Consider the following 144179-nt stretch of genomic DNA (forward strand, 5'->3'; position numbering starts at 1 on the left):
CCGTTTATGATGAGGTTTTCCCGCGCAACATACGTCGCCAAGCGATCAATTTCTTCCTGGAGTTCCAACTCTATTTCCCTCATCTTTCTGTCCACTTTCTTAATATCATTCTTTATCTGTTCTGTCTCCTGATTTTGAAAGTTGATCGCATTCTTGAGTTCTTCCAGTCCTCTTTCTATCTGTAGAATCTTCTGCTCACAAACCCTCTCCAATTCCACCAGTCTATTCTCCAGCTTTTCAGTTTGCTTTTCAAGTAAGCCTCTGAACTGACTATACAAACTGTACAAAATTGTGCATTAATTAGTATGTACATATGAAAGTAGGATCTATTCATTTTTACACCGTCTCTGACACATGTGCATGTTATTATTTCACAATAGCATGAGCTTGTCCTGATGTAAGTATGTGTTCCTGATGTGATCTTTTGTGTTCTTCCAATTGCGATTTATCCCTGATTCCTTTATGAAATTTTCGATATCTGCTTTCCCGGGTAATTTGGTCCTGGCAATGAAACCAAGAAAATGCTTTCTTACTGTCTTTCCTCATGGCTCCAAGTTCGTTTAACAAGTTTCTTTCTCCTTTTCAGACGTTGTGTTTTCTCTTGCTTACTTTCAATCTGGCGAGCTTCATTTCCTCTTCCACTCCTGTCACTGAAGTCCATGTTAAGAGTTTCTTTTCCTGTACCTGTGGCTTCAACAGGTCCATCATTCATGCAATCATCATCTTCACTTGAAATATCATCTTCAGGCACTTCTGTGAATTTTCTTTTTGTTCCCATTCTGTCTCTTCCACTGGGTGTTACAGATGGGCCTGGGATGTGCTCAATGTGATCACCATTGTCTGCTGAAGCATCATCACTTTCACTGTCATCTCTGCCACTGTCATAAGCCAGCACATCATCATGTGAAACATCAATTTCATTCAGGCTTTTACCATTCAAATGTTGAGATACAGCCTTTTTCTGCAGCAGTGAAGATTGTGGAAGCTTTTGCCACTTCAAGAAGATCTAATGGCATCCGATGAAATTCACGGTGAACACAGATGTCATGTCCCAAGAATGTGGCCAACTGGTCCATTTCATTCTCTTTTAGACAAAGAACTTCAGCCATACTGGCAAGATTTCTCCTGAGCCTAGTTGATGTGAGAAGGTGGGGTTTCTTTGCTCCACACTCGGCTGAAAAGCGACGTAATGTATCACACCCTCGCATGTATGAGTTCCCAGTGACATTCCGAAAGATATAATGGTTGCTGTCGGATACAAAATCGTCCCGAACACCTAGGAGAATCTCCATCCATTCATTAACCTCACGAGTGATGAGGATTGGAACAGTTCGGCCTCTCCTCCCACGGATTTCCACACGTTCTAGTGTTTCTGCCAATCCTTTCTCAACTTCACTAAGTGATGACAATATCTCCTTTGAGAGATTGGCCTTACATTTGTGTTTCCAATCTACCAGCTTCATCTTTGACACCTCGCCTTGAATTTTCCTGTTGAATATAATCAACTTGGTAAGAACTACTTGTGTGAGATCAACATAATCGTCTTCCTCCCTGTTCGAAGTTAGAAGTGATGCAGATTTAGACCCCAGCTTGTTCAGGTAGTTATTTAACTTGAAAACATCTTCAGTTAGTGGTAACAGTTCCACTCCATTTCTTCTTTTCTTCTCCTTTAAGTTCTTGTGGGCTGCTGCGTTGATAACACTCCACTTCATTTCCATCAACTCGAGGAAGTTGGTGAATTCATCCCGACCTTTCCTATCTCCTGATTCAAGGCAAGAAGCTAGCTTGATCTCGGATATGTGCTTTAATGTCTGTCCAGGGGGGCGTTTCATCAACGAGTTAGTCGGAGTTTTCACCGACAAATTTGCTATCAGCCAATCAGACCAAGGATTTCATTAGCTTTTAACAGTTGTCAGTGTAAATCCTTGCGTCTGATTGGCTGATAGCAAATTTGTCGGTGAAAACTCCGATGAACTCGTTGATGAAACGCCCCCCTGATCAAATAGCCTGAGATGGTGCACGGTATGCACGACTGCTGTCCTCATAACTGGCACACTACACATATCTTGCTGCCTCTGCAATGAGTGTGAATTTGGTGGAGTGATGAATGACCCTAGTGGATCATGACACTTGTTCCTCTCCTGCAAACACAAAAGAAGACGACCTAGCTGCCTCATCTTAGATCTTACATTACAATGCTGCTTCCGGTCTTGGCTAAAAGATGACCACCAAACTTCAGTATTAGAGGATCAGCCATTGCCATTTTGTTGAGTGATAATTACAAGAAAGTCCCCAAAAGTCGGCTATTACATGCGCACACATACACATACATACACAAGTTATGTTAGATTTAGAGCAAGATGTACAGACACTAGACGCATGCACCCAACAAACTTTCAAACAGAAAGCACGAGTTGCGTTAGGTTGTTACGACAACCAAGTCCTTTGCAAGTTCACTTACTCAGCGGGTCCTGGCTCTGTACGTGGGGCATGTCATCACTGTGAAATAGACGGTCAGTAATTCTTGTTATTTGAAAGGATAATACTCTAACCTTGATGTAACCGTGGTAGCCTACTTGGTTATATGAAAATTAGGAAAACCATGGTAATTCAATTTTCATGCCATTGCAAACTCCTTCATATTTGCCTACATCAGTTCTGTCCAAATGAGATCTCAAGCTAGGTCCCAAAATTTACCCCGAGTGAAAATTGTCTACTACGGAGAATGCAACATAGACAAACAGGATGCCGTAGATTCCTTCCGGCATTGTCAACTTTAAGGAAGGAAGAGCGATGTGAGCAGCCTGCTCCCGCAAGATCGAGATGAGCAGGTCACTCTTGGGAAGGAGGTAGAGGCTCTGCCCCCTTCAAAATGATGTAAGAAAGCCACAGAGGTCGGAAAGAAGGGGGTGGAGCCCATAAGCAAACTGGAGATGTACAACTTTGTCCAGTACCCCATGGAAGCCATGCATACCATTCAGGTATATCTAATATTTATACATTTTAATTACTTTTCAGAGCCTACTAGCTTTGATTTATTTTCGTTTTGTTTTTATAATTAATCTGTTGATGAATGGGACTTTACTTTAAAGGAGTACACACACAAGTTCTACTTGTGGCTTGAAAATAGGATGCAAGACATGCGTTGAACTTGTTTTGGAAGTAGATGAAGTACAAACGGCTGTAAAGAGAGAGTTATAGGATTTGATTACAATGTGGAATCTTGTCTAAAATTATACTTGATCAAATGGTAATCAGACAGATATCTAATTATTTGATTAAAAAAAAAAAACTTTAAAAGTCAGATTAACATACAAATTGCTTATCATTGGAGAGAAAGGTAGGCATCATTTTCATACATTTTAAGATTACTGGGATGAGGTACTTTTGCACATGTATGGTACAAATCTGCATTGTACAGCTGAGCTGAGCTGGACTGAATCATCATGAGTTTATGCATACAAGCTGTTTATGTTGCTATCGATAAAATTTGGCCAGTACAAAATCCACCCCAGTCACCACCTGTAGCCCGGTTGCTGTCTGAGCTCATATTTGTTGAGATTGGGATCTCATATGTTGGGTTTAGCAAGAGAAGAAAACTTCCTGTTCTGTCTTTTATGTGATATGCACAAGACCTTGTACCTTGCCCCTGTTTTCAGGTCTTCAGTGTGTCGATGTGCCATGTTCTGTATGGTACTTGACCATCTGTAGCATCTGATCTTCAGAACATCTAGTTTTTGCTTGTTTGTTGTTTTTTTCATTCAAAAGACGTTGAGTGGAATACTAACAATTGATGTCAGATTGTTGACAAGCATGCGGCAACAAAAGTAATTCTGAAGATTCCGATGGGAAAAAATAATGACGAAACTAAGTATAGACATTATCACTGATGCTGTATTATGATATTGCTCTTGTTGTTTATTTAGAAATGAAGAAATGGACTTGTTTTGCCGCAGGATGTGAGGAAGCAGTAGTTATGTCAGAGCATTTTATTTCCACAAGCCGAAGAGCAAGTGCTTGTTGCTCAAAGATAACCAAAGCAAAAAAAAAAAGAGTAAATGAATAAATAAATTAAAAAAAACTGTTATTATTAAGCACCACTGTCATTATTTCTTTATTCCAAAATATTTTTGTGGACACAGGTAACCTCAGTAGGTAAAGGTGTCTTTATTATGCCCCCCTGTCATTCCTTCCTTCCAAGCCATTAAAATAGATTTAAGGTAACCACACCAGGAAAATATTGTTATCTACCTCCAGCACCTCAATTTTCCCCCCAGATACTGAAGTGGATTTAAGATTACCATGGCAGGAAAAAAAAGTTGTTATTAAACCCCAATGTCATTGTTTCCTTCCAGAACATTAGAGTGGATTCAAGGTAACTGCAAGAGCGGATAAAATGTCTTTATTAAAGTCCAATGTCATTATTTTTGCAGAATATTGAAGTGGATTTCAAGTGCTGACAGATTTCATCTAATGCAAACATTTTCAGTCTGCTGTACCTTGTCCGTTCAGTCCCGTTACTTTTGAAAGATGACCAAAATTTTCATTTTTACCCGTCTTCAAAATGTTGCTATGTGCACAAGACATAATGGGCCGTTGCATATTAACCCGAGGGGATCGTTAACCATCATCGTTGCATAGACTTTGACCCTGGAATCGGTCACTGATCACCTCCTCAGAAGCATTCATGAAGCTCTTTTCGGCTTTTTTTGTAGTCTTGCAGTGAGGCATGCCATCATCTGAGATAGACATTTAGAAATGGCAAGGGTCATTATGAATGGCTACAGGCGGTGGTGGTGGGGGGGGGGGGGGGGACTATGCACGCAAGCACATCTTCAGATTGCTGGCTATTCGTATTTGTTTTTTGTTTTTTTATGGCCTTGTCAATCATCACTTACGTACGAACAAGATTTTTGAAAAGGAGTGCTTTCCCTAACAAAAATGGAGAATGAAAAAATATAGATTTTATTGGATGAGATCATTGCAGTCATATTAAAACTGTAGTTTGCACAAAGTTACATATTGGTTAAATATGACAACATGGATCTTTGCATGGCATTAGATAATTCAGCATTACATCCAGTAAGGATGTAGCCATAGGATATTAGGTCATGTTACAATGATATCATTTTTTTTTTTTATCATTGCTGCTGCATCTTAATTCTAAATGGAATTCATCACAAGGACGTAGTGGATGAACAGTAAAACCAAAAACATTCACGACATGAAACTTTCACAAATCGGAGCCGATGGTCTTTTTGCGGCGCTTTTTGCGGCATGAAACTTTTGCTAATTGCCATTTGTATTCTGGGTGTTGATGTAAACAAAATATTTTTTTTGTGCATTAAACTTAAATAAATCTTGGCTCTTGTGAAATTTGCAAGAGTTTCATGCTGCTGCGGAATTCTATAGTTTTTAACAGTATTTGATTTAAGTTGGTTAATTGTAAATGTCTTCCGATGAATTATTGTTGTTGTACAAGGAGATTCTCCATTCTAAGAGTCTGCTGAACTATCGTTTCATACATGTATCAATAAACTGAAATACACTTTTAAACCTGTTGTTTATATATCAATTTGTGTTCTTTACTGTGTGCAGGATCTTTATATTGGAATATCATAACATGCCTCATTCAGATGATTTGAAAATTAACAATATATAATATTATTTGTAATAATTTTTGTGACAGTGGACAGGTTACCATGTAAACACAAGGTGCAGCATTTGACTTGCCTTTTTTTGTCGGGTCAATATGCTATAAAGGGAATTAGTAGTGCTGTATATAAAGACAGTCTGGCCAACTCGATTTTTGGCTTATGAGTTTTGAAGCCGTAGATTGGTCAAAACTGGTCCTGTGATCTTCATGGAGCCATGTCATTACCAAGCTACGCTCACACGCAGTGCCCATTGTTAACTACCATTGATTTTGCTTGCGTTCATTATGACATCTGAGCAAACATGCTAACCCTCTAACGCGTAATATGCTGAGTAACGACTTGGCGTCCAATTCAGCAATTGACCAGACTCTCTTTGTATGTATACGGCACTGGGAATTAGGCCTATGTACTGCCCTCTGGTGACATATGTGTGCTGAGTGTAGGAGGTGTTTTGTCAATGGGTGAAAATGAAATGTTAAAAGATACACACTATAGCTTGGCTTTATGTCATAGTGGTGTCTCTCTCTTGCTGGATCAATTTCTTCAGTAATTTTTTTAGTGAATATGCATTCATTTGTTTTTGTTGCTTTTTTGTTTCATTTCTAATACATAAATGATGATTTTATGATTTTTAGAAGAGTGTGCAACAATGCTAAAACAGTCGACAGGGATGATGTGTATACCAAATCCCATTGAGAAAGACCCTAGTGGCCTACTGCTGAGTGTGATCAGGATCTTTGACAATAATACTTCTACATACTTCTCCTCCTCCTCTTTCTTCTACTTCCCTTCCCCTTCTCATACTCCTCCTACTCTTCCCTCTCCTCCTTCCCCTTCTGCTTCTTCTCCTTCTATTCATTGTACTCCTCCTCCTCCTCCTTCTTTTTTATCTCCGTCCTCTCATCCAAGATTATGCTGTGTGGTTAAAGTATGGTGAACGAGAAAAAAAGGACGACATTCATTAACAAGGTGATTTATACATTTCTGGAAAGCTTAAGTCTCTAGGAATATGAATGATTAAATTTCAGAAGGTAAAAACATCTCTAGAACGATGGAGGGATGGTGTTTTGAGACCCTTTTTAGACCACCTGAACCCGATCTGACGGCGAAATTTTGGAGACCAAAATTATGACGTCACGAAATGAACGAATCAGCCCTGCGCTGATGCGTTGTGCTACGCACTCCATCCACACAGTTGGCTCCGTCTATGGAGGGCCGTTGCGGACGGGGTTCATTTGGGGCGTACGTATGGAGGGGCAGTTGCATACGTATGCCCCAAACGAGTTGTGTCCGCAGCGACCTTCCATATCCGTCGCCTCTCCCTCGCTTCTTCTACCACCCCGACTTTGCCACTGTCACTATCAGTGTCATTGTCACTGTCATCACTCAATTCACTCTCGATGTCAAACTCAAAGTCTTTCCGTACAACATAAGGTAAAAATTGGACGTTTCAATGTCTCAACCGAGAAAGCAGATGCGACTAAAGATGGGCCAGATATTGCATCCGCTCACCAAGAAAAACGTGCTTTATGAATGGCGGCCTCGATGTCCCGCTGCACTCGTAAAGGGTTTTGTTCATTTCGTGATGTCATATTTTAGGGCTTGAAAAAGACGGCTGTTCCGTAGCGAAAATCGGTGAAGTAAATCAGTCAGTTTTAACTCGTGATTTGTCAGTGGCGCGAATATCTTTTAATAAGTCACATTAAAAATCTGTTTCAGGAGACATTTCCCTCTGCTTTGACACCTTCTTTTATATGATTTTCTTTGTTTAAATGTCTCGTACACCATACTTTAAAGAAATGATTACAGAATATTGCTAGTGTTTAAACCAGCTGCTTAGTCATTCCTCAACGTTGTTGGCTTTGGTATGGATAACCTAAAGGGGACTCCCCAATTGGCAGTCATATTTTGCTTCCATTAGGGTCTCTTTACCAGAAAGCAGGCTGTCAAGCTCCTGGATTAAATTAAAAGCCACAGAGGTAGCACCTAACAGTGGTTCCTTGTGTATGACATGCACCAAACATTACAATCACATTTGACAGGCATGTGACAAGACCCACCAACAGACTTTTCACAAAAATGTTAGCAAATTTTAGCAAGCTCGCAACCTACACACGTTACAGTGAATTATGAAAGTGTGTGATGCTGTTACTGGTTTGCACATATATTACGTTGTGTTAGTAAAAAGGCTCGATGTATATACACATATTTCTTCACCACAATATCACATGATTTATGCAATAAAGGCTGGAGAGATTTTTTTTTTTCCTTCCATGATGAATCATCCAGTTTTGCTGGGAATTTATTTTACTGGGAAATTATTTTACTTTTACTCAGGTTAGAAATACATATAATACTCGGCAATTTTATAATTTGTATATCCCAAATTATAGATATAATCACTCCAGACGAACAGTATGTTATGCTGGTCCTTCTTTATGGAATGCCTTGCCAAATGACTTAAAGTGTATCAACAGTTTGAATTTATTTAAGAAAAGATATAAAATACATTTATTAAGTCAATAATTTTTCTGCTTTTGTATGATTTTTAATCAAATTATTATGTATAAGGATTGACATTATGCTCACTTGCCTTGTTGTTTTGTCTCTTGTAGGTTTTGTACTTTGTAATGTCTTCTGTTTAAGTTTTTATGATGTGTGTTTTGTCTTGTTGATGTAATGTATATTTCTTGGGGATTGACCTTGAAAGGCTGGTTTAAGCCTATGTTGATTCCTCCACTTCTCTTGATATAACGCCTATGTTTTGTATATTTTTTTTTTATTTTGCCTTTATGATGTCCTTTGTATGCTGTCATGTACGATGTAATTACCCCTTTTACCAGATTTGTGGAAATAAATTGAATTGAATTGAAAAAAAAATTGAATTGAATATAATTTATCCTAAGTAGACTTAAGTAGACGTAAGTAAACTTGACATGTGAAGAAATCAAGACAACAGACAACTTTCTTTTTTCCAGATTTATACATTATTCATGATTTATTGTGCAGAAATGTCATACATTGGTTTAAATCAACATTGCTGATAACCACATAATTTTACATATTTCCAGAGTTTTATACACAATGTACCAAGCATTTTTATAGGAATTACAAAGGAACATTACAACACCTCACAGTTGCATTGGTAGTGGTTCCATATATTACAAGGTTGGGAAGAGTACAATATGGTATGAGCATAGAAAACATGACTATTCATTTTTTTTTCTCATATCACACATCGCTTCTATAGTCTAGCAGCCAACATCTGAGTTACATCCAACACTTTCAATCCGAATGGACCCACCCTTCTCATGATGACGAACTGTTCGTTACCAAACTTTCTCATGAAGATGAAAAAAAAAAGAAGATTTAGCTGCTTCTCTGCTATCTGCACTGATCATCCATGTAATCTAAAACAGCTATACAGTACCAGATATGTTTATAGACAGAGATATCACACCCAGCTAAAAGCCATCAAAACTGCATTCGTCTTCACGTTGCGATAGTAGTGATGGGGGTATTGTGGCATTAATATTCACTTCACTGAAGATCAGGGTGACAAACCAGCCTTTTGAACACCAGATCTTCCATTCTATATATATGTTTTCTCACCTAGAGCACAGTACAGAAAAAGAAAAAGATTTGAACACACGATTATATGGAATTGGTCTAAAATATTGAATTTCCTACTCCCAAACTGAGTGCATTCATATGAATTCACGTTACTTTCAGTAGAAAATTCAAGGGACTAATGTTGGGATACTTTAATATCTCACACAATACATAAGATTATTGGATTGCTCATGAAAAGGTAGAGTAGGGAGAAGATACTCTTGCAAATTACTACAGTAAACCTTGCGTAAGATGACAAATCATGAACATCAATGCAGTGAAAAAGTTCTCTTTTGTTACTTTACCAACCACAAAAATCGGTTTCTCAAGTCCCGTGCATGTCGACTTACACAAAGATTTACTGTGGCTGGTTGCATTGACTAAAGCAATATCCTACTGAGTTAAAGTCTAATATCCTTGATATTCGATATACAACTAATGATAGCCTTGGCATACTTGGATTATGCTCAGACTGCAAAAGCATCACAAAATCCCATTATTCAGTAGCAGTAATGTCATAATGGCATATAAGTTGTCTGTCAACTGCAAAGTTTCACAAGCATTTACATTTCACACTTGGTGTCCATGTACAATGATGGCAGGGTAATATTTGTGGATTCTTTTTGAAGTTTTACCTTCTCTCCTCCTCCTCCTAAAAAAAAAAATCCAAATCTCCAAACAAGTAAAAGAACAAATTTCCAAGTCAAGTAGAAAAATACATAACACTCTTTGCGACATGATCGTGATAATAATGCCCCATTTCAATCAAATTACACTGACACCTAATTGAGACCTTTAAGTTTGTTAACATAATTTTAATCATACGGCATTAAAAAGGGTGCAACTATTACCTTTCTTTAAATCTGTTTAAAAAGAAAGAATTCATAAGTACAACCAGTATTGCTAATGGATATTTTCAAACCATGTGACATATTTTAAACTACGTTTTGTATCTTGATAATGAAGGCAGAGTTTGTGTAACAATAACTTTGTGCGTTTCCAAAAATGTGAGTATCTTACCACACTGCATTTACCAGTTACAGGAACTGAAGCCAAATTTCCTGTCTTAGCTTTTCTGATTACAGCAAGATGAAAAATTCTAATTCTGGAAAATTCCTATGTACATGTGAGTGGACAGCATTCAAATGGCCTACTTGACAAGTTTCACACACATTGAGGTTAATAGTGTCTTAAAAATATTTCATTTTATAATCTCTATAACTGTTGAGAATGTATATTTTGAAGATTAATTTACAACAGTTCCTGGAGTATTGTCATATAATGTGTCTGAGCTATAGTTACACAATACACCAGAGTTAGAAAGGTTTGGGATATCACATATTTAATGCACTTCTTTTAAAAATATAAAACAATCATGGTTGCAAATTAAATCAGTTGACAATGTCATCTTCAAACAACAGTGATAACACATATGCTGATGGAATAAAAAATTGTAAGTACTTCTGCAAAGTGATATAATCCTCAGTGTGAATGGACAAAAGTACTGACCTATCTGACATGAAAAGACAAAAAATATCATCAGACATATTAAAATAATGATATGCATAAGTACATGAATAGCTGAAGTAATACTGATCTTTACACAGAGAATATCTCTTGCTAAAATATACAAACATAACGTTAAATGATACAACCTGCAATCAAACAGCAAGACAAGAAACGATGCTCCCCGAAATCAATCGTTCATTTCTGTATTTAAGAAAAGGAAACTGTACTTCAATCTAAAAACTAAGAATACACCAGACGAATAATCAAGTAAATCATGTCTGAGTGCAGACTGGTTAGTGGCATCTAAAAAAAACATAAAAACAAAAAACACACACACTTAAAGGGACTGCATCTGTACAATACATCAAACAATAATTTTGGAAATGTACCAAGTCGGTGATGTGCATGTGAATACCGTAAGGCCATGCCAGGGGAAAAAATATTGAACACAAATCTATAAAAAAAAAAATGACACTAAAAGAACCTGGTTCACTATTTCCATAAAGCATTTTTTTTTTTTGCAACCAGTTAATTTTGAAGATAGTGGTTTGTCTAAAGTTAAAATCATTGTAACTCACAATAATCAGATATCTTGTAAAAATTGAGTTGATAGGAGATTGACAGGACATATTACTGACATGAGTAGGTCTATACTGTAAAAATGGACATTTTCATGGTGATGAAACATGCAACCAGAAGCTAGCGCGAAAATAAAAGCACGTGAATATTTTTGCATGCCATATGTTCCAGGAGTTGATGTCTTGATTCCGCGGAATTAAAAACACGCGAAACTCTTCTTACCCGGCCAAGCGCGAAAAATTAGTCGCGGGAAAATATCCACTTTTACAGTACGCCATTTATGCAGAAATCCTCACAACAGAGGTATGCATTGGATGTTCTCTGACTTACAAAATAAAAAGAAAGAAGAAAGATATCTCAGACGACTATACTTGACTAATGTCAGAATAGAGAACCTGCTTCATGGGAAAAAGATGCAAAAGGAATGTGGAATGAGTGACATACATGTACATGGGAGAAGACTTGAATTATATGCATTATGTATTTCAAGTCTTCAGAATGTGAAAGCCTGCATATCTTTTAGCCATTTCACTGTCTCATGCATTATCAACAGGGACATGAAAGGGATGTAACCAGCTTGTAATGCGATTAGTAAGAATAACTTTTAGTCTGCCAAGTCTGAATGAGTTTATACATACACATCATTTACATGTGCTGTGAAATAATGCTGAAGGTATGTCAGAAATAGACGAAGAAGTGTTAGGTTAGTTTCCTGGGAGTTCAAACTGTTTATCACTGTTTACAATATATATTATATACACACATACAAACACACATCTGTTTGAATTATTGAACAAGTCAGAAAGCTATCAACGAGAATAGTTTGATCCACCATCAACTCTTTTTCACCACAACTGCCATTTGTTTTTAGGCAAGGACATGTGGGTAAAAAAGAAATGACTCAAAATCATCTATGTGAAACTTGGAACTCCCCTCAGAACAGAAATTCTTTACATCTTTGCATATAAACCCTCAATACTAATGAAAGACTACAAAGTATGTATAATCAGTCACATATATACAGATCTTTACAACATAATTCTGAATACAAAAAATATTGAATATTTAGATGAACACGACTCACTTTGACCATCTCGGACCCATAAATCAACATTTCACTCCTGAAATAAAATGTGAACTAGACAATATCATCGTGGTTGCATAGCTAAGATATGAGAACAAGCGAAAATGTCTGCAGTCTTCATTATACAAGGGGTCATACCATGTCTCTAAGTATGATATCCATGATGTGGAATAGAGGGCAATATCACTCAATATTGACTGGTCAACATACAACCATTGCATGCTGTCAACCCCACTTGATATAATGTATATGCTATCCCTATCCTCATTATACAACTATGTGCACTCACTGAGTCCATCACGGAAGTTTAAATACATCATATATTTGCAGCACACTTTTCTTTCCCATCTGAAAAAAAAAAAAAAAAAGATTACAAAAAAAGAAACAGTATGGGCATTCGACAAATAACCACAGTTAATCTTGGATGTAATGTTACCTTTATATAGTTTTATCAAACCCAACTGCTCTATTGATATCTTTTTGTCTAAATGTGCTCAAAACCCCAAACAAACAAAAGAGCGGAATGCAACAAGTCAATCCCACACCAAGCTCCCAAAACACTTTGGCTGCCTCCTAGACATGGTTCTGTCACAACACAATGCAGCATATATTTCGTGTGTAATATTTGTGATTACAGAGGCATAATAGGTAGTCACCTTGTCGGCACTCAGTCCACTGATTATCATCCACATTAAATACATTTATCAAACACGGATGCATCCAATCTCAGTCCTTTTCTACTTCTCTCTCTCTCTCTCATTTTTTTCTCTCTCTCGCTTTAGCATTCTATCCTTCTCAATCCTACTGTCGCCCCGGCACTGAGCTTTCGTCATGTGTTAGCCCCATCTACACGGATCAGCGCTGCAATTCGTCAAAACTGCAAGCCGAACGCTTTTCGACACTTCCATTAAGTCAATTGCCTGCAGCCATTGGCAAAGAATACTCTGCCAGTACTGAGCTCTTGTCTCTTCTCCTTCCCATGTGTCAAGCAGAGAGAGGAATAGTAATTTATGCAGGCAGTGAGAGTATCAGTGGAAGGTGACTTCTGTCCGTAGGTGATTGGGAACCCCAAAATTCAGCCAGGAGTGGGAAATTACAAAGAGAGCTTGTTTTTATATATAAATTCACCACTCGTACACTTTGATATCATTGGTCTGCATGAAATTTTATCCTAAATGTACAAGTGCCAAATATGTGTGTTTCTTTCTCATGTGATTCATGCCAGTTGATGTCAGTAAAATTTTTCAACAAATCTTAATATTTTCTGCAGGTACAAAAGGTATTCACAATTTTTTCTTTACGTAAAACTCCATTTCCATCAGAAAACAAAGGTTTTGATTTACAGCCATATCCATAATGACTTTAACTTGCATTTAAACTTCTCATAAGTGTATCATCTAAACTTTATGCTCGCAAACCGTTTAAATTACTTAGAACACTGCCAGTGGCAACACCTATAATTCTGTTTAGATATGCAATGTTAGTATGGATAATAGTGACTGATGTTTTGTTAGAAAAAGAGTACATACCACCTCATTGCTAAACACTTCTGTTATGAACACATCGTAAACTGTTTCAATATCATTCTCTCTGTTCTAATATCTAAGTTATGTTCACCGTCTTTATATCTATATCCAATGTACATACTGGCAGTACTTCAACACCACTACAGTACTACTCAACCTAATCTACTTATAGCTACAAAGTGTAGATCATGCGACTGGTTTTACAGTGTCCCTTTCGACATTTTACACGGTCTCAATATCGTTCTCATTCTTGCCAAATTCAATGGCTGACACGTCATCTACCATGCATGATGACCACACTTGAATTAATTTGACCTACAATATAAAAGAGTACATTATTTCCCCCTCGAGTTGTTTGACATAATGTAAAATATGCACTCCAAGCTGGTCCACATTGGTACAGGTATGCATGAACAATCCATGGTTAAACTACGCTCCCAGAATACCAGCATCAGACACTCGTCTGCATGAATGCTGCCTTTGATCTGCCAACATGTGCTGTCTGGTTTGCGGAGGCACTACCAACAGCTCTGGGCTTGTCTCTATTTGGTCCCTCTCTATTCGCGAGCTTTCCCGGCCTGCCAGCTGAGCCCATTTGTCCGTTCATTCTCGGCTTGACAATAACACCTCCAGCGCTCGGAGCTGCGGAGGCGGCGGAGGTAGGAGCTGCCGGTGGAGGCACCTTGGGATGCCTCAGCTGAAGTTTCTCCGTCGGAGACCTCACGGGACTCTCAGTGGCACTTCCCGCATCATCATGCTGGCCGTCTCCTGATTTGGAATCTGTGTCGCTGTTGTAGTGCAATGCTGGTGGACTTGGAGCGCTGCCGTTGACCTTGTGTTGGGGGCTACCATCTCCCTCTGAGCCCAGACGACGGGACGGGGTGCTCCGCCGTGATGCATTCATCGCAGCATCTGCCTCGGGCTCAAGAGAAGCGATATCACTGGAAGCAGCTGAATCAGAGGTATGGGTGGTTGCACTGGATGTGGCAAGGACATCATCAAAGATACCTGAATCAGCTGGGGTAGCTGCTTCCTGTGGTGATGTGGCATTGCTGAGAGGACTGTCCACAGCCGGATTGTGGACGCTCTCTTGATTTCCTATGACCAGGTCGGAGAGATCAACTAGCGTTTGCTCCTGCGCGGGTTTGTCTGCCTCCGGCGCCTCATCAGCAGGTCCATCAAGCAAGTCTAGCAAGAGACTGGTGTTTGACGGACCTCTTGGATAAGGCGCCCTCGGTGGTGGAGTGTCAGTCAAATCCAGGAGATTCACCGGTGGAGGTGGCGACTCCTCCTCGATGCTTACATCCACGAGCAGGAGTGGCTCTGATCCTCCGGTCTCCTTCTCAACTTGCTCCACCTTTTCTTTCCTCTTCTCTTCCGGCTCCTCTGGTGCTACCTCCTCCTCATCCTTCATGGTCATGCCACATTTCACACACAACAGAGAGTATTTCTTGTTCATCGTTGGACGCGTGATGGTCTGTGTTCCCTTGTCGTGCATGAGCACCACTCCGTCCTTGCCCACTTTCCGCTTCCGGGTCGTCGGTATCAACTTCTCCATCTCCTTCCTCTCCTCCTCCTCCCGGCGCTGCATGGCCCGGGCGACCACGTGGGCGGGGACAGAGTGGTAGGTGCGGGCAGCGATGAGGCCATTGGACACTGACTGGTTGCTGTTTCCCAGGAGGGGTTGATTGGAATCAGAGGAGGACTTTTCAGAGGGTTGGTAGACCCCTTTGTTGATCTCGCCCATGATCTGGTGTACAAAGTATTGCAGGTCTTGTGGAAGCTACAGATATGTATGGGAAGAGAAAAGGAAATACAACTGTAGATGTTAAAACTAGTTACATGAAATCAATCAAACTAGAAATGTCGCTATGGCGACTGGTATGCCTCCACCATAATGCATGATTCTCCTAATAGGTCTAGATAGTACATGTGGACAATGTGTGATTACATTTTCACAAAATTGGCAAAATATTGAAATGACAAGTTTGTCACAAATGTGTTGAATGTTCATCTTCCTTGACCTAGGTTTAATTGGATGAATAAGAGAGCATGTATTTGGGGATTTAAGGACTTTAACTTGACTTTGACCCATTCATACATTTATGCACAGAGTACTTTTCAAGGTACCGGTATGGAAAAAAAGTGCATTTCTGTATTGAATAGTAAATTGTTACCATTTTCATCTGGCCTTTGACCCTAAAATTCATAAGATAATCACTTTCAGGTAGAACATGCATAAATATGTAGTAAGTTTCAAAATAACTTGAGCCACTTCCGAGATATGGAGGAAAAAGTTAGTTCAGCATTTTCACTTGATCTTTGACCTTTTAACCTTTGAGGCAAAAAAAAAAAGAAAAAAAAACTTTCCAGAGAATTTCTATCAGGTTACACATGCATACACCAAGTGTAAAAAAAAAAGATAATCCTGCTGGCATTGCATAAACATGAGGGAAATAGTAAAATTTTGAAGTGTTGCACTTGATCTTTGACCCCTGACCTTTGACCCCACGAACCCTACATTCTCTAGATAATCACTGCCAGTCAGTACATGTACATACTATGTTCCATGAAGATACCTTGAACAATTTTCCAAGGTACGGAGAAAAAAAAAGAAGTTTTAATATTTTTACTTGACCTTTTGACCTTTGACCTCATGACCCAAACTTTCACCAGAGAATCTTAATTGGGTAATACATGTATACACTACGTTTCAAGAAAATATCTTCAGGCATTGCATGAATATGGTGGAAATAGTGAAATTTTATGTATTCGACCTTAACCTTTTGACCTTTCACCTTGAGCATGTGCACCCAAAAGTTGATAGGCACAACTTCACCCCCTAATACACATACATGTCAAGTTTCATTAGGACACCTTAACAGGTTTTGATAGTTACCTTGTCCACAAAATTCATTACGGACGGACGGACGGATGGACGGACGGACGGAAGGACGGACAACCCGAAAACATAATGCCTCCGGCACCACTTCGTGGTGGAGGCATAAATATAATATAATATATAAATGTCTTCAGGGGACATTCTTTACAAAATTCTGCAATCACCACTGCTATTAAAATAAGCATGTTTTCAAATGGAAGTACACTACTGCAAAGGTCTTCAAAATTAAATGCACCTTTCACTGGAGAAGTTTGTGTAATCAGAAACACTACATAATACTGGCAACTCATGCCGACTTCCAAGTCGACTACATAACAATCTATCTCCACTATGAAATGGAAAACACATCTTATGAACCTGTCCTTTTTCGATGTCAAACCTTCCGTAAATGCAACTCAGTCAATATCATTAAATCCCATCTATCATCACTTGTCCACCACACATAGTGTACCTTTGATACCATATAACTATATATAGATCAACAGCAACAACAGTAATGATACCATCAAACTCCCTTTTATGTCTTGTAGATCTAAAAGTCACAGCAAACTTTCATACGGCTGAACAGATTCATTCAAATGGCATCTCTGGCTGGTGAAGTACCAAAGAAATGAACTAATCATGTTAAAGAAAATTGCCCGGAGGTAGACTTGGGGATGACTTCACAGAAGTGGATAGGGAGAAGTTGTCTGTCAGGACTGACAGTTGGTACAGCCCGACGACTGGAATACCAAAACCTCCAAGGCCATGATGACCCTTCCGCTTGATTAGCTACTTAGCTACATCCACAGCATCATCTCGTTAGAGCTAACAGGATCGGCGGGACATACACTCCTCCCCCTCCCGACACACTGGGCTGTTGATATGCATGCATCGTGGGGAGTGTAATGCATAATGGCACTGGTATGGAATCAAAAGGGGACAGTTTGTTTTCTTCTTTTTTCCTTTTTTTTTCTCTGCTTTCTAGCCTTTGTAGTGTAAAAGGAGATCAAGGCTATGGTGTGTGTGTGTGTGTGTGTGTGTGTGTGTGTGTTTGTTTTGCTTGTTTTGTTGTTTTGTTTTGGGTTTTTTGTTGTCTGTTTTAAAGGGGGAGGTGGAGATAATAGGGAGTTCAATCATATTCTAGAAATCTCATACATGTATACTCTCTCTCTCTCCCTCTCTCTCTCTCTCTCTCTCTATATATATATATATATACATAAGACTGAATGCAAAAAAAAAAACAAATAGGCTTACCAATTTAATATTTTTCTAAACAACATCATCACTAAATGACAAAAATAAGATCTTTCGAAGATACTGTGTTCCTTACATAAGACTTTTTTTTGTTGAAGGTATCAGAATTGTTACATATATTTTGATAATTTTCTATTTTTTCGGCAGCTTCAGTTCTAAATATCTCAAGGTGATAAAAAGAAATATATCATTTTTTCATTGAATTTATTCATATATATATATATATATAAATATATATATATATAAATATATATATATATTCAAATATGCAATATAAATTGAAAATAATATTAATTTCTGTTTATTACATATACAGACAGACATACATTCACACATACAAATATGCACAATTTCATCTCTGTCTGTAGTACACATTTCTCATAAATGTCAAATGCTCTAGGCAAAGCTCATCACTGCTTTTCATATCGCCAATGCCAGCATGCTTCACAGACGTTAGTGCTAGAATGACTCATTACACAAAGCCAACTCCATTCTAATTAAATTTTCCCCAACAGGGATCTACAATTGTCTTCCGTGATAACAAAAATGTCACTAGAAAAAAAAAAGAAAAAAAAGTGTCCTTTTATGGATCTTGAACGGTCATCTTGAGACTCAATAATTGGTCTCTGACTAGCTTCTGATTGCTCATAACAACTCCAGGAAATGGGCACTTTCAGTCCCTTTAGGGCCGTTCTGACATTAAAGGCAGTATCAGTATTTTCTGAGCAAAATTCTAGACAATATGGCAATCCTTACCATAATGTGTTCCCATTTTTCTGCTCTGGAGATCCCTCTCTTCCTCTTGCTATATATTATATTTATGTGTATAGATAATTTTCAGTGCATGTATATATACAGAGTACTATCATATTATGCTTTATACAATCTTCATAATTGGTCAGCGAGCAAGCGCACAGAGCAAGTTAAAGCAAAACTCCACCTTATGCTGAAGTTGATTCAGACAAAACACATAAAAGTCACCATCAGTTAGGATGATTTAAGTTTCATCAAATTTGGGTAAATTATTGGAAACTCATGAGAATTTAGAGGTTCTCATGTTATCATGAAATGGTGCTGTTGGAGAAGACCACGAGGCGATGATGTCATGCCTTCGCAAGCCTTCCACCAACCTGTACATCAGTCTTACCTTATTCTTGAAAACATAATATTATAGAGAGCAAAATGTTTGCATCAAATTCTTGTCCTATAAAAATAACTGAGCAATGATCATTTTAATGGTTGAGTTGCAGTTTTAATCTATTGATCAAACACACAATTTTGTTTATAATAATATTACGTGTATAAAGCAATGTGAAAGCCATAATTCTGTTCACTTTATTTTACTGTTCACTTTTTTTTTCATTGACTTATTTATTCATTCATTTATTTTGCAAATTAAACAAGGAAATGACACTGCACTGAATGTCTGTCCCTAGTCTTTGGGTTAGGTGTTTAATTGAAATTGCCGAAGAGCCATATTAATCACATTGATACAGTGGACTCCCGTTATAGCAAAGTCCTCGGGACTGGCAGTTTTCTTTCTTTATATCAAAATATCATTATAACCAAACAAGTAAGCAAAAAACATAGAGCCGATAATGTTGTGGCTTGAATTTTTACTTTGATGTAACCGGAATTTTGTTATAACCACGTTCGTTATAACGGGAGTGCACTGTACAATGAAATGAGACAGTTCCACTCACCTGGCTAACTTTATGCTGCATGTAGGCCCCTGATGGAGTGCACTGGAGCAGCTGCACGGCAAGGTCGCAGTCTTTCTTATACCGGTTCTGAGTAAGATAAAAGGTGCAAAACAAAAAACAAAAGTTAATAAAATCACAACCCTGAAGAATGGATATAACGAAATTGCATGCTGTTCATTAGATAATAAAGAAATTGCACAAGCTTGGAATTGTTCAAGTATTTGTACATGTTGATTTGATATAGTATTTACAAAGGTGCTTCAAAATATATAATTGATTCAATTTTAATCAAATAAAACAGAAATAGCCTGAAGGTAGATGAGATGCTCTAAAATATGTCTTTTTTCTGACACAAATGAAACACTGTCAACATCCCCGGTCAATATTTTTATCACAACAAAGGCAACATTGTCTTGCAATATGATTTCATGCATGATTGATTTCATCACTAGTTCAATATTTCATAGTTGAATAACATTATTTATAAAATGGGTTCAAGAATGTAGCCAATTGGAAGCGCTGAAATGAGTCACGTGTGCTTGCATTAATTTCTCACTAACATCCACGGCCGACGTCACAATGTTTGCACTAGCAGTGCGCACTCAATCAGTTGTTACAAATGCTTCGCGCGCTACTATACGCGCTGTCAATCCTGTAAACAACTTCTAGTTTGGGCTGCCAGCCAGCCTTTCTTGTGTGCATAACATGTGTGGCGTACGTATACTCTTATACGTAAATTACTTATATGTGCGGGATTTCCGAGTGCGACGTGCGTAAATGTTTGGGACGAACATCTTCGGACATCTTAATCCACAAAGGTACATGAAAAATGCTGTTAGTTTTCGACCCATTTTATAAAACAAATGATGCACAGGATTATTTCGTGGCGTCAGTGGAGATGCAGCTCACTCTCGGGTATTTACAATGTAAAATATAACGCACTCTATCCTGTGCATCATTTGTATAAAAATGGGCTTTAGAATCTCTGCAATCTGATTGGTCAATTGTCATGCATTGATTTTTACTGATCCACACTGAGCCATGCATCCGGTAAAATCCGAACGCATGGCTCAAGCCTTGTATAGTGTTGTAGGTGTACCAGACGCATGGTGGTGAAAAAAGTTTAATTTCATGAATTTACAGGCACATTTTATAAAACATTTGATGCACAGGCCTTTTTCGTGAATCAGTGAGAAATGGATTCTCTCATTTAACTTTGGAAACAGTCTAAAACCCACTCGCTACGCTCGTGGATTTAAACAGTTCCAAAATTAAACTCGCGAATCCAATTCTCACCCATCCACTCTGCCCTGTGCATCATTTTGTATAATCATTTACATTCAAGACTCCCAATTTTTACCAGCAAATATGTGGCAGGGCACTTAGCTTAACCTGCAAAGCTTTCAATCCACATTTAATAATCCATTCTAACTTGATCTTGTAGAATAGTACAAAAAACATATGTTCACAATTTTCTCTAATTTCCTTCATGTATTATGTTTAGTTCTCTATATACAAATCCACTTAAATGATTTTTTTAAACATGCAAAAAAAAGAGTGAAAAAGAAAGAAAGATAGATAGATAGATAGATAGACAGAAGGAAGGAAGGAAGGAATGGAAAGAAGGATGGTAGGCAGATCATGTCTTTCTTTGCACACAGCTCTTAAGAGTACAAGTACTTTTTTTATACACCAGCAAAATACTGAGAGCTGCCTAACCGCCATCCCAGGAGCACACTCTGTCACTGGGTCACAGGGCACTATCTATCGTCGGTCTTTCTTATATCAATTAAGTAGGGGCAAAGAGGAATACAAATTGTGGTTCCAAGAAACAGAGAAAGACAGCGTGAGGTAGAGAAAAAGAGAGTTTAGTCAAGGGTGGCATTCAGTGTAAGGGTCAGGCGGAAGAGAGGCTGACATTTGGGCTCAATTATTGGGGCCATTGCTGACCTTCTGCAAGAAACAAGATAAATCTACAGTCGTGTCCAGAGTACAGACTTTGGGGTACTGCGAGACGTGTGGTGAGTCATTAATGCACTACAGTAAGCCACCAGTTGAATCACACAAAATGGCAACCAATCATTCAAGACCAGTAAGTACATCATTATTGTCCATTCACAGTCCTCCATGAAGTGATATTATGGTGAATAGTATCTCGCAGTTTCATATAGAGTCAAGATTAGTCTACTCATAATTCTTCTTGGACAAAGAGAGGATTACACATTGGTGTATTTTTGTGAGAATAAAACAAATTTACTTCATTTTGATTCATCTATTTTCATTAAGCCTTAACCAACAGAGATGAAATCAGAATATGATAAAAAATTCAAGAGACATAAACAATGCTGTGCTTTGTGAGAAATCAATTGACCTAAAAAATGGTGACAAGAGCACAGATTCTAAATATACATATGTATTATCGTCTGGACAAGACAGACTAATCAATAGATAATGTACAGATGTGCCCTGAAGTAATTTCATTCATGGTTAATTCCAACCTGGTTCACAACTAATAATGTGACACATGCGAGAAACAGAAAAAAAAACCACAACAAATGTGCATACTAAGATGTCATATGACACTTTTTGTAAAACCTTAGTACATACACATATGTATGGAGACAATTGATCGACCAGCTCGCTTTAATAATTTACTGTGATGGGTGCTGTATGTGTTTTATTGGTGTTTAGATTATTAGTTCAAATGTTATATTACGTCATTCAGTACACATTCACATCTGAGCATTACCTATAATCACCAGTGCCCATCCATGCAAAGCAGTGAATCTGTATGGCTCAAGACAACTATCCAGTGAAGATATGAAACTGTTAGCCAATTTGGGAGATGATTTCTTTTGTCAAACACATTGCACTCATGCTCAGTGTCATCCATTAGAACCCCATACTACTCACAGGTTTGACCAGTGAAGGCATATCTACAATTAGTAAGGCACCAATACCATGCTGTACTCTTACAGCATCATATATTACACTACCGCCTACAGAGTTTACATTCAATGAACAGGTGTATATACACTCTCATAACTTTACATGCATCACATACAAGGCACCCCCCCCCACAACACTTTGTAGAAGACCATGCAAAGTATGGAGGGAGGGGACTACATGTTGCCTAAGGCTGCGTTCACATAGAAGCATTCGCTATTTGCTATTCGCTATTCGCTATTCGGGCACCAAGTACACCATCATCCGCACCGTCAACTCACCATCCCATGCAGTGAGGATTTCTTCCTCCTACATCCCAGCAAATCTTATGAACAATTTCTAAACTGCATCAGAATGTCAGTCTACATGCTTATTTTTGCTAAAGGGCAAATCCAGACCAAAATTGTCATTATTTCATAAACGAGATACGGTATACGCTGCAAGAAAATCGAACAAGCTCGATTCCCACTTTGCTATACTATTCGCAGCTATTCGGTACTTTCGAATAGTGCCCTCTTATGTGAACCGGTGTGAGGAAATCCTATCGTTCGATTCAAGCTATTGGCGTGCCCTCGAAAACGAGCCCCGAATACCCGAATAGTATACTTCTATGTGAACGCAGCCTAAGAGTTAGCGAGAAATCACAGCTTGGTGGCATAGGCCTACAATTGTACCATGCATCACATTACCTGCACCGCCATCAGTGGTTGCTGGTCTTATGCGTATTCCACTATTCTCTCCTATGGTATTGCAAAGTGAATCCAGATCAACTCTCCGACTCAAACAAGCATTGTGGATAATTGTAGCAAAGGAAATCATCCCCTGTATACCATAAATATTGTTTTTAGCTGATGAGTACAGTGCACATCTGCCCACTGATTAAAAACAAGAACTTGGTTATCTGTGATCAGTCGAGAGCATATACCAGTTTATGGCACAGGGAAAATTAACTCGTTGAGGACCAGTCCAGAGTATACTTGGGCAGGTGTCTATAGGAAAATTGCGTTGTAGCAAAGTCAGTCCGTCCTAAATGGGTTAAAGCAGCATTATGTTTTGAGTAAAGATGCCCTTACACCTCTACAATGCATGACTGCAAACTGAAAATTCAACAGACTAGAGCCCTTTATTTGCCCCCCCCCCCACCTCTCCCTTAATCCACAAGATCTCAGAATCCACATAATTTCAGCAGCAAAATTTCCCCCGGGAATGGACTGGTTAAGCCCCTTTCCCCATTCTCCTGTCGGCTGCACGAGTGTAGTGAAGGGAGGGTGGAAGGGACATAACTGTGCCCTGCCCGTGTGTCTATTTGTTTATAAACAATGCATTTTATTGCATAAGCAACTCGCCATCACACATTTTGCTTGTCCATTTCAACTGTTTACGCTCTTCACTCATAGTCTCATCAAAACTTCATTCATCTGACTGACGGCTCGATGGGCAAGCTGTTGGAATCCTTTGCACAGAATAAGGAGATGCAATTTTTTCATCACCAAAAGTACTGAACAAAATGGCTCTGTTTAATTGCAGATGATCTCATCTACCATTAAGGTATATATTGTTTTTGGAGAGCAACATGGGCAGCTTTTACTCAGAAGTAATATGCTCAGCTATGAATTATATTCCTCAAAATAATATTACGTAATAACTATAAAAAGTTGAAACAATGTTATCACCTCCAAAAATTGCATTTATTCTGTTACAATTCGTGAGCAAACTATACATTTTGCCGAAGAAATGGCTTTTTCAGCATATTCTTTCGATGCTCTACATGCCAGCCATAATTTCTAAATGTCAGTAGATCTACTTATGTCTGAAAATGAGGACTCACTACCAGTACCTCACATCTCTGGTTACGGAAAGAATCCCGACTTTGCTCAGAATAGCCCAGTGTGATGCTTAACCTCTTTATGACAGGAAAGCCCAGAAAAAAGCTTCTCGGATCCAATCAAACAACAATGTCTTGAGAAGCAGCCGTGCTGCCTGGAGCAAAATAGCATCCACTCAAATGGTGATGCATTGTTGGAGGTGCTCCAGCTTGCATCTGGAGTCTTCTCTCAAGAATGCTCGTTTGGGAGGGAACCGGTCTCACGTTTAACACGCTGCAGCCAATATGGCTGAAAGCCTGCTTGCGAATGAAGCAGAGCAGCACTCGTCAACAGTCTGGGAACTACTTCTCCTATCAATTAAACTGAAACCGTGGGGACACATTCTCCATCACGGCCAAAAGATGCTAAGCTGTGCACAGCAATACTTCATTCGAAATAGTGGATTCCCCCCCCCCCCCCCCCCCGAAAAAGTCACCCAAGTGTGCAACCGCTCCACAAATCACACACCCTGTCCATATGGAATCTCTGGGGAGTCTGTAGTTCATATTTTGGGGAAAACATAGGGGTGTCAAAAAAAAGTATCGCATCTATACTTCCAATGGCCACTCTTATGGCAGATAATTTTCTTGACAACATATTAAATTTCATGATTTTTGTCCCCTACAGCTGCATGCAGCCTGAGGCCATGTATGTAGAACATCCAAGATAATGCAAGCAACATTCTTATTCCAAACTTGTGAGAAGAGTTGGGGTCAGTTCACTTTGGAAGTGTGACAGGTGTTCCTGTGATACCACTTGCCATCCCTGGATGACATTTCGCAGCAACAGGGGAGGCGCGCCACACGAGGGCCGACACCTTCAAAATGGCACCCAGCCACATCAGCTGACGATGATTGGGGGGAGGCTGGGCTTGCACGAACGCTGCAGGCGGCAATATTCAGGGAAACACAGGGCAGGCGGGAAGGTTGCCAGAACACCCTTGTTTGATTCCCCCTACTACACACACGTGAGTCATCAAGGTACATCTAGCCCAACATCATACCCTCTCTCCTTCATCTTTCTCACATCTCTCTTTCCTTTCTCTCTCTCCTCCTTTGCAGACACCTTCCTAACCTGTCAACTCACAATTTTTGCAAAACCACACCATTTTGGGTGACATTTTTACCCACTATCTACCCTCTTGATGGTGGCAGGCTGTCTGGATACATTTTATATTTGATTGTCTGGGCATCCAAACCACATAATTATGTCTTCCTTATTAACCCTCTTGAGACCAGCACTTCATCATCTTATAGACATAATGTAGATACAGGATACCCCTGGTAATGACCAACTTAAATGCTCTGACCATCAGACCAAGCACTCCCAGAAATCCTGATCAGAGTAGTGTCAGCAGTGACATATTGTTACGGCAGCAACTACGTACTGCTACTTCAAGGAATCAATGCAGATCGTTCATGCACTCATAACGCACTAGGCTAATGACTGCATACTGCTGTTCTTGGGAATTCCCATGTTGAACATCCACGCTATGCCATATATGGAGCTTACTGCTAGGTACACGCATGCATACCAATCTGAAAAAAAAAAATCTGAATTTTCTGCCTCACATGGAAGCCATGGCATGTGTTGAATGCATTATGATATGAGGCAGTCTCTAATGACAGACTAATATTTCTCTAGTGTAAGACATTACATATATCAAAGAAATTCCAAAATAATTTTTATGAGATATGTTGACTAGCTGTAAGAGAGCAGGGGTCATAGACCTTAGAAAGGGACTGCAGGGTACACAGCCCCACCTCCCTATTGTGCAACTGGTGGAGAAAATATTGCTGTTATGGTTTGCCCTTACACTGATGATGATCATCATCATGACGAGCATTTGTAAAGTACTGTATCCACCTTAATTAACATGCTCAAAACACAGTGCAATATATAGCACAGTCGAAAAACAAGAGGAAATTAACAACATGATGTGCATATATGCATAGAATGAAAGCAATTATCCAAATGAGAGCAAAGCGGTAGAACAAGAATGTTACTTGATAATCATATGATACTCTCAACAACTGTGATTTTATAACTGAAACTGAAAGTTTCAAATGCTGGACTACTTTTTAATGAATGGATGTAGTCCATGCCCAAGATATGGTCCAGTGTACACAAAGAGCTGTTCTATCGAGCTGCATATACTGCTGGAATAATCAGCAGACCAGTATTTTTGATAAATGGGGGGCTTTTTGGAGGATCATACTGTTTAAATGAGAGTTGTATTAACTGCAGAACCATGCACACATTTGAAAACAAATAACAGTAACTTCAATATGAAATAAAGCTTCGCAGGTAGCCACTGGATACAGTACTATACACGCCAAATATTTCGTGAGGTTTTCATTTTTGCGAATTTCGCCAGTCAGGTGCTATTCCCGAAATTAAAGACACGCGAAAATATCGACTCTGATCCTAATGTGAATGTGACGTACGCGTGTACACTTCTCCGTTCAGTAGAGGGCTCCCTGATCGCGAATTTAACCACTCATGAAATCGTCGGGAGTTCCCAATTCGCAAAAATTTAGACTCGCGAAATATATGGCGTACACAGTAAAAGACTGGTGTGATAATGGTCTATGCAATTTGCTGAGTATTAATCAAATGATCCGCAGCATGTTGTAATCATTGCAACCATCATGTAAGTTGAGATTAGGATGATTGATAAGGTGTGTCACTAAAATCAATGAGGGATTCAACCTTTAGAGTTAAGATTCACTGGTCGTGAGGTTCATTCATTGACAATATGCACTCTATATCACTGTAAAACCCGATCTATCAAAAAATAAATTATCCTTCGAAGTCTTGACCAATTACACATAATGGCACAGTGAATCAGGCTCAAAACTCAGAATGTACTGGGTTAAATCCTGCCTAGAGGAATCTTTTACTAAGATGTTAGACCACTGTGTCCTGCTAGACCTGGGTGTATGAATGGGTGCACGGCCATCTCTGGGGCAGTAAAAGTGGCACATGGGAAGCAGTATTTGTACACTCAAGAAGATACTCTGGGTGGTGAAGACCACAAAATTTCAAACCCTACGGCTTCATCACCATGCTCTGAATTTCATACATTTTCGCACACTTTGAGGTCCCACCACTTAACTAAATTTATAAATATAAAGTATCTCATTTCAAAGTGAAGCTCAGGTGATCCCATGCATATAAAAGATTGTTTAGCTACAAGTATTGTGTTAAGTGCTGCTCAATGCAATGAGATTGCATAGCTGCAATTCTGTTGTCATGGATACAGAAACCATGGTATTAACAAATACCCCCTAAAAACCCAACAACAACAAAAATCAGTAAGCTTGTAATAGCTAACTCGGACAATGTGAACACATTGCGCACACATGGAAAGCCCTAAAACATTTATCAGTCCTGCAAAGTCTTCCACTATGTACGACAAATATTACACACAAATTATTCATTTGCAAGAACACACAAAACTGTGGTGCTCATATTCATTATCGCAGCCGATAGGAAGCGCTAAATGAGGGCAAAATGACAAAAAGAGGACACAGCAGGTGGCAATTAATAGAATGAGATTAAAACGACGAAAAGGGGGAAAGGGGAAAATAGGGATTGGTTTGGAGTGAAGGGTTTGATGGTGCTGAGATGGAGAAAAACTCACAATTGGATTGTGGCTATAAATATCACGCTGCGCATTGTGGCAAATAGGAACACGGGTGCTGTGCAATGTCAACGTTCACATCAACATACAAGAAGGAAAGAAAAAAATGTGATAGACTGGCCCCGGAAGTCTAGATAGCGAGGACACCTGTACAGCGATGAATACATCATCAGCGCTGGGGCTGCTTCAAAGGGTATATCTCTCTTTCTTGCATGCCATTCACACATCACAGCCTCATGATACTTTTCTCAGATGGCCTTGGAAGTCAAAACCAGGTGCGGCATTCAAGCCCATTGCCTTCCAGGGGAAACCACAGTAAGGCATAATTTAACAGTTTTCTTTTTATTTTCACAATGATTCCACAGAACATTTGAGGCAACAATACATTGTAGATAGAGGGATTTTTTCCCCAAATTCATGTGACACGAGAATAGAATAGATCGCTTAAAGGACCTATGCAACACAAATACATGTTGAAAAGCGCTAATTCATACAAACCCTAACAATGTTTCTATGACAAACAAAAGGCATTGTAAGGAAAACATGCAAGTTATGCTCAGTTTTGTGGAAGATGCATTCCAGTATCTTTTGTTTGTCTTAATAATACTCTTCAGCAGTGACTGACAAATGATGTCATCAACAGAATCTTGGTCTAGAAGATTTTTTCTTGGACACATCCAAGTAATCTGAAGTAAAATTGTATAAAAGTTATTATGAAATATATGGCACATATTCAAATATTCATTTGGCGGCATAAGTGATGATCAGGGTATATATATCACAAATCAACACAGGTCAACACAGATCTGCATTGCACAAGTCCTTTAATGTCTACTCTTCTTTCTTCCTACAAAGAAAAAACAGCATCTGTTTGCACTCCTTAAAAGATATTTGGTCTATGGCAATATGTAGTTTCTTACCTATACACAAAATCTAACTATGGGAGCCAATTATTTGATCACTTGTTTATCTGAAATGTATGATAATCATCATCGTTAAAGATATGTTTCCACACTAAATAATTGACAAACATAAACCTTCTATGCTACTTTCCTCAGTATTATTTTGAAAGTACAAACATATTTTTGAATCATCAGTTGGGAGCTACGAAGATGTCTGCTCAACATAAATTCAGTCCAGATGATGCCCCCACATGCTTTGTAACATCAGAGTGAGGACAAGCATTTTGTCATGCACTGGGATACCGTTTGTATGACCTAATTCGATTATAGGATTATTCTTAGAGCAATTGCATGTTCACACAAAGCAGCCTTTTGTCGCCTTTTCCACATGCTGATGAGTTTTCAGCAATTCCAGTTCTGGAATGAAATAAGATGACTCATCCATCTTCACATGATGCATCATCCGGGATGCGGAACTCGTGAGAACGGAGGAAAGAGCAACACGGTAAGAGAGAGAAACTGAGCAAAGAGAGAAGGGGGGGGGAGGGTGAGAAGGGATCGGAAGAGGAAGATAGAAAACACAGAGGGTGGAAGAATAGAGAGAAGGACATGGAGGGAGGGAAGGAAGGAATGAGAGAAAGAGGGAAGATAGAAAGGAAGGTAACAAAGTGGAGAGAAAAAGAGAGAATGACAAAAATGGAAATCATGAGCAACTTGAAAAAAAATGGAGATACAGATGAACAAGATGGTTGCTATGATAAAAGAGTGATGAGATAGAAAGAAAAAGGAAAAGGAACAAGAGAGGCGGTGGAAGTTGACATGAGGAAATATGAAAGCATAAGGGAGAGAGGGAAAGAGAGGAGGAGGAGAGAGAGAGAGAGGGAAGGTGTTCAAGAAAGGATGGAGGGAGCAGGAAGTACATTCAGAAGGACTGTGAATGGAGAAGAAGAGAATAGATTGTTAAACGAAGCATATACAGAAAGGGGGAGGAATAAATGGATTAACCATGTCAATACCACCATCTGACAATACCAATGATGTCATACACAAACAAGTTTCTTGTGGAAATGACAGACTTAACAGACTATTTTGTCTTTTGGAGGACAAATTATGCAGGGAGACTGCCTGTATGTGAGGAAACTGGGAAGGATGATAAATTGCATGGAGGCAAAGAAGGGGAGAGAGATCTGGGACATAGGGAGAGGGAGAGATAGAGGAGAAGATTGAGAGAATACCATTAAGTTGGATATTATGACAGAGAGAGAAAGATACAAAGAGAGAGATACATATATTACAAGGAGACATAGAGAGAGAGAGAGAGAGAGAGAGAGAGAGAGAGAGAGAGAGAAAGATACAAAGGGAGAGATACATATATTACAAGGAGACATAGAGGGAGAGAGAGAGAGAAATACATATATTACAAGGAGACCTAATAGAAAGAGAGAGATACATATATTACAAGGAGACATAGAGAGAGAGGGAGACAGACAGACAGACAGAAAAGTAGAGATAGAGATGGGAAGAGGGAGAAAGACAGGGAGAAACACGAGGGGAGAGAAAAGTGAAAGTGAGGGGGAGAGCAGCGATGGAAAATATTTGTCTTGCCTTTCTACAGGTTGAACTCGTGATGGATGCGGACCCCCTGTACAAACACTCATCGGTTCACGGTTCACTGCGACCGGATGTGGGCATGTGTAGACACATTCTCCTCTCATACAGACAATCTAATCCACGTTTTCTGAGCACACGCTTTACCAAACACGCTTAAACAAGGGACATATGTCAAAGCATTTGATGCTAGAGGAAAAGGAATTAGAAATTTCACGTCCCCCACATAGAACAATAAGTCTTTCATAGTGCATGATATTCAAGCATGGGGCACCCATGGTGTGAATAGGAGTCAATTAAGCATTCATTTTTATTGCTAACACACCAGTGGTAGCTTGTCGAAGTGGAAAAGTACACCAACACACCAAGAAAGGCAGTGCACATACTATATGATGATTAGTATTATGTCTCATCAAAGTACAGGCTCCATCACTTTTTTTTCCTTCAATTCATTTGATTTTCTTGGGCTTAACAAAATGCTGACAAGTCCTGGTATGAAGACTGCCCTCACAATCAGAAAAGGGATGACGTACCTCTGTTGTCTTAATGGTACCATGTATTACTGGGAAAACCTTGAAGATAAGACAGAGACAACCTTTGTTGATTTCAGGGGAGCAAAATATTGACCCATCTGAGAATTCAAGAGCAGTGATTAGGCAGCCCAACATATTTGAATAAATGCTTATCTGGTAGAGGCCATGGCATTTGTTATGTTTACTCGACAATGAGCTTTATACCTTTCCTTGCCAGTACTTCCAACGGAAACACAAACAATACAACATCCCGAAACTTGTATTTTTCTCTTGGTTTTCTTCTGTTCTTATTGATGACTGATCTTATTTTTTGGTTAAAGGTGCACCTCAGTTTTTATCTACAGATACACACACACACAAAAAAACCCAACTGATTCTTTGTAGGCTGCATCTAGTTCAAATTGATGAAACAGTCACGTATATAGTATGTCATATGATATAATCCTTCTGCGATGAAGATTTTGAAGGAAAATCTCTGAAAAAATAATGGCTCATCAACTGTGATGCTCCACTACTTGATTATTGGAAACAACACCTTGCACTAAAGACTGAAAAAATACTAGTATTATTCACAGAAATCAGATCCTCCCCCCTCTTCATTCTGTTTTTGTCTGTTTTTTTCTGTCGGATGATGATAAAAACTACTCTCCTTGAAATACGATTGTACTACAAAATTACAAAAAGACTGAGCAGTAGACTGAGTAAACATAACATTTAAATTTGGGGAATTCACAGCAAAATTTGAAAACCTTGCAATTCTGTATACGGGAAGACTTAGTTATTCCTAGTTTGATTGCGTGCATTAGAAAGCTGAGCATGAAATCTTCCAGAGGCTCATAAGTTGAGCAAACATGTTTTTGTGCAAGGGATGATCCAAGCCTCTGAGGCAAAAATTGTCCATGTTCCTGCAATATTTGTTTTTGTGCCAGGGATTCATAGGGAAAATCATAAAATCAAGCAATCACGGAGGAGACAAGAGAAAACATGTCTATCGCTGTTCCATCACATACAATGCAAAGGTCATGTCGCAGTGGCCAAACTTGGAATGACCGCATTTCCTTTCAAAGACCCTGAAACCATGAACCCATCAGACGCCTGTTTGATTCAAATGCTCTCCCAATTTTCTGCCAACAATGCAATTCTTCCTACGAAATTTAGATTTCTTTTAAAGAGAGATATTGCTTTCTAGATCAAAGTCAATGCCACCCCCATACATCCGCTGAATTTTCTGAGGTCAACGTTACAGTGCCACAGACTCTTTTGTTTGTGTCTGTGCTTCATCATTTTTAATGATCTGTCATGCTATTTGTTATAAAATCCCTTAGACAAACTAACCCTCATTTGCTAAACAATGTTTGTTACGCTGAAGTCAGACAATTTAAGTATTGGGTGGTTGAAGGGATCACAAGGTCATTGAAAGTCCAGTGGTAATACTCTTATAAATGTACATGGAGAAACTTTTGATATGATTTCTTAAGGTAAACTACACACTGTTTCAAAAAGGCCAGAAAAATACCGAGTCAAAAGATACAGAGAATCTTCACAATTCATTCCCAATCCCACGGGTGGTTTCACTAGTTTTTAGCACACAGCTTGTCTGTCAACAAAAGATCTCTTGAAATTATTGCACTTAGTAAAATGAGAGGACACGCAAAAAGAGGGTTTCTATCCTTCACATGTGTCTTTACTGAAAAGGGACTGACATTCTCAAGGAAGTATTCATATCTTAAAAGAATGATTTTGTTCCGTGTGAGGAGATTCATTCCAAAAACTTGAGATTCTTTTGATTACTTCTACTTTTTATTAGAATTACAACAAAAAAAATGATAAAACTCACTAATGCAAGCTGATCCCTATCTGTCAAGTCCACACTAATGTATCCACAAGCATTCATAGTACACATTTGATATAAAAACTCTGCCATCTTTGTGAGTTTTGTTTTGTTTTGTTTTTTCTTGAAGTGTGCAACTTTATAGATGATGGTTAACAGTGACTTGCAAATGCCCACTTTGCGATCTGTGACTCGTAGAAAACATGAATTCCAGTGGGGGTTCCGCAAAAACTCCATCAATCCTAAGGGAAACTGTGTCGGGAATCAAAATTGAATTTGAGAGTTTAAGAACAATGACAACAACAACAATTAACAACAAGAACCAGGAAACCTTTGTGGAATAATCGGTGTGGAAGACCTGAATATGAGTCGTCGGGGCGAAGGACGAAAAACAAACATGGCTGGCTGACTCATGTGATGACCAGAGACCGTGAGAGGAGGAGGCTCGGGAGAAATGTCAAGGTTTCCGGACAGCATGACGAGGAGGATGATAAGCGGTGAGCAACCAGTCATCATGTTTTGATCACCCTGACCTCCTTCCTCTATCAAACCGTAGATCATGAAGGCGATAAGGCAGGCTGAATAACAAAGTCATCATTTGCTAGTTTGCCACTACAAAGTGTTTACTGGTATCTGACACAGTTGCCCCTTTTTGGTCCCGTCTTTATGCTATATATCTACTCAAACGTCCCATAATTGAAAGAAGTAAAAGAGCAATTAAGAAATATTGAACAGGGGCAAACGGCCTTTTGGAGTTCTTATTTTTTTCTGTCTGTCTGTATAGAAGGAATGAAATCTATTTTTACCCAAAGCACTTTCCTCAAACAAACAAGGAGCTGACGACGGAAGAATGATCACACATTCCTAAAAATATTTGTGTTTGTGCATCACAAAAATTTATTTATAGAGAATGTATTGATTTTTTTCTTTTTTGGTCAAAAGCAAATCATGTGACTCTGTTCATTTGTTTACTTATGTACAAAAGTACAAAATATTCAAAATACAATCAAAGGCAAATATTTTGATATCCTCTGACATATGTTATTTTTATTAAAAAAATCACTGAATTGAAAGCTTCAGAGAAATGATGCTCTCTAAACTGTAAAAAGCAAAGCTACAAATGGAAATACAGATTATCTTTCCTGTGCGGTGCCTAAATATTTTACATTTACACCCCTTTTATGCAATCTTTGCTTTTTTCCTTTCTAACTTCTGCATACACTGCAGTGGAAGACATAACCCCTGTCTTGACTGAAAACAGTCTGATCTCAGACAAGGCTTATCTACAGTGTTGTAAAAAGTACTTGGTAACTTATTTACTAAATCCCCAAATATGTAGCGAGTCTAATTTTTTTTTTTTGCGAATCCGGGTCTTCCCGACAATTTCGGGATTGGTTTAATACATGATCGTAGAGTACGGCAATAAATTGAGACACATGCATGGGCAAGTCACATTCATATCTAGATCAGCGTTAATAATGTCTCGCATTCCTGAATTCGCAAATAGTATCTAACTCGCGATATTCACGAATATAACATCCTCCTGAAATAAACTGCATGTACAACACCCAACTCACGATATTCGATATTCGCAAAAAATAAGAACCTCATGAAATATATGGCATATACAGTAGTTCCCATGGGATTCTTTAGACTTCATATGCAACAGACCCGACCAGACCTTCTTCCCCACCCCACCCCCCACGGTACCAATTTTTAAAGAGTTTAGTATTATTCTCAACTAATGATTATACAGGCAATTCCCTTTATAATGAAGTCCTCCAGACTTATAATTTTCTTTCTATTATATCAAAATTACAAAATAGCCAAACAAATTAAGTATATAAAGATACACAGAAAATAATTCTCTCACCTGAGTTTTTACTTTGTTGTAATGAAATCTTGTTACGACCATGTTCCTTGTGACAGGTAATTCCTGTATATATTCATATGTATCTCTGTTATAGATATCATTGAAAGCAATGTGCATAATTGGGAAACTCTTCTCATTAATATTCGACAAGGTATGAAGAGCCCCATTTGGTCTGACATTTCTCATCTTACCCCACAGGAGACCGCTCTCTCTCGCGTGAACCTGCCATCCTGTTACGCCGAATTTTGCATTGGACAACACTAACCGAGGCAGATGCGCGTGAGATGTGAGCACACTCATGGAACAGACATTTGCGAAATGGCTTCCAGAGTGATCATTCCATCCGGTCTGAAAGCAAGATGAAGACGCTCCATCAAGTTTTGGTGCATCCACGAATCAGCAGCATCTGTCAATGTGTTTCACGGTCCCTCTCCCGTCAGAAAAATGTTTAGTTTCGATCTGGCTGCTGCAAAAACACACCCTGAAGAGTAGACGTGCGTGTGTGTGTGTGTGTGTGTGTGTGTGTGTGTGTGTGTGTGTGTGTGTGTGTGTGTGCGTATGCATGACCTACAGAACAAAGAGAACTGTCTTTAAAACACTGAAAGGATTGATATCCATTTAACCCTTTAGCCACTGAAGATTCGGTATATAATGGCTGATGGTTCACTGGAAGGTACAGCAATATTGCTCTCATTTTGACAATTTTCTAAATGATGTAAAATAGCTCACTGCATGTTTATTTTTGTCTTCTATATTACGTTATGTTTATTTGAAAGCCTATTAAGACTGTACAACTAAAGAGAATGGTGTGTCACAAAAGTTAACTATGACATACTTTTGATGACTTTTGACCTCTTTCAAATTACATAATTATATATTCTATACGAATTAAAAAAAAATTGTAGAGTAAAAACTAGTAAAAATATGGACAGGCGGTTTCGGGCATGCAGTGACTAATAGATTAATTCCTAAACTTAACTTCATCACTGCTCTGCAGCACAAGTAAACATTACACTGTCATGCTGTATTCATGCTTTAACCTTGAATTGCTCTACTTCTATGCAGGTCTCGTAGCAGCCCATGTGGGCAGGGGAAAAATACGAAAGAATGTTTTCTGGCCGACTGAGACCGACTCTCTCGGAGCAAACAAAAGAAATTTCACTTCGTCTCGTCCTTGCTTCGTGACCTTTTTTTCCAGCGAGACAAGACAAAGAATGCAAGGGAAAGCAATTTTGACTAAAGTAGCCTCCATTTTGTATTCATGATGGAACCCATTCAGCAAAGTCTCTCTCTTTCTTGGATGATCCTAAAAGGGAGCATAAATCAAGTCAGACAGATCCTGCACTTCGATGCTAAAAAGGATATATATATCAAAAGCAGATACTACCAGGTATCCTGTTAATCACTAAGGTAATTCAAATGTGCATATTGAAGCACACATTAAAAGAGGTGACCTTGAAGCAACGGTTTGTTTTCCCCTCCTATTTTGTCAATCTGGAGTTGTCAGTTTGTTCAGCTTATATACAAAATATCAGCAATAGAATGAATAAAACAAGAAAAATGGGACCTTTGGTATGGTATAATTACCTCATACCCACTTAATATGCACATCAATTCAATAAATATGTGTCAAACATCAAAGTCTGTGTAGTCATATAATCACATAGTCCTATAATCTCAATTTCATTCCTAACCTAGGAACATGTGACATATCAGTGTCATTCTCATTGCAAAAATGTCAAAATTTTGGTCGCTATCGGGGTCGCCTCTTTTAATTCAGAGTACTCAATGTGAAAAATGTCAAAACTTGGGTCGCGAATATTTGCAAAGAGCTGATCTGCACACATACATGCTTAATAGTACGCTTACTAAGTCAAAATCGTAATTAAATAAGTGCAGCATGCCACAGCTGGTAAAGGTAGTAAGGAGCAATATGTGCAGTGCATTGTAGGATACACAATTTTGACAATCTACGGTCATCATTCCCACTGTATGACCTCACATCTATCTGCAAAAAAAAAAATAAATCGCAAAGGGAAGTCCAATTTGGATTGTGACCCAAATCTCGAAAAATAAAGTGTTATTTCTGTTCACACTATAAAAATGTCTAAATTTGGTCCTGCTTGCAACACAAAATGACACACATTGAGAACAGTAATATCTACACAAGGCTGTCATACTTGAAGCATTATACCCATCAATTGTCTCAAGAATATGCCCCCCCCCCCAAAAAAAAAAAAGTGGAGCTTAGTGCGTACTCTGCCTACCAGAATAAAAATAACATTATTACAATGTAAACAATGGTAAAAATTTGAATAATTACACAGTACCCACTGCATGCTATAAGGATTAGAACCAACACTTGCTGCCGGGCGGAAGCTCAGTGGTCTTGTGGAGATGACGCCTGTCTGGAGATCAGGAGGTCGCAGGTTCGAATCCTGCTTGAGTACGTACACTCTTGATTTTTTTATCATGGCTACTACTATAACACTGATCAATTCAGTGCTTATTTACGTCGATGCAGGGCAATTTGTCAATCAGTTGCAAAGCAATGATACTGTTTGAAAATGATTGCAGCAAGAAGAATATAAAGAAGTGGATGATGAGGAAGAGGAGGAGGAGGAGGAGGAGGAGGAGGAAATGAAATGGGATGGAAGGCATAATTTCATTCCAAACATTAAAATAGGACTCACATTCTTTTCCTCCAGCTTGTTGATTTCAAACTTGGTGTCGAGGAGTTTCTGGCTGAGTGTTAACACCTCCCGATTCAGGGCCTGCTTCTCCTTCTCGTAGGCAGCAGCCTGCAGTCAACGTGAGAAAAGGTAACAGAGAACACAAAAATTGAGTGACATATACTAATTTTGCCTGCTGGCTTTAATCAGATCACAGACAATTTTCCTGATGGTTTTCTTCAATATCTTGCATTATGATGAAACCCTAAAAGAAGCTGTTAATATTGGGGTGCAGTATGTAATGAATTGGAAGAGATAGAATTTGACAGCTAAAGGCGGGCTTGTTTGTGTGTACATGTATGTGTGTAGTATGCCTGGATAAGCTGTGTGTATTGAGATATGAGTGGGCGTGCTTATAGGTGTTTGCATGTGTGTTGTGCGTATAATGTGCATTGTTTGTGTTTGTGTTTTGTGTTTTGTGTCATATTCTGTGTGCATGGTATAAGTATTCCACAAATTTACATCAAGGACATAAGTGCATGTATGAATCCAACTGTTCCCAGTCTGTATTTGGGCCTTTAATGTCTTGATGTAACTACATGTATTTGTGTATATTGCTATTTGTTGTGTGTACATGTGCAGTGTTTTGTTTTGTTTGAGTGTGTTTGTGTGTGTGTGTGTGTGTGTTGTGTATTTGTGTAGTGTGTAGCTGTGTTCATGTGTATCATGATACATATTCACATCTGTAAAGATACCAGTGTACACCTTCCTCTAATGCCTTGTCTGTATGTACCTAATGTGTATTTATAATATTTTGATATTTTCAAAGTCATTTTTATTACCAAAAAAGACATGACTAAAGAACTTCCTTTCAAAGACCAATGAAATTGCATGAATAATATTTCATAAGCAATAAAATGTGAACAAATATTTACACTAATGATTGCAGCAAAAGCATGAAAATGCCATAAAAATGACAGAAAACATATTTATGCCAATGTTCAACATAATGACACACAAATATCAATACATCAAAAAAAAGCACATATATATTTGAATCAATGTATATTCCACTGTTACAAATCATATGATGAGAAATAATACAAATGTAAAATTTGCATGAGAAGGTGTAGCATTTAAACTTTCTGATTTTAATGTAGGCTGCTATGCAGTTCCTACGGATTTCTAATGGCACACAAACAAAAGGTCTTGCAAAACTGACAAATTCTATCTTTACAAGACAAATCACTTGATGAAAATATTTGAATGAAACACACGATCCATCCAGTGGCTCCTGTCCAACCATGTCAGCACAGTGTGGACTACAGTGTGGGTGCAGTAACACAACACCACAGCTGTTTATAAGAGTCGGCTGTCACACAAAGGAAAGGGGAGACACGAACGCGTCTTGTTGGGGGGGACAATTGCACCACATAATAAATGGGAGGCAAATAGATTCGGAAATTCGGCACTGGCCGGGACACAGGCCGAGAATCTGCACGGGAGGGCGGTGTTTGATTGCGCCCGGGTCAATGCACGCCCGTGCCACCCGAGGCAGAAAGTGCATGGAGGACACATGCAGCCAATGTGCTGACTAAATGCTCTCCATGACTGCAACATGGAAAGCCACCGTCGCCCCTGCCCGTCTCCACGGCGACCACTCCACAGATGCCTAATTATGGTTGGATGGGGAAAAAACGTCAACCCTTGGCGTTGCCATTGCAGGAGCCTCCAACACACTACGAGACACGTCTGTCTGCCAGCGCACTCAACTTAGCCCAGAAATGTTAGCCTGATTACAATTCTGGATTGCTCGTGCTGTACATACGTGCGTCCTCTGACCAAAACACCCAAATGGGATTTTTCATCACTCAGGAACAGCCTAACACAGCAACATTCAATCACTATGTTGGTAATGTCCTCTGATTTAATGACAGTTCAGGTAGGGAAAAAATTGATGATACTTCAATAAGGTTATTCTCTTGATTATTTTTTTTTTGTCCCTTCATTAGTATGGGGTTAAAAGTATTACTAGTCTCATCAGTCCACTTATCTGATGACATAAGACATTTTTTTTTGGGGGGGGGGATAGATAGTTTTACACGGAATGTAGCTGCTCGTTTGCCTACAGATTTGTGGAAATTGGTCACTAAAGACTTTTATCATGTACAACCTTTAATCCAATCACCTTGTTTTCACTGAGCAAAAAAAAAAAAAAAAAAAGATTCACACCATATAAGCCATGGTTGTTCATGCTTCAGCCATGATTTCAAATGCTTCTGGATTGCATACAAATCACTGTTCACTAATCGTACACAGAGTCATGTCTGTAACACATGACAGTATAGGGACTCATATATGGCGTTTCATCAAACTGCATACCTGCGCATATGATGCAAAATTCATATATTTAACTCTCTCTGTACTATAGGGAAATTGCTTGTGTGTGATGTCAATGGCATTTTGAGGCAGCGAACCTCAGAGGGTTAACAATAAAACTGAATGCATTGATTTGATGGCCGTTCAACCAAATCAGGAGGCAATATTACACTCAGGGCCGGAGCTCCTTCCTCCTCAATCCATCCTTTGGAAAATTGCTACCTTTTTACGTCTTAGTGAGAGTGATCGTACGGCAGCAATCCATACCCACAGCGAATTTCATTCCTGAAATGCAGCCGCTTTTCCTTCCCAGTGCCCTCTTCGATCTACTTCCAATTTCTGGTACACCTGCCAATCGTTATCATATGACACACTTAGTGGTCTCCTGTCTGTCAGTACCACCCTCTGTATTTTTCAAATAGACATTACTGGTAGGCTGCCATATAATGCTCCACTCACTAACACCACAATAAAAATTTCACTGTGGTTTTTGCACAGTAGTAAGAAAAAGATGAAACAACAACAATAGCATGTGAGGTGAATAAATTAGCCAAGCCCCTCCCACCGTGCATCATGAAAGTCTGTGCGCCATGCAGAATGAAGCTAATTACTGCTGATGCACTTCTTGCTCTAGTGTACATCATCACTGATTGCATACCAATCACTGTACATGCATTCCCTATGGTCATATCTCTAAAACCTGACAATTTAGGAGCTTAAATCCTAATGCTAGCATTAGGCCTACAGTAGCAAGACCGCTGACCATGTCAATGACATGCCATACTCTTCTACACTCTGTGGTTATTCCTATAGCAATAATGCACATTGTGTCTTTGGCATCTATAATGCACAGACTACTAATGCACTTTAACTCTTTAGGTGCCATGGTGGAAACCCCCTTAGTGCCACATTATTCTGAAACACCAACATAGTCATGCTTTGAGAAAATATTGTTTTTCCAATCTATGTAACTGTTATAGATTTATGTTGAATTGGACATGCAGTGAGCAAAGTTGTAGAGAAAATGCCAAGCTTTGCTTTGATATAAATTGTATGACAACTCTATGATTGTTTTTCTTTCAAATGCCCAGTAGCTACATTACTGTAACGGCATGACTTTCGCACACAAAACAGAAACTTAGAATTTATACACAAATCTGGTTGGGAACACTGCTTCGATCATCACATAGAATGCAAGCTTTATATGAGAGGAATGGAATTGCGAAAAACGCTTTCATCGTACTGTGGCATTTGGCGATTTATCAATCGGTTTGGGCGGGTTTGTGCCTTTGAGCAGAATATGCTCAGTTGGCATGCCATCGAATGGTTCGGGCGTGCGAACGTGGCACATAAAGGGTTAAGAAAGCAAATCCAAAGAGGATGATCAAACTCAGGCTGAATTTCATGCTGTACCTGACTTCACAAGTAATATTGTTGCCATTCAGCCAAACAAAATATCAGTTCAATGATCATTGCCACACATCAAGTAGATTTCCATTGCAACATCTGAACTGTTCACCTTGCACGTATGAGTCAAGATAGACACAATTGCAACAGATATCAATTATCCTTTCTCTCTCTCTGAAATGTAACAAAAGCATTTTGTGCCAAACTCTGACATCTCAGAATGCCTAAGCATGATTCATTCATGCATGGGAACTTTACAGAGTACCCTATTCAAGCCATTTTCAGATGCGGCATTCATCAAATTGGGTAGCTCCACAATATTTCATATACTGGTAATCAATTCTGCAACTGATATGGAGCATGAACGATTCTTTTGGATGAGAGAATTCTTAAGATTTAAGAGTTACCGTAAGACAAAAGAAATAATATCACTCAAAAAGTGAATTTCAAAACATTATCTCAATTATACTTCTCTACTTTCCGAAAAATGTATGACTGCATGCCCATATACTGAAGATCACTTTCCTGATTTGTAGTTTAAATGAAAGAAACAATATCACTCAAAAAATAAATGAATTGTGGATGTATCTCAATGATATATCTCTACTTTCCAAAGTATCTGTGCCCAGAAAAATAGAAGATCACTTTCCTGATTTGTAGAAGCCAAAGTGTGAAGGCTCATGTGTGTGATATATACAGAAAAAGACTGACAAGTAACCTGGATTTCCCTGCTTACAAACAAATCCCTTGAGCATATATTATCCTCTTAAGGACAAGTATGACAGGCTCCCTCCACAAAGCAGTCAAAAAATAAGCAGCTTACCTACCTATGCATATTTATGTCACATAATCTTATCAGTCATGTCCTGCTTTACAAGCTCATTTCATGACACCAAGCAGTATACTAAAAAAGAAGAAATATCTGAATATTTGCACTGAAAATATCTGAAAGGTAATTGCAGCCTTAGTACTTGTCATCAAATAAGCTTACTCTGTTTCTACGGCATTGTAGCTTGATTATCTTTCACACACATTCTCACTAAGCAAAAACAAAGCAGCAAATGAAGAATTTGATTGCAAAATGGACTAAGCACCATTCGTAATATTTTAAAGTAAGTCCATGATCAGATAAATCAAGATAAAACATTTTCCAGTGATACCTCCCTTTTAACGAAACAAGGAATGTTCTTGAAGTCGTGATTAAAGATATCCCAAATTTCTTATTTTCTTTGTTTTTAGCAGCTTTAATCGCAATTATCTAATTTTAAGAAGAATGGAGTTAACTCCTTTTGCAATCAAACTCTTCAAATATTCTTCAGTTTAGCCGAGTTTGGCATGATGAAGCAACTTAACTTGCTTAAATATGATATTTCACATCAGCTATCAACCCTAAGTGGTTTGGTAATGAAATCCGATGCATGTTTTTGCCATGCCACTGGTCATCTACAGAAGAAAAAAAAAATTGAAGAAATCAGTACGGCAAACCACAACAAGTCTCACTGCCTTTAAAAGCATACAAATGCTGATAATCCCTCGGTCCATATTGGACATTAATACTTCTATTCCTCTGAGACTTCCAGAAAACTAAGGGTGATGGTAGACTAACAAAATAAAGTAGATGTTTTGCGTGATATCCTCTTGTTTGTAAAAGAATTGTGGTATGCCTTGAAGCTAAAGCACTACACACAGTGACAAGGTTGTTTGCGGAAAGAGTCAGGTTAGTTCAGAAGATAACAGATAGAATTACTCTAATTGCAAAAAACATTGGGAAAGTTTAAAATGATAACCTTGAACTCAAGCAACTTATTTGCCCTCTTATGTGAACATGAACTACAATGACACTTACGCAAGTGAAAAATTTTCAAATACTACCAAGGCAAAACTTGTGATTTGCACAGCTCATATCAGATTAGCAAGTTCTTGCTTGGGTTGATAAGCAAAACATTAAAACACTCCATAAAATAGTTTTACCTACTGATGTCACAGCTTGATAATCTTGTCAGAGGAAACTGACATTTTGAAGCTGATCTTTACCAGCAATCATCTGATGAGCTATCATCTTTGTATTTCTTCTGCTGAGGCTCAGTGGTTAAGACCATAGACTATCAATCACAAGGTCTCTGATTCAAGTCCCCTGGCTGAAGCAGCTGTGCCCCTAGGCAAGGCACTTTATCCTAATTACCCACCACTTTGAGGGGACTTCAAGACATCAGTCCAGTGGTTGCTTGGCAACAAGCATTCAATGCTTCCTTTTGGGTCACATGAAACAAACTGATTTAAGTCAGGTTCTGGATTTGGCAAATTGTGGAAGGAAACCTCCTGAATTCATAGCTATCAAGAATATTAATCTTTGTCACTTGAAATAAGTTACACTGAACTTCATATCCTCTCACATCATATTAAAGGACAAGTCCACCTTCATATACATAAGGATTGAGAGAATGCAGCAATATTAGTAGAACACATCAGTGAAAGTTTGAGGAAAATTGGACAATCCATTCAAAGTGATGAATTTTTTAAGTATCTGCGCAGTCACTTCTGGATGAGAAAACTACTGCAGTGTATGATGTCACATGCGTACAACGATATATGGAAAATAAAAAGAGAATTTCACAAAACTTTACTTTTTTAATAAAGTGCACATCTCTTCGACTTATTACTGACGTATGTTAAGGGTAATATTATTCCCCCTGCCTTCTGAAAGAGAGAAGTCAAGTGTTCTTTAGTAATGCGAGAAAAATGGAAATATGTTGAATTTTCTTTATTCTTTCTTTATATCGTTGTACTCATGTGACATCACAAGCTATAGTTGTCATTTCATCTAGCCGTGACTGTGCAGAAAGTTAAAAAATTCATAACATTTGAACGGATTGTCAGATTTTCCTCAAACTCTCACTGATGTGTTCTACTAATATTGCTGCATTCACTCAATCCACATGTCTATGAAGGTGAACTTGTCCTTTAACTGCTGAAGGAGTATTACATAATTTTATCTACTTCATCATTCAAATGTAATAGTTTGTGACAAATCTGCATGGCAAGTTAGGAAATAAAATAGCTTCTGTAATGCCAGTATGAGACAAACTAGCTTTATTTGATAAGACATGCACCTTAGTTTCAAAGACATTTGTTTTAGTCTCTATGTAACTGAAATATCATGTTATCAGGTGGTGTATCTATCACTTTTAAGGTATTTACTCTTATTCTAATTTCTATGTGTTTACAACACAAACTGAAAACTAAATGAGAAGACAATAAGTTGGCAACATGTAAACCTGTTCTCTTATCTATCAGAAACGTTGCCATCACAAAAATCTGGTTCAAAATTATTGAAAGCCCTCTAACCTACTTAAAAATCTGACGATATTTCAATAACATCCCCACAGTGTGGCATATACATGCGGCTACATGAGATATACTCATCCACGGCCAAAAACCTGGTCACCAGCGGATCACGAGACCAGCAACAGGCCCCGGTAACTCCTCCGGCAGTTATCTGATAGTTTCCAGAATGTTTACGAGTTCAGCCTTCCATGATGGCACCTCAAAGCTACATGCATTGTACGAGAATTGGTGCGCAAAAGATAAACAAGCTCCGAACATCCTGGACGAAATTGAATACCCGTTAGTATAGCAACGTGTGATATACGACAGAAGCCATTTCCTGTCCTAGGTACAATAAAGAGCATTTTAAGATGCATGACACACTTTCCACGCAGTACACATATCTACATCTTTCATATTCCTCTCCACTGGTCCCATCATCGACAGAAATCTGTAAACTCATTTCAACTCTTAAGAAACACCTGTTTCAACTTGCTTTGCCATCTTCAGTATTATTATCATCATTATAGTAATTTATATTGCCTGCAGTGATGTAACATCAGGTAATATAATTCCAAAATTTGACTGGCTGCCAACAGGGACAGTTTGAATTAATGTGAATCTATGCAGACCGTTATATTATAAAAAATATTGCCTTGTCTATCATTCTGACATTACATGACAGTCCCTTGGGACTTATATTTTTCCCTTGAGACAATATTTTCCCTCAGCGTAGAGTGTTTCAGAAAAATATAATCTCTTAGAGTAAATATAACTCCTGTGCAATGTCAAGTGTCTTATTACACCTTTAGAAAAGCAATATCTGTATAATATAAACACTTAAATCTAGATTAAAACGTCATGAAAAAAATAAGGAATACCTATGATTTTCCACCCCTTGCTGGCTTCTCCTGCCCTTACCCCCCCCCCCCAGTTTGCAGGCACAAACACTTATTGATCGTAAAGGAGTCTGCGCCAAGACTACTACATGCGCCACTGGCACAGTCCCATAGGCCCTGTGTTGTGTTGTAGAGGCTGCAGTGCCAGTGGTGCATGTAGTAGTCCTGGCACACGTAGACTCCTTTACGACCAACAAGGTTTTGTGCCTGCAAACTACTTCCCCTCCCCCCCCCCCCCCCCACCCACCTCCACTGATCAGTCAGGCAACCACCAACACTTCACACACACACAAAACAAAACAAAAATTGAGAGCGAAGCATTGGAAGAAGCCTACACTAACGCCTTCATCCTAGGCTAGAGTAGGACTTTATATTTATGCAAAGTTTCACATACAAAAGAAAAAAAAAACTTTCTACAGCTAAAATAAACTGTAACAGTTTTAACCAATGTAAGATGTTTGTATCATCTCATTGCACCATTTGAATTTGGGTATTTAAAATATTATAAAAAAAAACTGGAGAAAACCCCCTCAGTATATCCTGTATTGCATGCTCCATTTTTAATCTTCCCCACCTCCTTCCTCTCCCCCTTTCCACCCCTCAACCCCCCTCAAAAAAAATGCATACACCAAAACATGTTACTATCTACCTTAGATAAAGCAAGGCTGTAAGTTTGTGTCACGGAAATCCAGTCTCTGTAAGAGACTACAGATGGGGCCTTTATGCAGGATGTCACTTTTCTTCATGGCAGGTATAATTCCACCCATGAGTACACATTCAAGCTATTCCCTAGCAAGCCACCCATCCCCCCCCCCACCTTACCACAGACAGGATATACCTATGTACCTCCATGCCGTAGAGCAGTGTCTCGGCACTCATGGGTTTATGCATGAACAGAGCGGATGAAGACTGACGTTCTGTCTGCTGCATCAATCTATTGACTTCATGCTTCACAAGATTTCTCTGGTCCTTGCGATGAAAGCTCGTTTTCTGTTGTGCTACGAGTTTGTTTGTTAGTTTGTTGGTTGGCTTCTTTGTTTCTTTGCGCATATATATGTCTGTGCAGAGTGTGTAGGCTAAGTTTCAAACTCCCCTGCATTCTTTTTCTGTACTGCCTATTCCCTGCCACGTGGATACGACGCACCGACGTCGTAGGTTTCCTTTTATAGCAGATGTGCACATTCGCTGGGCTGACGTGAGGCCCGTTTTAAGTAGCAGTGTCTGTGTACATTTAACGTTGATGGTCACATGACCTTTAGCAAACTGCTCCCTCTAACTACAAACAGGTCCCATAAACGTAGTGGATAAGCACAGCATAGAGCAGAATACAGAGCAGACATTGGCTACTCGTAGAAGGTTAAAAATGCCTCTCCCGTCTCACTTCCTACTTTATCGGCCTCTTCCGCGGCACCGTGATGGATATGTCAGCGCTCTGTGCATGCACGCGGCACGACCGGTCGTATCATTATCAGATTGAGATGACATTCTCAAACGGTAAATCCGGCTAGAGTAATTTGGCCCTGGCCGACACCCACCTGTATATCGCCCGTACATTGTCAGTGAAAACTGATATTCATTTGATTCATGACCTTCACAGGTTGCTCACTCAATGGGGAACATCAGCCCTTTTTTCATACAACGGGGGAAAATATTTCCTACATTAATATTCATCGTAAATATACTTTTTTTTTCACTCACATGAAAGTCTACTCTGCCATGAAATCTCTCGTGATGATATCTTGGAAAAGATTAAGATTTTTTGGTGTTTTCTTTGAATGAAAATAGTTTGCTTTCAAATTTAAAACTGTCTTTGTCCACCATGTCCAATTTTCTTTGATATTTTCCTGAGATCTCAATATGCTACTTGGAAGTAAAGTGCTTTGAGCTCTTCTCTTTTTAATCAAAATCCTTCTCTGGAAATGACAAAACAGAGTTTCTTCATATCTTATTACTTCTTGAGGCAGCTGTCATTCAACACGTGGGGGGGGGGGTGGGCAGACATTATTATCTCTACATCAAATCTTACCTTCAGAAATAGTTAATAAGTCATCTTTTATAATTCTAACGTTGCCAAAGTCACCTCAATGCCTAAAAACCACTTGTAAATATGTAAAAGGACAATAGAACTACATCAGCCAAACAGAAATCCTAACAGCTGAGGTTGCTATGACAATTCTGCAATAATTAAGAAAGTAATACAGGCTTCTAGATGACAACGGAAGCCCTTGCCCTCATTGTAAGAAATGAAAGACACCAAGGGTACCAGAAGGGAAGAACAAAGGTCTGATAAGTTTATATGTAAAAATTCTACTTGGCAAGACTGAATTCCAATCCAAGCTTTGACTCTGAAGACAACTTTTCTCTGAGTCATTTCACCTGCACTTCATGGTTTTATCATTTATATGGTGATATTTTCTAGCATACTTTTAACTTTTAAAAAAATCTTATGTGTAAGTTAATGTACTTTAATTTGAATATAAATGTGTCAATGGAACCACATTATAAGCTGCGCCTCTTGGTGTCCGTGACCATCATTCATTTATTGTCATTTAAACATGCATGTACAGCTGTACTACAATTTGATTACCACATCAAATTGTCATTCAAAACTGCCCACATTGCTTTGTATTAAATTCATGAATGACTGGATGAATAAATTAAATTTAATTGAACTGATATAAGATGTTGTTTCCTCAAAGGAAATATCTCATTTTCAGCATTTCACCTCCCAACAATGTTTCATATCATTTTCATCTTGTGTTGAACAACTGCATTCATTATTTGCAATTTTGAGCAATTTGAGAGGGAATTAAAAATTTTCCTTACTAAAACATACAAAGACCTCTACCATCATCAATCTAATACAACAAAAGCTGAAGAGAATGCTTACTTATTCTCTTGCAATATACTGCCTTTGATAGGCTAGTGTTCTCTGTTTATTCACTTAAACAATATTTTGACATGTTATTGACAAAATAATTTAAGCACAGCCACATCACAACAAAATTACCCCTATACCCTACATAATTTCATATATGGTGGTTTTAAACTATTGATACAATAATGATAAAATTAATTTAAGCGTTATTCTATTACTAAAGTATTTGAGTAATGCATTTGTTGAAAAAATACCTTATCAAATGCTACAACAATCCATACTGAAGGCCATATCACAAGTTTGACACAACATGAAAGAATGACAGCTAAAAAGACTTTGACATCCGCAAACTGAGAATATGAAAAACCAAAAGGGTCATGACACACACTTTAAATCAATAATGATAATGATTCACTGTATAAGTAAACAGCAGCACCTCCAGAAGACCAAATATCGACTGGAAAAAAAAAGAAAAACTTTGGTAAGCTCAAAAGAACACTTTGCACACCCCATGTAAACACTGGAAATCAAGCTACTTAAAGCAAGAAAAATGATAAGCAAAATCAATGCGGCTTCCTTTTGAACGTGTAGAGGTCCGATGTCAGGGTTACAGTTCCATTTACATCAGCAATGCACTGTGACACAACACTGAATAATGTAAACGGAGGACAAGAAATGATCCCAAATAATACTGATCGTCTCTCGGTCACTCTGGAACAAGAGTTTGAGTTATCATCACACGGGTAATGGGGGGAATACTGAAAACAGGAACACCGCAGACTGTAATATGTAATCACACAACATCCAGTAATATGCAATGAACTATATGCAGTGGCAACTGCTTCGGAGATAATATTTTGAATGATTACATTGTCCTTTGAATGAAACTAGTCACAAGAGATAATGCAAACATCACTCGATAATATGAATTAAAACTGCAAACTGACTGTCCAGAAATATACGGGGGCACAACAAATCAAATGAAATGGAACTTACAATGCCGATCCACTGAAGAACTTTATATTTTTTCAATATTAAAGTGTCTTTTATATTGGTATACATTACATAACAGGCTAATGGATGGTCAACAGTGATTCTATGATGTATTCTGTAATGCAAGATTGGCACCTTAGTGTTGAAATAGAATAATTTTTTGATGGACAATTACATATAATTATGGATTCCATTAGTATTGCAGGAAAAAGTGTCATATCGCCTTGTGATGTGTTATGACTTCATAGAACTATTAGCTGAAGTTGTGCATGGTAAACGTATGTGAGTCACCATTGTACGTTCAGTGCTGCCTGGATAGTTTGAGGAGATCATGCAATTTATGGTGAATGAAAGGAGGATAAAAGTAGATATTTCAGATTCATAAGTTAAATCATGTGACAAATGGTTATGGAATCACGACTCAAAATGTCCTAAAACAGGTGCATGAAGAGAAGATGTTAATTGATTTGTGGATATGGTGAGAAAATTTATATATATGGCAAAGAGTATATTTTGTGAGTGCTTTCTTATTGACTGTTTTGTACTATTTTAAACTATCATGTAATTTCATGGCATGAAATGGTGCATCTGCTCCATTAGAACTGATACTAAAGGAAAAACATACTCAAAACTTGTCTGCATGCAGAAGGAACCAATTCGTTTATTCAAAAAAAAATGAATATAAAAATAAATTATAGAGCACACCATAACAGTTGCTTCTCAACACCAGCACATATATATCAAGTCGTCGCTCACCAGATTCATCAAAGGTCATGAATGCAACGTTTGAATGTTTTGATGAAGGCGTTTGAACACGAGAGAAAGAAAGAAATGTATGAGATACAGAGGGGAAATATGGGAAAAACATGTACACTCAAGGAAATCAAACAATGCACTCTCATTAAAAAAAATCATATTTACATATATTTTCACGCATGATTAGATGGAATAAAAAGTGTGCAAATACACTAGTCATAAGAAGAATGTGGTGGCAATCTCTTAGAATCCATGAAGTGAATGATTTTGCCACACACAGTGCAATTATTATTCTGAATAAAGCGTTGATTTTTTTACCTGGTCCTGATAGAGTAGTTGCGTCTCTCTCTCCTGAAGAAACAAGCGAGTTGCAAGAAACAAAATGGTATTTACTTCAGGTTTGAACGGTTCTGTCACAAGTCACTTGTCCTACGAATCTAAAATCCACAAACCTCAACACAGCTGAACAAACAGATTCTACAAATCAAACTTGTGTAGAGATACCAGAGAGAAAATATGTATTATTTAGCATTCCCAACACAATAAGATCAATTTATTTCCACTCGGCAAGCTAGATAAATCAATTTAATTACTATATTTGTTTCAATAAACGCTGATACAAACTACACTACATACAACAAATTTGCTTTATGAGGGGAAAGAATGATCAAAAACATTTTATGACATCATCCACAGTGTTATTGTGTGCTCAAGTACCCAACATTTCTACTTGGAACATATAAAGAGCAAGAACCCCTATTTTAAAACTTTCATGGAATGGCGGGGGGGGGGGGGGGGGGGGGGGGGCGGGGGGAGGTCTCAGACAGGTTGATTATACTTTACAGTCATGCCTAAAAACTTATCATAGTGATTTGAAAATTTTCTCCATCTTATTCTGATGGTACAGGTCATCAACATACACATTTCTTTTTTTTCATGAAGAGCACTTGCAAATGAACGCATCTACCCTATTGAGCTGTAAAACTTGCCATGGATGTGGCAATGATTATGAGAAATGAATACACCGTTTCTCTGGATTTTTTTTCTTCTTCAAGCATTCCAAACTTGTGGCGCTGAATCCCTCTCACTGTTCTCTCTTCACTCAAATATCAGTCGGTAATGAAGAATTTCTTCCCTGTTTCCTTCAAGAACGTTCCGCAAACCGCCAATGCGGAAATTGGCAAAAAACAAAACAAAAAAAAAAAACACTAAGAGAAATAAAAAAGGAAAAAAGATGAAGAAGAAGAAGAAGTAGAAGCATACCCTGGATAGACAGATTCCTATGAGAATCTGACACAGCATAATATCTCCTAAATGGTCTCTGGCGACACCACAGACTGGTTATTCATTAGAGTCTAAACAGGAGAGTTTTCATGGGGAGAAACGCAGCAGCAAGGTACTTGCTAGACTCTTGACACATGACGAATGAAGAGCAGAAATGGGACAAGAGCAATGCAATGTGAAGTTCTGACATGGTGCATATCCCTCTTCCCCAAAACAAAGAAAACTGTCAGCTACTGCCAAGTTCCTTCTTTCTTTTGGCCTATTTATACTACATGCTCCTGAGCATAGCACAGTAAGTATTCCTGCATAGCTCTCAATGTACAAATGATTTATATAACTCTGTGATCTACTCTACTGTTCAGGCAGACCCGAGGACTTAAATTTTCACTCCTTCTTCAAGTTGACTGTGACTAACAATATAAAATCACATGAAGCCAGATATGTTGCTATGGCGACTGGTACGCCTCTGCCATATTGCATGGTTCTCCCAATAGGTCATTAGTACATCTTGGCAATGTGAGGCAACAGCTTTACATGACTGGCGCAAAAAAAAAAAAAAAAAATGCGATGATATGTTTGAAAGTTTGGCACAACCACATACGTGTTGAGTGTTGACATTCCTTGAACAAGGTTTCATTTGGATGGCTAACTTGTTTCACAGATCTAGCATTTTGGGAACTTGAGTATTTTTACTTGAACTTTGTCACTCGCCCCTTTGACTCCATGGGCCACAACTTTTTTTTCAAATAATCATTAACTGGTAATATCAAATTTTCACAATGAGACTTTGAGCTACGACATCCATAGATATGGGGAAAATGATAAAATTTTAAAAATTTGACCTTGACCTTTGACCTTAAACGTGTGCACCTTAAAGTTGATATGCATGGCTTCATCCACTAATACGTACATACGCCCAGTTTCATTTGGATACCTCAAACGGGCCTTAAATTATGCTGCCCACACAACTGATCCGAACAAAAGGACAGACGGAAGGGCAGACGGATGGATGGACAATCTGAAAACATAATGCCTCTAGCTACACTTTGTGAAAAGAATACGATTTAAATTCATCAAACTCAAACAAGGCAAACAAGCAGGTATGAAATTTCATAGTTTAGCATGTTTTTACAAAAGAGTCATACCAGCCATGACCACTGGTGCATACTATCCGAGGTAATGATTCTTCAAAGTACTCAAACACATTCCAATCAGTTTAAACTGGCTCAAATTCATCCTAAACATATAAACCTGATCTTTCCAACATTTGAGAAGCGAGGGCAGTACAATTCTAATGTGTAAATCTTTATATGTTTGCAAAATTTGAGGGCCAGCCTTACTACATTCATAGGGTAAGGAGATCTGAATAGTCGCCATGACCTACCCAAATTCCACACGGACCAAAAATGGACACAAAGCCAACACACTCGATACACCCCAACACCTAGCTCTGTGCCCACTCCCGAGGTTTTCACACCATTCAATCTACCAGAGCTCTGCCTGAGTCCCCAGAAAAGGAAAACAAAACAAAACGAAAAAAAAAAGTCTTCTGTTGGCTCCACAGCACTGACCCGATCCAAGAAACAGGTCGCGTAGAAACCCAATCAATCCACCCTATCCCCACCCCCCCCCCCACCCCAAAAAAATGGATGCACATTTGACTCAGAGGTTCTAATGAGAGTTAAATTCCCATTTCTGTGGATATCCCATCCCCCAGAGTTTTCTCAATGCCTTCCCCGCTCTCTTTCCAGCTGCACCCCAAAACTGGCATACAGACAAAGTGGAAATGATAATGCAATCTATTGGCAACAACTTCAAAGTGTGATACTGCTTGTGCAAGTAATGACCCTGGAATAGTATTTTCATAATCTCCATTTAGTGCCCATCTATGGAGGGAAGGACAGGATAGCAACTAATGCAGAATACTAATAGCATTAATTGATAAAAGTAAGAGAACAAGAGAGAAAGAGATAAATAGACAGACAGATACATAGACAGATAGATATAGATAGATGTATAGATATATAAATAGATAGATAGATAGATAGATAGATAGATAGATTGATAGATAGATAGATAGATAAAATATAGAGAATTGAAAATAGATTGAGAATTTAAGGAAAGCATACACATTGTAAGAAAAAAAAAGAAACATACACTGAAAAACTGAGAAGCAGAAACATAAAGGCGGTGATAAAATTTAGAGAGGAGCCAAAAATTGGAAATGATAATAATATTATGTGAACATACTGTACAAAAATATATGAAACTTTGATTGCATAAAATCCCGCAAAAAAAAAAAATATGGCAGAAAGATCAGGAAAAGTGATGGGGTAGGGAAGAGATTATTCTAAAAATACCAAAAGAATAAAGGGGGCCAACCTGGTGAGGAAAGGCTGGTTAAATGCTTAAGTTGGAGAAGGGATGAAATAAGAGATGTGCCCCCCCCCCCCCAAAAAAAAAAGAAAATAAAGAAGGACAAGAAAAATGAATGAGAATGGAAGAATAAAAAAAAAGAATCTGCAAGAACAAATGGACAAAATGACATTTCAAAAAGAGACTGATGAAACAAAGAGTGAGAGCCATCTGTAGGAAATTTGAGATTACACCGATAGATTTTAGACAGAGTGAAGGATACAAATTCTCCGATTAAAAAGTAGTTATGTCTGCAGCGAGTGTTACGTAGTTCTCGTCTATAAAAAGCAAATGGGAGCTTACAGGACAGGGAGAGGTAATCCAATCTACAGCCTTTCTGGAGCACATCGATAGCGGACATCTATACCCGATGCACAGTGGAAGCTAAAGAGAGGTTATCTGCAAATCTTTGGCTGCATCAGCTAGCCACATCCAACTAAATGTAAAACTCAGTCACAGTTTGTCTTGGAACTCAAAGCTGACGCAGTTTTGTGTCCGTCTGATTGAGTTACTTGAAAAACGTCCGGCGAAGCAACGGGAAAACGATCTCTCGTTTTGATTCAGTTTCGTTCTACAGCTGAAAATCTACTCCAGTGCTTGAGACGCAAATGTGTTTAAAACCACTTCATCACCAGGTGACATACAAGCAGTGTTCTCATGCTTTTGACAAAAGCGGAAAAAGAATAAAAGAAGACAAAATCTTATGTGCTGTAAAAAGGCATTCCATGAAGTTGCAGAGTCTCCCTTTTTAAGGTACATGAAAATGATTGGTCAATTTCCTGAAATTGCATCTAGAGTCAACAGTGTTAATGTTCAAATGCTGTCATTTCCTGAAAGAGTTGTTTTATATAAATCTGAATTTTAATATCACAAAATAGAGAAAAAGTTGTGTTTCTTTCAGAATTTGTACGAAAAACAGATCTTTTTTTTTTTGGTCTGACATTGTGTTTTTTCAGTTTATCTCATTTCTATGAATTATCATAAAATTTATCAAAAAAACATGGCCGGCTTTTTTATGTTGTTGTTGTTGTTTCCATGCAAGGTAGCACATATGTGAAAGTTTGAATGATAATAAGATAAAATGCTTTCATGCATGCCACATTATGCCACAAGGTCGGGCGACATGCAATTGAATATTACACGCCCTAAAACAGATTATGGTAAAAGATGTTTTGTATATAAAGGTGCTTCTTTATGGAATGATTTAGTTCGACATGTTTCTTCTGATGTTTCCATTGATACATTCAAAAAACAATTACATAAATACATAAAATAAGTATAAATATAGGATGCTTAACCAGATGGAGTTTAAGCCATTCCTTTTTTTACTCATCAATTCACACAGTCAAAATATTTCAGCAATACCGATTCTCTTCTGTATTTGAAATTCAGTGTCACATGCCCTTATTTTTTTTCTTCTTTTTCTTTATGTTGTAATCTAAGGCCTTGTATATAATGTTTTTCTTTCCTTTCTACTTTTGTATCTGAAACAAGCTATCATGGTGCATATACCTTGTTTCTTGCTCTTTGCATATTATGTGATGTATATCCTTGTCATACTGTATGTATAATGTTTGTATTTTTAACCTGTATGTGCGGACCCCTCTGAAAACCAGCCTTTGGCTGACGAGGGTGTTCCACCCCACGAGTGGAAAATAAAAATTGAATTGAATTGAATTGAGTTGAATAACAGGTGTCCTCTTTGAGTTTGCCCCCTTTTTTCTCAATACAAGTTCTTACTGTTTCTGCATTTTTTCTACTTTTGCCCATAACATGAATTTGCATGATGAGATTCATTTGATTTGAATGGCAGTATTGCACTTTAAAAGGCAGAGAAAAAAAAGTAACAAACAGCTTGCTAGAAAGAAGAGGAAGATTGCTTTGAGAGACATTTTATGCAAACTCAACTGATTTTATTGTTATTAGTGAACACATGATTAAAACTACGCATTTTGCACTGGCCTCCTGCTTGCATTTAACCATTTTTATGTACTGAGCTGCTAGGTCATTGGTGGCTTCCTATATAAGCATGATAATAAATCAAATGCTAATACAAACAAACAAAATAGTTACAGACACCTTATGGTTGCTTATCTACTTCTTTGTATTAAAAGAACAACAACAATGAGATAAAAGCTGTGAATGCACAAATCTATGACATAAAGCTTTCAAATATTAAACTGCAAATATGGAATCAACATCTGAAATATAGACACGATTTTACTAACTACAGATAGAGCCATAAGTCACACATCAGTCCAGCTACATGTTTTGGTTGTTATGTGCTGTTCTATGATGCTCACACAAGCACATGGTGAAAAAAAAAGATCAAGATGTATCAGAAATGGTAAAGGCATATCTATACAAGAATTGTGTGAGTGTGTATAATGTATGTCTGAGTGTATTTGCAGCAGACACACACACAAAAAGAGAGAGAGAGACAGAGATGAATACACCTACTCTTGAAACCTGTCAATATTTGTTCAACTCCATGTCAGACAATAACTTGGGCACCTAATGGAAGGCAAAACTGGACACCCTATACAGATGATAATCCTACTCATCACATCTCAGTGAGAACTCTGTGTACTTTTAGATACAAACTGCACATCTTCAAGTCCAATCTCTTTGCCTTCTAAAAGAGCATATCATTTCTACTTTTTTGTTCCTTTTTTGTTCTTTTTTTTTAGCAGATGTCTGAAGGTCAGTTTTCCTCTCCAGAGAGATCCAATGCATCCTTGACATTAATATGCACTTTTAGATGCGAGTAAAACTCGCTGTGCCATCACAAACTAGCTGAAGAGAGCAACCTAGCAACCGCCTCCCTCGTGAAGAGGCCTACATTCCCAGGATGAACTCGCCTCTCACTGCATATTTCACTGGATGGGGCTTTGCCATCATTTCGGGGCAGGGGAACTAAAATACTCTGGGTCTGTGTTTTATTTCGTTTACTGCACTATCGCTCCATCTTTCACATCACAGAAAACTATCTCCTTGACCTTGACGTTCCTCCAAAAGAGGAGTTGCCATGGTAAATCGTTTGTCTTCATCTTGCTCCCTAACGAGCATCTTCCACTACCAATTCTACCACTCTGAAACTTTCTTCCACCTCGTCTCTGACGCAGATTATCCGTAGTTTTTGTAGTTTTTGTTTCCACACATGCTCCCTGTATATCTTGCCATGCACGATGATGACAGATTTGAAACTAAGACAACAAAAATTCAGACTTACTACATGTCATATCTTATCTCACAGTAAAGAAGGGATTGTGCTTTATGCAAGGGAGAAAAGTGGCTAGCAAAAAGGGACAAGAGAAAGGAAAAATCATTGCATCATTCCACAGCAGATTTCAGTGATCAAATTTCAAAGAAGTTGTGAATGTCAAGTTCCAATCAATTTCAATGAAGGGATTAAAACATTTGTAGCCCATCACCCCCAAGACATCCTAAAAACTCTTACCCCATTTTTTAAAGACACTGCACATATCTTTTTAAATTATGATAAAAAAGTGCTTGATTACAATCACTCGACTGATGAAGAACGTTAAATGTAACATGATGTATAGAGTAAACTGTTCTCTACTCTTATCGAGGTTTGGATAAAATCTTCCAATTTTAGTCCACAACGTAAGAGCCAATTCTTTTTCTCCCTTTTACACAGTGCACAAATGATTCTCACTCGTCCAAGCACGTGATTTGAGGACGGCCAGACATCTGGAGAAGAACAAAGATGCGTTGGCAGACAAGAGAAGTAATATAAAGCCCGTCGTGTACTCCGGCTGAAGTCGCCCTCGCACAATGGTGTCTTACGGCCATTTCAAATCTCGCACGATAGCCCTCAAATTACCGGCAGCTGGCCACGAACATTATCATGCATGTGTGCGTTGAATTTAATATGGCCTGTCCCGCTGGATTGGCACCACGCAATGGAGATATTGGATTCTCGTCTCCACATTTTTATTGAAATATCTCTCCCTACAGAATTCACCTCTCCCTGACCACAGGAATTTATCAAAGGTCATCATCACCCTCTCATTTTTTTTTCCTAGTCCAGTAATCAAACAAAATTTTTCAGAACCACAATCAAACTTAACGTATAGAAACATTTGTCCTGTAGGTTCTGAGTGATTATATGTGTAAATGAATCCAAAGTCTTGCTATTTCAGAAAGTTAAAAAAAGCTAAAACCCAGCAGTATAACTCTTTTTCTTATGAATATTGGAAAAATTTTATCCACCAATAGAGATGTATCAACCTTTCCAAGCTGGGGAAGAGTAAAATCCTTGTAAGAACAAAGGAATTTTCATTTTCATTTTCATTTCTTATTTTTTCTACTTATTTATTTATCTATTTATTTATTCATTCATTTTTTTTATGCTGTGGAGTGAGTGCAGTAACAGATGCTTTTTATTTTCCTGCTACTCTCTATGAATTAGGCTGTATGCTTGATCTGTATTACTATTAACATCAAGTGAGAAAGAAGGAACTATCCTGGGATGAACTCATTCATATACAGTAGTAATAAAAGAGAAAACCTCTCTTAATTGCACTCTCTACACACACACAAATATAATAGTAATAATAATAAACAGAGAAAATATTCCCTTCAATCTCATGAGTAAATCACTTTACTGGAGGCTAAGGAATTAGAATGAAAGAGAGATGACGCATTAGGTATTTGTTCAAATATTATCATGCCATCGCCATAATCAGGCTTCAGCTCAGTGGTACTGCCACTGCCCAGTAAGCAGTAGGGGATGGGGGTTCAAATCCCAGGCTATTTCCTTCTTTTTTCACTCAGTGTTCATAGTAATACAGAATGAGCACACAATCTTACTCATGGAGAAGAATGGCAAAACAGAAGACCTCTGTTAAAAAATTTTTTCTTGTAGACTCTGCTATAAATACGTATCTATAACCAACAATGAATCAGATATTTCTTCAAGGGTAAAGATGTAATTTTGCTCCAATAATTTGTCATTACAGTTTGTCAACAATTATCAGTATCTATCTACTTAACAAATTTCACATTACCGATATGAATTTTTTTCAAAGAAGCTATATTTCATTTGGAACAGTGATTTTAGTCTTGAAAAGACAGATGTGATTATCAAGTTCATTCTTGCATCTGCTTGAAATGTTTCCAATTTGGCAAGACCTTACTTTCAAATCAACTAGCAATAAATCTTCTAAAGCTCTTTCCGATTCCATTGTATGTATAGTTCATTATTTTTGTACGCCAAAGATGACTAAGCAATTTCACGCATGAAAGATCTCTCAAAACTTGATGTTTCACAAATACCTGCAGTCACTATCAACCTGGCTAATGAACAATGAATAAAGAGCTGACCATGATACACCACCTGTACAACTCTTTGAATATATTTCTCAAAGGGAGATTGGTACCACTCTGTATGCGGTTGAATTAATAGATGCGTTAGTGAGAAGTACAAGTCCATGTGCTGACCTCCTTCAACAATTGTATTTATTTGCGATAATTGCACTGTACACAAAAGGACACCAATTTTACAAAATTCTATCAAAATTCATATGATGAACTCGTTGAGAATCGTGATCTATGGGATACTTTTTTGTACACAAGAGAGCATTTGTTCCGCCATGCTGCACGGTGTATTCTGCCACACAGACCGGGCACAGTCGAAGACATGTCGGTAATTGGATAGGCAGGAGGGAGGTAATTAAGACTGACGAGCAACGCGCTTCAGTTGAGGGCTTTTCGCACTCCACTGCATTCCCACTCCCTCCCTCTAATGTCATTATCCACTGTGCTATCATGCGCGTGGCGGGGGAACTTGTTGATTGCGAGACGAAGACGTGTCATGGTGCACTGCCAATTTGAAGGCGTCTGCCAGATTAGCATCTAGACAGTCTTGGGATGATCCCAAGACGAGGCTGATTTGATCTTTCGCTGGCACAAAAAAAAGAAGAATAAATAAATAAATAAACTGAACTAAAGGGAGAAGTCTACCAAATTGCTGCTTCAAGGAGCATACCCTTTGCGGGTCTCCGTGAGAATAGATAAAACTGGCTTGAAAATTGGGAAAATAGCTCATGGTAGCATCTTCTTCGAACAGTTGTCACAATTGGACAATCACAGCATGGCATATTATGTGACATTGACCTAAAAAGCAAGACTGATGGTTAGCTCCTGATGGCACTCCAATATATTCAGAGTTTCGAATCTTTATCATATGAATAAGGTACTCAATAAAGCAGTATGTTGTGTCTGATATTTACATTTAGGTGAGCATTTCTAAGAAGACTGCATGGGGGTATACTTATCGGGGATGGTGTTGTGGTGTGATGCAAAATATTCCGCCTTTCAAATTGCCAAATCAAATATCAAGAATTTGCTAATTACAGCAAACTTTCCCTGGCTTTCGGGACTGTGGTCTGAAATAGATGTCCTTGTCTGACTCTTGCTTTCAGACATGAATGATATACAGGCCCGTATCCTTGAACATGATCATCAAAAGGTATCCAAGGATACACAAGGCTCCACCATGGGTTTATCATGAATCTCACAATACATGTTGATGCCAAACACTATGTGTTGGGATTCATTTTACTAAACCACTGGGGAAGCAGTTAAAGGGCAAAAAAAACCCAAATATCAATGTGAATTAAGTAAATGCAGCAACATAAGTAGAATATATCGGCAAAGTTGGCGGAAGATTGGATAATCCCTTGAAAAGTTATCAATCTTTAAAGTGAAAACATATTTTTGGTAAGGGTTTAAGAACCCGTCTGGCACCATTTCATATTTGCTTGCAATATATCGAAAGAGTCTACAAAGAAACTTACCTGGCTGACGCGGTTTGCCGGAATGATGAGTCGTTTTGGAGTATTTTGAGAAAAATAATACAAGTCGGAAAACCAACTTTTATTCCAGAAGGCTCCAGACTAACTCGTTCTCAGGGAAAACTCAACCCTATTTCAGACAATTTACACGCAGTTCGTGATCGCCATATTCTACTGTATAATACCAAACGAGGCCTAACTGAACAGACAGGAAAGTGCGTGCTAATCCTGTACAAAACAAAATTAGAATGGACAGCCCGCGGTCTTCAAGCAGTACACGCACATCACCTCAGTTGCTGAGACGCACAGTCTTTGAAGTTTTTGCTGTTGTTTATCAAGCGTCTTTGATTGTTTTTAGAGGTGCTTGATAGGCGCACACTAATTTTGCATGCGCGCCAAAGAGGTTTTTGATGCGCGCGTTGTAACAACTCGGACCATTACTGCGAGTAGCCAGAATGCGAAGCGCTACAATGTAGTTTATACAGGCCGCTCCCATAGTATAACTAGTACAACACTGTACAATCAAGAGGGACAACCAATACAACTCCGCCCGCCGTCAAAGCGAGGCCGAGTTATCCCCGAGTCCGAGTTTAGCCTGATCCCGTTCGGGTAAGTTCTGAGACTGAACCTTTTTGGTTAATATTTCGCATTTTCGTCGTTACCCATCGAATATCTTGTTATTACAGCGTTATTCCGCACATTTCCTAGGCATACGTTCACATTTGGGAGCGAAATTTGACAACTTTTGCAGGCGTACCAGAACTATGTTTTAGCTTTAAAGTTTTGGTGCTGCCATCGCTGCATGAGAAAACTATTACTGTTTGCGACGTTACCTGACAACACTAGAGCACCATAAGAGAATTCTATGAAATTTCATTTTTTTTTCAATAAAAAGTACACATTCCCTTGTTACTGACATAAGTTTAGGGTAATACTATTCCCACTGCTTTTAGACAGAGGTAAATGACAGAGAAAAGTGAAAATGTGTAGAATTTTCTTCATATTCTTTTTTAACACCATTGTCCATATGTGATGTCACAGAATGGTGTAATCTTCTGATCCATTGAAAGTGGCACTGAAATTTTGACAATGCATAACTTTTCAATGGATTGTCTGATTTTCCTCAAACCTCACTGATTTGTGCTAGCAATATTGCTGCATTCCCTCCACCTAAAAATATTTGGGTTTCATTCTCCTTACATCCTTATGAGCAAGCTGCCATGGGACCAAAGCTTGAAGTCCCCTCCAAAGGCCTATAGATGCAATCAATTGCCTTGCCCAGGGGCACAACCACTGCTGCCAGCAAACTCAAACCAGGGACCTCCAGAACGAGAAGCCGTGGTTTTCTCCACTGGGTCACAATGATTCCTATTGCACATGAATTTATGAAATACAGCCTACTCTTATCTTTTTATCACTGAGAAACATTTTTCCTCTACCCACTATCCTCTCAATCATACAGAGACTCTCACTATTCCAAAACCTTCCTCACATAGCCTTTGTTTGCATTCTAACTCACTCTTTCCAAAATGGCTGTCATACCCATACAAGATGAAGTGAGTCTCAAATCCCACCAAGCACTTTTTCTTCTCTTTTTTTTGACACGAGATTGACAGAAAATCATTTCAAAATCTTTTTTTTAGGCATGTCTGCAGTCAAAAAAACCCTTGGGAAGTCTAAACCTTGAATAGCAGGGCTTCTTGCTGAATACGTCAATGCCAAAAATTCTGGCAGACGATTTCACAGCCTGGAACATCGCCCATATAATATTTCACCATAAGGTCCCGCGAGGGAGCCCCACATGGTGGACTGACAATTGTGCTTTCGTCGAATGCACACGCTGACGCGAATGTGATTCAGACAAAATTAAGCCGCTGCTCTGCTCAGGGGGCATGATGACTAATTCACCGGTTTCACCTTCCTGAGCCAAACGTTCAACGATGAAAATCGACGGAGTCAGCATGTGGGTTCTGTCTATCTTCTACAAGGTTATTCTAATTCTGCAAAGTATAGCGCTATTGCAAAAATTTCATGAACAATTATTGATTTCATGCAGGAATATATCATTAAAATAGCAGAACAATAAGGCTGGTTATCTCCCTGGTATGATTAAAGATTGATTGCCACGCTCATACGTTTGTTCAATTATTCAGAAACGTATGACTATTCTTTCAACCTCCAATGGCGTGATGGAATTAACCAGAACTGACTTGATGTCAGCAAGATACACGGACCAAAACACAGAGTGGGATATGATAAAAGAGCAAAATCCTGATTTCCTGTGATATCTAGTGGCATTTGGTTCTTTTACAGCTGCATGGTCTGCATTTGCAAATCAAAGGGAGGGGGTCCTCAAGACAGAAAAGACCCATACCTAACATTTTAAACCCATGTGGTATTACAAAATGTAACGTTACAGTTCCTATTGACATTATACCATCAGAAATCAGACATGTATCCTACAGAAGTCAGATGTACTGTTCGACAAACCCTCCCTTTCTTTTATGATTCCTCTTATGAAAATTGAAAAAGATTGATATGATCAAGTTCATACTAACATGACCCTAAGATTTTCTTTATGAAGTCATGAAAAAAACAACTAAGAGACTGCAAAATGTTTTACAGCCTTGAAAAAAAAAAAACATAAATAAATTGCTACTTGAAGTAACTACACTCAAACACAAGAGGCGAGAATTCAAACATGTTTTAGTTAAGGTTTTGCAGAGTACCAAAGCGACAATATCTCATGCAGTCTTTTGCTATAGCTTGAGTTGGAACCAAGTGCAAGCATGGTTAGCAGCAATAGTGTGCAGATATTTGGGCCAGGTGAGGTTGTTTAGAACCAGTTTCCATGGCGACGAATAGCTATGACATCACACTTTGGTACTCTATTGAATTACATGATGAGCAAAATGAGTTATTTTATTTAAACTGATACCTTTAAATGCAAGCTATATTATTCATCTTTGCATGCATGATCAAATTTACAGGAGGAGCATACAGTCCGATCAAAATACATTGAATTACAGATGCAACATGGCGCCTGCCTTGGCAAGGTGAATGCCTAGAAAAATGTTTCCTATACCGCTATGATATAGATTCCATGCATTGGAGATATTTAGCATTTTAAGAAATTTGCATACTATAAAAGCTGAAGTTTTTGCACAAATAATTTTTGGCTCTTAATTGCATGAGATGAATTCATGTGTTTTCAGTTCTGCAGAAATAAAATATGAAAAAGGTGTTACATGTAACAAGCAAAAGAAATTGTGTGCTTTTATTTTCACACTAGATTTTTGTTGCACAAAATGAAGAAAAAAATTCCATATTGCAAATTCCACTTTTATAGTACTTAACAGACCTTTCTGTCCCCCCTCCCCCTTTATTTATCTACTTTTGATTTTACATGGAAATGCTGTCTGGTTCAGGTTTGGGTTCTGATTGGCTAATGCAAACAATGCTCTGGTGGGCTTGCTATCACGGTGCAATGGGCAAGGGCATTTTTTATATCAACAATTAAATTCTAAAGTGACTGTCAAAAGACATCACACCGTTAAACCCATAGTATGATAAAAGAAAAGGGGGTAATGCATGGATCTAGAAATGTCAAAATAACACCCTTCTTCCTATTTTTCACTAAATACAATTACCAGAACATTGTGTGTTCTCCCTTGAACTATGCATATTCATATTAATGAATAGCATCTTGATTAACGCAGCTTATGGATTTGATGCTGCTAGGCAAGTCATCTATTTCCCATTTTTTGTTCCAATATTAAGCAAAATCTGGAAGTGAAAATATGCTAAATACAAAAGAGGTAAATATTACTAAATGCATACTCTAGGCATCAAAGTATGAGAGCTTATCTCTTCTATTCCTACACAGCATCTGTTTGATAAGCCATGATGCAAAAAAAAACAAAAAAACATAATGCCTGATGATGCAAAGGAAGACTTATTCATGCCAGTACCATTCAAAAAAAAAATGAAAGAGCAGACAGTCATAAGGATACACAATAAATATCTTCCCATGCAGACGATATGTATTTCAGGCAACAAAATGGCCGACGCTGTCATGACGACAAGGGTCTTCCTCATGAATAGACAACGTCCCCTGGTAGCAACTCCCTGAGGAGACTGTGGTTTACTACTGCCAGCATTCCATTTCTTGGAAACACGCTAGCCATATCGAAATGCGATATTTTACGCACGACAGTCGTATATATGACATCTTTGTCGCCTGCATGGTTTGATTCCCATACTGCAGAAATCGCCAAATATAACTATGATTCTACCTAAGGGTCACCAGATGATTAAAATGGATGGATATCATCTATATGAGAACAACAACGAACCCAAGCATATGAATTCACTGTTCCAACATGACATTAAAACATCCTACAAAAGATATAAATAGGCAGCAAAGTATCTGAATTTCCTTAATGGAAATTAAATCTTTTTTTCAAAAAATAGCACACAAAATAGATCAGTATAAAAGTGCAGCAAAGGTATTGATATTTGCCTGGATGAAAAGTACATCTTCTCACATTAATATTCCTTGAATAACAAAAAAGAGAGATAAAGAGATAATGGATTCATTACCTACTCTTAATCCGTCTTAATCTTCTGGAATATTTATATGTCTGCCTGGATCTTGCTGGAAAGTCAAAAAGAACTGGTGCATTTATGAGACCGAGACACATCACTGCAACAAGCACTTTGAAAAAGAGACAGGAATATTATCTTACCACATCTAAAATTCTCTCTTCCAGGTCTTGGTTGATTTCATGCAGCTCCTGGTGGCTCTTTTCCAACCTGGCAAGAAAGAAAGAAAGAAGAGTAGAAAGTTTAGCTTGGTATGGACAATATTCACACTGTCTGTGATCAACACAAAAATAACTCTTCATATCCAAATCCACTTTACATTATGTCCAAGCACATGATGTTCTATCTTCCTTCTTTTAAACTCATCAAGAATATTAAAGTAGGAAACAATGGTAGATTTTAATCTGTTGAGGACGAGTCCCGAGTATACTCGGACAGATGTCTATGGTTAATGAATTTTCAAACATTTCATTGCAGGAAAATGTTTCATGTTAGAATCTGGTAGGTTTCAAGAGTTACCAAGGAAATTCTTGTGCATTGCATGCGTCATAATGGGCAAATAAAATGCCTCAATCAGGGAGGCATTAATCTTTCTTTGTGATGTCACAAAAAGACATCCTAATTTTTCTCATGGAGCTTCCTGGAGAAACAAAGGAGACTTGGCAGCTCCGCTAATGTTTTCTAAAAATCAACAATTGGAATCACACGCCATACCGTCGCAAGTCACTGGAGAATACACAAAACACTTGTGTGCTATCATTCACATGGAAGCAGAATTGCAGGTGGTATTAACTGTCAAGTGTCTCCCCTCCTCTCCCTTCCCTACACCCCCCCCCCCCCCCCCCCCCCTTTCCCTTCCTTCTTCATGTCTTCAGGTCCCATCACAGTCAGTTCTGCAAAGCCGGGAGACTGTCTCCCATGGGATGGGACAATGTTTGAGACACGCGGGGCAGATGAGTTACAAACAATCAATCAAGACCAGTGCTGGTTTCGTCTGGACCCAGTCTGCCCTTGCTAATTTATTTGCCACATGTGTCTGCATACATCCAGTGCAAGCCCCTATGAGCTTCGTGCCAACAGGCGTCCGTAACAGGTTGGAAATTGGAGCCTTGCGCATATGGAAATATACACAGAAGTCTGCTTTCCGGCTGCAGAAATTTGCGCTTTTCGTCATCACGTTTCTGTACTGCCTTTCTGGTCCTGTTTAGACACCGCAATGAGTCTGCCCCCAAACTGTAAACTGCAAGCGAAATTCCATATACCAGATATGTTGTGAACTCAATGACCTAAATGTCTATCAAAGTGACCATACACTTGCACACGAGAGTAATACCATGTACATACATGAGTGTGGCATTATTCAAAGTATGCAGTTTGTCAATGGAAATGAATAAAGATTGAGCTACACAACACCTCCTACATGAGTGTTAAATTTAGAATCATTCAGACTACATACACACAGCTAAAATCAATCTTAACTCTTTTGGAAAACACCTCCCAACCAGGACTGGTCAAACATAATTTGAGAAACATGCATCATGAGAGAAAGATAAAATGGTTCATGTTTGCTTCTGGACTTACCAACATAAGTCAGAGAGTAAGAAATGTGTCTCATCTCTAAACATATCAATGAATGAGTTCTGTTAGAATTAGCAGTCTCAAAGAGCTCAAAGAAGCTTGGAGTTTAACCAAAATATTTTTCCCATTAGAAATAATTCTTCATCCACAGCACTTTTATGCATACTCTTTCAGTTTTTTTTCCTATTTCTATTTCTCTATCAATATCTTTCTCAAAGAAGTAGTTCTTTAATAACTCACTTTAAGAAGGTCTTTGTAACTTGTCCAATTTAGCTAAACCCAAACATTTTTGTTTTACACTGGGACAGCTTTAACAATAAACTATAAAAAGGAAATTTGAGTAATATTAATTACAAGAGCGTATACTAAGAACATTATATATTAGTAAACCTGTGCGGCTGATAAAATCTTCAATGAAATGATACTCCCCTCCCCCACTCCACCCCCCTCTAAACACATGTAGATGAGTGTGCCTCATGTATACACATATTTTAGCATACTGAACTATAAAATGCAGTGATGCCCATGAAATTTATGACTCATCATGAGCAAGAATGGCCCAGAAATTAGCTGAAATCATTCGTAGAAATTAGAGGAATGATTGCCATATACGATAAGTGCCCTTTCAGAGGAATTACGACTGTGATGATTGGGCTCTCCCGTGCGTTGTTTAGCCACGACAACTGCGCTTTTAAAGGACGGCGGCGGAAGAAGTGGCTTTAGAGATAGAGCTTGGATAATTGGAAGTGACAAGCCAAGTCCCACATGTACACTACATGCAGCCTGTCTGCCTGGATGAATAATGCAGCATGCTCCTACATCAAAACCAAAATCATAATCTTGGAAATCTCCCATCCAGCTCATGTAAGCCAATTTAATGAAGGCCATCTATCACTCCAGCAAAGACATGATTTACAGGACAAATTTGGGCAAATTTGGGTGGTTGGGATTTTGCACTTGCTCAGCGGCGCTCCGCCTGCGCTGTGTTTTTGATTCAAGACGGTGGGTTTATGTGGCTATTAATGGAGATCTCTGGTCGCTATAGCTGCAGTGTTTGTGACTACCTCTACGATTATTTAAGGCTGGCCTGCCTAGGCTTACTGATAGAGCTATACAACATACATTATTCCGCTATCAGGACGGCATCAACGTCCCGCTCAAGTTCTAATCAGTATGCACACACAGCAGCTCATGAACTCATGATTTGAATGCATGAGTCACTGAATGCATAAATCTGAATAGATCAACTCAATTGAGCTGGCACTCGAGACTGTATGAGCATCTTGTGTGCATCAAATCATCAAAGGTTACACACGTGAAGATTTAAGTTTCCTTCTGCAAGTCTGAAGCTTTTATTAATGGTTTTCTTCTCAAAAGATTGAAGCTCATAGATCCACATAACTCTCCTTACATACACTCTACATAACTATCCTTTTATCCCCTGATGGTGAAGATGCTCATCACTGATAAAGGGTATGCAGTAATTACACATTGATATTTCTTGGAGTTGAACAATATATAATTTCTGTTTATTGACCATTGAGTAACACCTCCTGTCACATGCTTTGACTGGCATTGAAAGTGAAAAAAACTTTGTCATATGTAAATCAATCTTTTATCCTGATTAGTGATGTATTTCTTGGTACAGACGGGGTCTAAAGTCATAATTTAGAAAAGAGAAAAAATAGTTCTCCACTGCTATGGACCATGAATATGAGTACATAGACATGTCTCACTCTTTGTATCAGTTTCGTTTTGCCATTCTGTCTCCTTGCCTCTAAGCCTACCTTTATCTTTTCAGTTTTCAGCTTTTTCTCTCTATCTCTCATGTTGTTTTATTTTCTCTCTTCAACTCTATCCCTTTTCTCCCTCCCTCCTTCTCTGTCTGTCTGTCTGTCTGTCTGTCTGTCTCTCCCAATCTCTCTGTTCATCTCTCTCCTTCAATCCCACCAATGTGATCACTTTTCTATTTTTTTCTTTCTCTTTGTCTCTTGATTTTATCTTTCCGGATGCTTTTCTCTCTTTTTCCTTTTATTTCCCCTTGTCTGTCCTTTCCAAGACTTTATCTCTCTCTTTTTCCCTATGCATTTACATTCATGAATATTCCCCTTCCTCTTTCAGTATGTCTTTAACATTCTATTTCTCTCCTTGCCTCCTGAGTTTCTCTTTCTCCTTGCCTCTCAAGTTTCTCGTTCTTCTCGTATATTTCTCATGCTGTCAGTCTTCATCTTTCATCCCCTTTCCCCTCATTCTGTTTGACTCTCTCTTTACCTCTCTATGTCTTTCTACATATTATGTATGTATTTTCTCTCTCATCACCTTACATTCTATTCCTCCCCCATCCCACCCCTCCATGCCCCCACCCCCACCCCTTGCCTTGTACCTCCACTTTTCTGTCACATCCTCCTCCCTGTCAATTCTACTGCACCGTGCACCTGCTGTACCAAGGTCCTACTATGATCTTCAGTAGATGTTTAAACACCACAGGCTAGTGAGCTGGGTGACCCTGCACTGGGGCACAAAATGTGAACCCACCATCACCCATTCTCTTTACCTTCTCCCCAGCTATTTTGAGAATGTCACACAAACTCACAATCCAAGCAGACAAGCAAGGTGCTCACTGTTGTCATGGCAACAAGAGTCAAGGCGCATTCAAGACAGGCCATTGTCTCATGTGAAGACATATGAAAATGCACAGGGGAGATCGCTTCGGTGTGACTATTCTCATATCATGTTTGCATTGGGAAGGAGATATACTGGTAGCCTTCAGATTTGAGGAGACAATCCCCCCAGCCAGCTGCAACATGCTTGTTTTCGTTTATTTATTCATGATTTCCAGGAGCTTATGTAACCGGTTTTCATGCGAGGCCATGAATAACTTGCACAAACTCGACCACACCAAGAGGTCTGTTTACATTCGTGCTTCCCGCTGGGACAGGATTTACACACGTGCCTTCAGAACACCTGCTCCATGTCTGGGGGTTGCAAACAGTCTTCCTCCAGAAAAAAACTCTGATTCACAGAGAAAGTGATCATGACCAGTCGGAGGATGTCCAAGATATAAAAGAGTATCACTTGTTGGAAATGTTGCACTATATGAATTACACATTCTTATCTTAGCATTGAATAAAATGTATCTTGCATCATCATCCCTATTTAAGCCAAGTTTTGCTTGGGCAGGTTTGTCAGATTTTGAAAATTTATCACCTGCTAAAAATTAAAAATTCTCTAGCATAAACTACTGAGGAAAGATTGTGGGATGAATGATATATATGAATAGGCAAGCTTGTGAATTGCATATTTAGTTTTTGAAGAAAAAAAAGTCTTTGAAGAACATTATATAATGTGAGTGCTGTGGAGCCATTGTGCATTACAATGCACACAGCTAATAGAGTATATTCCTGTTCAGTCACAGGATCTTCTTATTGCAAAATGCAGCAGAGAAAATGCGTGATTAATTTTGCAGGTTTTTCTTTTCCTTCCAACGCCACCATCCCACAAGCAATGTTCCTGCCCTCTTACTATACACTGGGCAATTTACAAGTCTTCTAGCATTTCATTATTCCTCAGATGCATCTCACAATTCCACCCTTCCCTGACACGGGACTCTCGCCAGCCTGCCGTTTCTACATAGCAGCGGTTGCTATGCAGGAAGCGAGATACCCGTCTCTGGATACCACAAGGCATGTCATGCATACAGAGATGCATTCCCTGCACCCCTCTGCATCTTTCATCAAGCTCCTTCGCTCTCCTGGGCAAAGGAGGCTAACAAACTGCAATGGCACAGACTCGACTACAAACAAACCAAGTCTTCCAAAAAAGACATCCCTCATGGAAAGCTAAAAACAAACAAACTATCAAAGAAAAACATTGAAGATAGTGCACATTCTGAACCTACATGAGTCCTCCTACACTCTAGGTTAACAGCATACACTGAACGACATTTCCATCTTTTGTAGGTATCAGACTTGTATGTTGCTGACATACTCTAGCACACTTGTGAAGTGAACGTTAACTAATCATTGATACACAAATTCAAAATAATGCTGTGCATCACAGCTGTCAATTATGTCACATGCCAATATAAACAAAAAGACAAGAAAAAAGGTATGCAAAATCAAAGATCTGTGGGAAAGGTGTTCATTGGAAAAACAGATGGGGGGGGGGGGATGACTGATAAAAAGCCATTTTTGGTAGACAGTGGAAATGAAAAATCAGACTATATGTTGAGCTGGGAGGATGAGCGCAGAGTTATTATGGCGACAGAGTCCAGGCAAGCCAGTGGGATTGATCCTAATGAAATGTGTCATTTCTAAAGCCATGGCTGATGGGGACACAATCTTCATGACGTGTTAGGCTTTGGGCTGAGCCCCGGGGATATGTGTTCGCTATTCCTTACATGCTGAAGAACTCTGGCAACTCCACGAGTAATCGTGATAAGCTTGCGATTGACTTCTTAATGAATGTGAACAGAATCTTAAAGGTGAGTTTATCTATACATATCAAAAAGAACATCCAAAGACATGATGATAATGGTAAAGATGCCAGTATCTTGAATTTATATTTCACCAAACGATTGGATGAGAGTCATCTTTTGTGGTATTTTCACTCAACTTTGCTGAATCCCCTTCTCAAAAATGATTATGATACAACATGAATGCATTGCCATTACAGTGCAACATTACAAGGCATGCTGTGCGGACCTCTAAAGTGTACCATTAGCAAACACTGAGCGTTTGCACATGATTGGATGTTCATTAGGGGTACAAATATGTGCACAAACTTCAGTGTGTCCTTTGTACATTTTTGTTTGTGCATGTGGGGACTAGGCGACTCCTATAACTGATTACTGTTACAATGAAGTACTTGTCATAATTTCTGGAGCAATAAAAACATCTCTTTTTATCACAACAGTTTCATTCTAGTCTGTATTTGTGCTCTACTTCCACTATGTAGACACTTTAGAGATGATGCATGACATAGGAAACTTTCCTCAAAAGCTTCTTCCTGAAATACGATTGAAATACATTTCCCCATTCCATTCCATTCTGGCCATCATATAAAGTACAGCCAACACATCAACCCTGGCCGAACGACACCGTCCCCACGATTCCTTTTTTCCACATACACTGAGTCATACTCCGGCCAAATCCTGCAAAGATTAATGAAGCCAGAAGCTAGGACAAAGTCCATCTGACCTCATAGGGCAATGGGCACACAGACTGGCAAGATAATCTTTTGGGAACAGAAAAAAGAAATAACAGAGCAAGTTATTACTAGAAGGTGTGTGTATGCTGAAATGCAGTACAGTATTAATGACATTAGTTCATTAAACTTGTTTCCTCCTCTATGTGGACACTCATTTTAAATTTTCTCTTTTCTGTTTGGATTAATACTGTATAAACAACACAATTCCTTTGATCTACAAAGGCAGAAAGCTGGGTAGGAAGAATTTTGTGTGATTTTTCAATCACATACTGTATACACCAAATATTTTGCAAGGCTTTTATTTTCACAAATGTCACAAATAAGGTGCTATTTGTGAATTTAAAAACATGTGAAAATATCAACTCTGATTGTGACATGAATGTGACGTGCACTCACACATTTCTCCTTTCAGTACTGTACTCCAAGATAGCAAATTTACCACTCGCAAGATTGTTGGGAAGTCCCAATTCGCAAAAAAAAAAATTAGACTTGCAAAATTTATGGCAAATGCAGTATATCACTGCAGAACGCTATTTTGGGGCATAGGGGGAATTATGTAATTTGTTGATATTTTTATGATAATTCGGTAATTAGGAACAATTTTATAAAAAAGACAAAAACAAACATTTTAATGAAACAGTTGATCCCATAATTGATAAATGAAAACTAGCAGCCTAACTAAATTTTACTGTATAACAAAAGGATATTATTTCCTTTGTTTTACAGGATTAATATTGCATCACAGATTTTTTGTTCCTGAACAATTGCCCTTAGTGCAAGGTGAATTATATGACAAATCCATGTGGCAAAATATAGGGTGTATTGGGAGAACTCTCCTATAGTGCGATATTCTCTGCCGCCCTCCACATTTCATATCACGCAGTTTCAAGAGTGTAGGGGTACAGGAAAACATGTAAACAAGCTTGAAAACACTAAGGGGAATCAAACATTTCGCCGCAAGGACGCAGATTCCCTTTAGGATACCTGGTTTTCACCCGGAAATTCCCCCTATGGTCCAATGTATATATTAATAGTATAAGGCTGGCTACATAATGAATTAAAATCAAATTTAAAAAAGAATAAATGAAAAAATAAATTTTCAACAAGCACATTATCTCTCATTGAACCCTTTTAGTGGGTGAAGTTTTTGCGCATGTCTGACATCATGTGATGAGCCTGACAGCAAACATAAAGAATAGCCTGCTGAGAGCGTCCTCAGCTCTAATGGAGGGAACTCAGAGATGCATGTCATGTGACCTACAGCAATCCGACAAGGGCGACTCTTGGATTCTCAAGTGACGTCGTCCTGTCAAAATGTGAGTTCTGGTCCAAGTAGAGTTTAACTAAAACAAACACACCAGCAGACATACTCTAAATAAAATCATTTGTCAAACTCTCCTATTAGAACAGTGACTTGGCTGACAAGCGTACACTGACAAGCCAGTTTCTGTACATGCTGGCAATGAAAAAAAACTCTCTATTGTCACGTGTGTTGGGAGTGAAATCAAATCTTTGCATTTTCAAACAATGGTACAAATAACATCACTCCGGAGATTTCTGTCTTAATATTTCTGAATAATGAGTACTGAAGTGATGTGTGTCTTCTGTAGATGCACACACTGCTCTGGCATAGAAGTCTAGAACACAAGTTGTTTTTTTTTCCCCTTACCAAATAATGTCTGATAAATATCAATTGCTCAGAGGCAAATGATACATGTCTTTAGTACAATAGATTTCTCAAAAGTATCTCCTACATGAATGCAGTAGGGGCACTAAATTAAAAATGCTGCCTAAAAAGAGAAAGTAGAGATTTTTTTTTAAAGAATAGATGCAACGCAGACAACGACAACAACTAAAAAGTGTTCTCTATCAAGCAAACATTCACTGATGTTATGTATAGCTTAGGTTTCTGTTTCTCTCGCTTCTAACCTCCCAAGAACGGTATGCTCGACAATCAAGCACATTTCACCTGCACAATGCATCTTCAGTCAGTATCCAACACTGCTTGGGGCAAAGTATAACGCTACGCAAGCCTAGACTTCCACTGGTAATTCAAGGCATCCTAAATCAAACCTCAAGAGATGATCCCCGTGCCTCTCATCCAACTTGAATGTGATCTGAATGAGTTGCCGATGACGTACACGCTCAAAATGGTCGAATCTCAACAATATACACAAAAAAAGAGAAAAACAAATGCTTACACACACAATATGCACACACAGCTGTTGATGTCTCCACCAGTAGAACCAGTGATTAAAATCCTCAATCAACACCACCTCATATTCCTGAGACAAGTATCTAAACTTAGCATTGTATCTAAGTTCAAATCAAGCAACCCCCCCCCCCCCCAAAAAAAAAAAAAAAGAAGAAGAAGAAGTTTGTTTTCATTTCTGTTTGAGAAAGAAAGGAAGATCTTTGAAAAACCTTATGAAGCAATTCTGTTTTTACTAAATAGGGCACAATTTGTATAATTCAGGAGTACAATCTTGGCTCATATTTACAACTGAATACAGCATACAACCACATAATTTTGTACAAATTTGGAAGGTGTAAGATAGCATATTTCCATAAATAGATCCATTACCTGGGGAGGTTGTTGATATCTTTATGACAAGACAAAGATGCTTGGGCAGGTATGTAATGGAAACCCATTATTTCTATACTGGACAAACAGGAAATCCAGTCTTATCAATCACTCTTCCAGGTTCACAGGTAAACAACTATGAGGCAGTAATCTACACCACTGATACATCATCTTGACCCACGTACAAACATACACACACCACACACACAACACACACACACAACACACACACACACACAAACAAATGCACACACACATACACACATACACACATACACGGAAAGAACTTTCCATTCCCACTGCGAGCAACTGGGCTTTGAACACAGTTATTGAATGGATACCAAATATTAGATGTACTGATGAAAAAATATACCTGAAGATTTTTATCACGAGCCTCTAAAATTGAAATCAGGGAAACCCATCACTGAACCCTATCTGCAGCATCGACAAACAAAATGGATGCACACGCATATTAACACACACACACACACTAAGACACAAACACATACACAAGTACCTACTAATTGATAAACCAATGCAGACATGTTAGTAAATCGGCACAAGATGACAAGTTGCTATCAAAGGTAGATCTGAACTACTTCAACACACTAATCCTCTGTCTACTAGCTATACAACTTGTACAAATGTCACATAATGGGTCATTTTGAAGATGACACACCAAAAAAAAATTACAGTAATGACAAGTTAGTTTAGTTCTTGCCTAAAACATATTGCCACTTCCCTATAATTCACTTTGGTCACATTTTGTCAATCCTTGTAGTGTTTTCTGTCCATAGCTTTTCTTGCTACTACAACTAGAAGCACTATTCTCACAGTCGAAATCATATTCCTTTGCTTATATTTTATATTTTATAATTGGTTCCTCGTTACACCTGTTGCCTGAGAAAAATGCTCAGCAGAATGGTGTAACCAGACATAAGACAGCCATACAAGAATAAAAATCTGGCTGGTGCAAACATAAGAGACAAAATAATAGAAACTGAAAGAAATTGTGTGCGGCACCTAACTTTATTTACGTCACACATTCTAGATCAAAATCTTCACTTGACAAGACACAATGAAAGAATGCTTGGGAAAAGGACCATGCATTCGAAGATTTAGCAGTGAGTAATCGTGAATTTTTGCCAAATAACCACGTTCCAACATGACTCATCGGGGAGCCGTGCACTGGTGATGACACGCCTGACCCAATACAGCTCTTGACTCATGCAGACCTGGACATTGCATTCTCTCACTCTGCTTTTGAGCTAAGTTACTTGAGTGGAAAACTATCTTGAAGAGATGCACACTTTCCCTACAATCTCACCATCTTCCTCCCTCTCTCCAACGACTGGCTTCTCTTTCCAACATTCACTCGGCAACCCCCCGAAAACGGTTCAAGGACGATGGACATTGTAAATGAATCCCCAATGGCCGACTTTTGCTGCAGCAGAGACCTGTCGAACAAATTGGCAATTATCTTCAAACGGTTTCCTCGCACGAGAAGAAGTGCAAAGATCCGTGGACAACTTTCTATCTGCTTAGAATTATATTGATTAACAAGTATGGTGAAGATACATCTCTGTTAAGAGGCAAGAAGCTGAGGTGGCCTTGTGGAGAAAAGGGGCAAAGTACTTCAAAATGATAGCATCCTAAGAAAAATTTGTACAATCTATGGCCATCGCAGAGATGCTTTAAAAGAATTTTCTTTATAATTTATTCTTTGAGCTGTTTGAGTACTTCTCCAGCAATCTGATTAATAGGAGGAATTGATAGGAGAAAATTATAAGAATGTGATCTACCAGTGATCTGATTAATAGGAGGAATTAATGGGAGAAAATTAGGAATGTGATCTACTCTATGTCCGAGGAATATCCTGAAACAGCCTGCTCTTCTGCTTGGCTGCTAGTATTCCTCCATCAAAATCAGGGGAAACCCCGAAGAGCAATTACAGATATATTTGTGTGTTAAATGCATCTCAGTCCATTAAAAAATTATTTCCAAATCAGGGAGACCATTACATTCTTTCAGCAGAACATGAATAGATAATGCAGTTCTTTCATGGAGACTCCTGCAGAATCAAGGAGACGTATCAGTTCTGTACTCCAGACAAAATACTACATAGTCCCATATAGAAGTAGGACGCATTTAAAGATTAAATGTAGTCAACTTTGCAGTGACCTGCTTCAGAAGGTTATGACAAATTTACAATTAACCCTCTCATATCTACTTCATAAAAATGTGACAGGAATCAAATGTAGTATAGATGTCAATGGTACTTGCAGAGTTAAGGGCTGTGGATAGCTCATCAGAGCAGCCAAAGTTAGCCCTTCACATATCATACTCTATGTCCATTTAAAGACATATGTCGTAACATGGAAGGATATTCTGACAGACTGTATTTTCATTTGCAAAAATTTCTATTTGTTCTGTGGAGAAGGAGTCCATTTCCTGGAAGAAGAAATCAACACAGGCATGTTAACTAAAAAAATTCAGGTGCATTCTGATAGAAAGACAGCCAATTAAATCTGCCAGCCATTTTACAGGTATGCTTTTATTTTAGCCATCTCTTAGTAAATAAGCAATTTTGTAAGCACATCCTACAAACCATCTGATTTAAGCTGATTTGCATTATCTTCTCCTTTTTGGCGATCTGTTTTTTAAGTATGACCTAGGCCTATTTTGAGAATTTCCAATATTGGAATAATATCGTTAGGCAAGATTAGTCTATAGATTCAGCGTACAAGCTGTAGAAGTACAGGCATTTTACTGCTCTTAAGTGCAGAATGATTAGCTTCAAATACATTGTGATGGGGAGGTGGAAACTCATGTGAACACTAAAACAAAAGAAATAATGCCTCCTGCACCACTTCGTGGCGGAGGCATAAAAATGAAAGTTATAGGAGAATCAGACTCTCTGGCCCCTGGAAATCTATACAAACAAATTTATTGACTATCCTCATTGATATGAATTTGAGGGAAGTTGCTACATCGAGTGTTTGCACTTGTTTTGCCTTCTACCATCGTCATAGAAACTGCCTCCAGACACAGGTCTTTGAGGTGAAACTTCCTATGCATCCTGAAGTGCCTAGACTAAGCAGAGATTGGGAATGCGTACTGAGCGGCCTTGTCCTTTTATTATGCTCTTGACTGCTAAAAGTAACTCCATATAGACAGAACACTCCTCTATGCCGACGCTGCTCCCTCATCCTCGGCCTGCATGTGTTTGAACAGGGATGCTGCTGTGCGTTGTTCCCCTGAAAGTGGATGACATCGTGACCCATTTCAAACCATGTAAGGTACGATATGGGGGTGGGGGGGGAGGGGGAGGAGAGACCGGCATAGGCAGGGAGCATTTCTGGGACAACGAATGGGTAATGTAGCCCGGGCGAATTTACGACAGCATTCAAACATAGCTCCTCATTCAAGATTAAGGATCAAAGATCCTTAAGCATCCTTTGGCGATACGCTCAACATAGGTATCACAGGCTGTATGGACAGCAAGGCAGAGATGGATAGGGGCACATCTTAAGATGCGAGTGGAATCAATGATGAGATGGTGGTTGTGATGTTCTTCTCCCAAAAGACCAGGCAAGATGGATAATTTAAAAGGTTAAGCAGGCCCCGATGCGCAAATGCCCAAAACGTCCAAGATGTATAAAGTCAGAAGTCCCTCCTGGGCCAAGGAGCTTATTATCATGGACGAGACACAGAGTCTCGGGGAGCGGGACCGCATCACATGTTGTCACCCCTGGAAACGGGTGGTGACCGAAGTCATCCCATTTCGGCCATAAATCTTGCAGGGCTGTTGCGGTTCAATGTTTTCGATGTGTCCAAGTGGCAGATAATCAATGTGAGCTTTTTAATGTTCAGCAGGGGTGAGCCAAAAACGACAAAGAGAAAGTGAGAATTCTGCCCTCTGAGGGAGCTTTCTATATTTGGATGTATTATGAGTTGAGCAGTTTGGAAAGGTTGTTGATGAAACTTCAACAAAAAGCAATCACAGAGTAGCTTTCAGGGTAAAATGAGAGCCTCAGGAGTATAACATCCCTGCATTATTACCTTTTCACTTTCACTGAAAATGTAAACAGTCTTCTTCGTTTTTCTGTTTTACTCGGTATGTCTATCATCGCGGGTATGTCAAACTACATGTGAAGAAAGGTCAGGATATGATCATTATGGAATTGCCCAGACCAATTTCACCAATTACCATAGGAGCTGTTATTTTTGCAGGGGTTTAATTTTCATGAATTTTGCGAATCACAGTTGGATCGCGAATTTAATAACAAGCCAAAATGTCTCCATGTGCTTTGTTCATAGAACATTAGCGTAAGCATCACTGTCGATTCACGAAAACAACATCTCGCAAAATGTCTATGATCTTGTCATTCGCGAAAATATCTGCACGCGAAAATAACAGCATACACAGTATGCAATTTGTTATTTCTCATGAATGTATTTTCCCATGAGATGTCACACAGAAGAAAAGATGCCTAATAAAATTTGAAACAATATAATAAAAGAACAAATGGAACAAAAGGAGAAGACTGATGGCATTATTCAAACTGATATACTCATTTCATTTTTTTTAATGAAACACATTATCCACACAAAATATGTGATGTCCCTAATGCATATGAATATATCAAGGGGAACAGTGCAAATATTTCTATTCCATCAAGCAATAAACATTTGATCAAGTAATATGCTCAAAGCAATTAAACACATCAAGATGGCAAGGTAGCATCCAACAAAACACATTTTCCCCGTTATCTCCCCCTTTTCTAGCCGTCAGGTTTACAGACATCAAGAATTTCCCCCCACGTTAAACTTCCAATTCTTTTTAAATAAAACCATGCTTCACTGAAGCACTCTTGCCATGGTGAACACTCTAACCTTTCCCATCAGAAATGTCACCCAGTGCCGATGTGTTCCAAGCCCCACACATCGCAACCCATGAATGTGCCCCTTTATATGATCATTACACATGGTCCGATGCAATCACCCCTCATATACCATGAGGAGAAAAAAACAATTCATTGAACTGGAAAATAAAATTGCTTGCGGCACATTCTTCGGGAGCACATTTCTTCCTGTCTTGTCTTTCTCTTCAATCCCTTCCCCTCCCTTTTCCCTTCTCTCTTTATTTATCTATCTCCATACTCTCATCTCCCCTTACCTACTTCCATACTCTCCACTTTCTCATGTGTCAACCTGCTACTATCTTTCTATCCCTATTCTCTCTTAATCCATCTTTCTATGGATGTACCTATTACTCTCTTTAACCATACATACCATGACTATCTATCTGCCTACATATCTCTTTGCCTCTCTCTCATTTCTATCTCAATAATTTTTACAACATACTCAATTTCTTCATTCCTTTTTGGCTTCCAGTCTGTCTCCCTATCTTTTTTCATTTTAATCTCCATCCAGTCACATTTAATTCTTTGCCTTTCCTTTTTGCTTTTTTTTCTTTCTCATTCGTATTTCCATCTTGTCATGCTATTTTTTTTTGCTTTTCCCTTCTATCTATCTCTCTATCTGACTATCTATCTGACAATCTCTCTACCTATCTATCTGACTATATTTCTATCAATCAATCTATCTATCTAACTCTCTATCTGACTATCTATCTACCACTATCTATCTATCTATCTACCATCTATTTATCTATCTATCTACCACTATCTATCTATCTACCATCTATCTATCTATCTACCACTTTGCAATATCATTACTGTCCTCCATTAGATCCGAAGGTGGGGAAAATGAAGCAAGGTGAGCAAGCAACACGTATCAGCATCATGCTCACCTGAGGCGCGGGGGCCTGAGTCATTCAACCACCATGCCGTACCTAGATGAGCTGTACAAACTGTTAGATCCTAACCAAACGAGGGCACCATATATTTAACGAACGCCATGGGGTAAAGTGCTATCTCTTATATTCTCTGCCGACAAGAGGATGGCCTTCAACAAAATTCAAATGCATATGGTTGTTTGTATCAACAATTGCAGATACGTTTTTGCCCCGAGTTTAACACGCCATTACAGTCATTTAGCCTGCATTGATACAATGCATTGCACTCTGAATATATTGGTTAAATGCGAGGTGAAGCAGCCCCAGGCAGACACCTAATTCTCAGGGTTGCCACGGGTTACCTGTGTTATCCTAAGATTAAAATGTACAAGGAAAGTAAGTGACTTCTGTAGAATTCGAAGCGGTGGTTACCACCATCAGCAAATGTGTCTGTATCAGATCAAAATGCCTTCTCGCTAAAGGTATATGAAATGAAAATGCATTCAATTTCTCATCAATTTTAAGAGTGATTAATGGGTTTCTTAATCTCTTACAATAGATGTTTACTTTATGGGGGGGGGGGGGAGGTGGAGGGTCTACTTAATTTGTCCTTTAATGCTGAACTCAGTCTCTTGACCTCCATTATGCTCTGTAAAAAAGCTCAGCTAACTCTTTGCCATGGATCCTAAATGTGATAGGTTCCATCCAGCCAGGAATGAGGTGGTTGATCCATATGGCTTTCTACTTTCTACTCAAAGGTCTGAAGATGAATCTAATCAGTTTACCAAGGCAGTTCAACTTAAGCCTGCTACACACTACAAGATCAGACTGGTCACATGATTCTGGAAGCAAGCCGGGTCATACGACCAGTCGCACGACTCGACACCGCACACAATGCGATCAGACTACACAGCTAGACTTACGACTGTACTGGCTTGAGTACATAATGCTGTAGCATGATTGGCTGAAAGCCCACGACTGGTCGTGAAAATATGATATGTCAAATCTCTACGTCTGGCTTTAAGATCCAGTCGCACAACTGAAAACTAGCAAGTCTGGTGACGTCATACTTTCAATCTTTAGGTCGTAATACCGGTGATTATGGCAAAGTTGTGTAGTGTACAGTGACCTTTAGATTATATGATACAAATATGTAAGTCACATCCAGTTTTAATATTTTTTATCATTACATTCCAACCCTCTCAGATTAACAATCTAAAAAAAAGCCAGATATTTTATAACAAACATCAAAAATACACTACCAAGAAAGCCATACATTTTATAACAAACATCAAAAATACACTACCAAGATGATTGCAAATGTTACATACATGCTAAATGCAGTCTGCAACCACCACATATAAAGTACCATGCACATTTAGGTACATGTATTCAATTTCTTCCCATTAAAAGCAGACTGTACTGTGCGTAACTAGATTTAATCATTAGCATCTTGTTAAATATCTGCTGAACTTAAATGTACTTTCATGTATTGTGTGTACATAGTGCAGACTCGAGCACGTGTTTGGAGAGGATAGGTTTAAATTATGGCTTCAGACCACAGAACTCCCATTCAACAAACTCCCAATGAACAGCAAGAAATCATCACAGACCTTTTATTCCACAAAGGAATTACTAAATAATCACATAAAACTTGCCTCAGGTGGACAACAATGATTTTTTTTTTCTGCAGAGAGGTAGCACAGCAAAACCCTGCACTTTTCTGTCAAGATGCAAAATTTCACTGGGAGAGAATGACATCCACTTATTCTATTACCCAGCGATCAAGTGAGTTTTCTTTTGGTCATAAACCTTTTATTATTCATTACTCAAATCCACTGGGGTGATCAATTGTGTTTTCCTCACTCTACCCCTCAATGTCTACAGCCTTCACTGCCTCTCCTTTTATTCACTTCCGTATTTTTTCTGTTATTTTTTTTTTGTAAAGAATAAATCTTTATTAGATGTAGGAAATGCAATGGCAAATACCCTGGATGGTTGCCATGGAAACTGGCAAATGCCCCCCCCCCCCTTCCACAATTGAAAATTGATGCTTTGCTACCGTAAGATCAATTTCTTTTGACAATAAAACAAGCCAGGCACAAAATTTCAGGCAAAAATGGCCAACTCCTATGTTGCTCTAATCTAATGCACACATAGTGCCTCTTCTCGTACTTCCCAATCAAGACAAGAGTATTGCTGTTGTTGTTGTTTGAACCCTGGCTCAAATTTTACCACTTCGCTTGATAGATCTATGTGTGTAGACCTGGATACAATATTCCATTCAAAAAATTCACACATACACGTACACATACACACACAAAAAAAAACAAAAAAAAATGTGTTTTTGTTTGTTCGTGTGGGTTTCTTTGTTTGTTTGTTGTTTATTGTATACACTATATATTTAGCGCGTCTAGATTTTCGGGACTTCTTGACGATTTCGCGAATGGTTAATTCGTGATCGTGGAGTACTGTACTGAACGGAGAATTGTATACATGTGCGTCACATTCACATTGGGATCAGAGTCATTACTTTCACGTGCCTTTAATTTTGCGAATAGCACCTGACTCACGAGATTCACTTACATATAAAAACCTTGCGAAATATTCGGCATATACAGTATATGTGTGTGATATTTCCTCTTCTCCCTCTCTCTCTCTCTCTCTCTCATTAATATCATCTTAGTACACACAGAGTAAGTAAATTAGGATACCGTATACGAATTGCTCTATGTTGTATTCTTTTGAGTGTCTAGCTTCAGCTTCATGTCTGGAGGCAATATAAGAACCAGCAAATGCTCATGTCCTACATTGGATCATTCAAAATGTACATACCAAATGTGTATTTTCTCAATGCTTACAGATTAGGCAAAATAGAATATATTAATTGCTTCACACTGAATTCTTTAGAGTCATTAGCTTTGCAGCCATGTCTTGAGGCAGTGTGACAGCAAGCAAATGCTTGTGTCCTATATTTGGCTCAGTCAATACATATGTACATGTGCAAAATTTTCCTCTCTCTCTCTTTCTCTCTCTCTCTCTCTCTCTTACTAACCTTCACTTACTACTTATAGATGAGTCAAGACAGGATATATCACTGGCATTTTGTTGCATTTTTTAAAGACTGACTAGCTTAAGAGTCATGTCTGGGGAAATTATAGCATCCAGCAAATGCTCGTGTTCTATGCTGGCTCAATCATGGTGAAAATTTTCATCTCTTTCTCTTTCTCCCACCCTCTCTCTCTTCCTCTATCTCTCTTTCTATCTATCTATCTCTCTATCTATCTATCTCTCTCTTACTAATATTCTTTCAATATGTACAGATAATATGGCAAATAGGATATAGCAATTGCTTTACATTATGTTCTTTACAGAGACTATATTTCGAGGTATGTCTGGGGGTGGTACAGCTTTTATGAAACAAAAAATGTCATCAATTTGAGAGATGAAATGCAGGATGAATAAAGACTAGTTTAATCATTTTGGAATGTGCACAAAATCTCATCACGACGACGAAATTAAGCTGCCGTTGCTAGGGTTATTTCAATCCATGGGAACCTCATCTGCCAAATCAGTCCCATCTCATAATGCCACAATTGGCATGTGCATTCATGTACACATTATCTGTGTCTCATGCACTGTGGTCTCTTTTCTGTGCATTTCCTCATGAATGCAAGAATGCATGATCACAGCCAGTGTTTAGTTCCGAACGAGAGTCATTACATGACTTTATTACCTTGTGGAGTTTTTGCTGCTTGACAGGCAATGAACATCATTTTGTGCATTAGTTGCCCCCATCACATTAATCAATGTGTTTAGCAGAGTAGCTGTTAACCTTTGGAATAAGAGGTACTGTACATTTCAAAGGTATCACATTTCAGTATCTCACACTGTTCATTACCCTTTACAGGGATAAACTAAAATGAAAGCAAATTTCAAGAATAAATTCAGAATGGCTTAACAATACAGGAACACTACCATGAATGTTCTATTTGCAACTGATGCATTGAATCAGTCAAGCTGCCCAGACTCACTAAATCTGATTAAGAAATAGTCATCTTGTACACTGCAAGTTTCCACATACACCACAAAAAGAAAGAGAAAATCTGAGGCCAACACTCAGCTACAAATTACACCAAAGATGATTTAGCATTCTTGAAAACACTACGTCAAAATTCCATTGCCTCGGTTTATTGAACACTTTGTCAATATTACTGACAGAATTGAAAAAAAAAATCTATACCCAGATATGAATATCAGTTTTTTCATATCATGATTGCTTGCACATTTTTTTTTTCAATTTCTTCAAGCAGTTAAAGGGCCTTATTGTTTCTAACTTATATGGATAAGCCAATGCTGCACACTGGCACTGCTCCGACGGTCCCTGACCAGTAAAAATCACTGTTGGACCAGTAACTTTTTCAGGAATGGGCCAGCAAAATACTGGGTACCTACTGGTCTGACAGACAGGTCAGACCTGTAAAAAAAAAAACAAGGAAAAGTAGAAATTACGCGGCGCGTAATATATGTCCCCGCCGGAAGTAGCATTTTGTAGCAAAATGTACAATATATGTCAAAAATCAAGGTCAAAGGTCAAAGAAGTCAAAGGTCAAAATTCTGTGTAGAAGTTTTGAAGCCCTCACCTAGTGCCATCACATAAAGCGGGTTAGAAATGGCGAAGGAGTAGCATTTTGTAGCCAATGTACAATATAGGTCAAAAATCAAGGTCAAAGGTCAAAGAAGTCAAAGGTCAAAATTCTGTGTAGAAGTTTTGAAGCCCTCACCTAGTGCCATCACATAAAGCAAACAGAATCGAAATCGGGTTAGAAATGGCGAAGGAGTAGCATTTTGAAGCAAAATGTACAATACAGGTCAAAAATCAAGGTCAAAGGTCAAAGAAGTCAAAGGTCAAAATTCTGTGTAGAAGTTTTGAAGCCCTCACCTAGTGCCATCACATAAAGTAAACGAAATCGAAATTGGGTTTAAAAATGGCGAAGGAGTAGCATTTTGTAGCAAAATGTACAATATATGTCAAAAATCAAGGTCAAAGGTCAAAGAAGTCAAAGGTCAAAATTCTGTGTAGAAGTTTTGAAGCCCTCACCTAGTGCCATCACATAAAGCAAACGGAATCGAAATTGGGTTAGAAATGGCGAAGGAGTAGCATTTTGTAGCAAAATGTACAATATAGGTCAAAGGTCAAGGTCAAAGGTCACAACTGAAATTCTGTGTAGAAGTTTCAAAGCTCGAATGTAGTGCTTTCATATAAAGCAAACAGAATCAAAATTGGCTCATAAATGACAGAGAAGTAGCAAATTGAACATTTTGATCACACACGGACGCACACATGGACACACGGACACACGGACACACACACGTACGGAGCCCGTTTCATAGTCCCCTGCTCGAACTCGTTCGGCGGGGACAAAAATGGGTAGTGTGCAGCCATGGATAAGCCTATCACTGTCTACATCCTGGGCTCTTCATCTTTCATCAGTATTTGTCATGTCAAGAAATGAATCAGTTTAGGAAAAGACTATCCCTTTCAATGATAGAACAGAGAAAACAAAATTATCTTTGAGTTCATATTTGAAGATACCCTGCAGCAAGTTGAATTTATTATACTAACCAAAGCATGCATTATAAGGCTCCTTTTCTATGATCAAGTGACAATGAACACAGAACAGTGTTGAAAGAAATCTGTTGTGCTCCATGAAATACATTTGTGTAATCTTTTGAAGATATTGATTGTCTGTATCACTATCAGTGCAAATAGATACATGTTCTTGCTCATTTAAACTTCAGACCTGTGATACTCCCCCTCTTTGGAGAATCTGCCTTTTTACACTGGAATTAAAAAAAAACTGAGGGATATACTTGTAGCCTTGACTCAAGACAAAGGTAAATGTTTACTGAATACTAGATCATGCAGGATGGAGGAACACTGTGGATATAAGGGAAATGGGTAAAATGGTTCAATTCTTTTTTATTTAGGGGGAGGGGTGGGGGGGCAAAAGCTTTTTGGACAGGCTGTGTAGAACAGGGAGGTATCACAGAGTCTGGAAAGAAAGCTGATCTTAGTATTGGCAAGATGGGAGGGGTGGTGGCACATAATCTTAGATATGTATATTAGAAATACTTTAATTAGAAGGGTGCATTACAGAGGACTCATGCAAATGCTTGCTGAATACCACACCACACAAGAAAGAGACATTAAATATGTAGTTTGGATAGTCTGGATAAGGCAACCAATAAGGCTAATCCTAGCCTGGCAAGCTGGAAGGGATGGCAATTCATATCTGGTGCTCACAATATACTGTGCTTCTATCATGGTATGTGTGCTGGGTAGACTTAATGAGGTAGGAGTATTTACTACAGACTCCCACAAAACTTTTGATACAGGAAAGAATACAGCCAGGAAGAAGTTTATACACATACAGTCTGGACACAAGGCTAACCTCAGCCTCAGTGTTAAGGCAGGAAAAGAGAGATAATGGAGTGTGGTGTGTACTTACGCATTGTACTTCTGCTGCAGCAGCCTGTACTCTTCCCTACACTCATCCAGCTCATTCTCAGTGTACAGCGTACTCTGCAAGAATTCACTCTCCATCAGGTTTATCCGCTGTTTGCTTTCCTCCACTCTCTGCTTCAGAGCGTAGTACTGCTCCTTGCTGCAGCCACACACCTGCCAAACAAGAGAGATAAAAATACAGATATATATCTTTGAAACGCAGATTCAAATTCATTTTTACTATTTTGACCTAAATCTTTATTGATGTAGGGCAATTTGTTAATCAGTTGCAATAAAACAGCTCGACAGGAGAATTTCATGAAATGTGAAAGATTCAAACCTGTTCTAGTGATCATCTGTCTAATAACAACCACTTACCCATAGCAACCACATCAAAAATCCCCATCAAGAAAATGAGTATTTGAAAACCTGTGTATAACAACCACCTGTCTAAAACAACTAAAGACTAGAGTTTGGGTTTCTGCTGCCCGACACAAAAGTCTGTGCAACGATCGCCCAGCAGTGCGCAGCAGCAGGACAACCAACTTATTTTGTTGATTATTGCATCAAAAGAATGCTGCCGCAAATCAAAATACTACCAAAAACAGAAGGATCATGACGAAAATCACTGCAATCATAACTATGACATGAAGAGCTGTGCAAAGAATGGGAATTTCAGAGTTTTGGAAGTTGATTTCTACCTCTCTTCAAATATCAATTGAGAAAATGACTCAACAAGGCCAAGATGGCTTTTGTTTCTTTCATCATATCACAATCGCATCTTTCCCTCTTTGTCTCAATTCTAGAGCTCAAAGTATTTTGTTGTAAATACACAGCAATCGAGGAAAAAAGAAATAAAAACAAAATAAACACAGGAGAGAAAAAGAAATAGAAAGCGCACTTCCTGTGCCTTGGGGGAAAGTTGACATTGCAGAAAACAAGGTAAAGGTAAAGTACAAGAGCCTTTTGAACAAACTGGAACTTTGCAACAAACACAGGAAAATGAAGAAAAAGCAAGAGGGAGACACTTTTCAAATAGTTGCAGGGAGGAAACACGACAAGGGCAGAAAGAAAACCAGATGAAAAGCAAGGCAGTAGCCATGTTGAGAATTGGAGAAGAAGAAAGCAAGCACTTAAACAGGAGCTAGAATGGACAGAAATACACGCTATGCACAGATGTATGCTTTTCTCTTCAAAACGTCTTGACGAATTCTGCCCGCAACACTCGAAGCACTTCAGGGAAATGTACCCGCCATCTGAAGCAGCCCCGTCTTCATTTTGCTTCTGTCAGCAAGTCACTAAATTTGGGAGAATGCATCTGCGCATCAACTCCAATTATGATCTATACATAGCGCACCGTATTCAAGAACCTGCGTCAATATGCAAGGCTCTGTCCTATGCACTCTATACACACACACACACACACACACACACACACACACACACACACACACAAAAGAATAAGCTTAACACAAACCTGGTTACTTGTATCACGATGATCTTAGAGTTACTCAAAACCAGTTTCACCTAATGTAACATTGACAAATATCTCTATAGCTGCACATTTTCAGCTCTCTTTAACATACTGAACAAGGCAGCCACGTTTTCAAGCACTGTGACTATTTACATTTAATACAATCCAGTACATATGGTCACACCCTGCTGAACAGGTGTTTATCCATACAGATAATCAAACTCCCAATAAATGTGAATATTGTTATATTGTTTGTTTGTTTGTTTGTTTCATCTGATTTAGTTCTACATTTAATCAAATACAGATTGAATACAAATTCTTCAAGACTAAAAGACCAAGAATAACAAGTGCAGTGATTTTAAATGATAACATAACATCACACAAAAATAGATAAGAACAAACAATAATACAGTGCAGCAGACATATACAAAAGATGTAAATAAGCTACATAGTAAGTATTTTTCCAGTGTAGTTACAGTGCCGATTCTATTATGAGTCCAGTAAAAGTGAAAAGGGTTTACCTAACCAAAGTGAGGGTAAAAAAAAGATATGATAAAGAGATAGTGTTACAACCCATAATCTTCTTTTTATTAGTGTGTGTGTGTGCATGTGTGTACGTACACACCTGAATGTATGTGTACATGGTCTGTACCTTTTGAGCTATTTTTATCAAAAAGTAAAATTGGCTGCAACCATACATAAAAATTTGGTGAGATGATGACATCATCACTTTACAACTCTCCTGCTGGTTTGAAACAAAAATAGAATTTTTAAAGAAATCATATTTTTGTGTTTGGTCCATAACTTGGCAATTGCACTCTCTTTCCTCCTGGACGTCACTGTTGCTGGGTTCTTATAAGAAAGAATTACTATGATGCAAAGGATACATTTTATTCTTTCTGCTTTCATGACAAAACATAAAATCCAGCAAAGATTTTTGTCTAACAGTTCAATTCGATGACATCATTCCCTCTATGAAGTTGGACAAGCAGATGTGACTAATATCACTGACTCATGGGAAATTATGGACATTTTTTCAGTTCAACAAGTTTTGAATTTTATCACGGTATGGACTTGTCCGATTATATTCTGTATCACATACATGTAAGGACACGGATCCCAACATTGAAGACAGCATTGCAGTATTTTGAGGTCTGAAAATGCATATTGGTGGGGAAAACAGTTTTCTTACCTTTCCTGCAAATAGACATGTATCGTAATATGATTTGGGGAAAACAGTATTTTCCATGCAACCTGCAGTATTTTTGCCCCTCCCCCCAAAAAAAAGGTACTTAATACTGCCAAAGAATGACAGTTCGCACCAAAAGAGTAAAAGTTGACAATCTTAAAAAAGCTGACAACAATTTCTACCATCTGTTATGTGCACAACAGGACATGGAACATGTTGAATGTTGAAAGAGGGATAACAGAATGCTGGACATATTATACTTATAAGGACAAGTTCACCTAAATATATGTGTGGATTGAGAGAATGCAGCAATAGTTAATAGAACAAATGAAAATTTGAGAAATATAGGACAATCTGTTCAAAAGTTATGAATTTCAAAGTTTCAATGCTGCCATCACTAGATGAAAAGACTACTACAGTTCGTGACGTCACATGTGTAGAAGGATATAAAGAAAATATAAGGAGAATCTGCAAAATTTTTTGAAAAGTGCACATTCCCTCGACTTCTTACTGATATATGTCAAGAGTAATATCATTCCCCCTGCCTTCTGAAAGAGGCAAGTCAAGTGCTCTTTTATTATGTAAGAACAGTAAAAAATTGTTCTTTACACATTCTTTATACAGTGTATGTGACATCACAAACTGCAGTAGTCTTCTCATCCAGCAACTGCGGCACTGAAACTTCAAAAATTCATAACTTTTAGATAGATTGTCCAATTTTCCTCAAACTTTTACTGATGTATTCTACTAATTATGCTGTATTCACTCACTCTACACATATAGTAAAGGTCCTGTTTACCTTTTGGAGCAGTGATTTAAAAATGTTCAAGATATCACTTTTGATGCATAATGTGTAGGTCAGTTGTATCACAAAACATCCTACCATATCAATTTTTTTTGTAATAAAGCCTAGAATATAAGGAGATATCACTATATTTCTTTATAAACCATAACTGTAGATAGTTTAGTGTGGAAACATTTTATTATAACTATTGTTCACATTTTGTATATTTAACAATACTTAACATTGATTATATCGTTTCAATCTTTTACATTGGTTGTTTCTATCCTTAACTCACAATTTAGAATTATTTTGAAGCAATAATACTGCGTTTTTGTTTCATCTGCAAATAGTAAATTATGCCTTTAAGGTGAACCTGTCCTCTAAGTGGACCAAACCAGTACAGCAGACAAGCTGAGACAACATGAGACTCAGAGATATGGAAGGACTCACCAGTGGAGCTCTAGCACAATGTAGAAGTACTCAATTCTCAACCAACTATAAATGCGAACATGAACTGCCATGAATGGGCCAATGTTCTGCTTTCCATATATCCCTACACTATTTTTCATCATTTTTCTTAGGGGGTGGAAGGGGGAAGGGGAGGCCGAACAATAAAACCTGCATTGTGTCACACTAATCAGGGCTAAAAACAAGAACAAACACAAGCAGATGAGGACATCCATGTGGATTATGTCTGCTGGCTGGGATCATTGATCAGCCCCACACCCATCATCGTCGACTTCACACCGCTATGATGTTGATGCACACAGCAATGAGAGTACGTACAGTGGAATATGATTATATCTCATATGCAGGCCCCTTCCATGCACATCAGTTTGCACATACAATGTCTGTGTACACATGCACAGCTCAGCAAAAACTGACAAAAAAATGAAAAACAATATTCAATTTCACCACAGAGATTATCATGAATTCTAGCCATCGTGCATCAAAAGATATTCCACTAGGAGTCTTGACATTTATTTAGTATCCCTGCTTAAACTTCAAATGAATTTGCTCTTTTGAGCCATCATGACTCAGCCCAGTCCAGTATGATTTGAAAATATTTCTCTTTTCATAAAGGCATGAAAAAAGAAATATTTTTGTTGTTGTTGTAACAATGCTGTTTGTTTAAATGGACATTGTCAGTAAACGCAGTATTTCACAAGATACAGTGAGCTTTTTTTCAAAAACAAAACAACACAAAACAAAGCTGCATGATGTTCATCCACAGTGCAAGACTGACCAATTGCCTCACTATACACCACCCATACACCTGGTTAAATATGTCCCAACTTGCTTTATTTTTGATAACTCTCCATGTTGTTCATCTGCAGTACAAGGCCAACTTACACTAACCACACATGGCCAATGCGCCCAGCAGACTAAGTCCTGACATGCGAGAGCGAGTACCTTTTTTAATCTTTTTCTTCAACCTGCATGTTTTTTATTCCGCAGTGCAAGGCCAACCTACAGCTGAATCAATTTCCTCTATGCGGTGTGATCGATGAGAATAAATAAAAAGAATGTCATTCCTCTACTGGTATTTGAACACCACACGTTGCATGATAACATGGCCGGTTTGTATACACCCTGCGTACCCCTCATCCATTCCCACATCAAGGCTAGCACCATGTGTACTCCGGTTCGCAGTGCAATTAAGATTTTCACAATTCATTACATGAATTTTAATATCTGAGAAATGTCATAAGATCTCACATCCAAGCACTCCCATTTTCCCAGCAAAGCAGTGTGTGTGTGTGTGTGTGTATGTGCGTAAGTGTTTTGTTTTGTTTTGTTGTATTTTGTTTTTTGGCAAGTATTTAAGTATAAATGTATGTGTATGTGTGTGTCTCTTGTGAGGAATGTGCTTTAGCTTATGTACATTATGATCATTTTTTAAAGTCACTTATGCACAGCAGTGAAAAAAAAAATGTACTCTGTCTAGTCGAAAGTGCAATAACTCAAACACTATTTGTCATGTTCGGTTTTGTTTTGTGTGTGTTTTTGTATTTGAGTGTATATATGTGTGTTTCATGATTGGTGTTTTACCCTTTTGTGCAGTTCAGCAAAATATGTATAAGACTTTAACTACATTTTTGTTTTGTTTTGTTTTTACTTTGATCAGAAATTGACGTTGAATCAAATAATAAATCTTTTGACAGTATAATATATGACAGCAGTGCCCCCAACTTGGTTCCGGGTATGCCAGTACATGTAAGAAGCTCACGCACTGTTTAGCCACAAATCAGATGGCACCCCAAGTCAATTATCGTCTTCTTGGCAGAAGGAGGCAGAATTTCCACTCTGCTCATAAACGAGAGATAGATGAGCAGGCAGAAATCAGCGAAAAGCCATAACTCACTCTTAGCGTTCCAATAATCTCACCAAACTGTGTGCGCATAGACAAGATTGCGCCATGTTAACATCAGCAGTAGATACCAAACCCTGGTCGGCCCTGCACACACGCCTAATAGGAAAGCTATCGGACAACTTTCATGAAAGTGGCTGTCGACATTTCAACACTAATGGACTCAACTTGTAAGATAGCCAATCAGTTTCATTACTGTACATTCTGATCTTAAATGGACTGCAAAACTAGTGGGTGTTAGGTCATAGATGTCATATCTGAGAATTATTTTTTTTACGTCATGATATTGATTTTTAACTTAATTAAATTCTCTTTACTGACATTATGACACAAAAGAATACACAAAGGAATAGATTCTAGACTGCTCAGATAAGTCTGACATCAAAAGGAAGTGGGCAGCTTCTAATTTAGAGCAAAGCCTGGTACAAAATAACAAGAGACCCGCGGGTCTAGCGCTCACCTGAGTATCGCAAGTTCACCTTTCACGCAGTCACTAATCTAAATTATTCACAGCTCTACTAAAATTTGACCAGGCATTCTGAAGTAGAAGATGAAAATGTACAATAAGGGCCCAAATTTTTAAAGATTCCTTAATTTGGGGAATTGGGGGCCCCCTGGGGCCCTCTGGGTGGGGCATGGTGCCCATTTTGATAAATTGAGATCCTGACCCCCTAAGGATGCTACCTGCCAAGTTTGACGAAAATCTATCATGAGGTTTTCAGGAAGAAGATGACAATGTACGATTCAGGCCCCCATTTGGACCTTCCTAACCAACCCCCCCCCCCCACCCCTGCCCCCAAGAGGGGCACCCCTGGATCTCCTATGAACAAACTCGAAACTACAGTCATTAATGTACTCACTCATAGTATTATCTTAGCTGTATAACTTCTGATTCTAGAGAAAATTTTAACGATTCCTTCATTTGGGGGGTTTGGGCCCCCCTGGGGGCCCCCTGGGTGGGACATGGTGCCCATTTTAACAAATTGAGATCCTAACCCCTTAGGGATGCTACCTGCCAAGTTTGGTGAAAATGGGTCATGGGGTTCTAAAAAAGAAGATAAAAATGTACAATTTAGGCCCCATTAGGACCCCTCCTCACCTCCCTCCCCTGGGTCCCAAGGGGGGCACCCCTGATTCTGCCATGAACAAACTTGAAACTGCAGTCATCAATGTACTAACTCATAGTATTAACTTAGCTCCATCACTTCTGGTTCTAGAGAAGAAGATTTTTAAAGATTCCTTAATTTTGGGGGATTTGGGCCCCCTGGGGGTCCCCTGGGGGCCCCCTGGGTGGGGCATGGTGCCCATTTTAACAAATTGAGTTCCTAACCCCCTAGGGATGCTACCTGCCAAGTTTGGTGAATATGGGTCATGGGGTTCTCAAGAAGAAGATGAAAATGTACAATTTAGGCCCCATTAGAACCCCTCCCCACCCCCCTCCCCTGGGTCCCAAGGGGGGCATCCCTGATTCTGCCATGAACAAACTTGAAACTACAGTCATCAATGAACTAACTCATAGTATTAACTTAGCTCTATCACTTCTGGTTCTAGAGAAGAAGATTTTTAAAGATTCCTTAATTTTGGGGGGTTTGGGCCCCCCTGGGGGCCCCCTGGGTGGGTCATGGTGCCCATTTTAACAAATTGAGTTCCTAACCCCCTAGGGATGCTACCTGCCAAGTTTGATGAAAATCGGTCTTGGGGTTTTCAAGAAGAAGATGAAAATGTAAAAAGTTTACGCACGACGCACGACGGACGACGGACGACGGACGACGGACGACGGACGACGGACGACGGACGACGGACGACGGACGCCGGACGAAGGGCGATCGCAATAGCTCACTTGAGCCTTTGGCTCAGGTGAGCTAAAAACTGTAAAACATGATATATTCGCGGCATGAATTTTTCGCGAATTGAAGCCGACGGCCTTTTTTGCGGCATGAAATTTTCGCGAACTGCCACTGCCCTTCAATGCATATAGTGTAGAAAAGAACTTTCGCATGCATTCTAATTTCACGAATCTTCGTGCTCCCGAAATTAGCGAAATTAAAATGCACGCAAACATTCCTCGTTTTACAGTAACTGATAAATAAATGATGTGTAGCAGCATTTAAAGAGACCAGTTACGAGACAAAAATGAATAATTTCTACAGCAGAATTCTGCCAGGACTCGAATGGTCAAAAAGACAGGACGGCACCTTGTTTGGACTACTCCAATGTCAAGACTACAGTTGGAATCGGCAACACTATTTCTACACTGACTTGGCTCCACATTTTGTGAGATGACTGTTACTTACAGGCACTACAACCATCTTTTATATATATGCAAAGATATAAAAAAAGAAAAGAATACATGATCAAACCATCTGATGATAATTTGCACAAGAAAATGACTCAGAATGTATGCATGTATGAGTATGACTGTTTGCCTATAGATATACCATGTATACTCTTCCAAAATCTGAAATTAGTGACAGTTTATGTGGAAAAGGGCAGGAAAGAACATGTGTGAAGTGTCAGAAGCTATCTACTATTGAGTACTTCTGGTTCTGTTGGATGTCTAAAACAAATCAAGGATGAAGATAAGTGTGGTCTGAATATTATGATCATTACATATATTCAGTTGCATGTAGTGTACACTAAACCAAGAGAGAGATAATTATAAAATAATGTTATGATGTGCATGAAGCGCAGAAACCATGTTCATCTGCTATCGTGCCTTGAATGGAATAATGTTTTCAGAAACACACCTTTCTGGCTCAAAGTGACAATGCATTGTTTGAGCTGCAGACAGTGAAAACCATTTAGGTCCTACTCATATTCTATACAAACGAGTTTGGAACTTTACCGCAGTCAAGCATGTCAAATGAATCTGTTGTGGGTTGATGGATCGCACAATAATATCAGTCACATTGGTAAAGGCTCTGACAGTGGGAGTGGAATAATGCATTATTTGCTGCCAAATCTGATCACATTATGCTGGCTTCTGGATTTTCCGTCCTTCTAACCCGAAAAATCCTGGAGGAATTTTGCAGCCGAAATCATGATTTTGTCACTGTTAAATCGGTTCCTTTGAATTTCACTGCACATCTTAAAGTTGAAAGATTAGATGGACCTGGGTCCAATTAATTTGAATTTCACAAAATAGGAAGTTTATAAAGTTTGCAAACACAAGAGAGAAAGAGGAACTTGGATCCCCTAAAATGTGTAGCAATATAAGAATCAGTCATAAATTTAGCAATAAAGAGGCTTTTGAAAATTCTGAATGAAAGCAAAACGATTATTATGTGAACAATGTACAAACAGCTCAAATGAAAAAGAATTTTCATTCTTCTTTATGAAACACCACCAATAAAGATTACAGTGCCAAGCAAACATACATGGTTTCCACGACTTGCTGGTTAATCGTTATTCCTGCAACACAGTTAGTCTGCCACAAACAATTTTTATTGCTAAAGAGAGATAATCCTATGTGGGCTAGTTACCAGCTCAGTTCACATTTGAAAGTTGAAAAATTGCAAATCGTATGTAATTATACAAATTCCTTTTTAATCAAGAGTTTTAAGGGCATAGCAGATTCATCCATAAAATTTGGTATTTTTTCACAAACTGATCTTTAAGTATTGATTCATATGTATTTTTCATAATAAAGTAACACGTCTCAAGATTTGTGCATGATGATGAACATTGTGACACTTTGACTATAGTGATGTTCTTTCTTTTAGAGTACTTATAAAATCATTTGCCATAATGATCTTGCAAAAGTCTCAGAACAGACCAAAGGGAAATGAAAAATATCTCAGTCTTCAAATTCTTAAAGGGGCATTCCAGACGATTTTCATAATTTCACATCATGGAGTACATAAATTGACAGCTCCATGTATAAATTTGTGGAACTTATTGTGGTCCTGGAGCAGAGAAATTAGTACTCTAAAAATCTTAAACAAATTACTCTGAACAACGACAAAGGAGCCTCACATATTTCAGAAATGTAGCAATAATTCCATTACAATACCACTTGCTTAACAAGGTCACCTGTGTAGAATGTATGCATGCCATCTTCTTTTGTTCTGCTTCCTTGAGCCCCAACTCATACATTCTTATGTTGAGGCTGCCATGTCATCATCCCTGTTCATGGCAATTTGTTGTAAATTTTGAAAACATTCTTATTCCTCAACCCAATCACTATAAATTCTGAAACTCTGTACTCAGTATATACTAATTTATAGTTGCTCAAATGTACAAGTCTGAAAATCTTCCGAAGGTTTCCTTTAACATATGCTACAAGCACTACAAGTAATCTTAAAATGATGATCACATTCATTAATCCATACCTATCAAGGAGTCAAAATGCACAAGCCAAATTGCTCTGTCTGTTGGTACTCATTGGTTACAGATTTCACAAAAATCAAAGCTGCAAAAAGAGGGCTAATACTGAACCTCCATGTACAACATAGCAAAACAGCATGACTCTAATAGACACCAGTCTTGGGACTGTAACACCTTTGGGCATCCCACTCAATGGTGTCCATGGTAACGGAGGAAAGAGGAAATCAGTGTAGCTGAGGGGGCTGAGCCACAAATGAGGCAAGCTATCTGGGCAAGGGTAGGAACCCTATCATCTCTAATGCACCCAGATGGTTTAATCAAGCATTCACTTGGCACAAGCTAAAAAGCAGACAACTCCCTTCACTGTATTGCTGCTCTGTATGTACAGATTGAATGACGAACCATGTCAGTTGTACAGGTTCAGTCACTGCTTTTAAAGCTTTTCTCAAATATCACATACAGGCATAAAACCACCAATAGCACATTAGAATTACTCAGAACTCACAGTTTAATTAACAATTCAACAATGCATCAACATTTAATTCTTATTTTCAAATCCCTTTGTTATTTTAGTTAAATAACCCAGTTGTTCTCCTAAAGGCAAAATTTGGTTAAAGGCACACTGAAAAAGAAATATTTTCTTTCAGAAAAACAAATGCAATATGCATTGACTCCAGTGCTAATGGAAAACCATCACCACACTTCTTTAGTCAAAATATGAAATGCTTATAGCTATCTGTTTTTCATGTTTAAGAGTCGCTCTATGACTGTAGTTTTGTTGGCTATTTGAAAGGGATGGTGGTAACATATATTGTTTGTTCAAAATCCATGATGCCACAAACATATAACTTCATCTTGGAAAATGCTGCTGGACATCAAGCTGCTGATCATTACTCGATTTACAAGCAAAGCACTACTGGGCCAAGATGTCTTTTTTTTTTCTTTTCTTTTCTTTTTTCTGCATGCTAGTCACACATCATTTTGCAGGACAAACCAAGCTATTGCTGTAGCATGATAGAAATTAGAAATTACCTACAGTACAACTACCACATTTTCTAAGTTATTTTATGTCATTCACGCATTGAATCTCAGTTGGTTAAAAATTGCTTTAATGTAGCAGGCTTTTAGTCCTTAAACCCATACCCTGCTTACATCATTTCCCATATATTTTCTTCCTTCAGCTTTCTACAACAGTTGGAGATGGCAACAAAAAAGCATGAAATTATGATCATGTGATTGGCACATCATAAACAGGACAAATATTCACAAATATCAGAAAATAAGAAACTGAAACTATTGAGCTAGCTTGGACATTCAACCATCATTTGGTATCATGACAAATTTTAATCCTACATCAAATACATGATCTGAATAGCAAAATGCTCAACTGAAGTTGCCATGAATAGGTTTAATATATACACTTGTACCATCTAATTCAAATGTTGATTTCTTTGTCAATGTAACAATACAGGGTTAGGCAGGTAAACTGGATCAGCCCTTCACGAATCCTGTCAAGACTATTTACACAGGTACAGCTGATTGTCGGCTTTCGTGGAGAACAGAGACAGGGCAAGCTACAGTCCGCCGCCCAGCCACACAAACATGTACTTTGTGTTACTGATGGGCAGCATAGAAGCAAAGGCTACACTACACACAGTCACTCGTCAACCACACACATCTCTCCACCTACACCGTGCACGGTGATATATACATATACATATACACCCTGTCTACCCCACATGTTGATCAATATTGTCAAGCTCAATACGTCGAACCTGTAAATCATTTACGTTCAAGTGAGCAACTGCAGGGAATTTTCTTCCCAGCATCCCTTATGAAAGTTTAAGACGCACCGGCTTTAAAATGAGATAATTCCTCACTCACTCACCGCGTTATTTTTTCGCTGAACAGTCTTGCGGACGGGAACTCCTTCAAATTGAGTTCAATGCAGGAAGGGAAGGCATAATTTATTCACCGGTTGCATGCGCTTTATCAAAATGACAGTCCGCTTTGGCCGGCCTGAAATCTGTAAGGTCTTGCTCTCTCCAGACAAAATGCTGACAGACCTCCTTCTACGTAGCGACACATACAAAGCTGTTTGACAAAATGGCACCTACTTCGACATCAGCACACGAATACAGTACAATGGAAGTACTCAAATTGCCCAGATCGGCTTGCCGAGGCGTGGGGGATGGGAGTGAAATCTACTCGCTCGAGCTCAATCCACAGTGGCAAATGCAGTAAGCCCAGTGAATATGAGTCATGACATCACAGTTTGGGGTGTATTAATTATAGCAACAGGGGGTCAATTAACATTCTAATGGAAAGACGAAGTGTCCATTATGCCGACTGATGAAGTCCACACTACTAGACGACAGTACTCCAACCTAAATTTTTGCATATTAAGTTGATGCCTTCATCCATCAACGCAAGGTCAGTGGGGAAAAAAAAACACTCTACATCTTAGACCTCATCATATTCAAATCATATGCAAATCAGATAAATGCTTAATTGCAATTGCCGTAATGCTGGCCTTCAGTAGAGAAACTACTATTCATCAGTGTAGATAGATTGTCCCTCCGTCAGGGACAGATGTGAAAGTTACATGATCTGTCTACATTCATGTGGATTACATGCATGTTATGAAATGCTCCCTTCATTATACCATTCTTGCAAAAGGTCAAACCTCCTGCAGGCTGTACACTGCATGTAGGCAAGGCTACAGCTCAAAAAAAAAATGGAAAAAAAAATCAATAGACGGAGAGGTACCCTATTGATTATGCAAAATGCCATCCAGACACTATGCATGTTAATTAGGAATCATTTCTAGAATTTTGTAATGCGTGTTTTGCTTGCATCTATCACATTACAAATTGATGAAATCATATCTGGGCAGAACATATACACATTTGACTACTATTTTCCTTTCCTTTTGCAAGACAGGGTAAAAGCTGGAAAAATGATACAATGAATAGATCAAGTTATGAAATATCTAAGGTAAAGAAGTATAAGCATGTGTGGCTTTTTTTCAGTTACAGGAATACAACATTTTTTTTTACAGAAATTGAGTGCATTAATTAACATTACAATGTACAATGAAAAAAAAATTATGAGTTTGAAAAAGACTTGGAATATAATATGATGATGCTGGAAATAGGCAGGAATGCTAAAAAAACAACAAAGCTTTAAGGTTACATCCCTCTCCCCCCACCCCAATGTAATTATACAAATGACATGACCCAAGTAAGCTTAAAATGGTTAGCTCTACACAGGCTTCTCAATATCAACAGAAATTTGGAAAAGAATGCCTCTTGACAATTCCATGCAATCAAGCACATCTACTGAAAATGACTTCTTCATCTGAGATGAACTGTAAAAACAGTTCCTCATTGCTGGTAATTCATCAAATTTATTTTTGTTCCTTACCTCCATCAAGGAAATCCCACATGGATTTCATCATACTCTCCCCACATTTCTATTGATTTCTTTGAATAAGTATTTTATTAAATAACTTGTTTGGATAAGCTGGACACATGAAGACTTTTGTTTATGAAATGCTTTCACTGATTTAATGTCAAATGAATATTTCAATTTCCTACATTGGATACTTAGCTGCAACACACAATACCTGCAAGTCAACTTTTCGATTAAACTGAAAGTGTTTGCAAGTCAGAAAACATCGATGACAGTAACTGTCTACCAAACGTCTACCAAAAGTTTGAAAAAATAAAACCAGCAAAATGCCCTTTGAGCACTCATACTGAGTGATACAGGGCATCATAGATATACATCCTATTATTATCATAACTATTATTATCATAAAATTAAGAAAAGCTAACAAATTGCCATTGGTATCAATTATAGTACTATGACTAAGAAAATTATCTACAGAAAAGCTACCACCAACTAAGTCTACATTCTTAAATAGATATAGAAGAAAAAAAGGTAATATATCATCAGTGTTCCACGGAAGAAAGACACACGAGCCCTTGACACATTTTGCTTTTATCCTGAAACCCACGCTCAGCTGGAATGGCCTATTCAAATTTCTGCAATTCCCATCAAAACTGCGAACAGATAATAAACACAGATGGGAAAGAATGGGACATTCTGGGGGACTTTAGACTCTATTTTGTGCCTATCATATTCCTGTCTTTTCCTTGACTATGGAATCAGCTCTTCCACTCTCCTCCGCATATCCTGGTTTCCACCGATTCCGATCTGTCAGAACATCCCGCACATCAGTTCATGGCGGCAAAGTGAAATGCGGTCAACACATAAACAACCATCAGGCTATGGCATGATGTTGTTGATGCAGGACATGGGGGGAGGGGGAGGGGGACTCTGGTTTAGCAACTAGTCTACTTAAAAAAAAAAAAAGAAGAAGAAGAGAGACGTGTGCAGCACAACTATATCTAATTGTCAGGTAAACCCATCACCATCTATTAAGTTTGTGCAACATTTTGCTTGATGAGTTTATAATGATCTTAAATAGATATACATTGCCTGCTCACAGTAAAAAAAAAGGGGGAATTTCATTCTTATTCAATGATTAATTGAGTTTGTAAGAAACAATCTAAAATTAGAGCAATTCTACCACAGCAAGCAGTCAATTGGGCTGCATATATGGCTTCTCATGTAACCACAGTTACAGCTCTTCATTTTCACTAAGATGAAGTTCATGGACCTCATCGGGTAATTACTGACATGGAAGACTTAAATCTATATTTTCAATATCCTTCTTACCAAAGAATATCAACAATATGCATTACCAACTATATTCATGGCTTGAAACATAGAGCTTTTGTCATCCAAGGTTAGGGCTTTGCCAATAAGCCTATTTCCAGCATTTTTCATGTAATCAAAATGTTTTGCAAACTTATAGATTGTGTTTATGGTACATTGTAATATCAATTTATGCACTCAATTTCAGTAGAAATTGATATGTTTCTATTTTAAATGTGAAAAAAAATGAATGAATGAATGAATGAATGAATGAATGAATGTATGAATTAATGAATGTGCTGTGTGCATTTCATGAAGCAAAATCAACCTGGGCCAAGTACAGTTGAACCTCTCGTATCCGGACAAGTCGGGACCGGGGCTCATCCGGATTTGGCCGGATACGGGAGACTCAATGCTTTATACATGTACATATACATACACATGTACTGATGTAGCCCATTGTAGTACCACATGTAGTAATGTGTATACTGCAACCTTTTCATTGTTACATTTGGGGATGTTTCGGGATGTTGAAATGTCTGAAGGTAAGCAATTTGGAAGGAAATTTGATGCAATGTATGTTAATCACATTGGAAGTAATATGTAATTCATGTGTGTTTGGGTAGGAGTTCTCAAGGAGTTGGGAATCCCCCTTTCTTCCCGTAATTATTTTAAAAAAATCACGGCGAGATTGCGTCCGGATAATAGAGAGATCCGGATAAAGGGAGGCCGGATAATAGAGGTTCAACTGTATCATGAAAGTTCTTGAATTTTTCTTCATTGTGTAAATGAGAGCTGGAGCAGAAAGACAGACAGAAAAAAACCAAAAACAACAACAAACAAAAAACACTGCTTCCAGTATGAGGGAAAGGGGAGGGGAGCTGGGCTGAAAGCACGATACCAGCATGAATGCTGCATCTCACGTCTACAACGAGACAAGCACATGCTAGATTGTGTCTTGCCCATGCACTTCAAACAATTCATGTTAAAGAGAGTCTTGCAGATTACCAAATGCATGACCTTTGTTGACCTTTCAAATCAGCACATGACCATGAACAGTATCCTAAACATGAAGATCTACAGGCATGTGCATCTCTGTTAGAAGGTTTGGTTATATATGGAATAATGGTTGAAAAGTTAGCTGTCACAATACAGCCCTACAGGTAAACTTTCACATTTAAAAATAACAGACAGTGAATACTTGACATTTGGATCTCTTTGCCCCACCTCCACTGTCAGTGGGCGGAATCTTTCTTTTTATTCAAAATGTTACGATGTTATCACTTTAACATCATTAAAAGCATCTTCTTTAGAACAACTGAGAAAAAAAAAAACCTAGAGCTGTATCTTTCTCATGTAACATGATTGTGTAAAAAAAAACTGATGTCCTCTAAAAGTCTTCTTTTATGAATTCCACAAAAAAACAGATGCATCTGAAAATGTCATTGAATGAAGTCAATTTGCATAAAAAGTATTTTGTGAAAGAATTGGGGCCCGACACATGTTTGTTCATGGACCCTCTTTCTTTTTCTCCCCCATCTCACACTCCAACTAGCACGGACAGGCTTAATGCAAATAATGGATTTCTCCATGTCGAGCCCCCGCTCGAAATCCATCTCCCCCCTGAGCAATCACTCTCGCCTGGGGAAGACGGTGGGTCCAAGGGAAGGGGTAAGTTAGGCACGAACCTCAGTCATCTGAGCATTACCTCTCTCTTCCGTTGAGCGCTCGGGCGACCAAGCTCCCCGGGAAGGAATTGATTCCGCTATGTTGGGGCAAAATCAATGGCGGGGAATATTCCGCAGCCTCATCAATTCCTCGTTGTGTCCCCCCACACGTGTCCTGCTAACTGACCACAATGTCCAGTGATGGTCTCAATCAAGGTAGTGGGTCAGTTTCTGCAGTCGTCAAACACCCCACAATCTCAGTCTCATGCATCCCTCTTTGGACAAAGTAATGGTGCTCTCACACAGCAAATCTCCATCTCACATAGCAAATGATGGATGTGGTTTCTCTCCACATCAGACAGACAAATACACTGTACCGTATCTAAGAAATTATGTATAGGTTCTGCTGATCAGAAGTGGCCATAATGTGCAAATGTACTCATGTATGTTCAGTATCTCAGGAAATTTAAAACTTGTTTTGAATAGCTCATCATACAATTTTTCATGCAATTTGTCACTGGTATATATTCAGATGTTGTGAAAAAAAAGGCAGACAGTGCTTGAAGTTGAAAGGCACAATATAATGCTGACACAAAATACACACAGAGGCTTTACGGGTAATTGGTTAAAGGCTGTTTTTGGTCATTTATGGAATATGCTGAAATTTCTGTCTTTAAGCGAAAACTTTATCTTTTCAGTATGTTTTTTTGAAGGGGATGGTTATACCCCTTCCCCCTACATTATGTAGCCAACTGACATATCCCTGTACATGATTTTTGGAATTGGGTTTACAGAGAGGTCATGTTAACTCTGAGTTTGTTGATTATCGTGTCAGCTTGATGCTAAACTACGAGAAGTGACTCCCCATGGCTTGTGGATAGCGCACAGACCCTTAGAAATCTTGTGGTTCTAATCATCGACTAGTCTTTAATATTGCTAACTTTTGAGTGTATCTACATGTGTACATGGGGCTAACTTGGGGCTAACTTTGAGCTAATCATCAAAGTTTAGATTTTCAAGATGAACTTAAGATTAGGAGACATCAAGTGATCCTAACAGTCGACAGAAGTTCACACAGCAAATACTAGGTGCTTTGTCATTAAAAAGGAAATATCTATCATCAACTGAGGGAACCAATCAAAGCTGATTGAAATTCCATCTGAAATACTCGAATGCAATATGATAAAGATAATGAATCACACTAATTGTGTATATATATTCTAATATCTGCACACGAAAATTGAACTCACTGGTAAGTATTTAAAGCGAAAATGTATTTAATCTCTGTGAGAGGTCTTGATATATGTACCATTAATGTACCATAATATTTCTTGACACACACACATACACACACTAATACTTCATACAGAATGCATACTCTAAAAGTGGAAATTTTCGCAGTGTTGAAATTTTCGCACATTTCGCGCAACCAGAATCTAGCCCCAAAATAAAAGCACACGAATATTTTTGCTTGCCATATGTGCAAGTGGTTGATGTGTTGATTCCGCGGAATTAAAAACATGCGAAACTCTTCTTACCCTGCCGAGCGTGAAAAATTAGTCGCGCGAAAATATCCACTTTTACAGTATACCATGGTTATCGGTTGCACTTGTCATTTTCATTGTTGTTTTAGAGGTATATTTTCTTTCAAATGCAGTAAATTTTCTTGTTGATGAAATAAAGTTTGCACTGTTCCTCTCATAAATATACTTGTAATGGTACAAAATCTATTTAAGGTCTCAATTTGTTTCCACATGGTTAACTCTGTGACCCCACAAATCCCTTTTTCTGGCTGCACTGATAAGAGAAAAGGAAGAAGAGATAAAAAGAAGAAGACACACAATAGTTTTCTGAATACTCTTAAAGGGGAAGGCTAGTAACTGATCAGTGGGAATCAGTGGAAATGCTGAGAGATGATTGTTCCAATCCTTATGGGATTAATTCAAGAGTTCATTGTATATCTATTGTTGTGTGAAAATGATTTGCTTCAGAACGGTCTCATATTCAAGTAATGTGCAGATTAATGCTCCGTCACTGACCAGGGACGCTAACCTGGAAGCATTAAACTGCACATTACTTGAATATGAGACCATTCTGAAGCAAATCATTTTCACACAACAATAGATATACAATGAACTCTTGAATGAATCCCATAAGAATTGGAACAATCATCTTCCAGCATTTCCACTGATTCCCACTGATCAGTTACTAGCCTTCCCCTTTAACTTTGAAACTTGGCAAAAAAGATAACTTCCTTTTTAAACATGCAGCCCCTCTGCTAGAATTGCAACTGACTTCATGATTGATCATCGATTGATTATCATGCATTGAATAAACTTATCATCCATTATACAACTCTATGTGATACCTGGCTGTGGTCTATTAGAGCAAGGTGAAGACTAAGAATGACTGCAATTTAGCAAACAAAGAGTTCAACATACATCCGTGAACTGTCTGACAAGTGGACCTTTGGTTTCAAAAGGTGAGGTGATGACAGTGGTATGTAACCAGGGATATCACCAATGCACTGTTTTTAGTTTTGCTCGCCTCATTTTCCAGTTTCAGTTCCTACAAAAATATAAGTATGTACACTTGACTCTTTTTGGTAATGTTGAAAGATCTTATTCATCAGAAAAGCACAGACATTTCTTTGTGTAATCTTTACATTGAGCTATTTGATAGTAAGACCTAATAAGAGTTTGCTTTGATACTTTGTAAATTGCAAGCCATTCTTAACAGCAACATATTAACCCGGAGGACGGACTAATTTTGCTGCAACACGCATTTCCCATACACACCTGCCCGAGTATACTCAGGACTCGCCCTCAACGGGTTGATGCCATTTCATGACTTTAACTGAACAAAGACCTAATTGCAGCAACGCATGAATACTTATTTGAAAGACACATCAACACATTCAACAATGATTACATTGACATAGCCCCTGTGAAAAATCAAACATCTTTCTGTACAGGCAATTGTTGTAATGACTGAAATTAGCATATATCAGAGATTACTAAAGCTAGCTGGACTCCAATGTCATTCCTGAGCCACAGCCGGCAAGTCTACAAGGATACGTTCAAGATAAAGCCATCTATCTTCTCTTTCCCAAAGAATATTTTGAACAGGATATGACACCATTCATCTTCATCCTCCTAAAGTAAATATGTGGCTACCAAGGATGCTGTACATACATACCCATAATTAACTGGATGTACATCAACAATCTGTGACTCTCTGGGGATGCAAGATGCTTTACAGAACAGGGGCGGATCCAGGAATGCCGTAAAGGGGAGGTGCTTTTACAAAATCAACCCGTTGAGGATGAGAGTATACTCGGGCAAGTGTCTATGGGAAATGCATGTTGTAGCAAAATCAGCCTGTTCTCAATGGGTTAAAGGGGGCGCATGCCCCTCCCCCCCCCCCCCCCATTTTTTCTTTTTATTTCTTTTGTTGTAACAAAAAATAAAGAGGGGGTGCACACCCGGTGTGCCCCCTTCTGGATCCGCCACTGCAGAATAATCCCAGTGATGAAAAGTACCGATAGGTCTTCCAAGTTGTGGCTGGTTGAGTTTGGTACTCAATTACAGTCTGAGTATGCCATTGCCAAAGGAAACAGCTTTGTTGCTTATCATTAGCTCTGCATGGTTGACTGCAATGTGCTTATGCTAACAACTTGGTCATCTCTGTACAGTGTAGTTCTAATTTCATGTTCATAGCTCAATGTAGTCAAATTTCCTTTTCTCTTCCAAAGCATGGAAGCCTTTTTCTCCGTCTTCATTTGCATGAAATCACAGTTGTCTCATATAAGAAGTTCCACTTTAAATGTTAGGGCGTAATTTTTCCTCCATCACACAAAAGTGATCAAAATTACTCTGTAACAAGTATGGTGGATATCCATGTCCTAGGTCAACTAGACGGTGCCCCAAGCACTAAAACAGCTTTTCCAGGAATTGAAGGAAGATTGTTTCCTTCTTGTTGTTGTTGCTGTTGTTGTTGTTGTTATTGTTATTGTTATTGTTATTGTTGTTGTTGTTGTTGTTGTTGTTGTCGTTGTCGTTGTCGTTGTCGTTGTCGTTGTCGTTGTCGTTGTCGTTGTCGTTGTCGTTGTCGTTGTCGTTGTCGTTGTCGTTGTCGTTGTCGTTGTTGTTGTTGTTGTTGTTGTTGTCTTTTTTACCAAGCCAGGGGACAGTTTTACTTTAAGAAAAACATGTATATTACTACAGTGATAATACGCTTGGTTGTTTCAAGTCATACAATTCTATGCAGCTTCTTTACACAGGTTCTCAGAATCCTCAATCCCAGAACTTGTCTGAAGTTTGCCTGGAGTTTGCCCAACATTCCTTCACTCAATGAAGATGAAATAAATGACAGACATGTGAAGAAAAAACAAAACAAAACAAAACAATAATCAATATGAGAGGAACAGATGAAATAAATCATAGACAATACAGGTAATCATGGCCGGATCGACAGAAACCAACCATAAATTTGAATGTATTGGTATAGTGGTCTATAACTATCAAATATTGTGAGGACAAGCTGATTTCGCTATATATTACATGTTTTCCATAGACACATGGCCTAGTATACTCAGGACTAGTCTTCAACAGGGTAATGAAGAGCCCTTCCTTTCAGAAAAGTAGGTGTATCATTCAAGCAGCTACTGTAAACGTCAATATTTTCGCGCGATTAATTTTTCGCGCTGAGCGGCTCGAAAACGTATTGGCGGGTTCTTAAATTCGCGCTCCGCAGCGGGTTAATACACAGTCTCTGTTTTCATCCAGCGATGCCAGCGTACGATAAGCGACGTAGCGAGCGGCGCGAGTGTGAGTACAAGCGCTCAACTACGTAGTACATGTGTATTTTACTCAATACATGCACTGTGGTACTAGCACTGTAGTCGCGGGGATGTAGCACACCAATCGGCCATGGGCTCGGTGCGTGCGGTGCGTGCGATGATACTGCTCTATGCGTAAACATGTCAGTACTACGTAGCAGTATCATCGACGAAGCGCACACAATTCAGGCCGTTCAAAATGTGCATAGAAAATTGTGAAGATATATTGGCGCGTTTTTGAATTCACGCTAGCCGAACGTAGCGCGAAATCCGCGAAAATTGATGTACCGCGAAAATTTCCACGTTTACAGTACTCCATAAGTCTGCCTCAGTTGGTACAACATATCCAGATATTTCTTCATCCAATGTTCGACATACACACAAGGCTTTTATACATTGTATATTATCTCATCATTCGCATTTTACTACAGTCATAAATCACGCTGAGAGCTTGTTTTCATACCAATGTAGGCTGGCACCTGGAAACTAGATATTTTTGCAAAACCTCAGATTACGCTGGAACAGGACAACATTGTAGTGGTGCTGTCCTAATGTGATTGATACCCTTGCATTACTTTCACACATCTCTCAAAATGCCCCAGGAGTGCATGAAAGCATTCAAAATCTATTAGCAGGTCATGACCTTTTAACCCTATGACCTGAGATGTTTGTATCAATTTCAAAATATTTCATACTTCAGAGCTGCTGCAGATTTAAGCACACAGTCAGAAACCAGGACCAATATCACAATTTGTCCATCAACCATTTCACATACAAACTGTGAAACTGAATATGTTATAGCACAAAAGAAAAGTTAAAATTTTGCAATGTCATTTGAGGAAGTGGTCCATGTTTTTGTAATGGTTGATCCTCTACTTTTATATATTTCATAGACATCCATCTTCTTTTTGTTATTTCAATATGGCAGATAGTTTAAGGTGACTTGTTTAAACTGAACCCTTTCTATTGCTAAAGGCTGGTCATTTGTACATTGTTTATATTGTTTGTTTTGTTTGTTTTTTAGTTGCATTAAAAAATGAAAAAAAAAACCTTGTGAATGATTACGCAGAATATCAGTTCTCAATTTCAACAAAGTGGGGGAGGGAGGGGAGAGGAAGGAGTAATTTCGCATTGTTGGGGTTGGCTTCTACTGCTACATAAATCAGATTAGATTCTAGGTTTTCAGGTAAAAACATCAGGACATCAGACCCTTTTAAACTAGGAAAACTAAAAGAAGTCATAAACTTAAAATGCCAAAGTTGGCTTTCATCAAATCAAACAACTGGAAGGAGTTGTACCTTTCCTGCTTTCTGTGGGAGATCACCCGCTTTGCAGCCATTTTTTGCAAAATCTCCCGATCTCCTGCTTGAGCTTGAACTTCTTCCGATCTCCTGCTTGAGCTTGAACTTCTTCCACTCCTGGTGTGTGTCTCCCAATTTTCCACAACTTTCATCAAAGTATTTATTCATTCTCTTTCTTGAGGGGAAGATATATGTATATAATAAAAATGTAAATGGTAGGCTAGAGGGGCAATGTTACTGTCACATCTTCTACTTTGCCAATGACAGCCTCACTGTTTTATGAAATGATGTAAAACTTTAATATTTCTTGAATTTCTTATTGAATGTATAATCCAATAAAACTTCCTTCGTTCTGTTTACTTTGATTTCATTCTACTCTTTCTGTCAACTTATGAAGTATAAAGTGGCAGTTTATTTCAATGACTCCATAGAAATACAATAAAGATCACATGCTTTTATTAGATATGATTTTTTTTTTGGGGGGGGGGCTTTCAGATATTCACTATTGCATTTGAAAATGAGTAGAATTTCAGAGGGTTTTCACACACACACACGCACACACACACACACGCACAAAGATGAAAATGAGGAACTACCTTTAAAGGAGCCTCTAGATTCTGGCACATAAAGTGAAATATCATATTCTGCATCCCCCCCCCCCCCAAGCTCCATCAAGAGGGCTGATGAACTGTTGGTGGAACTCGATCTTTATCCCGAAACACTTGTCAACATGAAGAATGTGTGTGTACACTGATCACTGGCTGGGACCGAGCCTGGTGTCTGCATGCTGGCCTGTTTTCATCAGTGCTCTCAAAGCTTCCAGGATTCATGAGAAATGAATCTCCCTTGAGAAGAGAACTGGACACACAGGACAGGGAATGGCAAACAACCGCTCCAAAACAAATATTCCATTTCGACACATCGCATCCTCCTTGCTACGTGCACTTTGCTGTACATTGTATGTTTCAAGCAAGATTAAGACAATACAAAAAGTGGTGCTATTTTGTGTTTTTCTTACGATGATTGTGAGGAATAATGCATGAGTTTGAGATCAGATGGAACTGCACTAAACTGGCTAAACCTTGGAGTGGTTGCAATAAATATGTTATGGCAATAATTACAAGTGACAGCTAACTTTGAAAAATAAGAATTAAAGAGCTTAAAAAGAAAACTACAAGATGTCAAGCTATAAAAAGTCAGTGACCATTGATATTTCTTTCCTAAAAGTTACAGGGTGGTCCACAATTTGACATTTGAGCATGTTGCAAGCTCAAACGTGAGAATGTTGCGAAAAGTGTATGTGTGCAGCATGCACATCATGAGCGTGAAGCGCGCAATATTTTGCAACTTATTTCCCGTTCTGCTGCTTACGTTCGATGTTCTGTCTCATGTTTTGCACACAAATTTTCTGAGTAATTTTATGCGCATCAAGTTTTCACATGTTTTTGATATGTTGATTACATTTTATTTTGAGCATGTTGCCAATATTTGAGGATGTTTCCCTTCATGTTGCTGGCTTTTGAGGATGTTGAACAAGAATTTGAGAAGAATTTAAGCACGTTGCAGCGACATGCTCAAACCCTTCATGGACCAGCCTGAGCTATCAAAGCATATTTACAAAGTGTGTGGCACCAAAAAGAAATGTAGCCTGATATCATGTCTTTGCTAAGAAGAATCTTCAGAAATTGCAACTATCTCTTCTCAAGTCCTAAAAAATTAGCAAAACTTTCCATGCAACTTACATGACATATGCAACAAATTCCTTGTAAATATGCAAATCTTGGTCCACTTGTTCAGATAGTTCAAAACAAATTGTATTCCCATATGACTACTGCTATTTATGCTGAAATCTTAGAACATGATAGTGGCCTTCTAGTTCTCAGCTGACAATATGCTTCATCCTCAAGGGCACCTTCACAGTTGCACAAGCCTGGTTCAATCTTTGATAGATGCAAGGACTTTTCTGTCAATCAGCGAATATTTTGACATTTGAAGCCTCAAGTGTTATGACACATATTTGAACAACTTGAAATATTACTGCACTACAGTTTGAGCATTTTCCAAACTATTTTGATCTTTATCTAAATGGGAAAACAAACAATGGCTCTCTAGAAAACCAATGAAGAGCACCCTCGCAGCTGACCTGCCAGAAAAAAAAAAAGAAAAGAAGTTTCATTGACATTAGGATATTATATTATACATCTGCATAAAGCTTGCTTCAGAAGCCAGTTTTGGATCTGTAGATAAATGTCTGAAGTCAATGATATCCCCATTGTATTTACTACCTCTCGGCCCTCAAAGAAACCAAATGGGTCATCTTTTGACCAAAGATGCCAGCAAACAATCTTTATTCACCAAGACAAGGTATTTGTAAATTGTATACTTCACGAGCATGGTCCAATCAGTTTGTGATCTAGTTATTAAAGAAGACTTTGACGGTTAGTTCTGCCTTGTTTGGGTGGTTTAGAGGTTTGGGGGGGGGGGGGGGGGTCGAGATTGTTCTTGGTTGTTGTTGTTGTTGTTGTTGTTGTTGTTGTTGTTGTTGTTGTTGTTGTTGTTGTTGTTGTTGTTGTTGTTGTTGTTGTTGTTGTTGTTGTTGTTGTTGTTGTTGTTGTTGTTGCTGCTGCTGCTGCTGCTGCTGCTGCTGCTGCTGCTGCTGCTGTTGTCTTTGTTTTGGGAGGATTGTTTTGGGAGGATTGTTTGTTGGGGGTTTTGTCACTGAAGGCTTTCTTCCTATATGACTAACAAACTCTAGATCATTTTTCCTGTCTTATCATTCCCTTCATGACTGGTTTTAATCTTCTTTTGCCTATGACAGCTAGAGCATGAATTGTGACATGCAAAAAGTAACTGTCAGAGGCAGAGGGCAACATCAACAGTCTAGTATCACTACAGACTTGTGTCGAGGCAAAGGAAATAAATCTTGATGTCATGATACAAGTATACTGCAATGTGGAGGTAGCATGCAACAGGATTTTTGTCTTTGATTGGAGTGAACATGAAGCTTGTGGAACATGATACATGAATAGGCAGGTGTTCTATTTATCAATGACACAGCCCAGAAAAGAGGCTATAAGACAAAATGTGGGCGTACACAAACATGTTTACTTAGTCGCAAACGATGGAAGGTACATTTAATCAATACCATGCTCCAGTTCACAGGAATGTTGTCGTTACAGAGTTCTTATAAATTTTTGCGAGTCTTGTAGGATATCAGCCTGTCTGTTTTTATGTCTATAAATGCAGTCTAACTCAGTATAAATACTATTAGGTGAGAAATCAGGGTTCTCTATGCCACCAAGCCTATAAAGAACATGAAGCAATTATAGATGTTCAAATATATTCATACACTAAATGTAGATGAGTGTGTGAATCATGCACACATGACCCTTGATTTGTGTGATATTTTAGCAGAAGATTACATGAGTTTTATATGCACCTTGAGCAGCTTCTTTGCGAAAGTTGTTATGATATATGAACTCTGTCACAATTTCTACTATTCTAGTTACTAAAATGATAACGATTATATCTATTATTATAATTACTGTCATTGCCATTATCATCAACATAATCAACATTATCTTTATTATTATTATCATTATTTTTTTTTATCATTATTATTATTATTATCATCATTATTATTACTATTATTATCATTATTATTATCATCATCATCATCATCCATTGTCATTATAATTGCTATAATCATTATTATATGTTATGATCACGGTCATAATTGTAATCATGAAAATGTGGTGTACATCGTGGTCTAAGTTCTGCTGAGGTCATACACTTATCAACAACACAACATTGGAAGGATTTAAGCCATTGAAAATAATTGTTAATCACAAGTGAACTAGGTTTCACGTTTCTTGGATTGTACATAGCTGACATGAGGCTGATGTGAACAAGACGGCGATGGGTAGATAGTTATTCACCACTACAGAATTTTCACCACTAAAGGTTTTTCTCTGGCTTGGTCACTCGAGATGCCAGGACTAGTTTATCATTGAGATCTTGAAGGATAGGTTTGCACTGCACTTCGGCCGTCCACAGCGAAAAGTAGCATTAGCACTGCATGTCCCTCAAACCTGTATTTGTTCTCAGTCCCTTGAATAATGCACTCGGTCGGTACATTTTGACCCAACTAGGTCAACAAAATTTCTTTGTACGTGCTCTGCAGGCCACAAATATTGACTAATCATTTTTGCATTTAATGCTGACAATGGTTATCGCAAATTTTAGGGTATGAGGGAAAGGGGAGTTCTATCACACTGTAATAATATTCCCCGCCTTATATATCTATTTCTATTATAGCCTAATGAAGACTGACAGAAAAAGGGGATGTACAGAGGATGTTTCACAAAAATTGACTGCAAAAGAAAGTAGGACAATGGCCTGTTTTGCTTGATATCAGTGGTTGAATGATAAGTTGATCCACAGGAAAACAAAACAATCCAAATATCGACAACAATTATGATCAAACTAACAGATTAAAGAATATTATGATGATGATGAAAATTATACATGACTACTGCTAGTAAAGAACAAGATCACCAGAATATACATGTGTATTGAGTAAATGCAGCAATATTAAGAACACACCACTGAACGTTAGCATGAAGGAAAATTGGACGATCCGTTCGAAAGTTACGAAGTTTTACACTTTTAAAGACCTCTACTGATTATGATGTCACATGCATAATGTGATATAAGAAAAGTATAAAGGAAATTTTACAAAACTGCATTTTTTTGAAAAAAGTGCATACTCCCTCTACTTACTACTGAGGTATGTAATGGTAATATTATCCCCCTACCTTCTGAAAGGGGCAACTCAAGTGCTCTTTTGTTATGTGAGAAAGTGCAATTATGTTGAATTTTCTTTATATTTTCTTAATATCATTCTGCGCATATGACATCACAAGCTGTAGTAGTCTTCTCATCCAGCGATGACAGCACAGAAACTTCAATAAATTAATAATTTTTCAAGTTTGTCCATTTTCCCCACGAGCATACTCTGATGTGTTCTACTAATATTGCTGAATTTTCTCAATCCACATGTATATTAAGGTGAACTTGTCCTTTAATGTATAAGCGAGCAGCGAGCAATCATGCCTAGCTTGTGATAGTTAAATACAGTGGTACAACAGTGTATATCCCTGTTGCACAAAAAGGTTGTAGAAAGTATTCACGGAAAGACACAGGATACAATTACATCCTCAGCATTATCATTTTAGACAATTTAACCCATCAAGTCTCAAAGCAGAATCCCCTCTTCTGTGAGTTGATGCTGTAGTTTTTATTTAAATTTTCTTCAACCTGTCCTGCATTTGAACCAGAATCACTTGTGTGTTTTTTTTTTAAGTAAAATCTACTTCTTCCACGGTTGTCAAGCTTTCAAGCTTTGCTTTTTTGTTGGTTTTTTCTGTTTTTTTTTCTACCCCTGCAAACCCATGAAACATTTTGTAATGTTCAGAAAATACAATTTATACTGCTCAACAATTATCATAAGCTTGTGTTATATCATGCTAATTTGTATCACAAATTGAAAATGTGCCTTTAGTTTCTTCATATTTGGTGTGTAATTTCTTTTGCAAAATTTTCATTCATCAAAAAGTTGTAGAAACCAATAAATGAAATGAAATTTAATAAAATTACATTTTTTTAAAACATATTCATCGTACATGGAAGACTAAAATACATATATTCTGAAGAACAAAGTTTATTTTGGTTGCAGAATTATCAAAAGCCTTTATAAAATTGCTACTATCATATCTTATCCATGCATGGGCAACACTGACAGAAGATTATATAGAGCTAATTTTCCTTCCTCATATTGACATATTTTGATGCAGTTTCTTTTCTGATTTTGTGCAGATGTAATGAACTCCACCTGTTCCATGTTGTCCTCCAATGTAGGACTTAGAAAGAAATTCAGTTTTCAGCCAATTTGATGAGGACCTCATGATTAATTTTACAGGAAAATCAATCCAGAATTAATGGGTTACGGGTAATGTAAAAGTTGAAATTTTTGCAGTGTGAATTTCTTGTGCATTTTACAGCACAAAAAATAAAATCACACAAATTTGCTACTTGTCATATTAAAATATTGTTTTTCATACAATGTATTTTGATTCCATGGAATCTAAAAAAAAACCTTACTCAGTTGAGCATGAAATCACTACTCACATGAAAATTTCCACTTTTTCATTAATGCCTCAAACAGTGCCCAAAGCTTGTACCTTTAACTGATCACAGAGAAAATGTATGGAATGAGACATATCTTGAACTACTATCATGTTGTACATTGCACAAGGTTATAACTTACATGACACTTGTCTCGATCTGGTGCTCCTCCGCTATCTCCCATGATGCAACTGGTTTCCTCTGACCTGTGATGTTAACAAATCAGAAATACATGCACCTTTAGAGATGAAGAGATATACCTGAATTGACATTAAGGAATATTTCACTCGTTTGATCTGCAAATCTGAGAGGAAAATCATCTCAATCAATATCAAACCAATATTTGCTTAAGAGTATTATGATAAACAAAATACCTGCCTTCTTTGTACAATAACAGATTACACCCACCAGTTTGCCTTTAAATGTTTACTAGTACCACAAATTGAAAAAAACATGGTTAAACTGTGGCCACAAAATATCTGAAATCGTAAAGCTCTTTTGCAGCTCCAGTGTGACGCTCAGCGGGTTTAATTCACCTCTACTGCTCTCTCCACTGGGTGGGGTGATCGGATGACAGCTCAAACATCTTGAGGGAGAATTTCTTAGATTTCTCGAAACTGTGCCTCCCTGGGAACGGCGCAAATTGCAAAATATGTCTGTGAGTGATGGGCACCCCGCTTGGACGGGGCTGTGAGCTATTTCATTTCGGCAAGCAATGTAAAGGGACCTATACCATGCGATGCATAACCTAGAGCATTGTGTGAAATAGGGGAAAGATCATGCATGATAAAATCTAATTTACATGAGACTCCACAGAATGTATAAGGTTGCATCCTAACATGTATACATCTACAACCAACTTCAGCTGTAACATCATCAGCTATACATCACAAACATACTTTGAACATCATTTTGTTATTTAAAATCAATAAAGAGCCTACAATGCAACACACAACACATTCTTGATACAACTATCACACTACAATCACAATTCACATGAGCTTTTGTTTTTTCAGAGAATTGTATACCTACTGTATGCATATAAATGCATCAAGCTTTGCAGCATATCATGGCAACAAAACATCTGAGCAGAATGAATATTGTTGTTACTTCACAAGAAAAAAAATAAAAATGGCCTTAAAGTATCTAACTTATACACTTTCCTTTCAACTCTCATTCTCTCTCATTCAAAAAAGGAACCCCCAAATGTATGGGCTTCATGAATCATTAAAACAGATTTAATAAAAGAGTTCCTTGCTAACAAAATGAAACAAAAATAACCACTGCCATAGAATCACTGTCAAACATACTCACATTTCCTTTGTGATTAAAAACTAAAGATGTTGTGAACAAGCCACCCTTTCCACACAAAGTTTACAGTACATTGTCACATACACCGAAGAAGCCATGGCAGATGAAGGCAAAAACTGGGATTATTATTGTTCCAGTGCACAGTCGAGATGGAGATCTAAAGTCACTAGAAATGAAATTGTTGATCGTTGTTAACAGGCAGTGGGCTGCATTTGGAATCTCTAATTGAATTTTGGGCACTCCCGCTCAGCTGCGCACAGGCCAATTTTACCACGTGCGCACTCCCTGCGATCTGAGGTCATACCTAATCAGTCAGCCACGCATCATGAATGGAAAATGGGTCGGACATACACAGGGCGCCACTGCTAGAACTCGAGTGAAGAGTCTGTTGCCATGTGATGGACGAACTCCGCACGCAGACTCGTCACGACGCCATCATCCCACTGATCGATAACTAATACCTTGCATTAAGGGCGGGGGTGATGAAGATGAGTTTCTCACGACTGCACTTAATGGCACATGCTCATGAAGTATGTTGTGCTACATTCAAAATGCACTCATTGTATTTGTGCATGCATAGTTCAGCTCAAGGGGATGACCTCACATACACGTGCAAATACCATCACAATAGGCCTTTGGTCTCACTCACAACACATGGTACGGTGAACACATGTGACACAATCATTACACCATCACTTCCTGTTTCTATGACGATGAAGCGTCACACTCGATGATTTCCTTTCAAATCTTATTTGTCTAATTTTCTTCTAATCTGCGCACAATTAATTGGCATCAATGTTTCCGCACGTGAATAAACAACATGCCTATTATCACGTAAAGCATTTTTGCACTGAGAAGCTGAAATCTGATGTGCACGACTGCATTGCAGAAATCCTACCTCGATCCTGTGCTGAAATCACACACTGGAAAATGTGCTTACAGTGCTACTAAAAAGCTCCTTACTTCCCCTCATCAAACATGGGAGTACAATTAGAGCTTGTTAGCACTGCTCCTACTGGCCCTATCAGGGTTCAGGTTTCTCACCTCCCTATCGTGCCTGGGAGAATTGGGGGGCCTCTCCATACCATCTTCATCCTGCTGTGAGGAACCCACATGGTAGGAGGGGCCAGTCAGTCCCCATTAGGGCACTCTCATCTCCTTCAAGAACACAAGATTGCCAGTGACAAAGAGGTACAAGTGTATGAGTGGCTTTGTGGTTTGAGGAGCAAAGAGGGGCTGGGATGGTAGCCACGGAGGGGCATTAGCTACCTATCAAATTTCAGTGGATTTTCTGGCAGCTAGGCAATCAGAAAAGACCTCTAGAAAAACAAAAACAACAGATTTTTGATATCTTATTGTAACTTTCTACAGCTTTTATATAATGAAATATCATTCTCACACTGCGGGTAAAGATGTGAGTAACCTAGCCTTCAAGAGTATACATGTACATTGTTTTTATGCACTTATTCTTGCTTGTCTTTCCATTATTAAACAGGTACATGAAGGCAGAACATAACCAGCAAATATAAGCATATAATATGTAGGATAATATTTGTACAAAAGTGTGATCATTTTTTGTTTGCATTTATTACATGAATAGTGTTTCTCCTTCAGAGAATTAGACCTGATTTCCAGGCAATTTTTGTGGTAAAAAGTTGCATCTGAATATGGCATTTGAATCAGAATAGTGTGAAGATATAATGGTTAAACTACTGATACATCCCAAAGTGATAAGTGTAATAATCATTTAATACATCCTTATACACATTTGGGGAAAAAATATCATATTTATATAAGTGAACACCATCAATTTCAGTAATCTTTAGTAACTTTCTATATATAGCAGCAGGTTTTTTTAAAGGGACTGTACAGTACTGGTTGAGGTAGGGATTCATGTTTTGAACATTCCTAAGTGAGATAATGAAAAGCCTCTTATGAAATATGGAAGAGCATGTAATTCTAAGAAGGATTCAACTTTTATTTGATGAAAATTGGTTTTCAAATTGCCGAGATATTAAAAAAAGTGCTAACAATAAAAGGCTACATGCCTCAACTTTATTAGTATCTCTTTGTTTCACCTTGTTTTTGGATATCTCAGCCATTTCAAAATCGATTTTCATCGAATAAACTTTTGATACCCCTTAGAACTGCATGCTCTTTGACATCTCATAGAGTGGTTTCTAAATATCTCACAAGACGTTAAAAGCTAAATCTTCACCTCGACCAGAACTGTACACACCCTTTAAGTATACCAAAACTATTTAAATTCTTTATTTAGATTTGCTCAAACATTTGGCCACCTTGCTCTGATAAGAATTATTATCTTTCTAAATGGAGACTACTTTCCAAATAATGTACACCTGTATCTCTGTCAAATTATCAGAAACAGATTTATGTCGAATGTCTGGCAAACTCTGAAAATGTCTCTCTATTCAAATTTAATCACATGTTTTTGTGATTATGTGATTTTAAGTGAAATGCATAAGAAAAAATAACATGTTTTCCTTCTTGAATATACCCAGATCAAAATGACCTTTTTTATGCACTGGCATAAAGCCTTTTCAAATGATCAATACTCTTAAGAAAACAGTTTTACTTCCCACAACCAAGCAATGTTAAAAATAACATCAGGCAAACAAAATCCAATAGCTCTCCAAATTTGAGTCAAACCACAATAAAAACGAGCTCCAGGAGAAGAAAAAAACATGAGAAAAATCAATACAGGTTTGGCTCGTGAATTACATTACAGCACGGTTTGACAACTCCTTTGGAGAAAAGTGGGACCGTGCATCAAATCTTCACCTTCGTCTGACGCCGAGGCAGCACTCACCTCACAAAAATAGAGGCTTTCACAACCAGCAGTATTGAAGACACCTCTACGGTTCCGTCGCAGCAGATAGAAATGAATATGATATGGGACGGCAAGATCACTAGGCCTGGCATAATGACACGGCCATTTCATAGCATGAGCACATGTATTCCTGCTCAATTTACTCTCGTTCGACTAGTCTAAATTTGGGCAGCAAAGGTAATTGTGGGATTTACTGATGATGTTTGGCATTCTTACTAGTAGTGCTCATTTCCTCTGCTACTTGTAAACACAATTTAAACAATCTGTAACTTATAGCAAAATAAATTGTATTATGATGTTCTAAAGAAACTCGACAGAAAACAAGCCCCAGAAGTCACAATCTTAAATTTACGAATTTCATTTTGTAGGACCTACATGTCCTGTCAACAAAAATGACTGCCTGGAAGAAGTTCTCCTTGCAATTTCTGTAAAATATATTCCTCGACCATGGCCTCCCCATGAATGAGCTGTGAATCCTTGCAAAGTACACACTTCCTTGAATAATATTTACAAGTGCAGGAATATTATTATCCATTTTCATATTCTAAAAATTGTTACCTTATACCTACAGCAGTCAAATTTATCTGAAATATACTGCATTTCATGAAAAATACATTATACATTTGGGGGCCCTCTTCACACAAGCACTTCATTGCAGTTACAATCTAAAGTCATCATGGTTACCAGGGCAGTTTTAGTTGTTCATATGGTAACTATGGCAACTACTGCAAATTTCAGAAACTAGCAAATTCTTCATGAGCCATTGCCCTGCAATGACATGGACTTCAACATCATGAATGAAAATGAAGACGTATAAGTAAGCAGGATAAAAACTAACTACAATGTAAAGTACTGCATCAGATAAATTGAGAACAGGGTGATGAGTACTTGGTGGTAACGTATAGACAGTCATGCAGACAAAGTGAACAAACACTCCTTCTTTCTTCCCACACAAGACTGTATTATGTGGGACTACAGCTTATTGTTGATCTTGAAAATGGGAATGGCATTCTCCAGATATCGACCACTTATCCCATCAATTGGCACAAAGACCTAGAATTCAAATCTAATCAGTAGAAGAATCATGGCACTTCCCTCGCAATGCCGAAGGCACTGGCAAACTTAACGACCAGATCATCTCGTCTGGATGAAGTCACAGTCGTGGAGATGAGAATGCACAAAAATGAAACATAAATTACAATCAAAAATGCCTCTGGCATCACAATTAAAAGACAGGAAAGACATCAAAAAGATAAAATTTTTCACTACATCTTCGAAGATGCAATCATCCTACTCTGAATTGGACTAAATGTTGGAAAGAGGATAAGCACATTGCTCTGAATAGGTTTTCCAGCTCCGGGTGGGGATGGATGCTTAGCATTTTACCACCTGTATCTCATAGGATCTGTGTGGAATGATGACTCATCCACAGTGGATGTGAAGTCATCCCCATGGAGGGTGTGTGTGGCAGTATGCCTGCACAGTGTGCAGAGCCGCATCTACATCTGCACTGATCATCCACATCACATGTACAGGTACTGTACATACAGGAGCTGCTGGGAGGCGTAGCAATTCGTGATTGTGTAGTGCCTGATGCATCCACACTATCATTCCTAAAATTGATGCACCGAACTGTGGCTCAGGTACGAATTTATGGTCTTCTATGGCTCAAGTCCCCCTGTTTATGCAACTGACCTCTTAGAAGGCAAGTTTTGTTCTTTGTACATTTGATGAACAAAGAGCAAAAAATAGATTTATGCATTTCACACATGAAAAAAGAAAACACAAAACACACATCAATCTACAATAATGTTCACATTTTGATTGATTTGATATCACAAATTGATTCTTTTCGTCAAAGTTGATGTGGCAGTTTTATCTTGGGGAACACTGGAAAAATACCTGTCAAACAAATGCAAATTCATAATCTACATAAATCTATTCATACATGCATGCTGTAGTACATTCACATGTCATTTCTTAAACTTAAACAAAAACGACATACGTGCAGAGAAGCTGAATTAACAATCTACAATTACTACAGTACTTCCTGTGTACTTGCATGTGTGTGTGTGTGTCTGTCTGTCTTTGTGTCATTTCAAAGCAAAGTTAACATTTCATATGCTGAACAAAGTACAAAAAGATCAGTGTATAAATCCAGTTTCTCTGTGATCACACACAGTTTCAGGTGCAGCTCTAACTCTGAATTACCCACTTAGTATCTAAAGGCCACAAGCCAATGCAAAACATTAATTTCACTTCAGCCTAACTTAATGCGCAGGCAAATGCCAGCAAGAATGGCATTGGAAAGAAGTTAGGGTGCAAATCCGATGAATAGAATCATCAAATCAACAAATACAAACTGCTCCGGTGGCAGTGTGCACGGATGCACACAGCGTTTCTCCTAAAGTGATTTTCAAGGCCAATTCTGGATGATGAAATAAATTCTGGCATTTGATCTAGCCCTACACACAGCGCAGAGAATAATTCTCAAAGCTCAGCATACTGTGTGGGGGGCGAGGGTATATGCTTATTCCTCCTAGCAGAAAATTTAAGGCGATTCAAATGTTCAGCTCTTAAACAAAGTCCTGAAAAAAAAAAATGTTCGTCTAGACTACAGTAAAATCAGATGAATTTACCTTAAATGAAATGTTTAACCCCCAACGTACAACCTGTTTTATACAATACTATCGGTGAAGTCATATGTATTGTGGCTGGCTGGGGTTATGACTGTGCTTAGCTGGCTCTGACTTACAATGTGTACTTGTATTTAGTCACTGTTGTCATATTCCAATCCTTGAGAAAAAAAAAAGGACATCAAGCACTTGATAATGTATCACATCATCCACAGAAACAAACTTTACCCGCACTTTTGTGGCTTTTTAACCCATTTAGGACGAGCCCGAGAATACTCGGGCAGGTGTCTATGGGAAATGCGTGTTGTAGCAAAATCAAACCGTCCTCAACGGGTTAATCGATACAGTAAAAATCAAAGCAACCATTATGTATGGTAGGAAATGTATGGTAGGAAATGTATGGTAGGATATGTAGGAAAGGAATGATTTAAAAACGTATCAAAACTTCATGCATACCCAACAGTCATTCCTCAGAACCAGAGACCTTACAAAACACTTACCTGATATAGCAACAGCATCAGCATGCAATTTGATTCAAACTACAACTGTAGATTGCCATGTACTCAATATGAACAGGTGCATACAATTGCTCCTATTATACAGTATTATAAGGTCCCTGGGGAAGTATGGATCTGCAAAGGTGGAATGCTTTTGAGAAAATCTACTGCTTGACCTAATTCATTTATTTGCAGAGAATGTGCTCTATTATGACATCAATATAATATGTCCTTGACAGAGTAATGGAAAAAATGTAAAATGAATTCAGAGAAGCACGATATATATATATATATACAAACTAAATCCCATAAACCACATTACTGTGGGCTATGCTGCAATATATTTCATCATTTCATTCATTGCTAGTATTTCATTATTTGGAATAGAAAAATCTCTTTCACACTTTCACACAAGCTCCATTTTGATCATAAACAATTGTTTGCTTCTGTTGCAAAATCACTAAAAGCCTCTCTAAGTCACTAAATTGAATTAATCTTACAAATAAAATCATGCATTGAAAGATTGTCGTAGTTATTAATTTTTTCTTAAACTAAGAAATTTGTATGTTCTTTCTGATTTTGTGCATATGAAATATGTTCAGCTAGTTCCATATAATCTCTTGAATTTCTTATACATGCAGTAGGAGCAAGAAATGCTGATTTAAGTGACGAAATGATAATTTCTACAGGAAAATTTCCCCTAAGATTTGATGGATGAACTGGTGATGGGCTAATTGGACTCTTACAACAGATGGATGAGGAAACTCTTTATCCAGTATCAAGAAGAGAAGATGTTATCATGCAGCTTTTTTGTCTCTCTTTGTTTATGAAAATCTAGATTGCTCCATCAGCACTGTGCAGCTTCCTCCCAGTAATGTCATTTATCATACTGGATGCAGGCCTTTTTAAAACAACGCCACTGTCATCCATCAATCACTGATGATCTGGGCAACGTCAGAATTCTCTCCCCTTTCAATAATCCCCACATCAGGTGGTGCATAATCTGCCTCATCTTGCACAACAGCATCGGCGAGGCATTAGCGAGCAAACTGCGCGAGGAGAGAGCAAGGGCACATAATATCCTTGCTAGCTTTCATAGCCATGACCGGTGATGGGTAATGTCGGATATATCACAGACTTTGACTTTGAGATCAACCATCTTCATTTGTAACGCTACACCGGAGCCCGTTGCCGGGTGGGGTCCCTCGTGAGGCACATTATTCATGCTCGCCGCTTTCTCTGCGCAAAGCCTGCATTTTACATAACCTGCACTTGGTGTGAACCTATGAACACAAGCTGCTTTCGGAGTTTTCTCCAGGGGCTTACGCTAAATCTAATTTGAATATATCTAGAGAAAACATGCAGTAAATATGAAGGTTTTCCATAGGAGACGGATGAGGAATAAACGGTGAAGAGAAAGATTTGCAGGGTAGACAAATACTTGACAAAAACAGACGCAGAGATGATTATGAACACATATTCTGTTATTCCTCCTATAGTTCAAGTCAAGCAAGTTTGTGATTCACGGCTAGTTCTTAGGCCACTGTTTTTTATTCATTTATTTGTTTATTTTGTGCCACAGATATTCATGTAATCAGACAAATATATGCCACCAAATATTTTGTTCTAAAATGGCATTGATGCACTTTCTGTATAACACATGCATGCTAAATACATCAAATCCAATATATTGTTTCTCCAGAAGTCTGTATAGACTACACAATATCCATTTTATTGTGGTTTTCATCACTAAATTGAATGCATTTCTCCGAAAAAATATTCCACTGGTTGAGGGCATGAAGCAATACTGTAAAAGTGGATATTTTCACACAAGTAATTTTTCATGCTCGGCCACTGAAGATGAATTCTGCATGTTTCTAATTCCGCTGAATGAAGATGTAACACAGTGGTACACATTGCAAGCAAGAATTATTTGCATGCTTTTATTTCCACTCTAGTTTTTGGGCATGCAAAAGGCGCCAAAATTTCCACATCGCTAAAAATTTCCACTTTTATAGTATCACAATGAAATAAACGATATTTTTATCACAATTACTAGCTTGATCGGAATAGACCAATGTGCACAAATGAACTTAGTGGACAAATCTGTGTAATCCACCGTCAATGCAATCATTTTAGTGCTAAAAAGGATACAAACAAACAAATTATCACGGTAACCTTTCCATTGCTTATTATCAGATCATAGAGTTTTATTTTCAGATGTTGTCAATATTTCTTATCTTCATCTTTATCAGCATGAGATGGAATCCAAAGTGTATGGAACCTGAGATGGAATAACTTTCTATATTCCCTAAGATATTGCTGCAATTCTTCAACACTACCTCCACGAAATGAGGCCAATTATTTCCCGCCCTTTTTTTTTATGCTGGGCACATTTGTCGCACCATCTTGTCTTATAAACTGGAAGGGGGGTGAGGAGAGGTTGTGCTCGTATTGGGACAGGGAAAATTCAGGGGAAAGTATCCGTCACTTAGCTGCCATCAGCCTGCCAGTGGGCTTTCATGGGTTCATCCGCCGAGCAACCTGATCACACTTCTGCCTGATGATAAAGCAGCGCCAGGCAACCAGCCCCTGCCCAACCTAGTCTCCTCACCACAGACCCATCCTGTAACTTCTCTGCCCCTCCCTCCTCTCTCTCTCTCCTACCTTAAAGGGATCGTATAGTTTTGGTTGAGGCCTAATTTCAGATTTCTTAACATTTTTTGGTGAGATAATGAGAAACCTCCTTTGAAATATGAAAGAGCATGTAATTCCATGAGGAATTCAACGTTTATTTGATGAAAATTGGTTTTGAAATGGCTGAGATATCCAAAACAGAGTGATTCTAATAAGTGTGGGACCCACACTTTATCATGATCGCTTTGTTTTACTTTGTTTTTGGATGTTTCAGTCATTCCAGACCCGATTTTCATCAAATAAACTTTGAATTCCTCTTAAAATGGTATGCTCTGAACTATTTCATAAGTGTTTTCTTGGTATCTCGCAAAAAGTTAAGTCCAATTCTCATCTCCACCAATACTGTACTATCCCTTTAACATGCCCTCTATGCGTGTTTATAATCATATTCCATTATCATTGCTTGTTATCACCCTTGTCATTTATTATTTATGCAAATAAAGCATTAAATATTCAATATGCCATAAATGAAGTACTGTACACATATTTTTCAGCAGACAACCTTTGGGCAGTGCTTCAACACACACACAAATTGATTGTCTTTTTTTTTTAATGGGCTGGATTGTGACTTCTCACAGTACATAGACAATACCTACCAAAATTACAAAGCAAGCAACATAAATAGCCATGTTCATAAACTGTAGAATTTCATGATACAGTGCACTCCTGTTTATAATGAACACAGTTATAATTAAATTCTTTGTAAAAATTCAGGTCTCAAAATCATTATTTACATATCTTTAATTTGGCTATAAAATGTTGATATTATGAAAGAAAACTGCCAGTCCAGAGGATTCATTATAGAAGGAGTTGCCTGTACACGACATTATACAGTCAATTCATACAGTGTTCCTGCCAGGGTCTTTTTATAAACTGTACAGATATAGATACGTCCTTCAGAAAGTTTCCAGACACAGAGTAAATTTTCAGTGACACAGTTCTTTCAATAAGCACAGGGCATCTACATTTCAATCTACCTTCCATTTCACTGACTCAGCATGGCACAAGAAAATGAATAAAATATGAGAAAAGAATCTTAACATTGATGGAGGACAGCCAAACATTTCGCCTGAAAGAGACGATGACAAAAATGAGATTAACCATAGGGATCAAAGTAATGAAAAGGCCAAGAAAGTGGCCTCAAATGCACTCAAGGATATTTTCAAGATGGGATTTAATCTCATTATCTGGTGAGGGCACTGGAATTCACATACAGAAACATAATCTCATTGAAGGATTCAATAAGAAATAAGGAAGCAGAGTACAAATACCTTGTTTTGAACTTTTTGTTTTGTTATCTCATGGTGTAAATGCCAATAGACAATATTTGATCCTTGGGCTGCACATTTGCAATGATAAATGCATGTGGTACTATATACTGCTACCATACACTCTAAACTCTAACTTTGTTTTAAGTTGAGTCAGGGTAAATATTATATTTTTGGTTTCATTTGTTGAAAGATGGTTATGAATGTTTTCTTGAATACTGTAAGAAAGATCACTCAAAAAAATAATAAAATTTTAGATGTTGTCACTCCTTCAAACTTTAGCTAAATATTAAATTTGATACTCAAAATGTTAAATCATGCACTGAAAGTATTGACAGATCTACCAATAAAAGACCATTTCAAAATGGTAAATCCAACATTTTGAGTGTTAAATTTAACATTTACAAAAAGGTTGGAGTGACATTTAAATGTTGATTTACCATTCCATTTTTAGAATGTACAAAGTGTATACAAATTACATACATACGATCTTGGAAGTCTGCATTACTGCATTGTATTAGATAGCACTTCATACACACAGCAAGTGCTTGGATATACATTGTATGGGAAACATCCAGTCCTTAAAGAACAGATAAATAAATAAATAAATAAATAAGATAGCACATCATAAAAAGCAATGCTTGAGTCTTCAGTTTGTGCTGTATAAGAAGTATAGGGTAACAAAATACCATAACTTATAACTGACTGTATTCACTTCATGTTTGCATTTAATGTTGTCTGTACAAATGCATTCTTGTCAAATAAAAATAAAGCAAAGTATTATGGGTGTTTTAATCTAAACTGTAAAATCAACTTTACACTAGAAATAGAATTTATTTCAAGAATTGGCTACATGCTAGTTGGTTATATACCTTAATCCATGGCAGAGTATAGTTTTGAAAATTAGGGATTTACATACATGACAGTGGGGAAGGGAGCACGCAGAATGTTTCATCTAAAGGGTTGAAATAAACTGAGACTAACAACCTCCCCGAAATAGCACCTCAAATCCTGAAGTTAAAACATTCTGATAATGACACCAAAAGGCATCATCTGTAACTCTTTACACGAGTTTGAAAGTCATAAACAGTGTGAACTCATATCTTCATATGCATTTTCGAAATGCAGTTAGCCATTTTGACAGTACCACCACCAAACTCACAGCATGCACACTGCACCTCCTGTGCCTCAAGCACACAGTGCATAACCAATTTTATTACTCGCTGCTTCCCTAAATCACATTTCCATACAGGTCTGAAATTATCAGTTGCTCACTTTTATGTCTGGTATAGAGTGTGGACATTTATTAAATTGACTGTACTAAAAATACCATCATTCTATCTATTGGTATCATTTGCCATTTGTTTACACAAAATTTTTTCCCGATGCTAGCCTATCACAAAATTTTCTGCCCATGAGCAAACACATCAAATACCCCATGATCACGTGATGATGTTCATCCAATCACCAACTGGTATTTGCCCAACCCATCAAATATATCATACTGTAAATGTTAGCTCTCTTTCAAAGTCTGTAAAGGAAAAGACCATGAGAATCTTTGACAAGTTTAAAAAAGGAATTTGCATATCAAGCTGGCGTAGACCATCAATTTCCTTTAAAGACTTTTGAAAATATACAGTCCCCTGTAAAACACATAGTAAGTGTACTTAGTCATTCATAATATTCATTGTGTATATTGTTTATGTAATGTTAGAATACACAGGTTTCTCGCAATTCTTCTTGTACATGTGTGTCTGTGCATGATTCCATCCAAGTATGTTGTTTATCTACATGATCAAGTGAATGTAAATACACTGATGATCATCCATTTGGGGCCAAAAAATACCCAGTTTCTCTGGCGATAAGCTAGTAGGAATACTATGTATATTCATGTTGTGTTAAAGGCAAAACAAAAAAGACAAAAAAATTGTCAAATTTCACTCCAAAATGTACACGTATGCCTAAGAAATGTGTAGAATAATGCTGTAATAACAAGATATTCGTTGGGTAATGACGAAAATGCAAAATATTAACCAGAACAGTCCACATCTCAGAACTTACTCAATTGGGGTCAGGCTAACTCGGACTCGGGGACAACTTGGCCTCACTTTGATGGCAGGGCCGAGTTGTCCCTCTGGATTGTACAGTGTTGTACTATGGGAGCGCTTCACGTTCTGGCTTGTCGCATTTATGGGCCAAGTTAATACAACGCGCACATCAAAAAACCTCTTTGCCGTGCCTACAAAATGAATGTGTGCCTATGTATGGAATAATGGCGATCACGAACTGCGTATTGAAACTGTCTGAAATAGGGCCGAGTTGTCCGTGAGACCGAGTTATCCTGGATCCTTCAGGAATAAAAGTGAGTATACCAACTTTTATACTTTATCTAAAAATACTCCGAAACAACTCATCATCCCAGCAAATGGCGTCAGCCAGAGAAGTTTCTTGGTAGACTCTTTCGATATATTGCAAGCAAATATGAAATACTGCAAGACAGGTTCTCGCACCCTTACCAGAACTATGTTTTCACTTTGATATTCAAGTGGAAAATTTGTGACTACTTGCATGCTGCCTCTCATTCCAGCAGTGATGCATGCAGTTTTCTCAAACTTAATTTTCTCTCAGTTTCTGAGAAATCTTTCAGTTACCTCAGACATTTTTTTTCTCCAGTCTAGAGGATCATATCCTAAGGGTTCTACCATGTTGGCAAGATGGTGAGTCACTGGTATATGGTACAATGAACAGAATTCTATGTGGTTCCCTCTCCATTCCATGCAAAAATAAGGGCGACTTAACATTCTCAGTCTGGTGAATATGCCAGCAGTGTTGGCTTTCTTCACACAGTGGTGCTCCTACAAGGGTTCAACCCAGGTGCATAGTATTTGAATAACTACACTGTATACCCTCACCACCCCTGACTGACAATCCTTTCAGACAGTGCACCCGAGTGGATCAGTGAATATCACCTTAATCAACCCAAATATGCCCAGTGGATAACCACTTCCGAAGAATTCAATGGCCACGGCACAATGTATAGGTACTCACCCACGGTCTGTGACTCGTGATACACTACTATCCCATACTGATTATAAAACTTTTATTTCTGTCAAATTTTTCACCCCATTATAACAGAGAAATGACCTGATCACATAGAAAAGAATTTACGCATGATCGCTATGAAATGGGTTCATCAGTGTGTGTGTGTATGTGCTTATATAGCAACTCCTTATAATTTGTATGTTCTGATCAAAGATGAGTACATCTAATGATGTACATTTTGCACAATTTATACAGAGCTCTCAACAGTATTATGTGCATATATATCAAACACAAACGGCAAATGGTGTTTCTGCCAGAAACCTGACAATTGTAGGTTAACTGGATGTCTTTAAAAAAATCCCTTGATTCACTTCATGATCTCAGTATAATATTGAATTCAGTGTTCAAAGATTTTGCATTTTAGGCATGAGGATAGAGCCCTAGTGCCATTCACTGAAAAAAAAGCTATGTCAGAACTAAAATGATCTGTTCCTTTTTTTTTTAACACCGTATCCAACCCAAACTGGGGTCATATTTGCCAACAGCCATAAACTACCTTTTTGCACTAAACTGCATCTCTGTCTGCAAAACATTCAAACAGCCCAAATCCTAAAAGGTAGTTTCAGTCACATCCGGAGTTTAAATTTAATCCATGTAATAAAACAAGTGTAAAATAGTTTGTGCACATGTGTCTCAGCATGCTTTTTTTTTTTTTTGGATGTCTGTTTGGTTCATGTATTTTGTAAGTGTGTCACATGCATAAATTTACATAATCAAAATTTGCTTTTCAAAATATTAAGAAATTTTGAGATTTTGAGATTTTCAAAACTACTTTTGTGAATTCGTCCATCAAGGGTGGGAAAGTTTGAAAAATAGACTAAATTCAACACTGTTCAATGCTTATCTCTGGTAAACTTTTTGTGTAACTGATGATTTCCTGACTACAAGATGTGTTTAAATGATATTTATCAGAACAAATTCTCTAGTAAGAATGTTGAAGTCTTTGTGGAAAGGGCAGAAAAAAAAATGTTTCAAAATGTGCAATATTTCACAAAATGAGTACAGACAAAAAGACATTCAGGAAAAGCTTATCTGCCGGTATTAAAAAAAAAGAAAAAAAATGTTTCAAAGTGTTCAATACACTGACAGTACCCAGAGACTCCAACCCAAAGCACCTTCTGATCTGGAGATTCTCCCGCCTGAAACCCCTAGCAAACGGGAGACTCCAACTTGATGTGTGCGAAGCGCAAAGTTCCTAGGGTTCGAGATGCTCTCTGGTGCTATCTAAGGCTTATTTTTTCAACATACGATAGAAATAAGTACGAAATCCTTTCCAACGGGAGACAAAGAGCCAGGGCGGGAGAAATTAAATCTCAAGCGGAAGAACGGGAGATTTTGAAAAAATGCATGGGTCTTCAGCGGGAGATCTCCCATCGAAAACGGGAGAGTTGGAGTCTCTGCAGTACCTCACTTGAAAACAGGTATGGACAAAGATTAGATGTCAAGATTCATTATTAAGTAATATCCTTTATGATGCAGCATTTGTTTGTATGGGTTATTACAAATAAACTGCTCTGGTACTCCGGACTGGCAGCACATTTCAACTACAAACACATATATAGCCTAAACCAGAGATTTGCCAATTTCTGGACTTTAGCACTTGCATCTTCAATCACAAGCAAAACTGAATTTATATGAAAGCTTATCAAATCCATATTTGGCATGAGTTGAGTTGCACGATACGGTGATCTTCGATAAGGTCATATCATCCGATTAAATTCACATCTTTTGGAAAGACTTCATTAATTCTTCCACATGGTCTACCACACCTTTACACAGATCATTTGCCAATGAGCAAAGCTTCTACTAATTTATTGGAACCAGACTGGGACCCACTCATCTATAGCTTTACTTGTGGTAATCTTTCGCGAGAAACCCTGACAAAGCAAAGAATTTGCTTGACCGCAGTTCCATGATGACTGAACAAACATCACTGATGAATTCCAAAGTCCATCCTATCTAGACAATGTCATGGGTGTTAAAATTGTTTACTGCGCTGCAGACAATGTAGCATGTCATAAGTCTTCTGATTACTAAACAAGAAGTAATATATACTAACTGGATACATGCATGCAGAATTCTGACAATAGCAAAAAAGCTAATATTATATCTTACATGTTGTAAGTGGGTACTGGTAATGTCATAAAACGGGGGTCCTTTTAATACTTTACATCACCAACAGCGTGAAGTTAGACATTCACACAAGACAGCACTCATAGTATCAGTCTGTTCATTATAGTTGACAGCAAGTTATCAGAAACTTGTTCAGATTTGAGATGTTACAGAAATTACTGCTGCATAACTGCAGTGCATTGGATCTTACAGGAGGACAAACTAGTATAGGCCCAAATCTGGAAAGAGTTCTGAAAACAGCGCTTGGAAACAACATTGTACTGGCATTTTGCAGTTTACTGAGTAGGAAAGGGAATGCACAGCGGCTTGTATGGTCTCGGAATGAATGGGTTCTATCCAGCTGGGAACACAATGGCATGCTCAAGGCATTGTTCTCTTTGTCCAACATTTTGAGGGCACAGTGGTTAGTGCTGGAGATGTGGTCTGACAGTCTTTCACAGTACCTCGTCACACGTAGCCTACACACAATGGGAGTGCTGTCGGTCTGTCTTCTACCAGCTGTACATCAGAGAATCACATAGCACCATTTTCAAACCTGTGCCCAAAGCTATGATATGTTTGCGATTGCCTTGGGTGAAAATGTGTGAATGGTATTTGGTGCTGGGTAATGAGGGTGCAAACTTTAATTTAGTCAGAAACTTCAAGTACAATATTACCACTTTTGGCTGAAACATACAAGTTCACCATAGTGGTTCTCTCAATCTGACACACACAGAATTCTTAAAACAAATAATTTGGTTATAAAGCACAATTCAGGCCCATCTGTTCCCATGATGAATATCCATAAATCTTTGAGCTGACTCTCTAGAATACCTTCTGACTGGTAATTCCAGATGATTCTTACATGTACATTCAGATTTGGGTGAACCAGCAGCAAAGTTCTTACTAAAATCCACCACTGCACATTTAAAACTGCCACATGGGTATATTTCATTCGATTTTGAATTCATTTGTTTTATGTAACCGCTGAGGAAATATTGAGTGCTTAAAGTGAACAACCACAGGACAAATTACTTTTTAAGTCCCCTCAAATGGACTGGCCAATCAAGATAAAGTGACTTGCCTAGGGGCACATAGTACTACAGCCACAGGTCTCCAACCATGAGGGACATTGTGATTGCATCTATGGTCTTTATAAACCACTGGGCAACAACAGCTCCTCAAACTATAAAAGTTCATGGAAAAAAAAATTGGATGAGGATGCTGCTGCAAAAATTAAGTATTGATTGTTTCTGTCTTGAAATAATCAATGTGTAAGTGAGCAATTATTTATATACATTGTAATATATGATCTCCCTTAAGCTTGTAGGCCTGTGTATAGTAACATCACTCACAAGATCATGAAATATCTGGACAAGTTGGTGTCACTGTCTTAGTAATGTCCAAGGAAGATACACCTGCTATTACATCATGAGTAGATGATAATGTAGTTTTTCCTTCTTCTAAAAGGTGTATTTAATGAACTTTGAGAAACTGTTTCAACTCTATAAACTGCTAGAGTGCTATTGTAAATTTAGAGCTATGATCATACATTCCTTGCCTATTGTTATGTTTTGGTATACCTGGTAGCTACAGCTGAAGCAAAAGCATCCATGTATGGTGTGAACATTTTATTTTTCCTAATGCTTACATTAAACAGGAATTTGTAAAATCTTGCAATGACTCATTAGGAGCCTTTCATGTTTATTACAATGCATTGTTTCTTTTCATAGTCCAATATCTAAATTCTATACAAAATGTTCAATGAGATGTTAGAAACAAGTGCAGAAATGTGCAGAAATTGCTTTTGCATTGACAACTCTATCAATGACAAAAAATTACAGCATTACATAGCAAAATCAACATGCTTTTAGAATGCATTACTTTAATATGACAGATAGTATTGATCTGTAAAGAAGAATAGTGTGATCTACTGATCGTATGTTCGTATGAAATTATGGCAGATATCAAATCCCTCTGATTGTTCTGCACAGATAGGATGGGTTTCACACATTTGGATATCAGTGACCTTTGAAACATAAGTATTCAAGAAAACACACAATTTGAAGTAGGCCTGAACAAAGACTGTCAATCCAAGTTCAATTACCAGATAGTGCCACCATTGTGTCAAGCGATATACGCTCAGTGCATTAACACAGCTGGTGCCAAGAATATGATGGAGCAGAATGCTCGTCACTTCTGACAGTATAACGATCTGCACCCACATGTGTGGGTGCACACTTCCTATAGTGGGACTGTTTCCATGAAAGAGGAGTGTGTCTTGTTACTTGCATACTCTGTGCTAAGTCTACGATCACCACTAGCTATTTTTCTGTAAACATTCCCCACATCATTTTGAGGCGATTGTTCTGAGCCAATAATTTTGAAGAAGCATCGAAGCACAATATAATCATATGCTTACAGCAATTATATGAGTTATTTACTTCCTTGTCTATTCAAAGATAATGAGTGGTTTACTGCTAATTTTGGATCATCCTGCTCATTCAACTCTGTTGTTGTTTTTGTTTAATCATGACTTTATTCAAGTTCAAGTAAGTGTGAGAATAACAAATATACAAAAGAACCAGGTCCACCGTTTCATTCAAAACGAATGGCAGGTTTAGACACGTACATGGGGATACAAAACAACAATATTAGAGTTTACATTATTGCAACCCATATCACACATAGAATATCAGATATTACCGGTGATCAATCAATAAAAACAATCAATACATAATACTATTTCTGTGTTACAATAACAGCAGTGATGTAGTTATCATCCGCAGTATTAATACAATAATCCGCATTAAAATATAATATAATAAATTATACAAATACACATATAGGCCTATATATATGCATATACATACATATACACACACATACATCTTTATACAAAAAAAACCCACATAAACCTTATTGTCATCATCATCTCATCAAATCTTCACCAACGTTAATCTTTATTTGGCTCTGTGCCCCATACCCCCTACCACATATTATAATTATCAGAACCCATCTTATTTACAACTATAAATCTTTTTCAACCTAAAACCAAAAACTATAAACAAACATTTCCACATTTTTTTTTCAATTACCTATTCACCCATAATATTACAGGGCATCAATACTAATCTCATCTCAACTTTCCAAACATATCATTTAACCTCAAATTCCTGTCCTTTCCCAACAAAAAACAAAACATAAAAAAATGCGAAATCCAAACCAGCCGCAGCGGCAGAATAAACTTTCACCCGCTATCCCCATCTCATACCTGCGGCTACCCTCCCCCCCCCCCCCCCCCCCCCCCCCCCCCTCCCGGGGAAAAAAAGAATCTACAGCCATATATTTCATGAAGTTTACCATTCCAGCATGCTGACTGTCACTTACTTTATAGTCATTGGGACAAGGATTCAGTTTTGAAAGTACAAATGATACTGATATTTCATGTTTATTGTGATTGACCCCTGGTAACAAAACTATGAACACATCACAAAATTTTATTGTTTATATCCTAAAGTGCATCAAAGTTTTACAGATAATTTATTCATTTAAAACAGAAGTCAAATACACTCCTTTTTTCTTGTTGTTGTTGTTTTTGTTTTAGGAGAGGGTTTTTTTTTCATACCTGTGTAGCCAATAATAACATTAATATATATATGACATCTTCAGAGTAATATAAAATGCACCCTAATTAGCTTACTACAAAGAAAATAATTAATATGAAAGTAAAAGGAATTATCAAACTTGTGTCTAATAAGATATAAACCTATCCTGAAATGGATGGGAAATAGTTATCATGGTTACAATTTACAAACCATTTCTTCTTCTAATTGTTTTTTTTTTTTTTTTTTAGCATCTGAGAAAGGAAGCCATTTATGCATGGTAAATAGTAGAATGTTTATACTGGAATGGGTATACACCTTTACAGCTATTGTAGATCTACACTCCTACAAAGTGCAGTGCATAGCATCATCAGTTAGTCATACAATTGTACCTTTTCTCTTTCACAATTTCTACCAACTTGAGAGTTGGAGTTTATGAGTGAAAGAAGAGAAACCATATTTTCTAACCTTTGCCTCATCTAAAAGTAATGCAATTCATGATTTCACATTCAAAGCACATTTTATTGCCTGAGGTCAGCCTGAGGTCAACCAGGGGTCAACCACAGGTATGACAAAATGTCAATGGAAATGAGGATACCAAGTTAACAGCGCCCTCAGCTTGTCATGACAAGTGCAATCGCACAAAATCTACCCAGATCAGCACTTATTAGGCTGAGGCAATTATTTGCGGAAGAAAAAAAGCTTTTAAAAGATCTTTTTACATCATGGCTTTAAGGAAAATAAACATTATTGCTTTACCATCTGGTCTTCGTACAGTCTGTATGTAAATGCATCTTTAATACTGTCAAACTGCAGAATACTTCTATACATCAGCTGTAACCCTTAAATCAAAGTTGATGTTATTGTTAAACTTTTGCATTGAAGGCTCACAGTTCTTCTGTGCCATCCACTATGAGAACATGGAAACGGGAAGATCTTAGCTAAGAGTTAGCTAATTTTCAATTTAATGTCACGATTACCAGTGACTTCTCTGAAGATGACGATATGGCGAGTGTCCAAATTTCACATAAAATTTTATTCTTACTTTTTTTCCTAGACTCTCCTCACATTTATGCGGATCACAGAGTTGCCTTCATTTTCATCATCTTTTCCTAAACTTTTCCTCTGAAAAAATTCTTCCACAATAGAGAAATATAAAACTTTTTATACACTGCAATTACTGAATATTGTTTAAAATAATTTGGTAACTAACCTCTATTTTCTCTGTTCAAAGACTCTGTACCAAAACTTTTTTCTTGTTGCACAAAATGAGTGTTGACAAACTGCTTCATAACTTGCATTAATAAGCTAATTCTAATGTCAAATATCATCTGTGCCTTTTCTCAAAGGCAAAAAAAAAAAAAGTTCTGATTTTGAGGAACAGCGCTCTTTGTGTTCATATTGACAGGTTTCATCAATGCTAACATTTGAGGCAGCATCAGATTTAAAAACTCACTATGTAAGTATAGTAGCACAAAGTTCTACACAATTTATAAACATACACACATTCATACACACACAAACACACACACACACACAAACACACACATACACACACACACACATACACACAGAATTAATGACTGGATTACCAGTACTCAACTTCAAGAAAGCAAACATCATCCCACTCATAGTTCAACCATCATCATTTTTAATTAGAGTTTATGCATCATTTTCCATACCACAAAGTGAACCAAATCAATGATATGGAAGGTATATCCTGCTCCATCCTAGTGAATACCAACTAAAGACATAAAATGGACACCTGCGTGCACCAACTTCATGAACATCATCCCATCTTACATCGTTTAATACAGTGCTCGCGCACACGTGAATAAACACCAGAGAAGGGGGATGGCCCTGCCCCGTACCTGTCGGGGAGGAAACGCATCCGCAATACCATGGTGAATACCTCTTTCGTTCACTTTTGGAGCGGAACCTACCTTGACTCTATGATGCTGGTTCTGTAGATAGTTTGAAGAAAACCCTTCTTTAACTCTTGTTCGAGCTGTCAGTGGGGACCTTTATGCTTTCCGTAAATGATCCTTGCTTTAAAGATACTAAATTGGAACGAAAATGAATAAATCCTCTTATTTCAATTTCGGCAGTGGGGTGTCCGTAGATCACTTCTTGCACAGACGTAGACAGGTGGTTTGTAGTAGTCTACTCATTCCATCTCACACACTTGGCTTGTGTGTACTACTACGTGTGAGATGATCAGAGAGAGCTTGTGTGTGCGCGTACTCGACACGCATAACCCATGCCCACATGATGAAACACGGTACACACACGACACACACGCACACAAGATGCAAGTTTCTTGCATCAAAGATTCTTTTATTGAAACACCCATGTAGTCTGCTTACATTTTGACAAAAGTTTATTTAGTGAGTCATACAAGTTTGGGCAATGGTGATCGACTCAGGTCAGCTATGTGCTAACAACTGCGCTGTATATTGGATTGGAAGGACATGTCGAGTCATTTCCGGTGAAAAGTACCGTGGATGAAGCATAAAACAGAATCGGAGATTGGTTCCAGAGGTGGTTCTCCGCACTCGGCTCCTCCTAACTTATGCGGTATCATCATCCATCGTTAGACGTGAACTATAGAGGTCTCTGTCTATACTGCGCTTAAAATAACGAGCCCATGCGATCCTAATTAGTAGGCCTACTAGGCCATTCGAAATGCACAAATATGACTTTTTCATTATACTTGTGATGCTTTTTATGGAAACGGTCATATTGATCAAAATGTCGTCGAATGTAGACTTTTTACAATTCATCATAAACAAAATATAAAGATATAATGTTGATATATACATAGCTATACAGTGTAAAGACAAACTTTTTCTGTACACAGATTAAAATACCGCTCACTTTGTGAAGTATCAAAATAATGTATGTGGTTCACTGACAACTTCAATTCACACAACATTCCAAAGTTAAACATACCAACAATGAAAAGAAGAGATAAGTCCTCTACAATTTTTAAGTACCATTATTACACATCTATGTTTAGATATCATTTATTAGTACGATGTATAACAACCTGGTGTAGATAAACCATTCATGTTGTCTGTGCTATAGAAATCAGAATGTTAAAAAGTAATCAAATATGTTTCCTGTGGATGCACACTGAGAAGAGTTTATCTTCCTTCTGTCTGTGTGTGCGTACGTGTGTGTGTGTGTGTGTGTGTCGACTTAAAAAAAACGACACGCCTTTGAACTTGCGGTTTGGGTTGTTGTTGGGTTTTTTTAGGGGGCGCTATCCTTTCTGGTGGTGAGGGGTAAAGTTACAGCATGCAGAACTCTTTTACTGTACACAGATTGTAATGCTCAATAATTAGCATGGAAAAATGTCACTAAGGAATCTGGATGAATACATGCATCAAACGATTACTTAGTGAGGGGGTCCAATCCCACAGTCAACATAAATAAATTAACAAAAATCACGAAAATAGCTTACAATTTGGGTTTGATGACAAAGATGTGATCCCCCTGTTATGGCACATTTTGGTAAATTGCACATTTTGGTAAATTACCGAAATGTGCAATTTACCAGAATGTGCCGTAACTCTGTTACGGCACATTTTGGTAACTGCACACTTTGGTAAATTTACCAAAATGTGCAGGACATTGACGGCACATTTTGGTAACTTTCTGCTCCTCCACAATCATCACAAAAAAAAAAAAAAAAAAAAGTGCAGTTGGTTTTTGTCCACACCGAATGAGTTCGGTAGCCTAAAGGCCGTGTCATACCTTTCCAGGCAAGCTATGCGGGCTTGTTGCGAGTAAGGTTTTTCCAGAACGCAGGAAAATTATTTCGTCCGTAGTTGCCCGGAGCTGCGCACGCAAGTCCGATTTACCCGCAGCCAAGTTTTGAGCAGCACCTCGGAGGCAACTCCCACGCAGGTACTTAACAATCCCCGTATGCGGCCAGCGCGGCCAAGATAATGACATTCTTTCATTTCTGTTGGACTTCTGCCATTCCTTCAGATGAATTTCTGAGTTGTCAGCCCCCACGCGCCTGGCACGCAGGTCACACAGAATACCCGCAAGAAGAACATAAGTAGCACGCATCCAGCAAGTAAGACACATGCACAACTCACCCAAATTCTTGTCCGCCCTCAGAAATTGTCCGGTATGCTGGAAAATCCTCACACGCAACAAGTCCGCGTAGCTTGCCCGGAAAGGTGTGACAAGGCCTAAACATGGTTATGGGCAAAAAGGATTTGCGTGCGCACCTCCGGGCGACTACGGGTGAGATACGTGCTAGGTACTGTTAAGTGCAGGTCATCTGCGGGGACCTCCGGGTAGTAAAAATTGTTCTTCGCAAGTCGCACGCAAGTCTTGCCCGGAAAGATATGACACGGCCTGAAGGCCGTGTCACACTTTTCTGGACATTACAAAGTGTATATTCAACGCGGGTTGTTGCGAGTAGGGATTTTTCAGCACGCAGGAAAATTTTCTGCGGGCGGACAAGAATGTTTACGAGTTTCGCACTTATTTGCTAGACGCGTGCTACTTACCTTCTACTTGCGTGTATTCCGTTTGACCTGGGTAAGAACTTTGAAACCGATCCGTTTTTTGTCACGAGCGACTTACGGGTACTGCGAAGTACCTGCGCTAGAGTTGTCTGCAAGGTGCTGCCGGTAAGGGTCTCCTATTGGTGTTCTGCGTGTACCCCCGCGACTCACTCGGAATAAAATTATTTTGCACATGCTCAAGGCCTTGTCATTCCGTATCTGGGAAAGTTTGACGTGCGGGGAAGCAAATTTGCTACCCAGAGCTCTCCGCAGTTGGTCCTCACCTGACAGTACCTAGTACGTATCTCGCCCGTATTTGCCCGGAGGTGCGCACGCAAGTCCGATTTACCCGCAGCTAAGTTTACAGCATGACCAACATTTTTTCTGGGCGAGTCGTGGGAATTGCCAACAGAGGTATACACGCATGAACGCCAGTAGGAGTCCCTTAGCGGCAGCACCTCGCAGGCAACTCTCACGCAGGTATTTCGCAGTCCCAATATGCGGCCAAATCAACGGCGTAGCCAGGATTTCATCTTAGGGGGGGGCGGTTAGTCTGCGAGGGAGCGAAGCGACCGAGCCCGAGCGAGCGGAGCGAGCGAGGGGGGGGGGGGAGGGTGTGGGAGGGGGTTGTCCCCCCTCCCACGGTAAGAACTTTTTGCATTTTGATGTTGCAAATAGTGCAATTTGATGCTTGTTTTTGCGCGTTTTATCGACGTGAAACAGTCCCACTTGTTTAAGGTAGCAGTATATTTTAGTGTAGATTATTATTGAACAATTTGCCTATAAAATGGTATCATTTAAATACACTTCTAGTATCAATTCTTTTCACTGAATATCATGAACGCTACTGAACGCGAGCGAACGGAGCGAGCGAAGGGGGAGGGGAGGGTGTGGGAGGGGGTGTCCCCCCTCCCACGGTAAGAACTTTTTGCATTTTGATGTTGCAAATGGTTCAATTTGATGCATGTTTTTGCATGTTTTAACGAGTTGAAACAGTCCCACTTGTTTAAGGTTGCAGTATATCTTGATGTAGATTATCATTGAACAATTAGCCTGTAATATGGCATGATTTAAATACACTTCTTGTATTATTTTTTTCATGAATATCATGAACGCGACTGAACCCGAGCGAGCGGAGCGAGCGAGGGGGAGGGGAGGGTGTGGGAGGGGGGTGTCCCCCCTCCCACGGTAAGAACTTTTTGCATTTTGATGTTGTAAATGGTGCAATTTGATGCATGTTTTTGCGCGTTTTATCGACGTGAAACGGTCCCACTTGTTTAAGGTAGCAGTTTATTTTGATGTCGATTATTATTGAACAATTTGCCTGTAAAATTGTATAATTTGAATACACTTCTTGTATCAATTCTTTTCACTGAATCATGAACGCGACTGAACCCGAGCGAGCGGAGCGAGCGAGGGGGAGGGGAGGGTGTGGGAGGGGGGTGTCCCCCCTCCCACGGTGAGAACTTTTTGCATTTTGATGTTGCAAATAGTGCAATTTGATGCTTGTTTTTGCGCGTTTTATCGACGTGAATCTCCACCCTTCCCTTCCGATGGAGCTTTTGCCTTTTTGAGGTTGAAATTGAGATATCTCGTATACGCATATTTGATGGAATCAACATTTGGGAAATCACAAAAAAAAACACCAACTGATGGGGAGGGGGGGGGGGACTGAGGGAGGAAAGGGTCGATTAAAAGGGGAAACTCCCCTTATACATGAGGGAACCTTGAGTTTTCGGAATATAAGTGATAAGTCTTGTGCACTCAGAATTATTCATAATTTTTGTGCAAATCTAAAAAGTGTACTAAGCTAGGGAAAGAGGCACAGAGGGGGAGGGTTTGGGAGGGGGTTTCCCCCTCCCAAGCACGAGAGATTTTGCATATTTTGAATTGAAATTCAACGATCTGGTGCACAATTTGAGTGAAATATTCAAAAAAAATATCTTATTTGATGAAAGGTTGCAAAGGAGACCAGCTTCATGTGCATGCATACAGTATACACGCATTTTTTTTTTCCGCCTCCCAAATCCCCGGTCCAAATCTTAGGGGGGGGGGGGGGGGGGGGGGGGCGACCGCCCCCATCGCCCCCCCCCCCCCCCCCTGGCTACGCCAGTGATTCTGTGGTACTTCTACCATTCCTTCAGATAAATTCCTTCACTGAGTTGTCAGCCCTACGCACCTGGCACGCAGATCACACAGCATACCCGCACGAAAAGCAATCGCAGTAGCTCACTCGAACCTTCAGCTCGGATGAGCTAAATAAGTGTCTTGCCTGTCTTTACTGCAGGACCGTATTATAAATCTCAAGCCCATCCATGGGTTTTTTAGCTCAGTTACCAAAATGTGCAGATTGTCCAAAATGTGCAGGCAAATCCACTTTTAACTGCACATTTTGGTATACAGTTGATCCCGTCAGGTATAGGTTGACTATCGGCACATCTTGGTAACTTGCACATTAATTTACCAAAATGTACCGATTTACAAAAATGTGCCGTAACACCTCTCCCCCCACCCTCCTCCCCGCCATTCCAGACTACCACTGTAAAGAATAATTAGAAATGACTGTGTGTGATAGCGGAGAACTAATGGAAGCTTGTGTGAGAGGATATAGAGGTGGTATAAATGGAATAAAGAATGTAGAGCAGGAGATGTATAATACTGGTATTATAGTAATGATGATGATGATGATGATGATAATAACAATAATAATGATAATGATAATAATAATAATAATAATAATAATAATAATAATAATAATAATAATGATAATAATAATGATAATAATAATTATTATTATTATAAGGTCTTATTTACCCAGGGTAGCCTCTTCAGTGTTGCCAGTGCTTTACCAGAGGGCCCTGCAATTACTATTGCCCTGGCGTTGCCATAGGTACCCATTTATACACCTAGGTCGAGAGGGACATAATATAGTGGGTCAAAACATCTTGTCCAAGGACGTAACTGTGATGGACGGAATTCGAACTCGGGTCCTCCGAACGGGAAACGAACGGGAAAACCTCATAGCATTGTACACACAGTCCGAAGACTCTGGCACAGAAGGGGTTAAAGGGATCGGTGCAGAGTTAGAAGGGTTAGTGTAAGAGTGATTTATGTAGAGCACGTGAATAAGGGCTCCACCAGTAGGGAGCTAAATGACAGGGCAGGTATTATTATAATACAGTGTAAACGATGGGTATATAAGACCAGAAGGTAAAGGGATTATGAAAGAGTGTAGAGCCCGAGTGTATAAAATAGAGGGAGACTATAGAGACACTTATACCGTATAGTGTATAGAGCGACATCAATTTGAGAGGAGAAAGTTACTGTCGAGCAGAAGGGAGGATGAGCTGTTGAAACCTTGGCTATAGCAATGGAAAGTATAGTGCCTTATACATCGAGTAAGGAGAGCAGAGGATATACTTATAAATGTATATATAAAGAGTATAACTTATGAGTCGAGAGCAGAGGAAAACAGACTTTGAACCTTGATCCCTATAATTCGGATATATAGGATCGCGTTGTTCTGGATATCTCAGCCATTTCAAAACCAATTTTCATCAAATAAATTTTAAATTCCTTTTAGAATTA

At 38.4% G+C, this 144179-nt stretch overlaps 1 protein-coding gene across 1 annotated transcript; it reads right to left on the reverse strand.

Moving 5' to 3' along the window:
• Positions 1-13577: 13577 nt before the first annotated feature.
• Positions 13578-116172, reverse strand: LOC139745091 (uncharacterized). Its single transcript, XM_071655515.1, has 7 exons — positions 116129-116172; positions 87128-87297; positions 65589-65655; positions 50639-50671; positions 37706-37813; positions 19809-19895; positions 13578-15750 (listed from the first exon to the last, which is right to left on the reverse strand). Exons 1-7 carry the CDS (start codon positions 116168-116170, stop codon positions 14419-14421), a joined length of 1839 nt encoding a protein of 612 aa, XP_071511616.1. The 5' UTR covers positions 116171-116172; the 3' UTR covers positions 13578-14418.
• Positions 116173-144179: the final 28007 nt, after the last annotated feature.

The sequence above is a fragment of the Diadema antillarum genome, unplaced genomic scaffold, assembly GCF_040938485.1.
Source record: "Diadema antillarum isolate AM-2024a unplaced genomic scaffold, OU_Dant_1.0 scf00000036, whole genome shotgun sequence".
In the NCBI taxonomy this organism is placed as follows: domain Eukaryota; kingdom Metazoa; phylum Echinodermata; class Echinoidea; order Diadematoida; family Diadematidae; genus Diadema; species Diadema antillarum.

Coding starts and splice junctions, on each gene's coding strand:
- LOC139745091 (XM_071655515.1), bottom strand. CDS start 116,170: ATGGGAGATAGCGGAGGAGCACCAGATCGAGACAAGTGTCAT. Junction 87,298..116,128: donor CAGATCGAGACAAGTGTCAT/GTAAGTTATAAC, acceptor CTTGTTTGGCAG/GTGTGTGGCTGCAGCAAGGA. Junction 19,896..37,705: donor ACAAGCTGGAGGAAAAGAAT/GTGAGTCCTATT, acceptor TATCTTACTCAG/AACCGGTATAAGAAAGACTG.